At 41.9% G+C, this 142,962-nt stretch overlaps 9 protein-coding genes across 11 annotated transcripts; 4 read left to right on the forward strand and 5 right to left on the reverse strand.

Annotated features, from left to right (window-relative positions):
* Window positions 1-7,558: 7,558 nt before the first annotated feature.
* Window positions 7,559-20,112, forward strand: csrnp1b (cysteine-serine-rich nuclear protein 1b). The gene is made up of 5 exons (XM_068582416.1): window positions 7,559-7,796; window positions 14,102-14,294; window positions 16,113-16,372; window positions 16,479-16,775; window positions 16,899-20,112. Exons 2-5 carry the CDS (start codon window positions 14,120-14,122, stop codon window positions 17,871-17,873), a joined length of 1,707 nt encoding a protein of 568 aa, XP_068438517.1. The 5' UTR covers window positions 7,559-7,796; window positions 14,102-14,119; the 3' UTR covers window positions 17,874-20,112.
* Window positions 20,113-20,961: 849 nt separating this feature from the next.
* Window positions 20,962-23,071, reverse strand: LOC137789081 (elastase-1-like). The gene is made up of 8 exons (XM_068582333.1): window positions 23,038-23,071; window positions 22,840-22,934; window positions 22,477-22,583; window positions 22,206-22,334; window positions 21,838-21,974; window positions 21,480-21,625; window positions 21,075-21,224; window positions 20,962-20,973 (listed from the first exon to the last, which is right to left on the reverse strand). The coding sequence occupies exons 1-8, from the start codon at window positions 23,069-23,071 to the stop codon at window positions 20,962-20,964; spliced, it is 810 nt and encodes a 269-aa protein (XP_068438434.1).
* Window positions 23,072-24,161: 1,090 nt separating this feature from the next.
* LOC137788810 (Golgi reassembly-stacking protein 1-like) lies at window positions 24,162-29,392 on the forward strand. The gene is made up of 9 exons (XM_068581918.1): window positions 24,162-24,365; window positions 24,880-24,960; window positions 25,570-25,773; window positions 26,035-26,121; window positions 26,230-26,360; window positions 26,446-26,560; window positions 26,654-26,759; window positions 26,846-26,965; window positions 27,282-29,392. The coding sequence occupies exons 1-9, from the start codon at window positions 24,300-24,302 to the stop codon at window positions 27,542-27,544; spliced, it is 1,173 nt and encodes a 390-aa protein (XP_068438019.1). The 5' UTR covers window positions 24,162-24,299; the 3' UTR covers window positions 27,545-29,392.
* Window positions 29,393-49,975: 20,583 nt separating this feature from the next.
* slc35g2b (solute carrier family 35 member G2b) lies at window positions 49,976-53,181 on the forward strand. The gene is made up of 2 exons (XM_068581265.1): window positions 49,976-50,356; window positions 51,730-53,181. The coding sequence occupies exon 2, from the start codon at window positions 51,759-51,761 to the stop codon at window positions 53,007-53,009; it is 1,251 nt and encodes a 416-aa protein (XP_068437366.1). The 5' UTR covers window positions 49,976-50,356; window positions 51,730-51,758; the 3' UTR covers window positions 53,010-53,181.
* Window positions 53,182-55,722: 2,541 nt separating this feature from the next.
* On the forward strand, window positions 55,723-78,992 carry nck1b (NCK adaptor protein 1b). 2 transcript variants are annotated; one of them, XM_068582349.1, is made up of 5 exons: window positions 55,723-55,939; window positions 65,680-65,732; window positions 66,151-66,391; window positions 76,702-77,456; window positions 77,746-78,992. In XM_068582349.1, the coding sequence occupies exons 3-5, from the start codon at window positions 66,166-66,168 to the stop codon at window positions 77,944-77,946; spliced, it is 1,182 nt and encodes a 393-aa protein (XP_068438450.1). In that variant the 5' UTR covers window positions 55,723-55,939; window positions 65,680-65,732; window positions 66,151-66,165; the 3' UTR covers window positions 77,947-78,992. The 2 variants fall into 2 exon arrangements, with proteins under 2 accessions (XP_068438450.1, XP_068438451.1); XM_068582350.1 differs by lacking the exons at window positions 55,723-55,939; window positions 65,680-65,732; window positions 66,151-66,391 and adding an exon at window positions 69,078-69,191.
* A 3,263-nt stretch (window positions 78,993-82,255) lies between these two features.
* Window positions 82,256-85,705, reverse strand: bdh1 (3-hydroxybutyrate dehydrogenase, type 1). Its single transcript, XM_068582154.1, has 5 exons — window positions 85,427-85,705; window positions 84,720-84,830; window positions 84,396-84,537; window positions 84,155-84,307; window positions 82,256-83,480 (listed from the first exon to the last, which is right to left on the reverse strand). Exons 1-5 carry the CDS (start codon window positions 85,637-85,639, stop codon window positions 83,014-83,016), a joined length of 1,086 nt encoding a protein of 361 aa, XP_068438255.1. The 5' UTR covers window positions 85,640-85,705; the 3' UTR covers window positions 82,256-83,013.
* A 461-nt stretch (window positions 85,706-86,166) lies between these two features.
* On the reverse strand, window positions 86,167-96,089 carry gyg1b (glycogenin 1b). 2 transcript variants are annotated; one of them, XM_068582304.1, is made up of 8 exons: window positions 95,948-96,089; window positions 94,253-94,388; window positions 93,949-94,123; window positions 93,703-93,865; window positions 89,420-89,546; window positions 87,927-88,143; window positions 87,336-87,380; window positions 86,167-87,097 (listed from the first exon to the last, which is right to left on the reverse strand). In XM_068582304.1, the coding sequence occupies exons 1-8, from the start codon at window positions 95,952-95,954 to the stop codon at window positions 86,948-86,950; spliced, it is 1,020 nt and encodes a 339-aa protein (XP_068438405.1). In that variant the 5' UTR covers window positions 95,955-96,089; the 3' UTR covers window positions 86,167-86,947. The 2 variants fall into 2 exon arrangements, with proteins under 2 accessions (XP_068438405.1, XP_068438406.1); XM_068582305.1 differs by lacking the exon at window positions 87,336-87,380 and having other exon boundaries at window positions 95,948-96,087.
* Window positions 96,090-98,035: 1,946 nt separating this feature from the next.
* On the reverse strand, window positions 98,036-102,897 carry cpb1 (carboxypeptidase B1 (tissue)). Its single transcript, XM_068581715.1, has 11 exons — window positions 102,833-102,897; window positions 102,174-102,249; window positions 101,746-101,870; window positions 101,543-101,642; window positions 101,354-101,455; window positions 101,159-101,263; window positions 100,963-101,073; window positions 100,745-100,835; window positions 100,064-100,266; window positions 98,569-98,653; window positions 98,036-98,275 (listed from the first exon to the last, which is right to left on the reverse strand). The coding sequence occupies exons 1-11, from the start codon at window positions 102,895-102,897 to the stop codon at window positions 98,088-98,090; spliced, it is 1,251 nt and encodes a 416-aa protein (XP_068437816.1). The 3' UTR covers window positions 98,036-98,087.
* Window positions 102,898-103,754: 857 nt separating this feature from the next.
* agtr1b (angiotensin II receptor, type 1b) lies at window positions 103,755-109,746 on the reverse strand. The gene is made up of 2 exons (XM_068582013.1): window positions 109,678-109,746; window positions 103,755-105,437 (listed from the first exon to the last, which is right to left on the reverse strand). The coding sequence occupies exon 2, from the start codon at window positions 105,327-105,329 to the stop codon at window positions 104,241-104,243; it is 1,089 nt and encodes a 362-aa protein (XP_068438114.1). The 5' UTR covers window positions 105,330-105,437; window positions 109,678-109,746; the 3' UTR covers window positions 103,755-104,240.
* Between the last annotated feature and the right edge of the window lie 33,216 nt (window positions 109,747-142,962).

Consider the following 142,962-nt stretch of genomic DNA (forward strand, 5'->3'; position numbering starts at 1 on the left):
GTAATACAAAAAGAAAGCCACACATGGACAGGATCATTGAAGAACTGCTTTGCTTGTTATGGTCTTAGTTAGTTTGTTAGTCAGTGACATGACTTACATATTTCTTTGGAACCGTACACGATCAGTTGCTATTGATGGAAATTCCGGAGAGTCGGCTCATTTTTTTCGCCCCTCAGCAACGCCTATTTTGACGTTGTGACACACTGTATGCTTTGAAATTGTTACGCACACAAAGAGAACAACAGAAAAAGAGGAAGTGCTCAGTTTGTGAACGGGAAACATGGCGGCGTGTGGTTTCCTTCTCCTTGTGTCAGTGAGAGTGTGACGCGCCGAGGGACCTCCATCATCACATTCAGGCCAAAACCCACTTTGTGTGGCAGAGAAACACCGTTGCATTGTTTGGTCAAAGCTAACCTGTTTCCTTTATAGCATGTCAGTAATAACACTGAGAGTATGAAAGTTATTACTGGTCAGATCTACTGATAACTCCTTCCCAGTGCTGCGGCTATAAATCTAGCAAACAACTTCCGTTGAGGGCCAGAGTTTACAATTCCATATGAGTTTGCCTCATCTCGGCTGCTATATGGTGTGCATGTGAAATCCGACCATGTGCATGACCCGACTGCTATCGGCTCGGTATCAGTATCAGAAGAGTGACTCTCGGCAGAGCGCTTCCTGTGCTTCAGAAGCCTCCGTCTCTTCTCTGAAAGCACGTGTTCTGCATGTAAACATTTCAGTGAGGAAGTGCTGCAGTAAAAGGAAAATAAGCAGATGACGGGTTTCGCTTTTGTTGTCTGGCTCTCGCCCGAGCTAATATGTCAGCGTGCGCTGCGACTACATCTTTTAGAGTTGTTCTGCGCTCATAAAGCACGGGTTGCCACGTATTGATTTCTGGTATACTGGCTGCCGTCAGAAGTTGTAAATTTTGCAGAACATGTGACCAAACAACATCGCTCCCTGAGCGCTGACGGCAGTTTCTCCGAGGAGAGTGTGATGGCAGCTTTGACGTCCACAATCATCGCAGCGTCTTCGTGATGAAGTGGGCGAGATGCAGGCCAATTGCAGGGTCCGGCCTGGAAGAGAGGTTCTGCTCACTCGTGTGAATGACAGGGTAGTTGTGAGTGATTTGTATTTTTCAAAGCAGGGAACCCCTCTTTGTGTCGCCAGATTTACACGCCTCTTTTTTTGGGGGGGGGGAGTTTCTGTTCGCGTGACGGCTTCCTGTGGACATCGGCTCTGTGCACAGAGAGATGCTGGTTGCTGTGTCTCTTACTCGTTTGCGTCGCAGTGCAATAAGAGATTCAGCCTATTAATATTCTAGGTGCCAGTGCCATCTGTCTCATGTCAGGATTTGGGAACTGGATTACCTGGATTCACAAAATATATTTCATGCCCAAAAAGAAATGAAAAAGAAAGCTCTCTGTTAATGTTACTTAAATATTGCATCGTAGGGTTAGTGTATATATATATTTGGCTAAAACAATTGGTTGATGAATCAATCCGTTAGTCAGTGGAATATCAATTACTGCTGTGTGTTCATCATTAAGGTTTTTTTAAGCACAACCAAACATTATCTAATTCCCGCTTCTTAGTTTTTCAGGATTTATTTTAAAGGTTAATTAAACAAATGTTTTAATTGACAATCAATTTAAAATATCACACTCAATTTCAAGTCGAGAAGTCTGTTTTGTCAACCAATTCCCCAAAGATATCACATTTTATAGCATAGAAAATTCTCAAAAAAGAGCAAATATTCCCTTTTTGCTTCAAATAATGAGGTGATTAAGCAATTATTGAGATAGTTACAAATTCATTTTCTGCCCATCAACCGATCAACTAATCTAGTTATCAATTCAGCGTAATTATTTTTTGTCTCATGTGGTCACGTATTGACTCGTTCTGGCTCGTGGCCTGCTGGTTAGGCTTTAGAGGCATTTTTAACAATTTTCTAACATTTCACAGGACAAATCATTTATTAGTTAATTGAGAAAGAAACTCAGAAGATGAATCGATAGTGAAACTGTTACTTGGAGCCCTAGTCTTTGAAAATCTAATTATCCATAAAAAAAAAAAATAAAGGTACTCTAAAGTCTTGAAGCCTTGAGTGAGGCTATTCTTTTGATAGTCTATTAGGCAATCAATAATATTATGTCAGGGGGAAGTCTATAGCACATCGCAGCGATGAATAAAACATAGAACAAACGTCCTGGGAGAGACCATCCAGAATGCATCAGTCAGACCGCCCTGACGGTGCCAAGTAAACAAAACACAAACTGGCTGCTTTTTCCCCCCCTAAAGCTGAAGACACACAGCACAGAGGACCAATAAGATCGCGCACACATACTGTAAGCAGTGAGGGCGTCCCAAACATAAAGCTTGTTTGTCAGTGAATGAATGGCAGCATTGAAAACTGAACATTTCTTGTCTCAGTGTTGCGGCGACAAACGAAAACAGCACGAGGCAAGAATTTATGAATTGTGGCTGTCTCAACACTGCACAACTCATGAATATTATCTAAGCAGCAGTTCAGACAAACCGGATAGGTACAATGACGATAGACTGCCAGGACAATCATGCTATGTGTTATCTATATAAGGACACAAAAGAGGAGAGGTAGATACTCAAAAGGGTCTTTGTTGCTCAGACGGTGGTGGAAAACGTCACACTTCCTCCCTCATCCTTAAAGGTGGAGGCAAATGGAAGAAAAGAAAAAAAACTGACCTCTCCTTTAATGGGCAGCTGATGATGTCATATCACTACACACAGATTCTTTGGTCTCCAAGTAAACCAGCTCATCTGCGTGCTGATTGGCTGGCCGGCTGCGAGAGGGGGAGGGTGTCTTTTTTTTTTTTTCTTTCTTCCTTTCCCCTCTTGCTTCTGGATTAATCCCTGTGCCTGTGTGAGCTCATCTCTTCTTCTTCTTTCCCTCTCATGTAAGTTGTGTCGAAACAACAGCTATTCTCCATGAAACCATGCATATAAAACTGTCTGATTCAGAGGACCGCGTTGTCATTAGAAGACGATGAGCTGTTTTGAGTCTTATCATCAGTTGAATTGCTGCTCAAAAATCCAATAAGTTTGCTCCATGCATGCTTTCCCTCGACTGAATCTGTTTCCTCGAGTGCTCTTTTATTCTTTGACTCTCGGCCCCTGTCGCTCCGCCGTTTGTTTCCTTGGCTGTGACGAACAGTGGCCTGAACTCTGCATTGCACTGGTTGCCCTCTGCAGTGAAACACAATGCCATGTGCCTCTATCACAGTCGTGTCTGGGGCTACAGGTGACCAGCTGTCTGCCTTGGTTCCTCTCCTCTGGGACAGCTGGAGCTATCAATCAGCTACCCCCCCCCCACCCCCCCCCATCCTCAACACCCCCCAAGCCCAGTTGTGCCTGTCTGACCACCACAGCAACAGCATCAGACTTTCACTCCTCCGGGGGACACTTCTCCACTCCTAACAACCCCAGGAATTGTTGTGAATTCACATTATGTTTATTTCCAGGCTTCCTGGACAAGCTTTCTAACTCCCAGCTGACATTTTCCTGCATTTTTTTTTTTTTGAAGCGCGTCTGTGTATTGATGGCTTTGGCATTTCGCTGCTCGGCCCCAGTCTTCACCTTAGGAGCACTTTATGGTTGCTGTGATGGCCATAAATTGATATATTGTTGAGCCCACTCCACGCAGCACGTGCAGTCACAGGCCTTTCTCCCTCCGCAGATGGAAAGCATTGAAGCCCATTATTGTGCTCTTGGAGGGGCGTCTTCCACCATGAACTCTCTGGCACACTTTTAAAGAGAGTGGCCTTAATGTATTCAGGCCTGATTCAGTGGCTTTGGCACTCTGGCTACCATCCCCCTATCCAACACACACACGCACATGCACGCACACACACACACACACACACACACACACACACATACAGCTCTTTTTCTGAGAAGAGAGGGCAAACATATGTGAGTCGCACTATTCCCTGGAACTTTGCCTTGTTTATCAAAAAGAGAAGTGATGGCCCTGACAGAGGACTTCAAAGGGCAACACAGAAAATCTTGAGTTCAACCGCCAAGACATTTCCTGTTTATCTCACGAGAACTTCTCGAAGGACACTTCATCAAAGACCAGAAACCCGTGCAAGAACTCATAACACCTCTTTGTGATACCCAGATTCTTATATAATGTGCATCCATTAAACATGGTGGAACCTGTCAGTGATCTGGTGTTTGCTAACGCTGCTGCTATAATTAGGCTTTACACTGACTGAATCCAAACCACTGAAGTGGCAGAGTGAGGGAGAATGTCTCCAGGCTCTCAAGGACTTGTCAAACAGAGGGTTAATTGTTAAAGTTGGTGATTATTAGTTTTTTTTTTTCTTCTTTTTTTTCTGTGAAGAGAGCAGAATTCCTCAGTAATGGCTGGGACTGCCGCTCATGTGACTGTCGGTTTCTTCCTCTGGGCTGTGGATGGTTCATTGTTGCGTCCTAAAGAGTCGCGGAGGGCGACAGGGAAGCTAATTGGGTGGAGTCTGTCTGGACATTCAGACTCCCCGGCTCTCGCTGGAGCATTACCACGTCACACACCCTCACCTACTTTATTACACACCTTAGACTCACTAAAACGGAGACGTGTCATTAGTGTTACTGCTGGCTGATAGCGATGCAGATAGCAGAGCTGGAGGTTTATTTACTTGATCACTAGTTTGTTTGCGTAGCACTTATTTTGTTGACTTGTCCAAGCAAAGAGAAGAGAGACGTTTCATTTTTTGAAGGATTTTTAAAGTAGTAAGAGTGTTCAGTATGTCACAATCAATGGGCAGGATTGAGAGAAAATAATAACATAACAATTACTCTTTTCTTCCCGTTTTGAAACGAGCACCCTCGCTGCAACTTCTTCCATTTCTCCAAGTTGCAATAACAACAATCCAAAGGCTGCAATAACATTTTAAATGGCCCCTTCCCTCCTCACAGTGTAATTGGGCTCTAGCAGCATGTGATGACATGGATATAGTATTTACCTTGATCTTGACTACACTATTTACTGAGGAAATGTGTGTTGGATCCTTAACAACCCGAAAGAAAAACTTTGAGGGGTTTCCTTTCACCAAGAGCTTGTTCACTCATAAGTCAGAATCGGCCTTCTACGTGAACACAACATTTTTAATGCCAAACCTACTTGTTTCATGTGTAACATGTATTTATATCCATGGCCGCGTCAACACAGATTCCATTCTCGGTTGTTAATCAGCAGCTTTTCTCACATTTGCACTCATAAATAAGTTATAATCTCTGTTATCCCAACACGTTCATTATCACAAAGCAATTACTCTTTTCACATGCTAATTCATGACTCATGCGAAACTACTACCTCCAAAGTACTCAAAACCAGTACATCCACACACTCGCGTGCTGTATTGTGTGTCGTTTTCACAATGTATTAACTTGGAAAACAGAACTTCATTTAAAAACAGACACACCGTGAGCTCAATAAAAGTACTAATGTGACTTTGTCTGCAGTCATTCAGCTTGATGTGCTTGTTTTGCTCTGAGGGCGAGGCCCTAAATGGGCCCCCCAGGCTCAACGGGGTAGTGAGAATAGGGCCCTCTATTAGCAGGAGACAATTAGCATCGCTCTATGTACACAGCTTCAGGAGACCTCTCCCCAAATATCTGAGTCTAGCACCTGTATTGACATTGGTGGAACACAATGTTCAGGTCTGGCTGAAGATGAAGGCATTCGCTCGCCGTGAGCGGAGGAGGGAACGGGGTGTGTGACACTTCTGGAGAATCCAATCAGTGTTTACAGAGCTGTGCATTTCGATTATTGTGCTGATGGGAAACGTTTGAATTCAGTGTGAAAAAGTCGTTCTTGACATTGAAAGCGGTAGCTTTAGGGCTGTATATGTTTTTAATCATCGGGAGTTTTTATTTTCTTTATTGAATTAGTTTGAAGTTTGAATTCAATGGAAAGCTCGTCTCTTTCCTCCGTAGATCAAACATTATGAGCCCTGGTGTCAGGAATATTTCATGTATTTGTTTTTCATGGCCTGAATTTAGTCAAATTTATAGCAATAGTTTGACCTTTAGGAGCAGTGGCTTCCTGGTTTCTCATTCTGTTGCCTGGAAACAGTCCTCAACATGACCTCCCGTAAAACATCAAATTGTCATTTTAACACTTTGTTGTTGTACAGATTAAACAAACAAAACGGTAATCAATAGTATCAATCAGTGAGCTTCAGAGTGCCGGGATTGTGTTTCTGAGCTATATGCTAGCTGCTCTAGCGACCCTTGTTCCCATTATTTGTGCTAAAATAATCTAACTGGCTACTGGATGTAGCTTTATGTCCCACAAATAAATGATCCGCCTCAAAATGATTAATTTGTGAATTCAAGTACGCACTTTTGTCAAACCGCTCATAAAATGAACTGTCATGATACAAGGGCATGTAGGTGAAAAATCATATTCAATTCATATCAGCCGAGTCTGAATCTAAGCAAGAACATCAATATTATGCCAAAAGCAGTGATTTCTTTTGAAACTGTATTTCACTTTTGTGTTCCGCATAAAAGAAAGTGAGTCATTTCATGTCGTCGTTTCATATCAGCTTAGTCAGTGTTTTCCTTTAACTGGAAATACGCCACAGCATTACAGCATTACAGCACCTCCCACATCACTAGAGATGTTGTCAGTCTTCTGAAGATCCCACCTCTTACTCCACAGCAGTTAACTCAAATGGAGAAGTATCGGGGATCCTCGAAAAGTGGTTTGTAGAGGTTTCCAACAATGTTTTGTATGTGGAGATGAAAGATCCTGATAAGAGACTCACATATCACTTGCTGTCTGTTAAGAACAAGATTACAAGACAATATAGATTATATTGTTCCTGACTGTTAAAACCACCGTCTTAAAACGTCAGCCCTGTGTTCAGCTTCCTTGTGTTTCATTTTTGTCTAATCTTTTTCTTTTACTGTCTAGACCCCATAAAAAACATGACTCTTAAAAAGCTGTACATTTTGGAGTATTGTATTTAATGGACCAATTTTATAATTGTCTGTCTGTCTGTCTGTCTGTCTGTCTGTCTGTCTGTCTATCTATTTTTATTTTTTCTTGACTGTTTAAATGTTTTCTGACCTGTTTTTAAATCTGCTTTTAATGGTTTTATGTGAAGCACTTTGAATTGCCTTGTTGCTGAAATGTGCTATACAAATAAACTCTCTCTCTCTCTCTCTCTCTCTCTCTCTCTCTCTCTCTCTCTCTCTCTCTCTCTCTCTCTCTCTCTCTCTCTCTCTATCTATCTATCTATCTATCTATCTATCTATGTTCACAAACTCACCACCAGAGGCTCCTTTAATGGCTCAAGGGTAACTATTTTTTTTTTTTTAATTATAAGACGTCTTTATTATATACATATATATTATTGATCACATTAGAACACAATAGACGGACCATATGCAATGTCCTCGTGCAGGTACCTTATCACTCACATTGGAGGAGGACGGGCAGGAAGCGGCGTGGGCAGCCTCCCTGTGTCACCGCCTGCGTCAGACCAGACGCCAGGAGGGAGTTTTCCACTGACGAGAAAGGCTGCGCTTCTCGGCAGTCTGCTACAGACAAGGGAAGCGCTTCAGCTGGTACGGAGCCCCGCGCGGCGGAGAGACGCAGACAATAGCACCGAGAGCTGCTGTCTATACGCGGGGATAAGCGCTGCATTCATTTGTGCCATTTTGGATTACTTCCACCGGTCTCCCCATCGGCTGTCTACCCACGACGCGGTTTTGTCCCTCATGGTGATCGCATACTCGAATTGGTGGTGAGTAGAGAGACCCGGAGCAGCGCTGCATGCTGGCTGATTGCACACCGTCTTGTATGTGTTCAACCTCCGCGAGAGGAGGGGAGCCAAGGAGTTTGAATTGTGTCGGGGAGTCCTTTTTAAAAATGCGCCGGGTGACAAGATGTTGGAAACCGATCAATCTGGATGCTGTGTCGGCTGGACACACTTCTTGTTGTTGTTTATTTTATTTTATTTTTTTTATAACTTGACGCTTCATTGTAAATATTGACATGGTCTGCTGCTCGCCCGAAGTGAGTGAACTAATCGGGCTCCACTGCTGGTTTACACACAGGTGATCATAATCGGATTTGCAAAGGGAATAAAAAAAAAACAACCCCGATGTATTGATTTAGGCGAGATTCCAACAATCCGCTTCATTCACTTATTGATTAATAGAGCAACCCCCGCTGATAAATCGGGTGATTAGGAACTTCGCGGCTCGCAGCAGGAGCGCCGGGCTTTACATCGCTGTGTGGTTTCGGCTGTGGATTCATTTCTGTGTGAACTGTTGATGAGGTCGGCTTTGTGTATTCAGCCCGTGCGGAGTTGTTCTTGTTCACCTCCGCGGTGCTGGTGCGCCTCTTGTAACTCGAGCGACTCCTGAAGGCACTACATCTGAGCACACAAACACTCACACACAGACGCACACACACACACGCACACACTCAGCTGATAGGGCTGCTGTCATTAGAATTAGCATTAATCATGAGGAATGATCGGGTCACATGCCACGGCCTCGCGACGTGCACATTCGGCTACATTTAATGATTGATTATATATATTTTTTAAATATATATATATATATATATATATTTTGAATGATTTTTTTTTTCACCTCGTGCACGCGTATGGCGGTGGGCCAGGTGTGCAGACGGAATGTTGAGCATCTTCATTGTTTGAATGATTTTTCCCAGCAGCCCATGGATCTTCCTTCATAACCAGTATTTGTGACCGCCACATTTTTGTGTATGTGTGTGTGTGTGTAAATTCAATACCTAGAAAAGCAGTCAGAGCGGTTTGCTGTTTGTTTATTTGCCAGATGATTCTTCTCATCAGAAGCTGTAATTAACGCGTCATTTAGAAATGCCACTATAATCGGAGACTCTTATTTTTATAGAGCCAGACTCTGCTTGTATTTTAATAGAGCGATTGAATCAGTGTCCTCGTCTCTCGCGCGACCTCACCCGGATCTTTTTTGGAATCATGTTTTCTGGAATTGGGCTACAGAGAGCTGAATGATCCTTTGTTTACAGAGGGGACATATATAGCACTTGATGCTGTGCATTTCATGTGTATTCATTTCCCAGGAATGTGCAGTGATGTTAAATAACTCCTCATCGCCACTTGTGTACATTTTAAAATGTATCTCACATTTTACACTATGATCCCTCTTTTTAAAAAAAAAAATACTATATGTCCAAACCATAAGCAACAAAAGGTTTTTACAGTATTTGGAGGAATTTCAACTATGATAATTCCCATCCATACCTCCTGACTCCCCTCCTCTCCATCATATGATTCTGTGCTCGCCAACCTTGTGGGGCCGGCAGCTGTCAGCATAGATGATCTGGATGGCCACTTCCTGTGCACTGCAGTGTGCGTTTCACAACCTCAGGAAGCTCACACACACTTTTAGTGTCTGTCTCCCCAGCTGGGAGAGGCTGCAGCATGCAGTGCTGGGTTCAGACAAGGATGCCTGCCTCATTTTGGTCACGCAGGATGGCCCCAACGCTTTGTGCCGAGAGGGGACGAGGGGGTGCAGGGAGTCTGTAGACGGTCTCCCTCACAGCGCTGGATAGCTCCCATCGGCTTTGTCCTCTCCCAGCATTCCATACTGCAAGTGTCCCAGACTGGAGCACGACCCCTGAACCCAAAACCACCTCCTCTCTTCCCCCACACAAACACTTTGCACAGACACAAAGCTGCATGTTTGCTGTAATAAAAAAAAAAATGTTTTGCTACTTTTTGGTTTCTGATTCATATCAATATGAAAGAGAGAGAAAAAAATCTAAGCGACATATTTTTTTTTACTCTTATTCATATTCTTTCTGTATATAGGTTCCCCAGGAGTCAGTGTAGTTACAATCAGCCCTCTTTTTGTTTTACAATTTGAGTAAACTCACCTAAATCCACACAGTCTGACTCCTGCATGCCTGCATAACAGATTAATGACAGCTGAGGGCATGTGAGGTCCATGTGCAAGCTAATACCCTGGCAGGTGTGGCCAGGAGAGGTAGCTCTCACTGTTGCCTTATGGGAGTAGGACTTTCCAGTGGTTAGCAGTGGAAAACACATCTGGGTTAGATAGAGCCTGTGTTCTTCTCCCACTATTACAGCAAGAGTGGTGCTGCCAGAATGGCATTCCTGTGGCTTGGAGACATGACATTATTTATTTGTTCTGTACAATCCTCTCTCCTCCTTCCCACTACCTCTCCGTTTTGGAACCGGAGTGTGCGCGGCGGGTCGGGGGCAGCGGAACAGAATGTTTCTGTGGCCCGGTCGCAGCGAGCTTTTGGGCTTCGGCGAGAACAACAGGCTCATAGAGGAGAAAACGGCTCTCCCTGCTTTGTTCCAGCAGGTGGAGCGCTTCAGAGCAACAGCTGAGTTGAAGAAACGAGCCAGTGTTTCCCCCGGCTGTGCATGCGCTGGAATCCAGCCCGCCGTCACCTGGATGACTCTGATCAATTACCCCCGTCTTCTCAGTGACAGAGCTGGAAGTGAGAGGTGCATTACAACGACGCTTAAAGGGGGCGGCCTGCCCAGGCACGCTCCTGCACACACACACAGGAAGACTCCCAGGTTCATCATTATCACATTTTATGAGCACTCAACTCAGCCAGTCAGTAATTCAGACACTGCACAGGGTTGCCAGTGCGCCATGTAAATGCTCCGGGCCGGCTAAGTTTACGGCCACTTGTCACTCCCACCCACTCAGCTGTAAAGGGGGCTGGACAGGCAGTGCAACGGGGCAAAGTCAACTGTGAGTTGTCCTGCTGGGCTTTGGGGCAGAGAGGTCAGTTTAACCATGTTGTTGGACGCCTTGAGGATTTTAAAGGTGTTCCTGGACACGTACATTTCCCTCTGTCTTCAATAGTTTGCTATAGTCTTTTAATCTCTTGATTATTGCCATTTGTCAACTTGTGTTTGTTAAATTGGGAAAAGGTAGCGATCATTCCACTTCAGTATCCTCTTTTTTTTTTAAACTAAAGTGGGAGCAATGTGTGCTGTTGAATGTTCTTAATGAGTGATGGATTAAACCTCAATGTATTCTCCCCGGTTGGAATAATTTAAGGTTCCTCAAAAAGAAGTTGAGGAGCTGTCTGCAGATAAAATGGGGAAAGAATTGTGATTCTGACTTCATATTAACAGCCTGTAGCTGCATGTATCAAGATAATCTTATTCGACTGACATAGTTATGCCTCTGACTTGAGCTGTGTAGTGCTTCTGGTGACAAATCTCTTCGCCAGAGATTTATCTCCCCAACTCTGTGACAACTGGCGAGGGAGCACCTCAGCGTATGCGTCCTTTATCTGCCTGCCTGTGTGTGGTTGATGGAATGACAGTGATGCATAATTTAGTGCGCGTTGAAAACATGCTGTGCTCCCTCTCTGGCTCGGCTGTCCGATCACATCCATTCTGTGCTTAGAGCAGACATTCACAGGCATTGCTTTCTTGAGGAGCCGGCTCTAAATTCTTCTCTTTCATCTTTCCCCCCCCCTTTCCCTCCACGCTCTTGCAAATGAGTAATTGCACGATTGTTGTCTTTTCACCCCCCCCAGTCCCTTGTTCCATCCATAGCTCTTTTTGGCCTTGTTCTGTGGGTGCAGCGGCTGAGCGGAGCTGAGAAGCTCCAGATTGACTACAAGCCGTCCCCTTGCCAGGATTAACCTCTTGCCATTGTTTCTGCCCGTTGAACAGGATTAACAAATCAATGTGTCAGGTAGACTGCAGTCAAGAGACAATGACCCAGTTCTGACACCATTGCCCCCCCCCCTCTCCTCCTCTCCCTTTCCTCCCCTTCTGCCTCACTGCAGCTTTTAATTAAAAAGACTTTGCTTAGCTGGCGCTATGCACTCCCTTGAGGATGCCTCACGGCTTTGTTTTCTTTTTTTTTTTTTTACAGGGAATTGGGGGTGGGAGCGATGGCAAAAAAAAAAAATGCAAGGTGAACCCATGTGCGCCCCTCTTTTCACCCACTGAGATGTGTATGCTGCGGTGTGGCACTTGGAACACTTGTTGTCTGATCAGTGATAAGCAACAGATGCTGCACCCAGGTGTTTCTAAATTGTTTCAAGGCAGATCCCATGATGCGATAATATTAGTAGCTGTGAAAGGCATTTGGAGATTATATCCAGCTCGAGTAAATTGATGGATTGGAATTGAGCGATTTGGCTTCCTCATTGGTTCATGAATGTAAGAAACGCTGAGGCGGTCACAGCGTAAAGGACGCCTTTTTGTGTACGTACAGAGACGGTATGAGCCGGCTTGACCTATTGCAAGGTGATTCATTCATCATATGTGCTCTGGGGACAACAATATCTGACTGCAGCAATAACAACAGCCCCCCCTATACAGCTGCAAAGCTGCCCCCACTGCCTATTCAAAGGTGTCAGCCTCTTGCCCTTGACTCTGACTTCTCTTTTATCCTTGTCAAAAGGCCAGACCGGTTTTGCATAATTGCTCCCTGTTGCATGCTGAAAATGACTCTCTCCTTGCATACCTGCTTAGGCCTTCAGTTCTTGATGCTTACATAACATCCTGATGAGACAAACCAGGCATACAGGTCACACATGAGTTAAAGTTACGTATCCTGTCTTTGACACATTTAATATTATTAGTTGTCCTCTCAGGAGTAGCGGTGACAAATGATCCTGTTGGCAGGACAGCGTGGTGTCTGCGTATCTGAGCTAATATTTGTCATGCTTGAGACTTACATTGTACCGATTTAAAGATCCCTAATCTGCAATTATATCAAGCCAAAAAAAGTAACAAAGTGCAAAAATGACATTTCCTGACAAACGTGTCTACAAAAGTAACCAAAAAATCAATTACATGCTCAAGCTGCAGCAGCTGTAAGTAATTTGGCCAATATTACAATGACAGTTCAGTGTTTTATGGTGAAATTATCTCTTTATTGGTAAAGTAACAGCCCCCTTTCCTTTCTATTCCACATTATCGTAGGGAGTGTCTGTGCTGGAGTTGAGCCCAGTCATGTCTTCTGTCTCCTCTCACTTCCTTCCACTCCTCCTCATTTAAGTTAGCGGGGGCCCGGCCCCTGTACTGCGAGGATGACCTGTCTTGTCTGGCAGTCGTCGTCGTCTTTGCGCTTCCTAGAAATTGTGAACAAGATTGCCTGCCTGTTGTTTGTCAAAGCCACGTGACGTGTTTATGTCCCATAACCGTAAAACATACCAGCAGTAAACCTTCCGTCTCATTTAACATGTTAATTTTTCACGTCAGTGGTTTCTTTTTTTTTTCTTTCTAAGGTTGATTTGGTTGAGCCTACGACAGTATTATTTGTTGACCGAAACATTTAACATTTAAAGATATCAACAGAGCTTGTGCCGAGAAGAGGTTTAACAGGTATTAGGCAATGTTTTTGAAGATTACAGGGTGAATGATCATCTTTTCCTCCCTATCTCAGTATGCCTGCCTGCCTGTCTTTCCTTCTCAAAGGATTGATTGTTTTTATCGCTGAACCAGCAGCCCCTCTCACGGGAGCGCCGAAAGAATGCACACAGCAGTTGCATAACAAAACATCTTGAATATGCATAGCTGTACATATTTACTATGACTGCCATGCGAACACATCAAACCGGACAAGTGGCCAATTGCCCTGGCGTTGGCCCTCGCATTTGATAGAGCTGCCTAAAGGGAATGATTGAAATTAAATGTCTATGGCTGAATGATTTGGTCACCTCTGTGCTTGGTCCTTCTCTCTAATCAATGCATTTGCTGAGCTGATGGGATTTGGAAGAGGGTGAAGGGTCCAGTAATTGTTGCCTTATGCGAATAGGCCTGATTGATTGCTTCCTGTGCCATGGCTAACTTCCACTCTCAGCTGAGTGCCGCGAGAGATTGGGATGCATACGGTCTCACACGGCCGAGCACAGGACCCGCTTGTACCAAATGCAAATACCCCGTGCGACATAAATATATTGTTTATTCATTGGTTGTGGTTGTCCCAAATACTGTACATTCATAAGCCACAACTTCAAAGCTGTTAAAAAAAAAAAAGTGTGAACAGTTTGCTGATGACCCCCTCCCTCTGCTCTTTCCTGCAGATTGTTCGCACTATCGCCATGAGTGGGCTGCTCAAGAGGAAGTTTGAGGAGGTGGATGAGGACCCTTGCTACTCCTCACCCTCCTCCTTCTCCTCCGCCTGCTCGGGCTGGGACTCGGAGGGGGAGAGCTGCTACTCGGACACCCTGGATTCCACTCCCAGCAACCCCAGCTCCCCAGCAACACATTTCAACAGTGAGTGCTCTCGTCCAGCAACAATAAATCATAGAAAGAGCTGATGGTACATGCTTTTTAATGCGTTCTTCTGCCCTGTCTTTACTGCTCCGCGGAGGCTCTGATAACAAACCCATAAAAACGCGGTAGAGTTAAGGAATTTAGGCAGCTGGCAGCCCATGAAACATTTCACTGAAATGACAGACTTCTGCAATGAATACCCCTTTTGATTTTATGCCCTAAAGCTGCGAAATGGCTAATCGCATTATGCAGGGGCTGCTCACCTTGGCTCTGTCTCCACCTTCTTCCCAGAGCCTTGTAGACAGACAGAGCCTCACCTTTCCTGGAAAGATGTGGGTCGAGCAGCTTCAGGGCGTTTCTGTCTGGACCTGGGTGCGTCTGCCGGCCTTTAGGGGACCGGCCGGGTTGGAGAGAGGGATCGTAGGGGAGAAGGGCAAACAGTTGTGAGGTTTCCAGGACGGCGGGGCAGGGAGCCAGGAGGAGAAGAATGGCAGGTTGCCAAGGCCGGGAACACACAGAGCCTTGTCTGAAGCCCGGGCATGCACCCAGCACAGGTGCTGAAAGAGGCTGGGTGAAGGGATACGGAAAAAGAGGGGGTAGGACAATCAAGAAAGGAAGGCCTGCAGACGCATCTAGAGAAGCAGATTGTGCGAACCATTATAATCCGGTGTTTGTGTTGGACAGAAAGTTGCCTGCCATTGTGAGGTGAAGGGGGGAAACAGCCAGCAAAGCTATCCCATTAAGAGGCTGTGGAGAAGGTATCATTTGTCTCCTGCTGGTGTTATAAGCCTGACTGGATTTGATGGATGGGAAGCTGGAACTGGCAGTTTGTTTCATCTGTATTACCCCTCGCGGCAGATTTAGATGACATAGTAAGGCTATTGTCTGTGCCTGCATTGGGGTAAAAGGTTGGTTTTCTTCCTCTGAGCTTAAATTATTGTACCAATTTTTCCATTTGAGAGCAGTTGTTCAGGGTGTGTCTCCAGGACAGAGACCAGCGATAGGTGAGAGAGAGCTGGTTGACAAAATGGGAATCTACAAGGAATTCCCCACCACAAGGTGTAACGCTCCCAAAAAAAATCTGGAGAGGGAAAAAGTTGCTTTTCTTAAAGGCTCAAAAGTCATGTTTAATATTCCTCAGCAGAGGAAGTATAATTTACAATAAAGCTTGAATAATTGTTCTCACATATGGTTCCACTTGCATTCCCATATGGTTTTATTGCATTTGTCTGAGGATAGAAAGATGGCTGGTTGCTTTGAGTCCTGAATGTTTTTAACAGAGGAAAGACCTTTGACTCCTCAGTTTCTGGGCCATTTGTGGGGATTGTCAGCTTGCAGGGAGACCAAAGCGGGTAGTTTTTATTCCTGTCCTGAGAACTTCCATCCTCCACCTCTTCCGGAAACCCCGAGCATTTACTGACCCATTTGTGATCCTGGCAGCGCTGCTTCCTCCTCTATGTTGGCCACCACAGGGAAATTCCAGAGCTGGGTGGTTTCTGTCGCACAGTAGGACGAGTAGAAACGAGGCCGAGTGGTTTCTTGTTAGTTTAGGTTTCACTTTACAGGATGTAAGAGTGTTGAACTCCTGTTAGCAGTGTCTTTTAATTGGGTACACGATAAGGCTTGGTTGTGGATAGGGCAATGAATCAGAGGGGTGTCCTTTTACAGTCTGTTCAGTAGGGTTTGCACACACTTCGCACAGCGTGGCATTCCACCATCTAGTGGCACATAAAAGCAATTGAGGCTCTTCAAAAGACTGCACGAATAGCCTTCTTATCTATTTTTTGTATTCTAAATATATTCTTTTTCCATCCACAGCCACATCCATCCTTAAGAAATCCAAGAGAGCACGACGGGGCAACGTGACCTTTGACCAGGTGACGGTGTTCTTCTTCCCCCGGTGCCAAGGCTTCACCAGTGTTCCCAGTCGTGGAGGATGCACTCTGGGCATGATGCAGCGACACAGCGTCCTCCGCACATACACGCTCGCCGAGTTTGCTGTGGAGCAGCGGCTCCTACGCAGGGAAAAAATCCTCAACAGACTCAGGGAGGAAAAGCTGGAGGCTCTCAAATTAAAGGTGAGCAAAGTGTATCAAGTGTATCGGATCATTTGTAAAAAAAAAAAATCCCGAAATGATGTGCAACTAGTTCAATGCAACAATCGCTCATTTGATGCCTCTCCAGCTGACTAAGAATGGAACCCAGGAGAACGAGGAGGCGGAGCGCCTGACGGTGGACGACATCCCCGAGCAGGACCTCGACATCAGTGGGGCCAATTTGGACGAGGGCTATTTCCTCCAGCCTTATCCACCCAAACGCCGCTACGCACTGCTCAAAGAAGCCGGTGTGAAGAAGATCGACAAGGAGGAGAAGAGGCAGCTGCATGAGCTGAGAATCTCCAGGGAGAACTGCGGTTGTGACTGCCAGGGCTTTTGCGAGCCCGAGACGTGTAGCTGCAGCCTGGCCGGCATCAAATGTCAGGTAAGCCAAAAAAAAACAACTTAAACTGTGGTTCAACAATAAGGGCTCCAAATCCCAATACAATTGGGACTTCTTATCCATATTATACAAGTAATTTAAACTCATTATTTCTGCTCCCCGCAGATGGATCATTCCTCGTTTCCATGTGGCTGTACCAAGGACGGCTGCGGGAACACAGAAGGTCGCATTGAGTTCAACTCCACGAGGGTACAGACGCATTACATCCATACTATCATGAAGCTGGAGCTGGAGAAGAGACTGGAGGAGCAGTCGTGCACAGAGGAGGAGGATGGGAACACAACCACCTTGCCAGCAGTGCCCTCCTTCCCCTTTAGTTCAGAACTGGGGGCCACCGGAGAGAACAGTTGCAGCAGCGATATGACGGACTTATCAGACTCTTCTGGTCAGAGCGAGGACTCTGAGGCGTGCGAGAGCCAGTGTGAGCATCGCGCCCAGCGGGATGTGGACGAGAAAGGCCTGAGCCGCATTTTGTGCTTCAGCGACACAGTGAACGGCTCCAGAAGTAGCAGGGAGGGCGGGGACTGTAAAGGTATTTGCTGCCCGGAACAACGGCAAGAAGAGCAGCAGCCATGCACGGAGGCCTTTAGTAGCTTCAGCATGGTGGACTTTGCTGACGAGAATGACAATATAGATGCCACGCTGTTGGACGATCACACAGACAATCGAGCTACAGCCATCTCAGAACTTTTGGACGAGAACGCCAACCAGGGAAACGGCCTGTTCCATAGCAGTAGTGTGCCGCACACGCCCTCCCCAACCGTCGACCGCTCTGCGAGCTACAACATGGACCTGAGTCTCTCTTCGGAGTCGGACCTGGAGTTCTTTGACGGTTTCCCCTGCTTGGGGCCCAGCTCGCTCTACAACTCCCTCAAGGAGTACGAACACATGGACAACTTTTTTCAGTTTCAGTTTCCAAGTTACCCCAGCCTCCCCGCGGCGAGCGACCCCGGGACTTGCCTCCTGGAGTCGCTGATTGGCCTTTCAGAATCCGTTCCAGAACCCCCTGCCACATTTACAGACAATCAGCTGTTGGAGGAAGCCATGAAATTGTCTGTGATGGAGTCTGTGAAAGTTTGACAAAACGTGAAAATGTGTGGACAGTGCAAGAACAAAGACAGGAGACCGAAAAATGCACATAAGAAGTCAATGTCAACGTGATATTTGGAGGAAGCTGTGATTTCCCTCTTGCCTAATAAATGTTCAAATTCCAGACTTGCCTTCAAAACGTTAGCAAAGCAGTTTTGGGATTATTGCTGTGTGAGATGGCAGCTAGTGTTAAAAGTGAAAAGATGCAAAACAGAGATCAATTTGACCAAGCCTATAGAAACCAATGACGGCTCTCAGTTCCTAAGAAAGCTCTTTTAACCAAACCAAGATCAGCAACCATATGCTAAACAGGAATCAACCTTAACCGGGGCCAGGTTGGGAATCTCAACACAGCTGAATGTGCACCTCAGGGAATTTTTTCTAGCTTTCTAGCTTTTGGAGGCAATGTATGGTGACCATTGCTGTGATGGCCTTCATATGAAACCTGAGTCAAATCACAACAAAGTCCTGTTCATGTTTTCCCTTTTGGGCTTACACCCAGATGACTTGAGTATAGGGTCCTCCCTGTGTTGAATCTTGGAGCTAGTGGACTCTTTCTCCTCAAGATCTCCTCCAAGGGTCTTATATGGTACAAAAAAAATCCCTCTAAAAGCTCCTTGATCAGCACTTTATCTGTGAACATAGTTATGTATGAATAGGCATTGTTGTGGTTGTATGGGATCGATTCAACAGTTAAACGCTAAATTATGGAGTTTCTTATTTATGAGCTGGGTAACTAGAAATAATGCTCATACCATTTAAAGCTGTAGCTTGTATTGTCTTCATTGCTTTTGTTTTAAATTATTTCCTTCATGATTTTATTCTATTTATTTCAGATAAACGCCTACTTTCACTCAAGAAGCACTGTGGTTTGATATGTTCACCTAAAAGTGCAATCTTCCTTCCTTTTTTTTCCATTTCATATTAAGTCATTGCTATGGGAAATGGGACCACAAGTCCATCAGAAAGTATTTAATATCTATTCTCTTTTACATTTTACCTTTTTTTGTTGTAACTTATTACATCATCATTTCATTACCTATTTAATTTAAGACATTTTGGCAATAAAATGGGGTGTTGTGAAGTTTACTGGATGTGCCTGCTTATCAGCGGAGCCATGCCTGCCAATGGTGTGTGCACAGTGCTTCCATTTAAGCTTTGGGACTGAAAACTGTGGAATCTCCCGAATCACTGAAACTAAATTTTTGGGTCTATTGTATCGCTGCCTATAATGTAACCGAAGAAAATTACACTAATATTTTGTAACTAATTTATGTAGGTTGAAAAAAAAAAAAGAATTCTAATCACTTAAAAATTGAATATTTTATTAAAAAAAAGGAAAAGGAGTAATTTTCAATCTGGGACAACCTTTGTAATATATGAATTATAGAGAAATATATACTTATGAAGGTTATCGCTCTCTAGCGTTCTAAAGTATTTTTAATAGGCAAACTTACGGTTAGATATCTTAGAAATGCCACTAAAACTAAGTAAATTGCAAAGATCAATTTGATTGTATTCTGAATTGCTTGGAAGTCTGTGACTTGGGTTACATTAATAAATATCACATGTAAAGGGTTTTTGTGCATAATAACTGCATATATTATACAGTTGTTATTGCACATACAAACCTTAACAAAATGAAGCGTTGCCTCATTCATAATAGAACAAGACCTTTCAAAGGTGATTCTGTCACCAGTGTGAACAGTTGAGGACACGAGAGAGTTGATGTACATATCTCACCCTTTCTACAGCTGTTTCAACAGCCTTTCTGGACCCTTTAGAAATTATGCATGCAGGTCCTGTTTGTTAAAACTTGTTCTGATTAATTGTATACTTTGAAAAAGTGCTGAGTGCACGTTGGAAATGTATTATTCGCTTTTTGCCTTTTTAATTACTTTGAAATCCATCCGATATATGTTCTTATGCCAAGAAGAGGGCACTGATTTTTGCAAGCAAACGTTTGTTTCTCTTGTACAAAACATCAATTCTCATGAAGAAATGGCAACAGTGAGTGTTTATCAATGTAATGTATTACAGTACAGCTTTTTTTAAATTTTATTTTCAAAAGAACGTGTCTTACTTTTTGCCTTTTGTGTTGTACATATTTCTGCTTGAATGGTCCTGCAGAGCAAACAAAGCTGCTTTATTTTTTACATATTCACACTTTAACCTGCTGTTAAAAAAAAGAACAGTTTCTTTCATCTAAGCCATTTTGACAGCCTGTCCCTCCAAATAATAATTAAAAAAACATTTTCTAAATGCTGTTGTTTGTCATATGCTGATTTGTTACAGTTGAACCTTCGTGCAGTTTGAAGGATAAGAACATGTTGCTGTCTTTGAATTTTTTTCTCATACGTTATATTGACTTCCTAAATGAAAACATGTTCCATGATTTCATGTTCTTACCTACTAAAATCTGTATATTTTCTATATCATTATAGGCAGTAGATTTTCAATGCATTGAGCATGAACAATTCAATCTTTTGCGTAAACCTCTGGAATTCATCTGTGGCTTTTGGTCAACTTGGTTAACTTGGTTAAGAGAAAAACATTGCGTGTGATGTCATGCTGTAGTCTCCAGCATGACTACCACCACAAACATATGGCCAGAAATCCCAGACAAGACGGAAATGTCGGACCAGTGACTGCATATAGCTCACATTTGGCCGCCATTAAGAAAATGTGGTTCTTGTTAAGTCTTTAGGTAAATCTTACAGGAATTCTTTTTGGTTCTCTTTGATCAGACTACATGAAAAAGGCTTTGTCTCCATGCCGCTTTTCCACTGAAACCTAGACCTAATGCAAGTCCAGTCCCTTTGGTTGTTATTCTTAATCATCCATTAATACATCGTTAATAATGTTTCATCTACTGGGGTTGCAGATTGGGAGGTTAGAACATCTGAAACGTTCCCATTCCATATGGTATAGTGAGCATGGGATTTAGTCTAAACATGAACCAGTGTTGCCACCCTTTGGCTAAATTAAGAACTACAAAAAACATGTGCTGCATGTAAACATATGAAATGCAAATTGATTTTATTTCCCTTGTTCCATTTGACAGCAAACACTGTGACATTTATCTTGTAACCTGGAAAAAAGAAACATACAAAGAAAATCAAAGTCAGGCAATTTAAATCTGCAGATAAAGACATTTTTAGGATCATGTCATAGAAGTGTTAGGAGGCTCACTGAATAGATCCAGTCTAGAAAGGAAGAGACCCTGGTGAAGACTGTGGGTTTTGACACTTGGTTGCACTGTCCAGATGGACCGTAACTGACAACACCGTAGACTCTCCAGGCTCCGCCTGTATAACAGCTCAGGGGACCTCCGGAGTCGCCCTGGGACAGGTAGCAACAAGAACAGACACGAGAAGAGAGTCCAACTTGAAGACCGTGGGATGTTATCTCTTACTCAACCTGTTTCATACAGATTTTACTTAGACATCTACTGGTTGGCATTGTCAATGTTGCCACTAATGCAGGAGCACGGACCATTTGAGTCACTTAAAGTGTGCCTTTAAGTTAGAAAAAATAGAAAGATAATCCATAAAAAAAATATATTGCATTTCAAACGCACACATATGTTTGCTTTACCTGGCAGCCTGATATGACTCCGTCTCCTCCGGCACAGATCATGGTTTTCAGAGCAATGCTGCTCCACCAGTCAGGCTGGGAGCAGACTGCGTGCTCCACCAAGGGGATGGCAGCCTCCTGCAGGATGGCAGGCACGCTCCCTCCGTCTGTAAAGAGAGGAGAAGAGGGAAAATATGAGTCATACATAGTGTTTTTACACACACCCTTTGTCAACTGCCCTGACAAAGAGTGTGTGTGCATTGAATTGGGACATGTACTTCATCATCTCCTCGAACTTTGACCCTCTTGCTCATATATCTGCTGGATAGATGATTTTGGTTCAGAATAACAAGAAAAGCATGCAGGATTGTGTTCTCACAGTCTATAAGTCCCCAGCCGGTGATGTGACAGGAGAACCCATGAGGTAGCGTCTCGTCACGTCTTGGAAGGTTGGCGATGGCCACGTAGCCGTTGTCGTACACAGGATTAGCCAGTCTCAAGAGAGCAATGTCATTTCTGATCGACAAGAAAATAAAAGGGGAGGTGATCATTTTGTTTCCATCTACGTGTGCAAAGCAATGAAGCTCTGTAGCCATAGGGAAAGGGATAATACAGGATAATTCCAGTTGTACATGTGAATACTAGTAATGCCCCCCTGAAACTATCCCCTTGGGTCACTGCTGTCAATAAAAGTCTGCTTTCGAATGGCTAAATTAAGAGATGTGGTCTGCTTTGTTTTAATTTTACCCTTTGCCGAGGTCTCCGTTCCAGTCAGGATGGACAACAATCATGTCCACACGGATGAACTGCTCACTGCCGTCATACTCATACAGGTTATATTCACCCACCACCACACGGTACGCATTAGCATCCATGCTGACAGGAAAATAAGAAACACCATGTCATGTATTCAGCAGACAAGGAATAGGCATAGGACGATTGGCAGGATTTGTTCCTGGCTATTTAGGTATCCAGTTTCATGTTTATTGATGTCAATAAGGGCAGTGAGAGACCCAACCTGAGGATACAGTGAGCTGCCGTCACAATGTAGAAGCTATCAATGATACTGCCTCCACAGATGTGGTAGAATGAATCGTCATTGTATGAATCATACTGGAGAGAAGCCTGAGAGAAAACAGAGAACAAATACACGCACGATGAGGTCTTGCAGCTCAACACTGAGCCTACTTCCTCAATAAGAAAAAAATAAATTCCCTGTATTATATTGTCACAAAAGGCAGCATAAGCATTTCTTATTGAGCCTACTTGCTCAATAAGAAAAAAATAAATTCCCTGTATTATATTGTCACAAAAGGCAGCATAATTGTACAGAACCACAGTAAAGGAAATTGTTTTTGTTTTTAAAGTAGTGCATTTTCACCTGCCATCTCCAGGTGTTGGGTTTAGCATCATAGCCTCCTATGACCCTCTCATTGTGCACATTGTGGTTGAAGGGTGTTTCAGCACAAATCAGCCCTGTGGCGCACACATGAGCATGAACAGAGAGGCCATTGGTGACATTAATAGCACTGAAAAGGTCTATTGAAAAGTGTGTCTGGGTATTTCTTGAAAAACTTACCAATGCAGGACAGAAAAGCCACAAGCCAAATCATGTTGGAGCACTGAGGACTAGACAGTTTGCTTTTCACTATTTATATCAGTTTGAGACTGGAAGACCTTCAGAAAGTGTTAGGCAATCATAAAGACATGCCAACATCAGCAATCGCTGTAGATAAATCCAGATCAAATAAGCAATATGTTATCATGGTGTGAAAAGAGCAGGTGCATTCACAGACACCCAACCTAATCCAAACCACCAATGAAGAGCAAACACACATGTTTCTATGTATAAATAACTGTTCTAAGTGATCCACAACAACTTCTTCTTCTTGTTTCACTGACGTGTGGTGTTTTTTCGACAGTTTCCCATTTCTTTACAATGTCTTTTCAACTACTGAAAAGCAAAATATGCACCACAGCCTGCTAACAGTATAACGTTAATCAACCCTCATATTGAGAAGAACAGACAGATGTCAGTGGAAGACACCAGTGCGTAATTATGAAGGCCTCGTACAAACATAGATAAGTAAATTAAATGTTCAGATACATATTTACATTTCTGGAGGTATAGCATTTTACAAAGGCCAATGTAATTTGTTAAAAATACAAACATCATTATCATAATTGTTATTATTATGACATTTAGTTTTGCATGTTTTCTGCAGGAACGTATTAGATACACAACATTATTCTGGGCTGCAGAACACATGTTCTGTCTAGATGAGGGGGCAGTCGGTATTCCTTTGTCTGGTACATTTTCATTATGTATTTTAATTTAAAATGCTCACTGTCACTTGTGCAAGAATGAGATCACAATGAGCATTTTTAACTAAAAACACACAGTTACAGGGTTGACCTTTTATATGTGTTTATGTTACGTGTAAGACTAAACTGCCAAACACATTTGTAAATCAATTTTGTATTAAATATCCAAATCTATTGCGGACAATGTACACTTTTCCCGAATAAAACATTTGCAACAGCGTTCTCTGTTGCGAGGCAACCGTGTGGAAAAAGACAGGCAAGGACAGCTAGTCAAATGCCGAGTGCATGACGTCATCATGGCAATCAATCACAGTACGCGCTCGATGTTTCTGACATCTTTATTTATTAGCTTTGCCTGGCTCTGAACTGAAGCGGCTGCTTGTCTGGTCAACCTGCCTCGGCTATTCGGCGCTAGCGAGCTTGAATCGGCTGCATAGCCTCCAGTAATGCCTTCTAACGTTGCTCTACCTCAGTGACATAAAAACTGTATTACTTTGCAATAAACTGTTGCGAGCAATGGGGCTGCCGCAGAGCTCGTTCCTGTCGGACGGTGGAACTCACAGCGGATATCATGTCCACGGGGTACGTATGCAGTGCAAGGTTAGCCAGCGGCAGTAGCCCTCGGATTGCCCCTAACGTTACAGCTCATTTTCTGAATCTGGGTTACTGGCACTGACTTGCCAAGGATAGAGCTGGGCAAAGGTCGCTGCGTTTATCTGTGAAGAATCACAGTCACTAGTTTTTAATTGTTGGGTTATTACGTGTAGTAACTCGCGACACCTTTTTAATGGTGTCCGCCCATGATGATGAGGTGGCACTTGGCAAACACCCAGACAGATTGAGCTTTGCCGGACACCGTAATTGTTCAGAAGCCGCCCCTGGAGCCTGAAGCGAGTAGCCTCAGGATACACGATACATTTCGCTACATGTTACATATCAACCTTATAACTTGCAACCAGGCTCCCCAAACTCCGGCCAATGCAATATCTTTAGTTAGACACATGGGGGCGACTATTACACGGTGCCCTTTATGTAAAATCAGCTATATATTCATGGCCAAATGTCATTATGTTGGTTTTTTTGTATCATTTTTCAGGTTCAAGAGGACTCGCCAGCTCTGAGGTCTGGTCTGGAGCCCTTCTTTGACTTCATTCTCTCCATAGGAAACACACGCCTTGTGAGTAGAGTATATTGAGGGCCCTAGTGTACACTAGTCACAGTACTAGTTATGAAGCACAGACAGATGCACACCCATAGGTGTATTACCAACAATGTGTTAGATGTTACAGTCAATGAGTTACTGAGGCTGTTGTGTTTGGAATTGCTCTCTCGGCAGGACCCTTACGACCTTCTCTCGTGACATACCTTCACTTATCATGAAAATCCACTGATCTATCCCTGCAGTGGAACTTTGAGCCGTTATCTGTAGACCGGCTTCAGTAGAGCTAGATGTTTGTCAACTGTCTTAAGTCTTATGTGAAGTTGCAGTTTTATATACTATTGTATGAGACACCAAAGCTTAACTTCTTTGTTTTTGTTCTGGTCCCTTTAACCCATTTTGGACTGTTTTAATACATATTAATGTGTATTAAACAGCTGTGCACTGTTTTTACTTCAAACCAAGATTGACAGCCTTTCCCTGTTCCCAACAATAACATTTAAACATCAGTCCTGATTTATAACCTGGGCCGTATAGTCTGCTTTAATCTCACTTCATGTTCTTTTACATGGAAACAGGTTTTCCGTCCTAGCGCTGACACAACTGGAATTTCTCTTGTTTCTCCAGAATAAAGAAAGTGACTTGCTGAAAGATCTTTTAAAAGCAAATGTGGAGAAAGCAGTCAAACTTGAAGTGTACAACTCCAAAAGTCAGCGGGTGAGGGAACTAGAGGTGATACCCAGTAACATGTGGGGTGGTCAGGGTCTACTGGGTGCCAGTGTCCGCTTCTGCAGCTTCGAAGGAGCCAATGAGAACGTTTGGCATGTCCTTGTAAGTAAATTATTGCCTTAATACTGGCTATTCTTTAACTTTCTCTGTTTAATTCTAGCTGACCTGATATGTTCTAGCCAGCACATTTTTCTTTTAGTATTTGTATTTATGACAGTGCCAGGAGATCCTAACCATTAACAGAGTGATATACTTGTATGATTGGTACCTCCTCATTTGGTGACAACAATGGAAAAATGTCCCACATAAATTCACATAGAGCGATTTTTAAATATAAATGCCTTCATAAACGTCCCTTTTCAGGATGTGGAGGCCAATTCTCCTGCAGCATTGGCTGGCCTTATTGCCCACGATGACTTCATAGTTGGAGCTGACCAGGTGTTGCAAGATGTAAGTGTGTGTGTTTTTTTTCAATTCATATACATGGTTATAATAGGATACTAGCATTCATGAACAAATGCAGTGCAAAATCTTAAATTCCTGTCTTTTGTGTTGCAGTCAGAGGATTTCTTTTCTATGATTGAAGCCAATGAGGGGAAACCTCTGAAGCTGCTGCTGTACAACACACAGACTGACCAATGCAGAGAGGTGGTGGTGACTCCAAATGGAGCATGGGGAGGAGAGGGAAGGTAGGTATCATGTCACCTGTAGTATATGCACAGACACAATATACATTTATAATAACATTCTTGTTTTGTTTGTCTTGAACTTTAGCTTAGGCTGTGGCATTGGCTATGGCTACTTGCACAGAATCCCAAATCGTCCAGGTCAGCCTCAATCCTCTGTGATTGACGACGGTGAAGAGCTGGCTGCAAGCGACCACACTGAGGTACATGTTATCACATCTTTATGTTTCTAAATGTCCCTTTTTATAGTTCTGTAGTTTCTTTCCTTATCTAAAACACCAGATCTCTCTTCACAGGTGCCTCCAGTGGATGCATGTAGCCCCTCTAGCGTCAGTGAAATAGATTTGAATCAAATCAAAGAAACTGTGCAGGACATGTGTGCACCCTCAGCCGTTGACTTGGGTAACCATATTTTAAGAAGCATTCTTTTTTTAATTGTCTGATTCAGTTGACCTGTTTTCACACATAATAAAATGTATGAATTGCAGATATTTCCAACTCACCTAGAGCAATGACTCCAGACTTGTCCGACACAGTCTCCACCAATGACGTGGGCCAGAGCTCCATGTTGGTTAATTATGGGGACGACTCTGATCAGTGTAGCTTTGGTAAGTACCTCTACACCAACTACAGCTGATTGAATTGTGCTGCTGAAAGAAACAATGATGTTTTCAATGCCACACAGCTTGAAAAAAAGAATGTTTGAAACCAGCTATTGTTTGCATGTCTGGGTTCAATGACTGAGTTGTTAAACTAATTTCTAATTTTGTCACATAAAAATACTCCTCCCAAATGTTAGATTTATGAATGCTTGTGCAACACAGCTAAAAAAAAACACAATAGTGGCATATTTATAAATGAATGTCAAGGTATCCTATGGTGCAACTGCTTGTTTATGTATGCTTTTTTTTTTTTTAAATACAGATACCTCATCTGTTGACCAAAGACCTTCATCCCTAGAGAGGGATGAGGAATCAGACATCGAGGAGGCTGAGCGGGAGGATGTCATTGACCCGATCACTCGCACTACTCTGAGCAGAGAGGATGACCTTGTCGGCCTTGAAGTCACCACAGAGCACCTGAGTGACGCGAGTATCCAAGAGGTGCAAAATACTAGTTCTGAGCCCTCAAGCTCAGTGAGTGTTCTAGAAGAAGAGACGTCTGAGACTGCTGCGTCAGACAGTTAGGAAGACCAGAGTATGAGCTACCTGTTCAACTCATAACTGTTTCAGAGCACATTAGGATTCAGAGTGCTTCCATTATGATTGTAAGTTACATCACAGTAACAATTTTCTTATTTTTAAGAGTGTATTCATATTCAGGTGCCATTGCTGCATGCTGAATTGCACATTTCAGAGAGATAGTAAGTTGACAGGAAAGGTAGTTAATACATGATAAGTGTGATCTTTAATTTCTTCATACTTCTGCCTTTGTTGAGTCTAGTTGCTGTTTAACGTCATCCTAGTTTGCACTAAAAAGGCAAAGGTGAATCATATTTGATTATATAATAATTTTTGTCTGGTTGTTTCCGCTATTATCGCCTGCTGAATAGTAAGAAATGCTGTTAGAAAAAAAAGAGCTGGATTTCATCATGTGGTTTTGTTTGGGGTGGATGTTTTTATTTTTTAGTTTGAGATGAGTACATGTGAGAAGATTTTTTTAATCTCAGGCATTTACCAATTACGCCACTTTGCCTTGCGTCTCATTTTAAACCCGCCTTTCTTATGTCTAGGTTTGACTTTTGATTGGTGTAAATGAGGGAGCCATGATTGATGCAGCTCTCTCATTGTTTTCTGTTTCTTCTCTTTCTATCGATTTTAATTAAATTATGTTTCCGTTTTATGGATGGACAAAACTATTCAATAATTTATAAAAAGAGGATGCTCAAGATAAACCCGCAGTAGTCTATTTTTTGTACTCTATTCCGTGTATGAATAATTATAATGATGTCTCAGCATTTAGTGTAGTATAGCCACTGAAGAGAAGACACACATAAGCTCGCACACACATGTATATTCACTCTCTTTTAAAAAAAAAGAGGACAATGTTGACGTCACTTCATGCTTTGAGACAGCAGGTGTCACCAGACGCCTCATTATAGATCCCAACCAGGAGTCAGTTTTCTGCCATTGCAGCTTCCAAATTGCTGTCAAATCTACGGTGGTCTGTATCATATTAGCAATAATGAATGGCGACATGAAGCAGTGTTATATGTTGGCAAGAACCTCATCTCCTCTGTGAACTCTTCAGGGATTTGTTTGTTTTGATCAAGAAGAACAGAAGCAGCTTGCATTAAGGAGGGAAACATGACAGCGCTGATGCCTCACAGACCATTGACATGATGCATCATTTGTACCATTCACATCTTTTAATGATGCGTAGATTCAGCTTTCTAACCTGCTGGGTTTGCTGGGAAATCCCTCTTCAAAATGTAATCAGATGCAAATATGAACAAAAACAAAACAAAATATAGATGTTCAGACTTGGAAATGATGGTTTTCTGGCCCATGATATAAAGAGCTATGTTTGCATTCAATTTTTCTATTTGAACTCACCCCCTGACGATCTTTGTGTTCTTACACATGGGCTGTATGCAGCATCCCCCATTACTTATAGCATACACACACACACACACACACATTACATTGCATTCTCTCTATTTGTATCCTTTGTAATTCTATATCAGAATGACCAAATATTGGTTATACAAAAAAAATCAAACAAATTTAAGCAGGGAAGCTACAGTAATAGAAGGAATACGCCTCAATTATTTACCGGGGCCCTCTCCAGTTGAAGGAGGGGGGATGGGCATTAAGGGAGAGAAAAGACTGTGTGGGGGAAGATCTGCGAGAGGGAAATGCATTAGTCTTCATCCAGCAGAGAGTGAGCGCTGTTCCTCTGGCACACCTGTATCTGTGTGGCAGGATTATATTTCTAAGATGAATGTGAAGCAGCTCAGTAGTTTTAACTCTGCCTGCACTCTAAAATGTAATATCGCCAATGTATTTGCATAAAAATAAATGCCTCAAGCTTCTCAAATCAACTGTACACAGCTGGGTGGTGTTCATGTTTTCTTTTACTTCTTATCTTTCGGTGAATACACTGTTTCATGGCATTGCCTCCATGTTAGATTCTCAAAATGAAGATAGCTATATTTGAGGCAGCAGCCTGAGGCAAAAGCCAGCAGATGCGTGGCGGGGTAAGCCAAGAGGTGGAGTATAAAGGGGGCCACCTCTGGAGGAACATGCTTTGCCTTCATTTTCTCCCTTTTCTGAGACGTATTCAAAGGACACTGTGACGCAGATGAATCCACTTGTCAGCTTAGCTTTATCTCAACCCGTGAGAGGCTCGGCTCACAGGCACCAGCATAGTGCCCGTTGCCTCAGCCTGTCGTTGCAGCATGACAAATTGTGGAGAAAAAAATTACGACGAGAAAAAGGGAGTGGGTTGGGGGGGGGGGGGGGGGGGGTGAGTCGATGGAGAGAAAGGATGAGGTTCCCAGGGAGAGAAAAACGAGCGGGTAATTGTTTCAACCACAATGGACACACGTCTCCACTTAAAAGTGCATCTTGCCCCTTTATCCTCTGACTGATGTGAATATGCAGTGTTGACACTATGTGTCTCGAGGAAACTGTTAAATTGGCATACTCAAGTGAAATTATATTAAATACAGCAATTAACAGCTATTTGTTCGTTCATATATGTGGGCACAAAGCCCCACTACACTTACATACTATTTTTTTTTGTTTTTGCTACCTAATCACAGATATTTTATGCCATGTGACATATATTTGGAAGTGCTGGGAGTTGTATTTTGATACAAGTGTCATGCAGTGTTCCTCAGTAGAGCGAGGGCATAATCTCAGTAAGTGCCGTCTGTGTTGCACCACCAATGTAAAGGTCTTTAATACATTCATTCATGCAAGAGGACCATAATTATATGGAGCCTGAGTCATTTTCAGCCTGTTATATGTTGGCTTCTATTTGTACATTTTTTTCACCAGCTTTCTCTTAAATTATTGTTAAGCACATGGACTAGCCTTAGGGGAGTGTTAGTGAAAAATGAACCCCTCATGTTGGTTACAATTCAAAAACAACCCTACATGACCATTTATATTTTTGGGGGGTGAGTTATGCCATTACTGGATAGCTGTCTGTAGACAGATGACAGAAAATATGTGGGTCCCTGGTCAGACTTAATAAACGACTAAAGGCTCTGGTCAGAGCATGTTCTGATCTGCCATTTCTATATTTACGGTTTGGTTATGTTCAGGCAACCAAAACGTCTTGGTCAAGGTTAGGAAAAGATTGTTGTTGTGGTTATAAGTAGTTGACTGTTGTAGGAGATGAGATGCAGAACTTAGGGAGCCAACATTGAAGCTTACCAATTACCAAGATGGTTTTGTGGTGTACACCATCAAGGCTATAACAATAGATTTGAACATCTGGCCAATTCTGTCAGTCTCTCGGGGGGAAAAAAAAGAGATGAAATACAGCTGCGGCTGATGAGAATTCAACTGATTTTGCAAATATAAGGTTGTATAAAAAAAAATGATGGCATTTGATGAAAAGTTAAGGGATAGTTATTACTCTTAATCCATCGGGGGACATAAATAAAATTTCATGGCAATCCATCCAAGACATTTCCACTAAAAACCACAAACTTCAACAAGACTAGAAGACAAGAAGCTAATACAACGCATCGTCTGGGAACCATGGACTTTATAAACAATATTGTATCAATCCATTATGTAGATGTAAAGATTTTCCACTGGATAAAAACGACTTTTGACCTGCAGCTGGAGCCAGATGACAGTCAGAGAATCTCCAATAGGATTAATCCTTTGGGCACCATGTCCGTCCTGTTTATTGCCAAGTACGTTACACATTTAAGGGATTTGGCGAGGTGGTGATCCATTCAATAGTTGTTGAGATATTTCAGTCTGGAACATGATGGACCAACTAACCAACCTTTCCATCCTTTGAGCTTAGTTGCCAGTGTAGCTAAACAGACTTCCAAAAACATCCATGAAGATTATTTTATCTCAAAAGCAGCTGTCCCAGAATTCTTAAGTCCCCGTCTGGGATTGTTGCCACCTTTCACTCTCTAACACATTTTCACTGCCCTAAGCAGCAACATTGCTCAAAGTAAATCTTTAATCTTGTCCAATGTGTGGTGGTTTCCTGGTGACAACAGAACAAGCGATAAAGCAAATAGGAGGCAGCAGCCAATAAGGAGTCTCGGAGGGTGTCCTGCTCTATTTACAATACTAATTGTCATTCAGCAGGAGCGAGGATCTGACCACGCTGACAGCACGCGTTGGTCTACTGTCAGGATGACCCTGCTGACATCAAGTCTGCACCCATCTGCTCCAGTCTCTATGACCCAAATATAATGACGTCGCTTTTATGTTGATATATTTTCGTTACTGCTTTAAAGACAGCCGAGGCGTGCAATTTCTCAAAATCCAGTTGCTGCTTCAATTATCATCCAATGTCTACCAGATGCTTCTCATAAAGCTGGGGTAGGCCGTTTATTTTTTCGCATCGTTGGACAATAATTCCATAATAACCTTTCAGCATATTGTAACTCAAGTGGTACCCAGTTTTTAGAAATCGCGATCGTGATCCAGTGATCTCCATATAAATGCCCTTTATATGGTGGCAATAGAGAGCTACCATCCTGTTTTTGTTTGCAGCCGTGTGGGCCTGTAAAGCCATTTGAAATGTCTGACTAGGATTTGAGATTCCAGCTGCGATATCGCCTGTTGGGGCCGCACAGCTCAGCTACAGTTATCTAAAGGCTAAACTATTGGAGGGAAAAGGTTGATAATAGTTTACCCTTCTGCTAAACGTAGCCGTTAGCTGCCATAAGCTAGCTGCACCTGTGAATAGCAATTGGCGACATACAGCAACGTCTCTGAAATGCTGAGCCAAAGATGACAGACTTTCTTTCTGATAAGTCTGTCTTTCTTTTTTGGTTTGCTGTTGTTGCTAATGCTGCAATAGCAACTTTTCCTGCGGGATATTCTGCGGTTTGAATACAACTTTTACCATCTGCATCGCAAGACTGCTTCATCTTGGCAGAGCAAAAACCCACCAAAAAGGTTTTGTTTAGGCAACTTGTTCTCAGTGTTTTAAAAAAAAATCCAGGGTGCTGCAAGATGTCCCAATTTACTCACTTTTTTTGTCTCACTGATCAGGAAGCCTTTTTGTTCTGTTGAGAGGCAGCAGATGACACAGCGGGGTAAAGGTTTGGCTCAACCTCTCACAGTGAATATGAGTGGATGGGGAAACACAGCTCAGTACGCTCCCTTCTGTTCTCCTGTGTTCGTGACACATTTAATGTGACCGCGTCACCACGACCCAGGCTTGGTTTTGTCCCGATAGGGAGCTGTCTCTTAACGTTAACCATCAACCCACAGGGCAATGCATGCACGGCTTTGGCCCTCCGCAGTCAATTACATAGGAACATGCACACATTATTGCATGCAATTCATGAAAAAGAAATGTAGTTTGGGATTAGCCTGACTGTCAAATACTGTAGTGATGTTTTTCTCATCTAGAAATGATCAGGGTCATTGCTAGGCGATGCCGTGCACCGTAACACGGCACAGTGTGTAGGTGGTTTGCAATTTACAAACATTGGTGCCGCACTGCTACAGACATATTAATATGCTCTCTTATTTTCATAAATCCTAGTTGTGATGTCAGTGTTCCACAGCACATCTAACCAAATGAATACTTGATCATGGCATTATCATGTTCACAATGCATTTTGGGACAGATTACAGCAGTTTTCCTTTGTTGATGAATCAAATCCTCAGTCACATGATGTAGCATCCACTTACAAAAACAGACCCTGCACTTGTTTCCAGTCGTAGCTCCGTCAATCAGTTTTGGCTCTGCGCTGCATGTGCATGTGTTCTTAAACAGATCATGACGTCCGAATTTGATGACGCAGTGTGTGCAGCTTGCGTCACTGTCGGGCCAGAAAAGGCACAGGTCTACCTGATGGCTCCTAAAGAGGTGTGTTTCTGCAGCGTGGCACTGTCCGTACTGGTGGAGGGGAGTGAACTGCGTCAGCTTTTCAGAGCAGAATAGAAGCACCTTCTTATGGAGCCTCGGGGAGCGAAGGATTAGAGAGAGACGGTAATAAAAAAACACACATAAAATGCAAAAACATGATTCACTTCAGCTGTTGGAGGTGTGCAATTACGTCTGTACTCTTTCTGCTCTGTTCAGTCAGATACGCAGGATCAAAAAGTAGAACATATCAAAAAACACATTTCAGAGCGATAAATGACTAATATGAATATCTGTAGGCAAGAGATGCTTATGTAAACATCTGAAGCTTGATAGAGATAGCTTTTGCTGTTGAGCTTCAGTGCTGTGGCTCTGTGCACACATTATTTTGACAAAACCTGAGCCCCCAGACATGGAGAGTAGTAACAATCAGGCAGAGTTGGTCAGGGATGAAAATTGTAGGGACACGTACACAAGAGAGCCGATGAAAACAATGGCAAAATGACAGTAACTCGGTGGAAAATGCAATGCATGTTTATTAAAGTGAAAATGTGCTGTTATCCGGTTCGGCCAGAGCCACATTCACTCACAACAGCTGAGCCGCACAAAACACTCAGCCTCCCCTTGAGGATGCCTTTTTTTGTGTAATTACTTTGCAAAGCAGGACGGGGAGGAAGATGGCCACAGTGCTTTTCTCCCGCTGTGTGAAAGCCCAACGTTCCTCTTCCTCCTGCTTTTAAATGGTCTAGCCTCTGTTGAGAGCTCTCCAGTTCCGCCTTCATCCACATTACTAATGCACCCTTACAAGCTGCATGAAATCAGGGTCCATTTGTTAAACAATCCATTAAATTACTATTAGAGTTTACGTGAAGAGCTATCAGTTGATGGCATTAGCAATGTATCTTAATTATAGTAATTGTATGAATGGGCAGGCGTTGCATTGGCAGACGGTGTAATTTGGCTTTGGGTGTCCATGGGAACAAAAGGAGGTGAGAGGAGGAGACGTCTGTTTTTTTGTGCAAAGCCGAGGCATGAAATGAAGACTTTATTTACACAGTGAGAGGCAAACAGAGAATGGCAGGTGGGTCCAGGCCGCAGCCTCCACCTGTGCCTGCAATTACTGTGATAAATGAAGATCAGAACACTCAGGTGACTCAGGCTGTGTCGGCCGGTCACTTATCTGGTGGTGAGTCATCAGCGGCTCCTACTGTCAACACCGACCCATCACACGCAAGAGTTGGAGGGCGCATTGAGTGTGTGCGTGCATCTGTGTGTGTGTGTGTGTGTGTGTGTGGGTAGCTTTCAAAGTGCTGATGGCAACTTTCCACTGTGGTCCTCTCTCGTCCTCTGACAATGTCTCTTCAGCTCTGCAGCGCTGCCGACAGACACACGTGTCACACAAACATGTAGATGAAGACACAAGGCACGAGAAGGAGGGCCTCACTGATGTCGACGGTAATTTCTCCTCAGTACATTGTGTTCCCTGCATGCACTTCACCTCTGGGAACGAGGCTTTAATAACGGCAAAGAGGTTAATTAATGTCTGTGCATTGAGCACATCATTCTTTGTCATCTCAATTAGTTTTTCTGTCTGCTGCCCGTGCAGACGGGAAAGCTGCATAAGCACATCTTGATTATGTAAAACTAAAAAAGAAAAAAATATTATGTAAGAATTATGTATGATTTCAGTATCACAGCTTTCCAGTGTGAAACACTATAATAATCATATTTCTGTCATGGAAGCAATGTGTTCTGACTTATCTGTTAAATCATTATTATTTATACATTTCTATCTCCAACAAACCAACATGTGCGGTTTAATTGAATGCATTGTCTTTGTCCCTATGGCAACTGGAAATTACATGAAGGACATAATTACAGGGTGCTGCAAGATGTCTGAACGTTCATGAGATTGTCTCTTTCTTTCTACTTCCCATCTTTGTGTCTCCTCCACGTATTATCTATTTGTGTTGTGTGCATATTGATTTTGCAAACGATTTTTGAGAGTCCAGCTGAGATATAGCTGAAAAGTGCACGCTTGTTCTTAAATGCCAACACTGGGTGAACCTAAAGGTGTTCTGATGTGCAGAAATAACACCATAATGTAGCTCATCATGTAGGCGTGACTTCACCAATGTGCCCTGAAGTTAGCCAGCTGCTGATTCTTCTGGTCCTTTCTGCTGCCATTTCAACAGCCCATCATGATTCCCATCATGACATTTCAGGCAGCATGCAACTCCAGCGAGAGATGTGGAAAGAAAATCTCCACTCGTGTTAACAGCTTTTCATTTATAGCCTTCTGCAGCAGTTACAACCACGTGATGTGTTCATACCTCTGTCAGACACCATCTGTTTAATTTCAGAATCAATTCAGACTGTGTGGTAAACTCACACAATGCTGTGGAGCTAATATCAATTTTTTAAAAATTAACAAATTAACAAAAATCAGCGTTCCTCTGTCTTAAAGCTGGCAGAATAAAAGACGACCCGTTTCCTCTTCTCTCAAAAACATCTGTTCCATTATCCTCTTATGTAAATTCCGAGATCACAGTGAAAGCAACATATCATCAAAATAAGGCTTTCAAGCTTGACCCAATGAAAACATGAATAATGGATACACGTGGTGTACAACCCGAAGAACAGTATCAAACTTTATGTGCTGCTTTATTAAAAATGCATAGTGTTACATTACTAATCCCGTCCCTTGTCCCCACATTTGCCATCACACTGTGGTGACCTCTCCTTCCCCTCTCTGCTGATCCCTTTATAACTTCTAAGAACTGCATGCACTCGAGTCAGGAAGAATCAATTGATCGAAAAGGCTAAGTAGGATCTATTTGCAGTAAGTAATGGCCTCTGGCAGACTGCAGTGGTCTTACATCTGCATGTTCTTCAGCAGTGGAATGATTTTAGTTCAGAAGCGAACAGGATGAGGACGCATCAAACCGTATGTGATTAAAAATGGAGCGTGAGCAGCTGAATGTGGGCTCAGGGGCTCGAAAGCTTCCAAAAGAGTGTACGAGAAACTCTGCATGACGTGTGGCTGCGGCATGGAAAATACAAAACCCTAGCATTTGTCTGAATGTCTTATCATACTTCCTTCTTGTGGGAAGAGTTTATTTTGCAAAATGTATTTATTTGCTTCTATGTGAAGAGTTAGATGAGAATATTGACACCACGTTCCCTTTTAAATGCTAAATGACTGGCTGAGCAGGTTAGCTTGATTTAGCACAAAGACTGGAAACAGCCACAGTAGCTGAAACATGCTCACTTAGTGAGCGAGTATTCGAGCGAGTATCTGACAGATGTCATTCTTAAAGACATTGTTTAATGCTTCTCATTTTTTGCCAAGAGTTTGACGAGAAAATCAACATTAGTCTTATCTGTGGCCGGCAGCTCATTAGCTTGATTCAGGATAATGACTGGAAACTTGCGAAACAGCGATAGTAACCTGGTCTTGACAAAATTTACAGACCAGCTATCGCATCTTTAGCGCAATTACTTCGTGGCCACGTGGTTGTCGTTTATGGTTGTCGTCTATGGCCTATATCCATAACTGTTACTTAATGAGCTTTTAATGTTCTGTTATGGCAGATATTTTCACCTTTTGACCCTGTTTCCAGTTGTTATGCTAAGCTAACCTAAGTGAACTGAGGGTAATCTTCTCATGTCGCTCTTGGCCAAAATGTTGAGCTATTCCTTTAAGTTAGATGCTTTCAAACTAGCGTTGCGCTAAACATAGTTGTTATTTAAATGATACACAAAGAGACATATAATCATTTTGCTTTATAAGTAGCATAAATACTTTTCTCAGACACAATCAAAACAATTACCTTTCATTCCCCTGATAATACAAATATAATACTGTGCTAATTTGATATACTCAAAAGTAGATTGTTAAAAAAAAACCATGAAAGACATTTATAATACTGAACTATTTAGTCTGTTTTCAATATTTCATCTTTACACTCAAGTAACCAAAGAGAGATATTACATTCTATTGTCTGAGGTATGACCTATAAACGAGGAACCTCATGTTAATTGGCCCTGTGATTGGGTTTGTCCTCTCAGATAATTGTGCTCTCAGACTGCTGTCAGGGACTTTTATCTCCATCTGCTATTCAGTGTTGCTACAGGAGCCTTTTATCTTGCCGGTTGATTTAATAATAAAATGACAGTAATGTCCGCTCGCAACCACACACATGCAAACACAGACGTGGATGGTAGATAATCCATCTACGGCCCAAACAATGAAGATATGTACGAAACACAACAAAATGGGATAGCTAAACCAAATTAAAGAGATATAACTTGAATATTTTATTGTCATTTTTTATTATTTATTCTCATTTAATTACATTTCATCTCATGAGTTTCAGTCCCCAGCCCTCATCCTCTTCGATAGGACTGTATTTTTCTATGTGATGCATCCACAGATAAATTTTATGAGTACGCTCATTTTAGAAGTCATGCTTTCTCCACACACCCCGGACATTGTAGCCGGATAAATACAATTCAAAAAATACTACTTTAGAAATTAGCCTTTTTCTGTCTTTAATTTGTTTTATAGATATCCATACCTGGGTCACATCCAAACAAAAGTGTTAATGTAGAGATATATGGATCTAAAGAGTCTGAGCTGTTTGATCTATAGGATAAGATCCCGCTGAGACGTTGAACACAACAATATGAGCTCTGCAGTTCTAAGCTGCTTAGCCTGTGATTCAGTACATTAAAAAAAGTGCACGAGTCAGCTGCATTTCACATCTCATTCCTTTTTACATTTTTACCCATTTCTTCTCCTTAATCCCTGAAGATCTGAGGCAAGAATAAATGAACATGTATTAAAAATGTTAAATGAGCGAGTGGAAGCGATACACTGGGCTTTACAGAACAATATATATATATATTTTCTTTTTTAAAAAAAAGGGTTTTGAAAATATTGCAAATTATATATTATACATAGACTTTATGACCAAAACTCTGTGGACACCTCATCAAACTTTGTGGACCCCTAAAATAACACTTATATGTGTTTTTCTGCTTGTCCTTTTTATTTTGAAACCACAGGGTTTGCTGCTGCATCAGCCTCCAGTCTTCTGGGAAGGCTTTCCACAAGACTTTGGAACCATTAGGTCACACCAGCTTTAGTGAGGTCGGCCACCGCTTTTGGGCGACAAGGCCTGGAGTCTGTGTTCCAGTTCATCCCGCTGTTGGATCAGGTTGAAGTTTCCTGCTTCTGTCCAGGCCAGTGGGATGCTTCAACGCCAAACTGGGTTGATATGGTCAACATGTTAGCCAACCATTGCCATCCATCAACCATCACCAACCATTGTTACATGGAGCCACGTAAGGTTTCCTGTGCAGTTGTGTTTCTTTCCACAAATATTTACTCTCATTTGAGCTCTGTTTTCTACGTTTACCAAAGTCCGGAGGGAAATATCTGGCTCTTTAGCTGCATGCTTTACTAATTGCTACCTTTGTCTGTAGTGCAGGTAGCGTGCAGTGTTTTTTCTCTGGACACAGCTGCCTGCTGCTGAAACCGAGGTTATGAAAGCGGTGAGCGTGAACCGAAACATAAAGTCGCGGTATGTAAAACCAAAACAATGAGCTAAAAAAAGGCTCTGGGGGTAAAGTTTGACTATGTAACTGACACGTTTTACACAATAAATAATCTATTTTTTCTTGAAAAAATAGTGTTTTAAGGTCTGTAAGATTTCTAGAAATTGGAATTCAATTTTTTGTTGCCCGGACCTAATGTTAAATTGTTTCTATGACGCTGACACATTATTTTAACAGATGACATGCAACCACCATAGAATCATAATCATGGTCATTTCACGTATTTCTGTGAGATCACGTTGTGCAGGGGTGTCCGGATATTTTTACTTGCATTGTGAATGATATATCCAGAGTAAAATGTTGCAATGCCAAGATGCCTTGAACACTTTCACTTTTGAGTATGAACATTTTACCATTATTTGCCCATATTCATGAACACAAAATGTTGTCATTTCTTCTTGGGCAACAATAATGCAATTTCCTTTAAAAGTGCAACACTCAAACATTTTCTCTTGCAGAAAGTAATGAGTAAATAGTTTAAGAAACTTCAATAATCTTAAATTATGCTTTGGGGACATGATGCCATATCAAACAACCAATACAATGTAATGAAAATTGCATAAAACTGACAGTTATGACATGAATCCAGGATTCTTAGATTCTTGTATTGCCTGCATCCTCTGGATCAGTGTTTGCATGACATGGGTGCTGCTTACCTGACCTCTCACATACGTCACCATTCAACATGACTCATGCCCCATTTTGTCGTGACTATTTATCAGTTCTCCCTCCTTTACGCTCCTCCCTTTGCTCCCTCTCTCCTTCCCCTTCTTTCCTCGCTGTGTCCCTGTCTCTCTCGCGAACAAATTACCACCTATACACTCTCTACCCCCGTTTTTTTTGGAGTATTTTTTATTACATATTTGTAATGTAAGCTAAACAGAAAACTAGAACAAAAAAAGATGTACAGAGATTAAAATGTGACAATTTTCCGAGAGATACGGTGGCTTGTTGTTGAAAGCACAATAAGGCAGCGTGACCTGATTACACATCCACTGTGTGTCTTCCCTGTTCAGTACAGTGACATGCCTTATCCTCTGCTGAGCTTCATTTTTGTATTCTATAGAGTCCCAGAAATAGCGTCTCACATTTGCAATCTCTTCTGCAGTCTGCCAGGCTGCAAAGTTGACAGCTGCCTTGTCGCTCAAATAGGATTCCCCAGGCCAGACCCGCCGAGGGGGAAACCAGTGAGAGAGAAAAAGGCAGAGAAACAGGATGATAACAGTTGGTAGTTGGTCTCAACATCATGTGATCAGGTCAATCCATGATACCAAGGTGATTAGTGCCAGAAATGAGAGCATGCGCTACTTCAAAAAACACTTCTTCGTGTTGTTATAGTCGGTATATGGAGGAATGTCTCTGGCGAGGAAGAATCCTCTTTTAATGAGGCCATTTTGGGATGTGGGGGGATGAATATACAAATCCTCTCCAAATAGCTGGCTCAGACAAGAACTTGAGTAACAGTGTCTCTCCTAGGCTTTCCCACTCTCAGTGACTATGTTTACAAGCACTAAATATTACTGTTTTTGCCCTTATTTAAAAAGTATATATATATATATATATATATATATATATATATATATATATATATATATATATATATATATATATATATTTTTTTTTTTTCTAATAAGCTTTTTAAATGGCTAATGAAAATAAACGTGCATATTCCAATTACCGTAAAACATTCTGCATCCTCCTCCCCGAGGCCATGTTGACATCCAAGTCCTTCATAATGCTTAAAAGTAGGAGTGTTTTTCCTTCTAACCAGAAATATGGGGGTTTTGTATATGCATAATCAAGCTTTGTAAACTATATTGGCTATATGGTTAGTGTACAGCGCACAGATATATTATATTCTAAATGTGCTGTATACATGTCCAAAGAATCCTCCTTCCACATGTCTTTATCGAAAAATGCTCCATTTGTAAAAAAAAAAAAGGCCTAATTCAGAATATCCAAACAGAATATTATGTGTCAAATTTGAAATGTAGTCATATTCAGAGCAATAGTGTATGAGTGTGTTTGTAAATGTAGTCAGTGTGAAGGATCAGGAAGTTGTTCTGTCAGAGCAACAACACATTTAAAACATTGCTTTCCCAGCGATCAGGCAGATCATAATCCAGCCATGAGTACCTGTGAGTAGTGTTGGCCAACTCGAGGGGGCCGTTATCCTAAATATTTGTGTGATTGCCCTTGAGCCTCTGGCTATTGTGATACGAAACAACTTTATTATTAAAGCTATGTTAATGGTTTAACAGGAGCATTAAACCTTTTGTCATTGTGCCTATTGCACACGCTCAGAAAGCCTCCCTCTGTAATGTGTGCTACCTCCACCCCTGTGATAGCACTCATCTCCTCGTGGCCCATCTGTTCTCACAAAGGAGGTGTGTGAGGTTGCTTTGTGTGCCAGAGCTGACCAGCTCCAGCTGGTAACAAGGCAGTAAAGATAATGGCCACCGGGAGAGGTAGGCCGTCAATATGGGCCATGGCTTGCACTGCTGGTTGATGCGGTTTTCTGCTGGCTCTGAGGCGGAGGCGTGGGAACAAGAACAAGCACAGTGTGTTGTGGTGGCCCTTCAGGGACTTGTCGTAAGCTTGAGGGGGCCGAATGCATTACTGCAGGGCTCCTGTGTCAATGTCTGCAGACTCTTAGGATAATCTTTCCTGTGGCACCGTTATTTCAAGCTTTACATGCTGAAACCTTCTCTATCTAATGACTTGTGCACCATGTGCATGAAAACCCTACTATTATCCAGTTCTTTACTCAGTGTGATTCATGTCCTTCTTCTCATGACATTATTCGCAAATTAAAATGCACCAGAGCACGAGGCTATTATAATCGGTTTCGGCTTGGAGTAGTGATGACATTTCTTGTTGTATTTTATTTGCACAAAATTTGTTAAGCTATCAGCCTCCCTCACAAAACTGATGTTACACGTTCTCGCCATGCTGCTTACACACTGCCTCTGTTATCTCACATCCTTTCCCCTTGTCTTCTCACTCTCATTATCTGATTCTTGTCAACCTTTTCAGCACAAATGCAAAATTAACTTTGCGGCAGGTCTCATGTCATGGCAACCGTGTTTGCGCAGATAAATGTAATGGGTTGGCCTGACTGCTCAAATCAATATTCTGTTGTATCTGGCGACAAGGGGCGTTCGAGGAAAATGTTCCCTTCCACTAAAATCAACACAAAGTGCTCATGGTCTAATATGCTGAGAGTACACATGATGATGGGTATTTCAAGGAGCAACTCCAAAGGCGTAATGGAAAATGAAGGCAGTCTTGCTAAATTTAGAAGCTGGATCAAAAATACATGCAGTCAGGATTAATGAAAAAAGGCATACAGCCCCCTCTATTTAATGTGTTTTTTAGTCAGCAAATCCCATGAAAAGACCAAAAACAAGAATGTATTTGTTTCTCTGTACTTTCTCACTTCCCTGTCTGTGGCACTCAGCCCAGAGCCCATTTATTCATTCATTCATACAGTGACAAATGTAAAACCTTTCTCTTCAATAGTATTATAGTCTAGTAAAAAAAAGAAAAACTCAAATAGTGGTAAATAGTACTTTTATTGGGAACTATACTCAACTGTGCATTACTGCTCATTTTGTCCACTAATTGTTAACTGCACCATGATGCCGTGTCTGGCAAATAAACTGCATCGCATGTTCGAGGCAACGAAGGAAAAAGTCTGCAGCTGTGTGGCTCGGTGTTGTACTTAGCCATGCTAATGGCATGGCTCTAGGGATAGCAGTGGCAGTATGTCCCATGAGCTCTGTGGTTAGTGCTAATTGTCAAATGTCAAGATACTGACATGCTACACCAAGATGGTGAACAGCACGTTAGCATTGTGAGCACGCAGATGTTAGCATTTAGCTCAAAGCTGTGCTGTCTCGTAGAGCTCAAAGGATTGTTGCAGAATTTTAGTCTCGTTAATAGCTTATAAATAACAATGGGCGCTACATGAGCCCAGTGGGGAGTGTTCCTTATCCCACACTGCATACGATTAGTTATCTCTGTTATGTTTGTGTATTTATGCAAATAAACTTCTAAACTATTTTACAAAGAGTAATGAGCTGCGTCAGGCAGAGCTTATGAATAGAATCAATCCATTGTTGGTTTGGTCTTTTGATGGGAATGTTGACAATGTGAAAAATGTAGAATAGCACAAGACAATAAATCCAGATCATGTACTAACAACTAGCTTCATTGGCAATCCCATAAAACAGCTTGTCTTTTCTGCATTCTCGTTTTATGGAGCGGCAATTTCAGTGACAGCACACCGATGTTGAATAGGAGGATTTTGATTTAGGTCTGTTTCACACAGGGAATAAATCCACAACATCTCCAATAAATCAGCTTGCTCTCTGACCTTTCTCACCTCCAGTACGCCTTAAAACACCACTGTTATAATGCAGACGATGATTCATCCTCTGTCAAATAATGGGTTCTGCTCCTTTGATAATCCAGCCCCACATTTCACTGTCATTGTCTGTATGTAGAAAAAGAGTCATCACGTCATACATCCTGCATTTCGTTTCCTTCTCCCTTTCATGTCCAACTAGAAACCCTCTCCAGGAGTGAATATGATAAATGCATGATACTGGACGGCTTGTTTTGTAGCTGACAAGTGACTCCACAAAGGCGATTGAAGGACACATTTATTCTCAGTCAATCTGATTCCCATTCGCTGTTGTCTTGAGATTGATTTTATTCAGGGGCTCAGTGGTGCTGCCGTATGCCTCGGTAGACTTCCCATGAGACAACTAAGGTGTAAAACAGAATATCATATTGATCCATTTCCTCTTTTCCTGGCTTTGTACAAAGACTATAGTATCGTGATAGCACTCTTTATTTATGACTCAATACAGCAGGATTATCTGTGTCGATCTAAGTTTACCCTGAACTGAAGGCAGAGTCACAAATTAAAAAGCATTAAAACATGCAAAGTCAGTGGTACACAGCAGACTTTATCCGGGAAAGCACAAATTGAGTCATAAACTGAGTCATTTGTGCGATGAAGAATTCACCTCTTCACCCAGAAAATTGACACATAATAAGCATCCAGTGTAACTGTGTAATGTTCCTGCATTTCTCTCCCCACTACAGCTGGAATTAATATCCCTCGGGTGTCTGCGACCTTTGTAACTGACTCATGAAAGCTGAACAAAAAGTATATCACAGCATCTTCCAGTGATGTACTAAATGTCAGGCCTGGGTCTGAAATGATTTAACATGGTCAAGAAATTGAAAAGTTTTATTGTGAAAGGATAGTCTCAGGCGGTCAGCGTCGTCTAATTGTCGCTCACCTTTAGAGAGCATACAGACAGATTTGTCGCAGATAGAATATCTTCTCATAATGTCTGTGACTAAAGAACTGGCGGTTGTCAAGTGTGTGAAATGTTCTCGTCAGATGCACTTGCATATCATTCACATCAATTTCACAGTTTTTTTTGTCAAGAAATCAAATGGATGTGAGACCCACACGAGGAAGGAAAAACTTAACTGAGCCTCAGGCTGCAATTCATGAACACCAACAATGGAAGGAGATCATTTCCAGTTAATGTTTGGCACCATTTGCATGCAGAGACGGAGCAAAAGATGGGAGACCAACATTCACCAATGAGGTCCCAGAGACTGAATTGTTTTGGGATTAGATCTAAAAAAAAAATGTTTACTTTGAGATGTGTGTGTGTGTGTTTGCTGGACATATAAATCCCTTCTTGAGCCAACTGCTGGCCTCATAACCAAAACTACTGTTGAGTTAGATGCATCGAGGTTGAACTGCAGGTGGGAGTTGCTGACACCATCACACTGCAGCCTTTTCAGCTCCTACAACACTTTGATGAGTGTTGCTATTGTTCTGTGTCCCTCCAGCAACTGAAGCCTGCAGTGCTCTCTCACACAGCCAGTGTGATTTATGCAGGCACAGTTTGGTTCATTTTGCACCTCATAATATGACTGACATCCTCTGTGCGCTCCGTAACAGCATGATGGATGCATCCCGACTTTTATGCATGCTTTTGTCGCTGCTGCTGCTGCTCCACAATAAACACAACGCAGCTTCCTCTTAGGCTCTCTGTCTTTATCTCTCTCTTTGTACTCTCCCAGAAAACAGACTTTCAATAAAACAGCATCCGTGGCGGCACGATGATCCATGAAGACATTCACATGATTCTAAATCTAATAAATTGTGCAGAGCATTTATTTATGAATCAGATCAAAGGAGACGTATAACGGTGTAATGGGCGGACAGAAAAAGGGCATTCTCACGAGAGGAGGCGTCTAGTCAGAAGCGCCGCATGCATTATAGAACAGCCCATACACACAAAGGATGTCCCCATCAGGCCTCGCAGGCTGCTCTGTGGCAGAAGTGTAATGGGGATGAGGCACAGGCTAATTAAACCCAGAAACCTCGGGCAAAACTGCATGTTTCTGTTCCAGATGGTCTTCGCGATGTCATTCTAAGATAAAGAAGAAGATGTTGTTGTTTTGTCCAGCACAGTAGTACTTTTTTTCTTTTTCTTTTTTTATATATGGTAGTCTTCCTGGATGGACATGTTTTTGTTTTTGTCTCCAAAAGCAGAAATATTCACTCTGTTGAACAGCCACAGAGGTTCAGCACACATGGTTACTCACGCATATGCTTGACTTAATGTCTATCCATGGTGAAAACTGAAGACGACTTCTCCATGTGTGCACTCTCATTTGAAGCTGTAGATTTGATTACACCACACAGTCAGTGATTCCCTGGCTCACCTCATAATGTCACCGATTCTGAGACATGTCAGGATTAAATGTCAGATGCCACTAGAAGGTGTTGAAGGCTATGTGACGCACCTGCTCGTGTACGTGCCACCTGTCCACCTGACCACCCACATATAGTCGTGATGGGAAAGGTATACATTTAACTGTTCGCAAGTACATCCTCTTCTCCCTTGGGTGACATTTTCAGCTCGTATATCAGTGGTTTAAGTTTAACTGCATCTTTTGGATTCTTAAACATCGTTTCTATACGTTTCTAAACTTCTTTTGGCAACTTGAATATATAATAATTTCCATAATCTCCGGCCGTGAAAACACAATTATCCCATAGTATCCAAATTAGGATGATGTCAAACACACAATACAAACAAATGAGACACATTTTAAACTGATCACACTCATCAAAGTCTGAAGGTACATGCTTCCTGGAAGACATCTCAAAGTAATGGCAGACCACTGTGCAATTTTCCCAAATGGTGCTTTGATTTGAAATTCCCTCAGAAAGAACTGAGCTTTACTGACTATTGAGTCATAAAGAACTCTCACAGGCACAACTAAAATAAGGAGAATGAAAATGAACGACTGCCGGAGCTTCAGGATCCAATTATGCTTCACATCGTCTGCTCTAAGGAGCTGATAATAGCACAGAAAATGCAAAAGGATATGTGTTAAAACTCATCATCTGCTATAAAGTATGATCAGGGGTATGGAATGGTTCTTAAAAAAATAATGTTTAAACAGCTTTCTCTTTAATAATAATAAGCTTCCACCAGTCAATTTGGAATTATATTTGTGGGTAAGTGCAGGATGAATAATGTGTATGAGTAAAAGTATGTCTTTTGACCTTTTAAAGTACACACTTCATATTAAGTTGTGATACAGTAACTATGAGGACTGATGACTGTTAATTTAGATTAATATTTACTTTAATATGCTAAAGTCGAGGCATCACACTGTGATGAAATCTGTGTATTAAAGCTTATAACATGCATCACATTGTATGCTTTATGAGTATACATGTTCATGATTAATGTGTGTGACCAGATTTTTACACCTTGAGAACATTGACAGGGAAACAAAGAGTAAATTAAACCCCAAAAAGAAGCCCCTCTTCACAAAAGTAGGAATCTTTCTCATCTCATACATATTTAAAAAGGCTCGATTTAGAACAAACTGCTGAGTTGGCCCATTTATGATTTATTGAGGTATGTATGAGGCGCTATTTGGTTTTGGGCTCTGCTGAAAGTAAACAAAAGTGCGGGTAGCTTGCCAATGGGGATGAGCTATTCTCAGAGAAATTCCTGCAGGTAACATCATGTTGAAAAAAGTTTAACGTGGTCCTTGACAGCTGGGCAAACAGGAACAGTGTGTTCTTGCAGACGCAGTGAAAGTCTGACACCCAGCTTACCTGCAGCATCTTGAATTAATTCACTAGTAATCCATAAGATTTACATTTGATTGCAACTTATGTTTGTAGGTATTTAGCCCTGGTCCTGTTTGTTAATAAGGAAATTGCCAGGCATGCTTGAACTCAGTCTCTATCCATGGTATCTGTCATCCTCAGCCATAACGGTAAGCACAAAACGAACCACATCTATTCTTCCACCACCCACACACAAATTGCCTATTTAAGCCACCATCTTCCATTCATCAGCCTTTGTTTGCTCCATGTCAGTGATAGCCCTGCTCTCCCCTTCCATACACTGCAAATCCTTACGTTTCCATATAAGCCCTGTCAGTCAGTGGACCAGTGGATGGAACGGTGGTTTGTCCTTTTCTGCTTTCCGGCTAATAAAACTGAGATATAACTGCTTCATCAGTGTCAGATGGCCAAGGCCCCAGACGGAAGATAAATAAGCCACACGTTCGTCGTGAAAGCCTTTTTGACTTTCGAGGACATGTTGGGAAAGAAAAATACAGGCGATCAATAGAAAACACACCAAGGCTCTAATATTTTCTCTAATATGCTCAGCAAAATGAGTGAGCGGGTAATACAATTTCCTTTTCAGTAAAAAAAACAACCTTATAAGAAATTGAAGAAAAGAGTACAATAAATATCAGCTGACAGTTGCATAGATTGGGAAGGAATTGTAGCTCATTTGATAGCTTCCATAGAAATGGAAATGCTCATTTAAACCTTTCAAAGGTTCACAGTATAGAAGTTTAAAAAATGTCTTGTTTTTTACTCACGTGTGCGCAGCCTCTTTGCAGTAGTGAAATAACTTTTGCACATGACTTGATGATTTGTTTCACTCATTAATCACATGTAAGTGGGGTGTTGTTCATATGCAGTCTGCATCAGTATTAGTTATGTGTGCTGGCTTTTTTTAGTCTTGAAATGTGCTTTTTTGCAACGAAGCTGCACTAAAACCTGCTGCACTACAGCATACTACATCATGGTAACAAACACGACCTGCCAGCCAGTAATTCACCTTCATCGTGTGCTCGCATCTGTTTTAAATTGTTCACATAGCTAGTTGATGATCTCAGCCAATACCCGCTATACAAGCGATTTATAAGATATACAATTCAATCAATATAAGGATATTTTTAAGGAGAGCCTCTGCCAGCGGAGCCCCCGCTAAAGCTGCCTGACATCAAAGGAGTGGTCGGGATTAAAGAAGCTTAAGGTGTTGCTATCTCTTTAGAGATATTTAATAGAGCAGATGCATTCCCCTGTGAAGTAAGATAATATAAAAACTATCCAGCTTATCACTTCATTGAACTCTTCCGAACAGTCTGAATTAAGTTAATTACTTCATCATAAGAACTATCCATTTATTATGATTATGTGGTGATTGCGCACCGTGGTGGTCAAATGGAAGGACACATTGCTCCTGCTTCCCAGTTTTATTGATGAGCTGTGATGCTGTTTTATGGCTTATCAATCTTCCCTCAATTTAATCCTGTGACACAGACCCTGAACATTTCAGCAGGTGCAGGTTCAGACACACCTTAGAAGTCCTTTTGAACATCGTGTGTTGTGGAAAACTTGAGATAACTTATTCAAAATCAACAAATATTACAGAAAGGACGTTTGACATTTTTGGAAATATGTGTCCTTTCAATAAGTAAAATGTGAAACGAATAACACTCTCATTGCATGCTTTAAATTATTTATTGATGTTTTAATTATTCAGAATGGCACATAAATATGATGAGCTCAGATAGTTATATGCTAATATATATATTTTCTATCCATGCTCCATCTAAACCAAATGTATATAGGTTATTAAACATCCACTTTAACTCAAAAATAAAGCATTATTTTGTTGATGCCAAAGCACCATTATCTTTTTATCTTCTGCAACGTTGACTATAGTTTATTAGGTGATGAACAGTCATGAAAATGATTGCACCCCAAGTAGGTCAATGATGTTGCCCTGCCATCTGACTCGCTATAAATAGCTCAATGTAAATGTTGACACAGAGTTAATTACCACATCATCACAAATCACCTTCCTCGGTGCTCTGTGCCAAATAAAGTCACAGCAGTTCTCCAGCTCGTGGCAGCATGGTCTGAATCACCAGCCGAGGTTCCTGTTGCATTGCCTGGGGGGTAAACTCAACAATCTAATTGTAGTGCTTTCAACTTCCCCCCATCTTTAAGTGACTATGTAATGTTTGGCTGCCTTTCATCTACCCACAGTCTGCATGCGCAACTTTGCCTTTACTTTGAGGTTGTTTTACGTCCATTAACTCGATCACTGTATTTAGAAAGTGACGGTTAAAAGCAATGGTCCTTAAAACAGACGCTGTTCTTGGCTGTTTGCAATAAGTATAGAGAAATGAGCGCCGCACACAACAAGCAACCAGCGGTCTCGTAAGACTCTTCTTGGAGCAAATGAGAGGGTCCCGGAGAGGGTTATGGGAATCCCAATGACTTCAAGATGCAAATAAAAGACATATTCAACTTCAACCAGTATCTTCTCCATTTGCAGTTGTAGGGGAAACTAAAATGTTGCAAATAAGACTGGAAAATCAGCAACCTCGCAAAGGAGAAACCCTATACGTCATGTCAAGCTGATGTGGGAGGAAGATGGACACAAAGCTTTAATTCCTTTCATTTCATATTGATCAAATTGATCTTCCTCCTAAATTGGATATGATTGAATCCCATATCCATGATGATGATGATGATGATGATGATGACTGGCCAACGCACGTCCCTTTTCACTCCTGAGAGATGACGAATGAGCGGGTCTATGGGAAGCAGTCTTGGGGAGGAGGAGGAGGATGATGAGAAGGAGGAGAACCCACAGTCTGTGACAGTGACAGTTGCTTCTGTCCCCGGCTTTCCTAGCCCGCTTCAGCTTCATCATCACCACCGTCATCATCCTCATCATCGCACTCAGCAACAGCCGCTTCAGTAGCAGCAGCAGCAGCAGCAGAGAGGCGGCGTCCATCAGCAGCGTGGAGAACAAATAAGCAGCTCGCATCTTCAAGAGGCGCTCCACTCGAAGGGGAAGATGGGGAAATGGCAGTTGGCCAAATGTAAGGATCAAGAGATTACACAAGGTCTTGATTTATGATACAACCCCGGGTTTATGCATCAATAGGAACTGTTCGAACAACAAGAGGTAAGACGATATTGTGTTTTTCTTACTGCACGCGGACTATGCAAACGCCTCATATACCGTTCTTAATAAATGTCCATTGATAAGGATTTGTAAGGGGCTGGACGCTCTCTGTCAGTTTGAACCGACGTTGAACTACATTTGAATAATTAGCGTGCCTTGCAAGATCCTGCGTTTAACAAATTCTAATCGAAGGAAAAATCTGGATTTTCGTTCGTGATTTTCTGTCTCGAATTTGTGAAAATTGTATTTTATCAAGCCATCGTTAAATTGGCTATAAGTGATGCTCACAGCACTTGAGGTTTCTTTTCACACTCTCAAAGATGAAATGCTAATTTGTGTGTCATTATCCCTCGACCTGACACGATATCACAATCGTTTATTATTAGATTAAGTTTTATTCATGTACGTTTCCAAAAGGAGGAGCAATTGCATTTAAGAGGAGAGAAGGCAGAAAGAGTATCTATCTGCCCCCTTGTGGTTTTATTTAAGCTGTGTCTTCGGGGACTGACAACATGAATGTAGTTGTAATAATATTGCAAATATTTGAAAATTATATTTGTTCCTGATATCTACAGGATTTTGTGTATATATATATATATATATATATATATATATATATATATATATATATATATATATATATATATATGTGTGTGTGTGTGTGTGTGTGTGTGTGTGTGTGTGTGTGTGTGTGTGTGTGTGTGTGTGTGTTAATTGTATTACAACATTTGTTTATGTCAGCCTTAAACAAAATTTCTGTTTTAAGGAAACATTCAAAATCTCTCATGACTGAAACAGAAACAGAAACTAAGCAGCAGCATTTAACCCTTTCACAGTCCTTGTTCCAGGGGTTTGATAATTTATGGTGTGCAACTCCATTCAGCTCATAAGTGTCCCACATTCATGCATCGTCCCCTCTGTGGTTTCCTGTTATGTAATTCCATCCCCATCAGACTGCATCAGCCTCAGAGTGTTTGCTGCTTGGCTTATTTGAGCTCACATGGGATATTTATAGAAGTACCACAACACAAGTGTAAGGCGGCAGAGTAAAAGGTAAGTGAGACAGGGGTGATACAGTGAGTGAGAGCTTTATCTGTGTGCATGCATGCGTGCACGCATGTGTGTGTGTGTGTGTGTGTGTGTGTGTGTGTGTGTGTGTGTGGGTGTGTGTATTTGTGTGGGTGTGAGGGGTGGATACTGAGAAAACAAGTTGTGAGTTACATTTCTCTCTGTTTCAGAAAAGCTGTTTTGACTGATTAGGGAAATTTAATCAGACCCGGGGGGGCAAACTGTAACTGATTATTAATTCCAACACATTTTCATCCCAATGAGTTTCATGCTAACATTGCAATGTTTTGTGTGTCATTTTTCAGATTATAACCCATCTGAAGCATAAGGAAACATGGATGGATCTTCATCCTCGCTGCAGTATGGATCCAAAAAGCGGGTAAAGATTCACCCGAACACAGTGACAGTCAAATATGCCACTCACTTCCCTCAGCCTGGCGATGAAGGGTATGATGATGCACCCTCTTTTGAGGAGTTTGGCGCCTTCGCGGAGGCTAATGTGGGAAAGAAACTGGTGCCGGACAGCAAAGGCAACCGGACTTTATTTGGAACCTTGGAGACCCAGCCTAAGCAGCCAAGTGTGCAAAAAGACAAGGGGGTCGGAGGCCAGCTGGCCAGCTTCGGAGAGGCGAATGTGCTGGCCTCCAGGGTGACCTGGATGGCCTTGTTTGGGGCAGCGGTGGCTCATGGTTGCGTTGCACTCATTACTCGTTTAGCAGCCGACCGCTCTAAAGTGCCCTCCCTCGAGCTTCTCTTCATCCGCTCCGTCATCCAGGTGCTGTCTATCCTGGTGGTCTTCTACTACAAGGAGGCCCCTTTTGGCCCTAAGGGCTACCGACTGCGTCTCTTCTTCTACGGTGTGTGCAATGTGATCTCTATCACCTGCGCTTACACCTCTTTTGCCATAGTACCACCCAGTAATGGCACCCTCATGTGGCGTGCCTCTACCACAGTCTTCAGTGCAATACTGGCCTTCCTGTTGCTGGATGAGAGACTGGGCTACACGGATGTGGTCACGGTGGTTGGAAGTGTGTTCGGTCTATGCCTGGTCATGGTGCCGAATGTGGCAGACGAGGAGAAGTCCAGGCTGGGGTTTTGGAAGGAGGCCTTTGGCTACACAATGACAGTGATGGCTGGTTTGACCGCTGCCCTCTCCATGATCGTCTATAGAGCCATAAAGGAGCGGGTCAGCATGTGGACGGCACTCTTTACCTTCGGCTGGACGGGCACGGTGTGGGGGGCCTCCACCATGTTTGTCATGCAGGAGCCCATCATTCCTCTGGATGGAGAGACCTGGGGCTATTTAATTGGGATCTGCATCTGCTCCACTGTGGCGTTCCTCGGAGTCTACTACGCTCTCAACAAGTTTCATCCAGCCTTAGTTAGTACAGTGCAGCATCTAGAGATCGTGGTGGCCATGTTCCTCCAGCTCATTGTTCTGAGGATGATCCCATCTGTCTACGACATCATCGGAGGCCTGGTCATCATGGTCAGCGTGTTCACCCTGACGGGAGTCAAGCTGTACAGGGTGAGCAGGGCCATTCGGCAGGATTATCAAGAGATCCTAGACTCACCCATCAAATGAGTTTTGATATGTACAGTCTATTTGTTTACAATGTTGCTTGGTTGTGCAATTTAAAGAATGTCTGGATCTCCATCTAATGATTTTGTATTGCTGTGTTGTTGAAAGGGTGCCAGTTGTGTAACTAATGTCTTAATATTTGTGTGTGAAATAAAAGACAAATGTAAGATGGTGACTATGTCCCCCTGATAGTACTGCTTTAACGTCAAACTGTGTCCAAGACCAAAATGTCAGAAAAAAAGAAGAAAAAACATGAGTCGGTTTCATTTTTGTGATTTATTTTGCTCCAACATTTTGAACCATATTAAATCTGGTCTTGTGAGTGGCGGTGTGAGATGATAATTTGAATGGTATGCACCTTTAGTAGTAATAACATCAACAAGGTATGGCGTATCCCTCTGTTGTCACACTGCCACAGTTGTCACACTGTGTAAATGTCAGCCCAGAAGTCATTCATACATACAAGGAATGAAAGAATAAAAATAAATACCATCCATGTTTCATAAAATAACTGGTATTGCTTTTATTAGCCTTAATCTGTTGCTTGCCAAGATGTATAATTTCCTCAAATAAAATGCTATTATAGAGGAAACAGCATATGAACAGGGGTGAGTGTATGGTTTATGGAAAATCATTCTTATTTGGGCACACACTTTAACTTTCAGTGCTTTCTTTCTGCCTGTCACGTAGGTTCTGGCACCAGCAGCCGCTTGATATTTAACACCAGTGATTACATTCCTGGGCGCTGCTTCTGTTTACTTTCAGACATAAATCAAAATAATGCCCAGAGGCAGGTGCACTGAATTGAATTACTCCCCTTTAACAACATGAGACCATCAGAGTTGTTTTTTTCTCGTGGACAATTCAGTGGTTCACCAGCGCTGTTTCCTTTCTCTGTATAGAGCATGAAGCTGAGGCAGTCAGTCTCTGTGATTTCCCAAAGGCAAAGCAACAGTGATGGAGTGAGATAAAAACATAATGACGATGCAGGGCAGATGAAAGAGGACACGTTGCGGTTCAAAACTGACACACTATGGATGTTTCACTAAGAGCCCAGCAGGTGGCATTCACAACCCACTCCATCACTTAATCAGAATTAGCTGAAGTAAAAACGTTACAGTAAATTACAACAGTGGTGTGTATCCACTGGTTATTAATTATTAACTACGGACAGTTATTGCATCAAAACAACTTAAACACATGACATGACACATTTCAATCACACCTTGTGTATTTAGTGACTTCATGACCTGATGAAGGGGTTATAACTGTACGACACTTTGTTGAATGTTTATCATATTTCTATGGAAATAATCAGCATTGTGGTTGTAACCACAAAGCAGAAGTGTTGCTCACAATAAATCATTCTGTGTGATGATACTCTACCATTACTAAAATGATAAGTAAACAAGCTCAATTAGTTTACAACCAAAAGTTGAAGAACAATCATAAACACAATGTGAAATTGTCTTTGCCTGCCATGTCAATTTTCTTTTAAAACACTCTGGTCCACAACAAAAGTTTATTTATCAACCTAAAACATGTGAATAAACTGAGATAAAGAAGGTATTGTCTCCATTATGTCTGTTGTATCATCGTCTTGTTTTGAGATGGGATGAGATTGGTTGAAAGCAGAGTACATGTAGAGGAGGCCCATCTGTTTGAGCAGGAAACAGATTGCATCCTGCAGCGCGCTGCACAACCTTCCAAATTACTCTGCAACCTGCTTCAGCATAGACATGTTTATTAGAAGTTTCATTTCCCACGAGAGATCTAAATGGAATTATATGAGTTATTGTGTGTACATGTCTGAGTGCCTTTATTAAGGCTGTCCAATAGATGACTAATCTTTTTTTTTTTTTTTTTAAATTAAAAAGGCTCAACAACAACTATTATATGTATGTATATACAATATACATCATATAAAGGTTATTCAAGTACAGGTAATATATTACCAGCTGCAGCAAGCATTTAGGAAACATTTTTTAATTCTGAAAATAAGATGAAAACACTTTTTATGAGAACTGAATGTCTCTATACCTTTTTATTTATAATTAAATCATTCAGGATGAGATTAAGCCTAAAGTAGGCTAAATATCGTCTTTTGGACAGCTGATTCAGGGCCAAATTGATTAATAAGTAACAGTTATATAAAAGTGTAAAGATTCTGATTTCAATTAATGTCTAGTACGTATTGCTGAAGGAGGTAAAACAACGATTGAGCCTATGGACCAGTGATGGGGGCAATAGGCAAGAATTGCTATAGTTATATATTTGCAGTATTTCTAACTGGGTGTCTGTGGCAACATTCCCGGGGGGAAATGCTGCTTTGCATGGATAACATACACGTGAGATTACAAACTAAATCTCATTCATCAGACTGCTAAACTCTGAGCACATTTACAAAGTTTTAACTCAAATAGAAATTCCAAATCCACTAGAACTGAAACATTAAAGATTTACACGTCAAGCATGAAGATAGATCTGTATATCTCTCTTTTCATACGCGTTTCATTTACAATAGGGATTAGGTTGATTTTTTTAGCCTCTCAGGGCGAAAATCATGACGGATGCTAATGGTAATGCAAAACATCAGGAGCTGCAGTGCGTATAGACTGACAGCGCCGCGGTCCAATCACCGCAGAGTCGACTTCTCTGCAGCCAATCGGACGTAAGTAGGCGGAACCTGGAATCCGAACAGCTTGTGAGGCTGCTGCTAGCTAGCCTAGCTTTGCTACCCAGCAATGACATGCTTTGATATAGAAATGCTATTCCAACGGGGCACATCGTCTCATCGGCTAGGCTAGCTGGTCGGAGTGGGAAGAAAAAAAATCATTGGCCGCTAGCGGGGATTCCCGTTATCATTTGCGTGGCGCTCCCAGATATTGAATATTTCTTGAAGGAGAGAAGAAGAGGTGGTCATCATCAAGCAGGTAAGACACAGTGTGATTGTGAGCTGACGGTGACGGTGAAGCGACCACACTGCCGTTTCTCAAGAGAGCTAGGTTAACCGTTACAGGCTAGCTCCTGCTATCCTCTGGTTCACCGAGTAACGTTTTTAAGTCACGTCGGCTAGCAGCTAACCGTTAACCGTAAACCAGACACAAAAAAAAAACAGCCTGTCGCTGCCAACATGGCCAACATACGGTCACCCAGCCGGCTGGCGGGTGGTTCAGCTGTAAACCGAGATATTTGTCACCGTTATAAGCATTTTGGTGAGATGTCTTTGCCAGGATAACGCTTGCCAAGTTAGATAGCGCGATACACTTTTGTCAAGCTTAAGTTACGATATGAAAAAAAACCCATATAAAACTGCGGCACAACCCTCTTGAGTGAAGCTACTCTTCGTTTCGTGCTGGCACCACGTTAACGTTTTTATTTCTGAGACTGTAAACTGGGAGGACGCCTCAACGGTGGCCACAGCAAACGGTTCACGTTGCATCTCACAATTTACTGCAGTCCCTAAGTCCCATTGTTTGTATTTTATTTAACGTGAAGTAATGCTTGAGTTTAAGTTGCTGTCCAGTGATTGAACCCAGCTTGGTCATTGTCACGATGGAGGCATTCCTTATAATTCACTTACGATTCCCTGTAACGTTGCTCTTGTTGACTGTGCTTGTGGCGTTACTCAGCCTCTTCCTCGCCTACTGGTGTGGCCTTTGGATGATTCTTTGAATTAGGAATTGTTCTAATTGCTCATTCATCTATACATTTATTTTGAAAATTCATTGAGTAATAATTTAGCCTATGACATGAAAGATGTCCCTCGCAGTTAAACACTGTGATGGCTTCAGGTATTGTTTTGGCTTAACTGTCCCACACTTAAATTTGTTATGTTTACAACGGTATAAAGCAAAGAAAACCTAGCACATCTTAACATTAGAAAAGCTGGCACCAGGGAATATGTTTTTAAGTCCTAAATGAGTTAATATTACATAAATTCAGCTCCCAATTCAAAGCCAGAAGCTGACAACTGCATACTAGAATTTCAAATGGCTCTTAACTTTCATCTACCTAGGGAGGCAATTAATATGTAAGCAAATGCACTGTGCAAGTGAAAGCATTTCTGTTTTGGGGCAAAATGTTAGATAATTGCTCCCTTTGCATATCTCCTAACATTGTCGCTACCTCACACAAGCAAAGCCAGACTAAATGTCACGCTTCAGCAGCACAATGGGCGATAAGGCTTTTATAGTTGTTGGCAAGCACTAGTGTTTGTGTGGCCTGTTACAATACTTGTTCAACAGTGCTGTGAAACCAATCTGGAGATTAATATGGTTTGAGTGTTTCATCTCGCAGATATTAATTTGGAGATATGTGGTGAGTTAGACGTGCATGATTTAAGGGTGTAGCATGTGTCTCTTTCCAAACGCCAAAGGGTTTCTTTGCAGCTGCTGAATAGTATAGTTTCTGTAATTATTGTCACACTGACAGGCCTCTTCACAGTCTCTCATTAAGGTTTCAGGGAGGTGAGAGGGGGGGAAAAACATTTGGCCTGCCGTTGTTCCGTTCTCAGAGGGAGAATAGGTGCCATTTGTAGGGAGAAAGATGGTGGAGACCTGCTGACCACCACAATTTGCTTGAAGCCTGATATATTCTCTTGAGAATTGAGGCTAATTTCTAAGTATTATGAAAACGTCTATTAGAAGACCCAAAGAGAACATTTGCGACCATCCATGCCAGGTCATGTACTCCAGGATCAAGGACTCCCCCTGAAGTAAAGCTTTCAGTATTCAGCTATGCATATTGATACTACAGTGATGTGGCCCTCTTTACTTAGTCTGTCATATTTATAGCTTCTGTTGACTCGGATACCCTCCAACAATGCTCTTTCTTCATGTTATGACAGTATACTCTTATGGATATGCATTTGTGAGGTCCCTTTACTGCCCTGCCTCTTTCTCAGTGCCTGCTATGTGCTAGCAGTAGCCTCAAGCAGCCAAATCTGTGTCCTCACAGCCTCGGGGGGAAAATACCAACTGTGCAATTTTGTGATAGCCAAAAATGTAATGTGGCTGAAAATTCCCCTGGTCAGATGACAAGCCCAGGAATCTAATGTATTAAGTGGCTTTTGGTTTCTATAAGAGTTAAGAAGTGAAGATTTTTTTTTCTTTTCGTAATTCTCTTTTGTTTTTTCACTAATTGCATAAGCGCTCTTCCATTTCCTCTTTTTTTCTTCCCAATAGCACCTTTTTCTGTCTGACATGTCTCACTCTGACTGCTCATGCATGTAGGTATGTTTGAGCAGCAAATAAGAAAGGTACTTTCTCTGTATTAACCAACGTCACATGCTGAAGAAGAAATAAGGTAAAGAATGACAAGTGCACTTTTTTTTTTTAGACCCGAGAACATAAAAAAAGCTTTGCTCAGATTTAAAGCACACTAAAGCAAAGTTATCAAACCTTGCGCAGTTGTTGGTATTTGTTATGATGACATGCCTCCTCACTTCTGCAAAAGTTTATGGTCTAGATTATGTGCGGTTAGAATATCTATCATTTCTCATATGAAGGGTTTACTTCCTCATTTCTGGAGAAAAGAAGTGTGCAGTTTCAGTGGTGTTTTTCTCCATTAGTTCATATTGGTTTCATCTTTTCTTTCTGTGGGTTTGGCAGTGTGAAAAATAGTTTTTGTACTTGCAACTGCAGCTCTCATTGTGACGACAGAATTGGTTGTGAATCCATGACGAAAAATACAATGTCAAAATGTTTCGTTTAAAGTGTACATTTCTTTATTGATGAGAGAACATTTTAAAGGGACGCTACAACAACAACAAAGAGATTTGTATCTGCCAATAATGCAACAACTATAAGTTGTGAAAAAGGCATTTGCATACTAGTTTTTTTTTTACTGCATTTTGTCAGTTTTATGAAATGAAAGATGAAGAAATCGCTGTAGTCAGACTCGCCATATATTTGCTCTGGTTAAGCTCAAAATTTCAAAATATTTGAAACTATTGTTCATGGGAGCCAGAAAGCTTCTGCTTAATTCAGTCTTTTGTTTTTATGTGTTGCCACTTGCCATGGCAGTTGTTTAGTTTGTGTTGAAGTTCTAAGTGAGATAAAATACGTTAAGGTTATTGAAATCCATTTCTTAATAAAATTCACATAACAATTACCGTCTTATTACCGTGATATAAAATTGCGCACTGTGAAAGATTACTTTGTTCATATTGCTGTATGTATGCTGTTTCTCAGTCAGGGAACACAGTGGTGATAATGTGTTGAAAATGTTGTTAGTCTCATCTTGTCTATCAAACATCTTGTTGATTTTTCCAGACCCCAGATTTTTTTGTGGCATCACCATGCAATCTGGAATGTCTCCCGCTCTCAAGACGCTCTCACAAGTTCCAACACGTGGCCCTCCCAGACTTCTGTCCCAAGTGGCTTGTTTAGTCCTATTGTGACAGCACCCTAGGGCTCATATTTGCCAGGATGTTCGAAGACTAAGAGGAAGCCAGTGTATCCATTTCATCACTCCGACACAGGCTGCTGGGTATTATTATCTTGCAGTTTACAAATGATCTGCTTTTTTGACTGCAACAATACCTTTTTTCTAGAAGGCTGCAGTTGCAGCAGGTGTATGTCGGCTACAGTACATTTCATGGCCAAATCGTCTCTTTTGCTGACTCCTTAGTGCTCCGAGTAGTTTAAGTTTCCTGACACTGCACACAACCTAACCACAACAGATTTATTGTGCTGTAGTACTTGATGTTAGGAATCCTCCTGCTTTGTAAACTTGGATTAGTCATTGGGGAAACCCCTTTGAGGTCTCAGAGTTGGTGATGTAACCTGAAGGTTTATTTTCCTGTTGCCTTGATCCCAGGTTGCTTGGATGTGGCCATCATTGGACCTAGTATCTATAAGCAAACAGGCCACCCAGAACAACAACTGGCAACTCTAGCAACTAGCAGGGCGTGGATGCGGATGTATAGGCTCTGCTGATGTAGGTGGGGTCTGAGGAAATGGATCCTGTCTTACATAGAGGAATTATGTTTGAGTGTGTATTCACTAACGGAGAGGACTTTAGTGTGTTCTTGTTGGCAGGCTGCTTCTAAGGCTAGTTGTCGACTACATCAAACTAATTTTGTGTAAATGTTGGAAGGTTATAATTAGATTGTGTGAGCCAGCTTTAATTTGACTTATTTAGCAAAATCTAATGCCGTGACCTTATTTCTAGCCTGTTCTAAACATGTTTCCTGCAAGCACTTTGGTTATGTAATTTGTTGTAGTGTGTGCGGTACTTTGATGAGGCTTTTAAGGGTCGATACAGATCACTGATTTACTTACTTGTGAAGATCTGTCTTATTTTTTTTTTATTCAGCAAGCATTATATAAGAGACTCTGTGAAGCCACCACTTTTGTCTCATGTTTGTGTCATCCCTTTTAATCTTGAGTTCGTCTCACCATTCCAAAATACAGTACACAAAAAAGGACATCTCGTCCTGTTTTAAAGCCACAAAATCAGCAAGTCAGTTTACCAATGCCATCTCTCTGTGGTTAGAGAGTAGCACCCCGCCTCATGCCTTGTGAAATGTAGAATATGTAGTCATAATTAACTGAAGTGAAAATAGGGAACTAAAAACACATTTCAGCAATACTTGTGTAGTTGCCTTATCTATTACGAGGATTGTCAAATTTAGCAAGGGATATCTGTCATGATTGGTTGCCCAATCTATCAGAATATGGGTGGTTGACAAAATGTTGATACCATGTATTTGAATTCTCTGTATTTAAAGTTCAGTACTTTTAGCTCTAGACAAATAAATAAGGTAATATGGTATATCATTTGGATGAGATAACTCTAACGTGCATAAATACTGTGAAAGTGGCAGGGCTAGATTTCTTGTGATAAATTCTGTGGCTGACTTGCAATACAACATAGTTCAAATGGAGACATCTGTGTACCCTTCTTGCAGATTTGTTTTGATCATAGAGCAAGCCTTTTGTTGTGAAATTGACCGAAAAGAAAGCTTTAAACTTTCGGTGTTCGTTGTTTATATGAGAGAAAATCTCTGGCAATTCTCAAAAGACATGAACCAGTCTATTTTAGGCCATTCCCAACTGCTGAGGGTGCTCCTGAGGGGTGGATAACCAAATGCTTTCACACAGTCTTGAGCCTATAGGCTTAGCCCAAAACACTAGAGACCCGGCTGTCCTTAATTCAGTTTTAATATGATACTGGACTGGAATAAAACAGTTTTATTGGGGAACATCCTATTTTCTTCCAGCAACTCGAGTGTTCAAGTTTAAATTGGTTCTTAACTCTCTTAATTGAGATGCATTACATGCATCAATGCAAGGGAAAGATAAGTTATCTGAACTCAGAGGTCAAACCTGCTCTCTGTCAGATTGCATCACTTTCCCATCATCCGGTCACCCTTGTGTCCACACTTCCTGTCTCACAGCTGGCCTGCCAAGTCTCCCATGACCCTTTGCTGCTATGCTTCTGTTTTGTTTTGAGAGAATCTAGGACAGCTGGGATGAGTTGCAGTCTCATGGGCTTTAGTCGTTGCGGCTCGATGTGAAAAAGAGCACGGTGCATATCCGTCAGTCCGTCGCCGTCCGATTGTGAAGCCGGACCTGCCGTGTGGCCAAAATGTGAGTTTTGGTGTAAGTTGGCGGAAGTGCAGCCGTGCCAGAGGGGCTGAGTGAGCAGTGAGCATACAGGGCACATTCCAGAAGGCAGCAGAGGCTGTGATTTTAGCAGGCTGTCACAGGGATTAGGTTACTCTGTCTGCCTCTGTGAGCTCATGCTGTTGCTGTCTCAGAGCCTCAGCAATCCTGTCGAGTAGTGGTACTATTTGCTCCCACGGGGAAGAGAGACACAGATCCATAATTCCTCTCTCAGGCTTGTTTAGATTATGAGCTATCCAGTTGTTGTGACTTCATTTTTACAAAAAAACGCTGGTTTAAGTCAGACCCATTCACTGAAAATCCTTGAGAAACACTAATACCATTCTGGTTCTCTCTTTCTTTTGCATTCCTCTGGGGTTGTATCCTCAAATTGTGAATTATAACACAGGCCACTAGGTGTGCTCTTTGACAAGATCTACACTTTTCCTACAGAGACACAATGGGTTATGGCAGCAGCTGTAGACTGCAGGATGTGGTCGACACATCTCAGTGTTCCATAGTAACTTCGCAAAGTTGCAAACTGCATCTTGATTACACCAGTAATGTGCAGTTTTTGTGGTTTGTGGCTTGCAGTGTTACTTCAGCTTATTTACATTTTATTGACTAGCAAAAAATGCATTTTCTACTCTAGGCTTGTTTGTTTCACTAAAGATAACGCCATATTTGTGTAAGGGGTCTGTTGTTGATGGGAAACAGTTGTGACTAGTGTTGGCACTCTTGAGAACATGAGTGGATGACTGATAGTAACCCTGGTGGTGCTGTCACTGGCTCACAACTGGCACTATGGCAGTAGATAAGCTGGGCCTACTCTATCAGCTTGGTATTAGTTGTTAACAGTTAGCTATTAGGGCAAATAGTTTTAAACCTCAGCTTCATTCTCAACGTTGACATTAAAATTCTAAATTAACATTCAAGTTCTATGCAGCACTTGTATTCATTAAATATAATTGATTGAAGAAAAAACAAAATAATACAATGAATGACTTTATTCAAATTGAGGATTTTATTTAATCTTTTCATAGAATTTCAACAGATATTCAAAGCCTTAATCATAATCTTAATAGGAGCTAGTACAGCCATATTAACAGCACTATTTGCAAGACACAAGCGGGCCCATTTGTTAACGTCTTCTGTCATGTAGTATTATCTCTGTACATTTAGTTCAAACTGTGATTGTTGCAAGTGTTTTTTAGGTAAATGATCAAAAAGGACGCAAATTATGTTTATTCCAATAATGAAAACTTAAATGCCACCAATTATCAATTGTCATTTTTTTTAAGCAAAAAAGCCAAACATATTTTTTTTTCTCCAAATTTCCAAACATGAGGCTTTGCTGATTTGATTGATCTTATTCATATAATTGTATTCAGTTTGTGGCCTCATTTCCTGTGTTATAGGCTGATATGATGGTATTTCTGCTGCTGAATGTGCCATTCACCTTAAGTTGCCATCATTTATTGTCCAGTTAAAATCTAAATATCAAGATCGGGACATTATTTTGGTCCTTTTTCTGTTTTCATATTGGTATGGAGGCATAGTTTCAGCCACAGTTAGCTGGGAAACTCCTATAGTTACCACCGGCCACCAAATCTGACACCTGTCTACCATTCCATGTGGTCTAGTCGCCCTTGTTGACGACCACAGGGCTCGTGCATACAGATCCTGTTTTTGCTTTAAGTCTGGTACCCAAGTTATTTTCAGAGTTGTTTTGCTTGCATCTATCTCCACTGTTATTCACTACATACTCTATTGAGTTTCTGTATTGTATGGGCTCCAAGGGTTTAAATAGTTTTCATTTGAAGCTGCTCTCTTGACCAGGACTCCCTCAAATAAGAGCTCTTATATCTCAATGGGATCTCAAAAATTTTACTGTATCCTAAATCAGCAAACTGACCTATGGCAGGAAGATAGCGTTATACTTGTCTTGGTCCCAAAGTGGTCTGTTTTCTGGTTCACAAAATGCTGCTAAAAATCAAATTCTTGATGTTTTAAGAAAAGTTAAAAAAACAAAAAAAAACAATTGGAAACAGACACGTTATTAGATTTTGGTCAGACTAGCTGAACTTTTTTTTTTATTGAATGTGCGCGGGATGGTGATGGATGGGCTACCTGTTAATTCTGCCAGGCGGCAGGGTAAACTGAGCTCCACTGTGTATATGACACCATTTGAGAAGTTTGACCTATCTGACCTTGTGTTTAGTGCTTTGGAATCACGAGTGGCCTTGGCTCAGTCTGCAGCTGCGCGATTAGCTCAGAGCATCTGTCGCCCAACTTTGTGATCCTCCCTCACATCTGCAGTATCGTAAGTCACTGCGGTGTGGATGTGCTCTTAGTGCGCACCCACCCTAGATGTAAGGGGGGTAGCTCTAAATAGTCAGACTGGGATGCAGTAAAAAAAAAAAAAAAGGGAGATAGGTGGGGAAGGGTTAGTCCTACATTTATGCACTGGCAGTGAGAGTTGAATTTGAAAGATAGCAAGGGAGGGATGTTGTAAATGGAGAAAGAGCACATGCATACAAACTTGTCAGCCTCTTTGGCAGACAGTTTTCCAGCCCAGCCCAGGGAGTGGAGGGATTGTTGCCTTTTGTCTTGGTGAAAGAGGCAGCACTTGAAGAAAGTACATTAGCTCTTTTTGTTGTGTGTCAACATGTCTCCCAGTGTTCATTCATTTCATTAGTAGCGGAAAAGAAGCAGGCAATAACATGCCATGAGATAAAACCAAACTATACACCCTAATAGTTTTTAGTAAAGAAAGTAAAAAACACCGAACATGGGTTTAGGGGTGAAAATAGGCCAGGAGATACCCCTTCAAACCTTTCAGGTCTTTCAATTGCATTTTAGCTTTTGACTCTTGTCTTGGTCTTATTGTCATTCTGAAATGATGAACCATCTCAACATCTTGACTAAGTATAAGTACAGCTCTTTGCCTGTATTTATTTGCTGTTGATTTTACTCCCCTTGGCTAATCACGCTGAAAGTTTAGCTTGGCTCCTTATGTTTGCCTAAGATCAGGTTCTGGGGCTATCTCAAGGCCAGCTGGAGCTGAAACCTATACACTGCTGCTTCAAATAAAAAATAAAAAAACCAAGAGCTCTCAATCAATGAGGTCAGTGTCTGGTCCCTGAAGTCAGTCAGGCTGGGGTTTGGTGGGTGGGAGAAGGTGAAACTCCTTCCACTCCCATGACATCAGGGCAGCTAAGCACTAACCAGCCGCTCCAGAAGTCCCCCCCTCCTCAAGTGCTGCAGTATTAACCTAAGCGTAGATGTGCTGCTGGCTACATGGGTCATAAGACCGGTGGTTGTGAATGTGGTTATTGTTGAGCACAAACAAGTTTTGATTGTGGATCTGCACTCCCAAATCTGAATTTTTAAATGCCCAAGGAACTTGAATGCTCTTGTGATAAGCAACGTTGCAAACAATAGAGCCCTGCTTGTAATGCGGTTCACATAATCAAAGCATTTGCATAGGCTGCACACACAGGAATATTTAGTGGCCTTATCCTACATCATTAGTGCTCGGTGAGAGCTTCACTCCCTGACGTAGCCACAGTGCTGACGCACAGTGCCCCTCTTCTTTACTTCCCTATTACAATAATCTTTGCCATCCTTCTGGCTCACAGATTCGTGCTTGATTCCTCACACAGTAGACAATCGTTGGACCGCTTCTGGGAGGAAATAATCGTCCCCTCTGTAAATTTATGAAGAATGTGGATACAGAGAAATTGGCTCGATCCTCTCTGGCAGCTGTCACTGTTGAAGACTGAGAAGAATAGTCATTTACATCTGTTATTTTAACAGTACAATTGGTAAGGAGGAAATTACGTCTGCAGAGACTAAACTGTGGAAATGGTAGCTGGCTTTTCTTTAGGGCTAGCTGTAGTATATTTGCATAACACTGCCCGTAGCTTGACATCCAAATATCATCACCACTTCCAGAGTGGCCCTCAAGTCACCTAAAGAATAATACAGATACAACTGAGAGACACCTGTGAAAAGAGTTGGTTTGTAATCCTCCTGCATTGTCTCTGTTCTGTTCCCAGGTCGACAGAGAAGTATCAGAGCCCTTGAAGTTGTCAGCTTTGATGCAGTACAGGTACAACTATCTATATTCAAACACAGTTTCTAAATTTACTTTTGTGTCTCCTTACCAAAGCATTGTCTGGAGCAAACAGCACACAGATAGGTGAGATGTGTCAGTTCAAATGGAGGTTTTGAAGTTCAATTCTTAGTTATTTTTATGTAATTAAATGCATGTTGACTTGTCATTATTTAAACAGAACTAGCAAAAAACAGAAACTGTGCCATCACGTTGCCCTGCTCATTCTGGTGGTAGAAATTGAGGCTAACTCTATCGCTGCTACTGCTGCTGCGCATAAGTCAACACTGACCTAGATTCTAATGTATAATATCATGTTTTTTTTTGCTGATCAATCCGCTAAAAGTTTCTGTGATGTAGAATATTATTTTTAGCAACCCTGACATCCTTTTATTCTCTCCTCCCCCCCCTCCAGTGTACTGAGTGCAAGATGACGGAAGAGGTGATTGTCATCGCCAAGTTCGACTACATGGCCCAGCAGGACCAGGAGCTGGACATAAAGAAAAACGAGCGCCTCTGGCTCCTCGACGACTCCAAATCCTGGTGGAGGGTTCGAAATGCCACCAACAAAACAGGCTTTGTGCCGTCCAACTATGTGGAGAGGAAAAACAGTGCCAGGAAAGCTTCTATTGTCAAGAATCTCAAAGACACACTTGGTAAAACAAAACACACTTCTGCTCTATTCACTTTGAAAGTGTTCAATTCAACTAGCAATAGTGTGTTTATTTTTTTATTTTAGATACTTACATGATTCCAGTTAACCTGTATTTGCACTCTAAACATTTATATACATTGTCACTCACTCACAAGATGTTTGTGATAGAGATGACTGTATGTTTCCTACACAGCTGCATATTGATTGAGCATCCTTTTATCTAGGCCAGCACTACCTCTGTTTGTCTGTGACCACATTGCTGTGGTATCTAATGTGCTCTCACGGCCTCCAAGAAGGATGGTCGTAGGTCGATGTCTGATTGGTTGAAATGCTGAGAGCTACTTTCTTCTCACAGCCCACTTAGACTGAAGCTTTAGTTTCTGCTTGGGGTGTCTAGAGTGTAGTGTCTAATGTAATGTGGCGTTTTCCCTTATTGATGAAGCGTTTGTGTAGGTAAGCCTGTTTTACATTACTTTGATTTCATGTGTTCTGTTTTAGGTTGAATAAGAAATAGCAGAAAGAAAGATTGACTTTTCCAAATATCTCCTTCCCTTTTACCAGAATTGATACGACACAGGTGTTTTCTGCTCTGTCAACATAGCAGTGATATTTCTGGGCACTGCCAAGTGCCTTGTACTGCCAGGAGCACGGCAAATGTGACTGTATGTAAGCCAAGGTTACCATTTGTCTTCACTTAATTCTTCTTGATGACAGGCGTTTATGATAATTTGGGATACACACACTGACCACTGGCATCCAAATGACCTGATATTCATTTTGCCTACGATTTTGTGTCTCGCTCTTTTCTCTCATGTGTTTCATAAAGTCTGATTGTCTTTAGTTTCTGATTATTTTCACACTCTAATCTCCACTAGTTCTACTCTGCAAGACGTCATTGTCTCAATTAAGAGCATGATGGGATAACCGTGTGTGTTGGTGTAGTTAGGCTGTGTTTGTTTGGGGCAGATCTAATTAGATTTAAGGTTGTATAACAGCATTTGCTACAGGAACTTAAAGGCACACCCAAATAGATGTGCAGGATTTACATTAAATTGAGTATTTAGATAAATGACATGTGTTGTGGGATGTAATGCAGCTCTGTTTACTTGATGCGTTGTGGTTTGTAAAAAAATGCTTGTCATCAAACCGCACATGTGAAACAGAGAAGGAGGTAGCCTTATCTCTTTTGCTTTTGTGATTATGACTTTTTCCTGCGCGGGCGACCTCCTGCGAGGGAGCCCTGTCCTCAAAGTGTCTTTTACGTGCACAAAGGGACTGAAAGAATGTGGGTGTTCTAAGTACTTCTAACCAGAAGTGTCATCAATTTGTAACTATCACACTCTGCAGTGTTTGCAAAACACTTATCTTTTGGACATGTGAGCTTTGTCTTCCTGCTAGCTGCACAGTGTGTGTGTGTGTGTGTGTCTATGTGGGTATTTTTAGTTATTTAAAGTCTGTGTAACGTTCCTGGTGAGAGGAGAATGGTGATAGCATGGTAAAAAAAGAAAGGTAAATACAGCTAATAATATATATATATATATATATATATATATATATATATATATATATATATATATATATATTTTCTATCCTGATTACACTGTCTTTTTAATTTACAAGACATTCCCATAACTTATTGCTGGACTCAATCATGTAAATTGTTGTAACTGCTGCACATTTAGTTTGTACATTCTGTTTGCCCCCTAAGGGTGTAGGTTTACGTGACTGTTAGTGTACTGTGTTGTTGGGTCGCACCACGGCCACAGGCTTCCTAACAACTTCCCACCTGTCACTACATCCACTGATCAAATAACCTCAGGTGAACAGCTGCACGGCACACACACACACACACAGGCACAGGCACACAGGCTCAGGTCTCACTCCCACAAACACAATAAAAAAGGACTAATGTAAAACATGAGTTCAGGCATATGTGAGCCTTGTTAAACACTAATACAATCTGAGAAAGCTTGTAAATCCGTCACCTTCATTTGTCTCTTTTTTTTTTGTAATAAGCTAAAATTAGATTTACAATGTTTAAACTAGAAGATTGTTGGTAGTGGTTGTATTTTTATGTGTGGGAGAACAACAAGAGAAACAAAACAGATGACTACACTTCCATATGTTATGTGGGAGGGGAAAAAAATCTTTTTTTTCTTTTTTTAAACAAGTTGCTGGGTGTGGAGTGGTGTCATCATTTGGAAGAATGTGTAAGGGTATCATCTGTCTGCAGATGGCTGTTTTTTGGTGTGTGTGTGTGTGGACTCATGTTTCCTGGGTTTGTTATAAAGTTATGAGTGTGTCTCTACAAACAACTGCAGTCATGTGACAGAACTCAATGACTTGACTCACTCAGCCGCTGTGCAGCGTCCCTACAGATCCTTACTTACCAAATGTATTTTTATATCATTCCACTCCTAGAAATACTAATCTGCTGCTTAATGTTGATAGACTAGATCCTTTACTTTTTCTATATCCCTCTTCTTTTATCTCTCTTCCTTTCTCTGAGTCTGAGCAATAGCCCCCTCCCTCTTTACTTCTTACCCTTTCCATGAGGCCTCTGTACTCTGCCTTCCAGAGCTAGACTGGAGGCCTCCCTATCCCGCGCACTCATTGGCTAACACTGACCACGTGGTCATGGTGTGGGCCGCCCAGCTCTGCTGTCCGCCCAGCTCTCTGGGTGTTCACATGGAATTACTCTACAGCTGCAGTGGGAAGAGCGCAGGGGCCGGGAAAGAGACAGAGAGGGAGACACAGCGAGCCCAAAATGGACATGGCTAACCTATTCAAACATTTCTTTCGTGAGTTTTTCCACTTTCTTCGTCATTCTGTCGCTCCTTGTTTTCTGTTTCGACAAGCAGTTTTGAGAGCTTTTGTCTAAAGTTTGAGGCGTTCTTTTCTCTGACTGTGCAAGAGTGGTTGTCACGGTTTTCTTTCATCATACCCTTTCAGAGTTATTATTCTTTTCATTTTGGTTGTAAGCTTCAGGTCAGCCGAATGAATGTCATATTTAGAGTGAGCAGGAAGGTATTTCTGTGCTAACATGTTGTGCTGGTAGGGAGAGAGTGCCTCAACAGCTTTTTACGGCTGTCTGCGTGAGCCGCTGCAAAGACTGGGTGGATATGCTTTTGAGAAGCCTTCTGCTGAGCCGAAGCCTGTAATTGCCTCAGCAATCATTCTCTGTCTCTTTCTTTTAAACACACACACACATGCATACACACACACACGCACACACACATGCACACACAGTAATCCTACTCCCATTTCTTTCTAGCATTTGTCCTAGTGAGTGGGCTGCAACTTGGTAGATTACATTATCATGCTTGAAGACCTCCTTCTCCACCCCGTTTAGGAATATCTCAAGACATAGCTGAAGTCTGTTTTCTTTTATGCTAGCCTCGGGGCAAGCTCGCTCATTCTGGGAGGGTCCCTCCTCCACCCCGTCAACCCCACCGCTAGTCATGAGCTACAGTTGAAGGGACGCGGGGTGCTCATGTAGAACACTGTAGTCATTGTACTGAGAGGAGCAAGGGGTCTCCGCTGATTGATGGGACTCGGGCTCCCATCTCCCACACCTCGCCTGGTTATCAGAGGAATGTCATTACCCCGGCAGCTCCGTGGGCCGCAGATACTTTACAGCCACACTAACACACTTTTTCAAAAGGCCCGGGCGCACACCCATGCTGTAATCTCACCTTGTAACCGTTGAGTGGTATCTCCTGTCTCTGTCTATCTCTCTACGTGTGTGTGTGTGTGTGTGTGTGTGTGTGTGTGTGTGTGTCCGCTGCTTGTAAAGAATTCAGAGAGTGCAAAGGGCTGAGAAGAACATAGAGATGAGCTAACAAACCCTTTTCTTGTGTAAACTGAGAGCTGTTAGTCTCCTCTCTCTCTCTCTCTCTCTCTCTCTCTCTCTCTCTCTCTCTCTCTCTCTCTCTCTCTCTCTCTCTCTCTCTCTCTCTCTCTCTCTCTCTCTCTCTCTCTCTCTCTCTCTCTCTCTCTCTCTCTCCCCCCTTCCTCTGTTTTCCTGTTTCTTAGCCTCCCCAGCGAGCGGAAACTCTAATTTGAGCCACATTTCTCTCTGAGCGTTGGAGTGCAGGCCAGAGAGGAAGTTAGAAGGAAGTTGAATCATTGTGCGGGGTCTGTCTGTTTGACTTTCTGGCAGTCTCTATCCCGTGCTGCCTGCTTTCCCACTCCTTTTCTTTTCTCCAAACCGCTGTTCCAGACCAGAAAAGTAAAAGACCTAATTATAATTAAAAGTTTGGCGGGAGAGTTGTTAACGCCGTTTAAGCCTTAAGATGTTTCTCTCCCGTGAAGCTGTCCACTCATCTTTGTTTTCCTGTTTCTTCTGCCATTAAGAATTGCTTAACAGGAAGTGAGCAGTGAGTTTGGACTTGTTGAACACTTGCAAAGCACTGTAAACATGTTGGTAGAAAACAGTGGAACTGCTACACCACAGCTCCCCTGGTACATTAACCTGATGGTTGACGAATAGACTAGTGGATTGACAGAAAATACATCGATAATTAAGTTATAAGTTTAGCATTTTCTTTCTAGCAACAACATTTGCTTGTTTCCAGCTTTATACATGTTAGGATTAGGTTGTGTTGAGTTTACCAATACCTACCCTGAGTCATAGTTTTAAATCCATGTCATGAGTATAGCTGGCTAGTAAACACCAATACTTCTTTGTTATTGAATGAAATGTAGAGATTTGATGTCTCAAAATGTCGTGGATGGAAAGCTGGCATTGAGGCCGGTATGTGGGTCAGTTTTGTAGTCTTGTTTTCTTATTTGTTCATTTCAAATTTTAGTCAACATTTTGCCTTTTCTGTTTTGTCTTTCAACAATATTTACAAAATGTAGCTTCATGAGAAGAAAAAAAAACATGAATATGTCCTAAGTCAAGCGTGTCAATGTATCGGCACATTCTCAGCAACACTCCGCTCTCTGTCATTAGACTGATCCTAGATCAGCCAGCAGGGCGAATACTTATCTCTCAGTTTAGCTTCCTGCAGTTGCTCCTACTCTTCCACAAATACATGTTGTTGTTTTAAAGTTGCCAAGTCATCTGTTGTATCAAAATGATACAACAGATCATTTTGATACAACAAATGCCATATGTACTTAAGTACATATGGCATTTGACGAGTGGGAACCCAAGATATAATGTTCTATAAATTTGGGTCACCAGAGTTGAGGTTAAGAAAAAATAGGTAAGATGAAAGAAATTATGAAAATGCGTGACTGTGAAAGGTTAGAAATGGTTGGTGTTTGAGAGTGATCCTTCATTCAGTGGTGGAAAAATATACAAATATCAATAGCCAGGCTTGATTCACAACCAGTGTGATTTCAGAATTAAAGTTATTAATGGCAGGAATCAATACAACCACCTTTTTGGCTATCAGGAAGGGTTCTACTTGACAGAGTGTGTGACGACATGCTGTACTGTCCAAAGCTGTAAAAACCAAATGGAGCACTGCGCCGCCCTCCCCTCCCTCTGCTCCATCACAGCGGCTGACGGCTGCCTGCTTTTGATGTCTCAGACGGCTGAAGTTGAAAGAGCTTTGAATGTTTCCTGTGCAGCTATCTGTCAGCCATGTTCGCAGCTTGATTGAAGCTGTAGTCCTTAAAGGCACCCCAAACCAATCCCATTGAGGAACACGCCAACTTGCTCTTGTGTACGTACGTTCCCTTTAGTCAGCTTGACTCACTCTTTCTGTCTGCACACAGTGTCATTACATTTAATGTGCAGGTCTCATACTGAACCATATGGCTGAGGGCGGCTGTGTTGCCTCACATGTCCGCTGAAAGCGAGTGACACATTGTTGTCAAGAGTTTAAATTGCCATGGACACACAGAGGAAGGACTTCAGGATGTGGAAGGGACTCGCCAGTGTTGTACTGACCAGATTACCAGAACGTTTAAAACACTTTTGGCTCGAAAAGAATGAACATTTCTTCGTCAGCGTCGGCGACAAAGCATTTCGCTGCTGTTGAACTTGTCCCAGTGTTTGTGTTCAAGTACAGGGATGTTCAGATGCTGTCAGACAGCCTGACGCGGGGTGTTGTCGTCCACAGAGGAAGAGCCCTGGAATGGAGGGAAGCCGAGGGGTCGAGAGGGCCCTGGCAGACAATGGCTAGCCAGCCAGCTTTGGGAGGCCAGAGTTAAAAAACAAAATGAGTTCCTCTCTGTCACTGGTAGCCGAACAATCTCTCCAGCACTTTCTTCTCCTCTTTCACCTCATCTGTAAGCAAAAAGTGAAGTTGTTTTTTTGGGGTGGATTTGACACGCGCGTGTTGTGAGGCCTTTTGTCATTGTTTGCGGTGAGTTACTGGCTTCTGACACGACATGATTTCCTTCCTCTGCGTCCTTTTCTCAGGAAATACACAGGAAAAAGCATCTGACGTCAAAAAGAGAAAATTTTCCAGTGCATTTTACTTCCACATCTGTGTTGAGGATCTTTCTTAAGTAACAGTATAGCGGCGGCATGGCGTATGGATTTCGAGGGAAGCGCCCGGCGAGCACATCTGCATAGACACATTTTTTAGGTTTGCTTTCAGGTGGGAGCTCTGAGAGGAGGACTGTTAGTATTTACTTTCATTTCAACACAATTCTACTCGTCTGACTCAAGTGTTTGTGTTTTGGTGGAGCTGTTTTGCTGGGAGGCCTGGACAGTACTGTGACCTGCTGGTAAGATGGGCGGTCCCATGCTTAAAGATTCACGGCTTCAGTCCTGATAACAACCAGTGATGTGTCCATCACAACAACTGAAGCTGTGTCTGTTGACCTCACGGCTGCCCCGTCACTGTAACTTTGATATCATATGCAGAGTTGTAATGAAACAATGTACAGTGAATACAATTAAATATTACATTATAAATATTGCACTCATTTTAGCTAGTTCTTTATACATTTTAAGATGGTACTTAGTAATAAACTATTTTACCTTTTCTGTGCAAGTTTTAGAACAATGTCAAATTGTGCTGACTCAGTCGTACTGTTTTTCTCCATACATTTTTATATGTACAGTTTGCCATTTTACGCTCATTTCAATCAGACTGAAATTCTACTTACTCTTCAAGTGAATCAACTAACTAAATAAGTAATTCTAAGTAATTACAGACTTAAAGCGAACCGCAGTAGGCTGCCAAAGCTGTTTCATTGGGATGTCCCTGCAATTATATTTCAAGGGAAAATGGTTAAGCTATTTGTTAGATCAAATAAATATGAAATATGTCAATTCTCTTATGGTCAGTCAAAGCTCATCGGGTACTGCTGCTGGGTCAGGGTTTTTTGATGGCTGCACTGACCTAACCCCTAATGAGAGCCAATCCACATCGCTCAATCCGCTAAAAATATGCCTTTATTATCAACCACCAGAACCCGACCCTCCTTATTTTATGCATTATAATTGAGCACTTGTCAGGACGGAGACATGGCCACCGCAGGGTTCCTTTTTGAGGCGCAGCTAAAGCTTGAGAAATCCAGAGATCTTTCTTTCTCCCCCACCAACAGTCATAGGAAGATCTCGGATAAATAAAAGGATGCGTTGTTCCAAAATAAATCCGCTAAACAAGTAACCCTTTATTAAAGATATGAACGCTTACCCTGGCATACACACATATACGTCCCTCCAAATAGTTTAATATTAACAGGAAGTGTTAGAATTGTAATGAGTAATTTGTTATCAGAAATTATTTGAATGATTTAAGGTTTTTCTCCTTAAAGTAACACCAATGACCAATTTGATTGAACAAAAGCACGTTGACCAACCAAACCGACCAGAAGGCGTCTGCCCTGCACACCTGGCAGAATATGCAGGAAGTGCGCGCCAAATTTGGTTATCACCAGTCAAAAATGCTGCGGTGTCCACCAATGAAGACAGGGGCCTTGCTCTAAGCATTACCACGCTGAGTGTGTGTGAAAGCCCGGCAAGATAGGAGCCTCTGCTGCATTGTAAAAGAACTCATAAACTCTGTTGTTTGTTTGCTGCCACCAGAGGGAATTCTCCGCAATTGACCTCGCATAAGGACCCATGGGCACTTCATCTTCTCTTCTCCTCTCTCCGTATCATCTGCCTCCCATGCACATGACAACTTCCCTTCAATAACTCAGCTTAGATTGAGCGTCTCGTCAATTGCAGTGACTTCTGGATTCTGATCTTTTTTTTTTAATTAAGCAAAGTGTTTATGTAGGAAGCAGGATGCGGCAAATGCCATCCCTGACAGGGACACTGATGAGGGCTGTTATACCTGGCTCGAGAGATAAAATATAAGCTCTCAGTTGTCCCCATTCTCAGCTGGAGCTCAACGTTCATTTATTTATGCAGGGTTGACCCCTGACCTTTTGTTTGGAGCTAACTAGGCCATTTCCAACTGTGCACAGCTCACTTCCTGGAGCTTGCACCTGTGCGAACATCTTCTGCCTCAACATGTGACTGTGGAAACGTTGAAGAGTACATTCATAATCCAGAGTTTCTGGAATTCCCGAATTTCTCCATTTCATCTATTTTAAAAACAATGTAGACGTTTTTTTTTTTTTTTAAGTTCTTCCTTTTGAGTTTTTAAAACTCCACAGAGGCATACGTAGACCTCCACATACAGACATCAGCTTTTAGCACCCTGTGTGCAGCCTGTAGTTATCTACAGTGGTGTGACTAATTACAGGGTCTACCTGGAAGCAATTTGACGTTGGACTCTCAGCGCTACCATGAAATTTGTCTGTGCTCCTTGAGTCACGGACACCTTTCAGTGCCAATTTATCTGTGGTAAAGCAGATTCAGTGTGGCATGGCGACAAATTAGTCACGTTCCTCGCTCTGAAAACAAACACTCACCATCCTCCCAGCACAATCCTGGAGACTACGCCCTACCTTCCTATATAATTTCACCCAGCTGACTTTTGATTATGCAAGCAAATAGCCTCGCGAACGTAATCATAAATAGTCACTACTTTGGTCTGCGCACTGTGTCTGGTATCAAGGTCTGTCTCAGCCCGGGTCAGGTTTGCCTGCATCATCATTTCAGCCGTAGGTCTGTGACGATAGCAGTTATGTTGTATTAGCTTTGCAAGAACGCACAACAGGGTGGACTGTTCTGTTCCTCTCTACAAGTAATATACAGGTAGATCAAGCTGTGGTTCCCCTTGTTGCTTTCTGGTGTCTTGAAAAGTTTAAAGAAGTTTAGATCCCGCCACTGTGTCCACTGCTAGCTACACGTGTGTCATACAATTGTTGGCATGCCAAACTGCCAAGTGGAAATTCCTGTCCAGTAAGACGACGGCCACAGGCCTGCCAAAGCTCGGCCTCTGGGCTTCATAACCGAGGGAAAGGCTAAAGGGCTTGGTAATCCCCCCTTCTGTAAGCCTCTGGGCTGTTTCGAGTTGCCAAAAGGTCGACTGCATGTATGAAATAATTCCCCCCGTGCTCATGCCCTGTGTGACTGCCTGGCATTAAGACAGCAAACCGAAAGGAAAAGCGCACTCTTTGCTAGACCACCGTGGATAGTGTCTTGATAAATATGCCTTTTTTATGAATTCCCTCTCTTTGCCTGAATCACATGGTCCGCTCAGTGGGATGCTTCGGGGGTAACGTGGGAGCGGAGAATTGTGGACCGAGGGGAGGAGGCGATGCTAAGAGCGAGAGTGGTTGCAGACTTGGGACTGAGTTTGGTATCCAGATGCTGTGCCAGCAAGGCCGCAGGTGTCGGGGCAGCCGGGGTGGTCAGCAACAATGAAGTATGATTGTGTTCAAGTCCTGTTGTCCGTTGTTCATTCCAGTGTTAGGTAGCAGTACTTTGATAAACTAGTGTACTTTTTTTTTTTTTTTTCTCGCAGGATTTATAGGCCCATGCCGAAACAAGATTTTACCCCAACAAGTTTTTTTCTTTTCACCCACACCGTCATTGCTTTTTTTGTTTCCTCAGCCTAATCCCCAAGAATGCATCTGGGTTTGAAGTGTGGGGGGCTAGGCCACTGTACATGTGGAAAAGCAATGATTTTAGCCCTACTTACCCTCCTCGCTAATGCTTATTATCGCTGCCTGGTATTTGTCTGAGATTTTTACTCCTCCCTTTTGCGTGCGTGCGTGCGTGCTGGTTTTCTGTTGAGACTTGTTCCACATCAGTGAAAAGGGTGTGAAACTGTGAATTCCAGGGACTTGCTTTTTAGTAAAATTGTGACCTTTCGGGAAATTGATACAAAAGATCTGTGTACCTTCTAATTACCTTCCTCGCCTAATTCACTGGTTTCACTTAAGTTTGGTGTAGATGACGCCTCTTTGTCTTTTAACTCTTACACCTTTTTTTTTGTCTAGGAATTGGGAAGGTGAAGAGCAGAAAGGGGGGTATGCGAGACACGGCCTCCAACGCAGACACGGACATGGGTGCAGATAACGGCGAGCGACTTTACGACCTCAACCTGCCCGCCTTGGTCAAGTTCAGCTACACGGCCGAGCGCGAGGACGAGCTGTCTCTGGTGAAAGGCACGCGGGTTGTGGTGATGGAGAAGTGCAGCGACGGATGGTGGCGTGGCAGCTACACCGGACGGTCCGGCTGGTTTCCGTCCAACTACGTGACAGAGGACATGGACGGGACGGCGGGGGTAGGGGGCATGGGCGGGATCGGCGACCCGGCCGGATTGCTAACGGAGAAGCTGGCCGCCGTGGTGAACAGCACCACGAACGGCAACAGAGTGCTGCACACGGTTCAGGCCCTCTACCCGTTTAGCTCGGGCAATGACGAGGAGCTTAACTTTGAAAAAGGCGAGGTGATGGAGGTCGTGGAGAAGCCCGAGAACGACCCGGAGTGGTGGAAGTGTCGCAAAGCGGACGGACAACTGGGCTTGGTGCCTAAAAACTACGTCACTGTGCTGGACTCCGCCTCCCATAAATCCGCGGCAGGGCCTGCCGGGCCGCCCACGCCCGACTGTGACTACATCTCGCCCTCGAGCGTCGGGCGCTTCGCGGGGAAGGAGTGGTACTACGGAAAGGTGACGCGCCACCAGGCGGAGGTGGCCCTCAACCAGAGAGGCGTCGAGGGGGACTTTCTCATCCGAGACAGCGAGTCATCGGTCAGTAGCCTCGGTTCTCTTGATGTGTTGTACAAGGTTCACCCCTGTGAGTCACCTTTACACTGTGTGGTTTGGGCTGTCAGGTGGTTATTCGGAGCTTTGGAGACAGCGTCTGAAATTTAGGATCCAATTCTCCCAATGCGACTGCTGCTACGAATGCTAGAATAAACATTCAAGGTTGTTGTTGCCGCACAGTCTAAAGGCGCCTTGACTCAACAGAAATAACCTTTTAAAAGCTTTGTCTGAACACTGAGAATATAAACGTGTGTTTCCTTTTTTCTTTTCACAGCCAAATGACTTCTCCATCTCCCTGAAGGCGCAGAGTAAGAACAAGCATTTCAAAGTGCAGCTGAAAGAAACCCTTTACTGCATTGGACAGCGCAAGTTCAACTCTATGGAGGAGCTTGTTGAACACTACAAAAAGGCCCCCATCTTTACCAGTGAGCAAGGAGACAAACTGTACCTGATCAAGGCTCTGGCTGCCTCCTGATCCCTCTCTGTTAAACACACTTCCACGCAGAATCACACACACACACACAAACCTATACGTTAACTGCATCCCTATATAAATACATTCAGATACTTACGCCAGAACACACACTAACATTTAAACTCCAAGCCTGAGGACTTAAACACATCATCAGGACTTTAATGCCCGATTGGTGAGCATTCCAAGAGGAGGTATGGAAAAAGTATGGGAGACACACGGAGGAATGGAAGCGAGAGACAAAAAGACTATGGACTCCTGAGAGTTGACTACAGACTTCTTGATCGCCTATTTTAAATTATCCAGATGTGTTAGGTCATAGGCAATGCCATTTATTTCCACCTTGATATCTATTAGAGTTGCCTTTTTAGTTTCCTTTTTTTTTGTTTTTGTTGATAATATATAATCTTTTTAACGGTTTCTTTAAAACAAAAAAAATGTGACTTTTAACTGTATCCAACAACAACCACCACCCGTATGAGGCATTTTTCAGATGTTCGCAAACTCGCCTACAGATGTCGACATTTCAACTCGTTTTTATGTTGTCTGTCTTAATTCTTTCTCTGATTGTGGACACGCTAATCCACAACTTGCTAACTGCTAATCATGAATAAAAACTAAGTGACCAAAATATATTTATTGACACAATTCTGTTAGGATCATAGTGGTAGAGATTGCAATATCGCACGCCGCCTGTGGTTGGAGGATTCCCTCGTTGTTCAACTTTATTTTTGTACAACCGAACTGCTTGTCTCACATATTGCTGTATCCATATCATGTGAATGTTACAAAGCCGAGACATTGCAGAGAGTTGGGCGGGCGGGCTGACTTTGCATGCGTGCATGCAGGCAGTAAAGTGTCCTTGCACTTCCATCGCCCAAAAGAGAGACGTCTTCATGAGCGATGGGAAGTTTGTCCCCTTGTCTAGAGGTCATGTGACGAATCGGGAAAGGAGTTCCCGCCCTCAGCTCCTTGCTGAAGTGTGACTGACAGCTGATGCGTCCTCCCAGTGTCACTAAAGGGGGAGAGACTCTCGAAGAGGAGGAGGAGGAGGAGGAGGAAGAAGGATGGCATAGGGATGGGTGTACGCTGACAGCAGTGCAGCTTCCAAACACAGCTGGGAGGGGAAACGGAGGACCAGTATAGGCGGTCGGGATGATGAGGTCACTGCTCCTCAATTAGCGATCACTGGAGGGAATGGATGAGTTAAGGGGTCACCCGGGGGTCGTGTTTGTGCGGTTGCAGCACACATACATCACGCCAGGAGACGCCCTTTCTGCTCGAGGACACACAGAGGGCTTCCAGAAACTTAATTCCTTATGTCACGACGAAGTACTGGGAAAAGAAATGCTCTGTATTTCCTTTGATATCTGGGCTATCATTTCCACGGTCAATATGTCTTAAAAAGAAGGTCGTAGTTTGGGGGAGTCCGAAAATGTACGGTCAGAATAAAGTGCACCTAAATGTGTTCAGCAAAACACACGGTTTGTATTTCCAGTGAATGGGTATTTGTTGAGTGAAAATGGACCAAGTAGTGTTTTGAATGTTGAACGGGGGAGGGGTGGTGGGGGGGCAGCGAGCACCAGCGCCTGCAATCAAAGCTGCAGCGGCGCTGGCAGGGCGCCGCGGCCGCGGCAGCGGGCTCAGGGAGATGAGGATCACGATGATGAGTTCTCCAGCCGCGGCCAGTTGGACCCGAGGGGAGAAGGGGAAGGGGGGAAGGGGGTGGGGGGAGGGAGGGATTTCATAGCGGAGGAATGGAAAAATGGACCTTGAAAAACAAAAGCAGTGAAGTAGGATCTAGGGAGGAGACTTGGAGAATGTGTTCCACTGAATAGAGAATCTGGAGTACCGCTCCCAGTCCAATACGGGTGGGGAAGTGAACCAAGGCCAACGGCGATGTATCATAGTAGAAAAGAAAGGGTTTCGGATGGGAGGCCTTTCAAGGTCTAATTAAACCAAGTATGATAAAGGAAGTCATGCCACACGCCACTCAAAACATGGGTGTGAACCTTTTTTTTCTTCTTTTCTCTCCATTCCCCAGATGATTGACAGAGCTCTTTCTACAAGAGCTGTGTTTTCTCTGTTTTGGAGCTGTGAAAGATGAATTATAAACAGAGCAACAATTAACTTTTTTTTTTTGTTGTCGTTGCATTCGTGACTGATTTTAGATTTTGAAATGGCAAGTTCTAATTATGCGCCTTCAGTACCAGTCGTCAATTAATTAAAGTGAGATTACGTTTGAGTAAATAGTACAAAAACATTCCAGGATTAAAAGGCTTGTGCCAGGACTCAAAGGTCTTGTTTACTACCTAAACATGGTTGAAAATGTAAATCAGAGGCCTGGTTATCAGTGTGACTCGAGTGTGTTGTGTTCGTTCTGGGTCCTAAATCTATTAACGGAAAAAACATGTCGGGCGCCTGTGCCTGTATTCCCGTCATTTTCAGTCTTCTTCTTTATTTGATTTGTGTTATTGGTCAGCAGATAAGTATTTCGTGACAGGAATCCTGTCGCATTTCATTCATGACACTCGACCCCGGGCTGTTGCATTGGTGCCATTTCTTCTGACACTTTACACGAGTGTTTGCCTACCGTGATAACCAAATGCTAACAACCACCCAATTTTCTTTTCTTTTCTTTTTATTTTGTTGTGAAATTTCCTCCCCGACTTCCAGTCCCACAGCATCGGTAATATTACACATCATTAAAGTGACAAACGCCAACGCAATGTGCTCCAGTTTGAAGGATTTAGGAGATTTTAATGTGCCTTCACAGCTTTCTGTCAACCAAAGGTTTAGCCCCTTTTTTTTTTTTTTCTTCATCATCTTCTTCTTCCCACCTCTCGTCACCACTGTGTGCTATCTGGTTGAAGCTTTGCATGTGCGTCTGATTGGTGAGCGTTTGGTTGGGTTCTCATCCTCGTACAGAAACGGTGTTTCCTCATTTAGCTGTCGGCTGAAAATGTCATTGTCATTTTTCTTTTTCTGTCTCGCATAAAATGCCCATTAGGTGATATTGTGTGTAGTTTCAAGTGACCTTACCTTTGCTGAGTTCATCGAGTGTAACTTCTTAAGTGACAGTGAATGCCTACATGTACGGTATACAATATGTGCTGATGTTCATTCAGAAACATAACCACCAGGTGTGATGTAATCATGACCTGCATCTCATGTGTGAGCACCTCAAGTAAACGGCATCACACATCGTCGGTTGTGAAGAAAACTGTCATGGCTTCCAAGGAAATAGTATTTCTTATTTTTTATGTCTGTATGTATTTCATATAAGACTAGTGTAAGACATTCACTTTTGCAGTTTAGCCACTTAAATATGTAAAAAAGAAAAATCTTCAATACTTAAATGTTTTACTTGATATTCAAATACAGAACTACGGTATCGCCCTGCATATTGTTATGAAATGGGATCTCTTTTTTTTTTTTCTTCCATTTTACACCAATGGAGGCTGCATGAGCAGAGCCTTGTAGCTGTACAGGAATGGTTTTAAAATCTGCTTAAAAGGACACGAGCGTCAGTTGTGACGGATATCATCAAGAGATCGTTTATCAAACTATATTTCGTCTTCAAGGACTACCGTGCAGCCGGACCGCTTCATGTTTCTCGACTGCTAAACAAGCCTCAGATGATCTTGAATCCTCCCCCAGGATTGATTTCTTGATAATATTCAGAACAAATGACCCCCCCCCCCCCTCCTCTCGTGTTCAACTTTGGTGCTTTTTGTGCTGCTTCTTGGTGTTCTTTGTCTCACAGAGCTTTTTTTTTTTTTTTCTTTCTGTATGAGACTGAAGAAAACAGATCCATGCTGTGGAATGATAAAGGCAGTGCTGTGAAATTTTATGTCATGCTCTTAATACTGTTTTTATGGAGGGGAGATTGTCTTCAGGTGTAATAATTTAGAAGAGTTTATTAGAGTGTTCAAAAGACGTAATAAACAGCATAAAAATGATATGATGATGAGGTCTTGTTTCAAACTGTCACAATGTTTTAATACTAAAGTTTTGTCTCAACGTGTTTTTTTTTTCTGCTTTCTGGACTCGCCTATTGTTCGTCAAGTCCTAACGATAAGAAAAGTAGGGAGATTATTTTTCTTCTAAGTGCTTTAGCTTTACTATGTGATTTCTAGTGCCGTTTAAATTAGGATATTAACTTCATGTGAAGGAAGGCGAGTGATGCCTGCACGCGCACAGCACCGGTGGTTTTGCATGGTGCATGTGCGCCACTTGGTGGCCGTCTGTGTTATTGCTACTGTCACCACCGGGGGCCCAATCGCAGATGAGACCTTCAACAAGGCTTCCACACATTTTGGTCACTTTATTTCAATTCGGTCACAGGGAAGAAGAAAAAAAATGATACTGCGATTGTAATATGTAAACAATAAATAAATGCTCTTTTCTTTAACATCATTCTATATTCAAATACATTTCCTCCAAGGGAGTGGCTGGGTTCGTTTAAGCACGCCCACTATTCACATCAATCGGCCTCGCAGTCGGTGAATGCGAGACAAAGTGGGCTTGTGTGGTTGTTACGTAACTTTGGGGCGAGTCGAGCCAAATCTCACCCCGGCCTTACAGTGGCTGACCTTGGTTTGTTCCGGCGCCGACCACAACTGAACAGCGGGAGCCTCAAAGATCCGTCGGCTTTGCTCCTCGTGCCAGTGTGGCCTCAGGATATCCACATACGCAAAACATTACAAATATAAGGTTAAAAACAAAAACATGGAAGATGACAATCTTTTCGGTCTTTTTTTTTTCACAATATGATGTCACAGCACGCAACAACGATGCAGTATTGATAGGTGCGAGTATGTCATCGCCTCACTGATATTCGACACAAAGTAGTTCCTACTTTAATGGAATGTATATCAGTAGAGATGAAGTTATAATTATTGTAAGACATACAATGAGCAAAGTGCAATAATTCACTTACATAGTTTTAAGGCTTGATCGGTGCATGATTGAAAGTGCGGAGGAATGCGTAGCGGAGACCTTTGTTCAGAGTAGGTCTGAAGAGGGCGTGATATGCTGCTATATGACCCGGGGCGGGCTCTTCCTCTTTCAGAAGTAGAGGAAGTCAGAGATGGCGCCAGGAAGATGGGTCATCATCTGCACTCTCATCCAGCTGTGAGGCTCCATGGGGTGGTACCGCGTGTAAGGACGCTTGGACATGACGGCATCGGTGATGTCGTCCAGCACAGGCGCCGCGTCCTTCTGTCCGCTGTTGCAGGAAGCGCGCATCAGAGCCATGTGCTGCTCGAAGCGGGCGTTCCCATAATCCTCCCTGACGTGCGAGGGAGCCTCACTCCACAGCTTATTGGCTGTGCTGGCCACGAGGTCTCGGGTCATGATGCTGGTGGCCGCGATGAAGTTCCCCGGTTCGATGATGGACACTTTAACTCCCCAGGTCTTCATCTCGTAGCGGAGGCAGTCGGAAAAAGCTTCCACGCCGTATTTAGACACACAGTAGGGTGACTGCAGGGCGGTTCCCATCCTCCCGGAGATGCTCGCCAGGTTCACGACACGACCTGCAGAGATGGAGGTTACGGAAATGTAGAATAGGTTTTATACGCTATCTGAGGATATGTTGGCTGCTGATTAACTTTCTGAAAAACAACTTGTTTAATATTTGCACATTATGAGCAGCAAGTAATTCAATTCCTCTATTTTCTTTAAAATATTATCTAACAAGTTGATATTGCACCTGAGCTGTGGAAATAAGCACCATTCCCTGTACACAACCCTACTTTAGTACTTTCTTTTAAATGGCTGTCAGATGATAATTTATAACTATTATATTATTGTATTTCTTTGCATTTACAAGTTTATCCTGTCATTGAACATTTGTATTACTGTCTATTTGTTGTGTTTCTCATCCAAACACATTCTAACTGCGTTGAGAAAGTTGCTTTACAAATTTAGTTTCTTTTCAGGAGTGTTAGCATTCCTCACAGAAATCATGGGATACAGTGTATTGTCCGGCTGCACCCTTTTGTTTAGCAAGAGGAATTCTAAGAATGCTTCTAATCCTTCTCAAAGAAACTTGGGGAGGAACGGGAAACAAGCCTAGTAATAAAATGAACTAAGTAAAATCCAAGCAATGGTTTTGCGAGTCCATTTTGGACACTTTTCAACATCCTGTTTGTCACAAAGGGATAATAATGTACAGTGTTTGTGCTCACCTTCCCTCCTAGACACTAACCTTTGGACCTGCGGATTAATGGCAGAAGAGCTTTGGTGACCCTGATGGTGCCCCACAGGTTGACCTCTGACGCCTGCTTGTAGGTGTCCATGGATGTGAACTCTACTTCTCCAAACATGAACACACCAGCATTGTTCACCACAGCCCAAAGAACTAGATCAGGACAAGATTCTGTGAATGAACACATCTTCATTGCTCCTATTTAATTTGAATGACTGAATACATGCAGTCGTTACAGTACCTGTGTCAGTGTCCCCCAGGTTGTCTTCGACATATTTCGCAGCCTTGGCCACCTGCTCGTCACTGCAGACGTCCAGCTGGACGACCTTCATTCGATCCGAATGAAATTCTTCCAGCTGCTTTGCACCTTCTCCACCTTCATCCTGCAAGGAGGTCATGTCTTCTCAGTTAAACAAACTCGTATGCTATTAAGATGATATGCACCAATTGAATCCCATCGCACTGAAAAACAAATGAGTCACTTCATATATTTTTAATCCTTTAATTATCTTGTGTGCAAATAGAGGCTGTGGAGTTTTAATGGGTGAGTTTGTTTTATCTGTACCTTGGAAAGACATCCTGCAAAGACCGTGAAGCCCAGCTTGTGTAAATGTTGGGCAAGTGCATGACCAAATCCGCTGTCACATCCTGTAACAAACACAGCTTTTCCCTTCACCTGCAGAAAGGAGCAGGAAATAGTAAGGCTTTTGTTGTATTCCCCAAAGCTATACCAATATGTAAAGCTTACATACATTTTACTTTTTAGAGCAATTTCAATAGCTCTGATATAACTTTTGAATTGCATTTTTATGGCATATAAAAAATAGACTTATGACAAACTATGTTGAAACATTATACTTGACATACTATACTGTCACATTTTACCAATTATTTGTTTAATTAATTTTTTTACATGCATCTTTATGGCTTTTTTGACATAACGTTTTTCAACACACTACTTTGACTATAACTTTTTCAAATGTACTACTACTCCATGTTTTTTTAAAACTACATTCATTTACTTAATGTTATTTAACTTTTTATGACATCCTCATGGCATACACTTATGTCACATACTAGAATATACGATTGTATATATATTCGTGCACACTATAGGATGATATTTGATGACATACGATGCTGTAACAGAAACGAAACCTTAATTCCTCACCTGTGGAAACTAATTTACATTAAACTTAAATAAAACTCCAAACTACGGACGGGACATTCGCATAATTTTTCGTGTTGGGAATTAAAGTTCATCCACATTACCTCCACAAATCCTCTGGGAATCCGAGGCGTCGCCACGTACAACACAAAAAGTAAATACATCACAACGATGCACTCGGAGACACTAGTTTCCGGGAAGCCCAGCAGCCTCACCGCCCCGTTCAGCAGAGAAGGCAGCCCGAAGCCCAACAAGAGCGTCAGGAGCACGGAGAATGACACCAGGACTGACCCTCGGAAGACTGAGACCGGTGCCATCTTGACCGACTGGTGTGTTAGCAGCGAAGCGAAGCCGTCTCGGTCGACTACACAGCGGCGCGAGGCCACGACACGCCCCTTGTGACGTTACGCAATCACCAAAAAAAAAAGAAAAAAAGAAAACTCGGGGCTGCCTTCAGGTTCACGGGTAATTCCGTTTTTTCATAAGCAGGTAGAAACTTGTGCACGTTCCATTTTATTTTTATTCTGAACGAGTTAAAACTTGTCAGCCAACACATGAAATGTTCGTTCAGCTAAAGATTGTAGAAGTAAAACCATGTTTTCTAACGCCAGTCAGTATTTGTGATCCACAATAGTGAATCTGTTAACCGTGTAACTATCACATTTCAGGAGTTAGCGTTCATTACCAATAAAGTTTTCAGAAATGGTCTTCACAAAGTGAAACAGGTAGTAGGCATGGCTGAAACATCTTGGCTTTGAGTTTTAAACATGTTGACTATATATTTAACATGTTGATTTCAACATGGCCTAAATGTGAAAGAAGAGAAACACCGTAGCAAATCCCAAATGTTTAAATCTATTTTAATAGTTCTAAATGAAAGACTTTGTGGTACAGAAAACATTCTGGTCAAGTACAACACAAGAAAGTTTAAACATAATGTCCTACACAGAAGCTGGCAGCGAGTCAACAGATCGGGTGATGGCACTAGAGAGAGCAAGAAGGCACTTAAGGATTTTAGCATATGGCAAAAATAACCATAATGTGGCATTTAGATGAGCTGTAAACATGTTTTAGATCTATGTTAAAACAGAGACTGTTTTCCAATTCAAAAGCACAAGAACAGAGAGAAAAAAGGCAATAATTAATGCTCAGAAGAGTGTATGGTAAAAAACATGAAAAAAAGATAAACTAGATTAATGTTAGTGACTGCTAATCTTGGCCACAACAATACACAAAAAAACCCTCAACTTTAACAAAACGAGCATTGGCATGAATAAAAAGGAAAAAAGATGCAAAATCTATATTGCAAATACCTTTGAAAAGAGTGAATTTTTGTTATCAGAAATCTTTCCTGATTTTCTTCACAGTGTAGTTAAACAGATACTTGGTGCTGGGTACTGAATTATGACTTGCATAATAGACAATTATTGCCAGTCAGAAAGTTTGACTCAACTAATTTATAGTTGTGTAACAGCTTAGATGGAGGAACAGAAGCCATTTTTAACAGTATTTTCTTAAAAAGGCCTGTGGCGAGTTTGTTGCCGTTTTGATATCCCGCTTCATTGCTTCTTTAATAATCAAGAAAAACTGCAAGTTCTCTTATGATATCCCACTTCATTGACTCTTTATTTGAGAAAAGAATCAAGCTTTCTCTTGATATTGTCAAATGAGTCCATTCCCATGTAGTCTGCCTGGCCTTGCTCCCATGCTTTCTTCCGTTCATCTGAGGACATCTCGGGTTCGGTTGCTTCTGCAAGTGAAGTACTGCCCTCACCCTTAAAAAGAAAAAACATTTTTTTTAGTACAACAGAGCAATACAATGAATAAATGACAAGACAGCACAGTATAAATTCTTTGCGTTTATTGCCTTATCAAAGCACTGAACTCGTTCTACGTAGCCTTTCCAAATTGATCTCCACAGGCAAACACACGCGAAAGCTGGGAGTAAGAGCGGCAATAGCGTTAAACCTGGTGCCAGCAAACGCTTATTGACTCTAGCTATAAAATACATACCCATATCTGTTCACTCTCAAAAGTGACCATGTCACTGCACTGGAACTTTTTAAAGATGAATTGGAAGACAGAAAAGGAAGTATATCATCCAGACTCGGGGCAAAATAAAAAAGGCAAACTGTAAAATTATACAGACAGTATGTGACGGTGCTTAAATAACATATGATACAACCCATTTTCACACATACAGTACTTCTGTGTTAATGAAATCTTCACAATCAATAATAATAATAATAATAATATTTGTGATCGAGCTGGCCAATCTGGAAACTGAATGTCAATGGTCCAAAACGGTGCAAGCTGTAAAACAGTTGGCCGTGTCAAAAACCCTGAGAAGCAGTTTGATTGGCTGAGAGTTCTCATTAGTTCGTATAACTGACCATGAATTTGACTACATGACAAGAAACTATGAACTTATGGTATTATTTTTTTGCAAGCTAACTATATAAAGTGAATGTCATAACATTTGACAGTTAGATAAAAGGTTTTTAAATCTCCAACTCTGCCCATTATCTGATGGAATATACAGATACAAATGTAAATGGATAAATGGAACCCTGCCGGTCGATTGAAACCAATATGTCCGTTTACCTCCACACATCCGGAGTGGAAGGGCTGGTCTCCATATTGCTCCTGTAGCATGGGCACCACGGCGCTGGAGTACAGGCTCCACCAGTCCAGGAGGAACGTGGGATGTGCAGTGGCCTCATTCATATTTCCTTTGATTTGTTTGGATTTGGCGTCATAGGTGTAACTCCATGGCTTGGTCTTCCCCAGGAAATGGACAACCTTGGCATTGCCACCGAATCTGAAATGAGCAAAATGGTAAATTAGAATTTATTTTAATTATAGATTCATTATGGTTAGATTTGATAGCTCACGTCTTTTGTGAATTACTTGTTTCCTTCAAAAATCATAGAGAGAGTTGTTTCAGGAGAAAATACTTTGTCTTTTTTTCCGATCATGACATGAAACACTATGCAACTTCTGCTGGTCAGTGTCCACTGTGGCTAATGGTAAACTAATGTTTACAGAAAAACAGACAAAGGTGGGAGCAGCAAAATCTCTGCGTATATTTAAACTGCCCATTAATTAAGTCAACATTTTAAATTAACAGTAATAAAAGGACAATTTCTTTTTCCTATATTTATCTGTGAAAACAGAACGTGAAGGGTCAGACTGAAACATTTGCAGTATGCTGAAAGTGTCGTCAGCGAGCAGCAATACGTCGGCCAGGGTTTTCAAAACAATAAAAAAAAGGTCATGTAGAGTTTTAGAACGGAACTGCCATCCCCAATAATCTGTGCAAATGTTTAAAATGGGGATTTGTGTCACTAACCTGCTTGTATTGGACTACATTATGTTATATAGCGCCTCTGATGCCAACCCTACAAATATGGATTTCTTCTAGCATTGGCAAACTGCACATGTTCATAAATAAACCTGAATCTGGCCCTGGGGACTTGCTTTGCTGCGTTTGCCAGACCGCTAAAGCACCACCATTCCTGACAACTAACAAGAACATGTTTATCACCCTCGACATCCTGATACGGAGGCCAGGAAATGTCAAACCTAAGAACTTGTTGATGAGGTTTGTTTCCATGGAGGACAAAGGTTTTGACGGAGAGGGGCTGTGAGGATGGACGGGGCGCTTAAGACGGAGCGTACAATGACCAGCGCTCGAGGCAAACATAAAAAGGTCTTTAAATAAAGTGCTCTATTTTAGGCTTGGGTTTCAGCTGTTGGGAGCTCAGGGTGGATATCCAACCCAGCACCGAGGCCTGCTGGGGGATTCTCCAGCAGAGCCGCTAGAATCCTAACTGCTCCTCTTGCTCGTGAAGCAGATGTCGTCACGATGGGACTACATGCTCATGTGATCGAGTGTCTGCTTACAGATTGGCGTCCCGGCCGATACGGAAGACTTTAGTCATATCGACTGACACTCTGCTGTAGGATAGTAAAAAAAAATTTAAAAAAACTCTTGCGGAAGTACAGACACTGCAACAGTAGAAAGACCGAACCACCTCCCAACTGCTGTGTGAATGTTTGTAATAGAAACATGACCCAAGTAGACTGACACTTACTGCTTGAATGCTGGAAGGTAGGTGTAGATGGCTATGCTGCTGAGGTTGTAGATGAATGGGAGGTGTTTTGATATATCAGCTGTTGCCCAGTTGCTGAAGAAGCCATTCAAAACACCTTGGTCTCCTCCTGCAACAGATGGGGGACAATAAATACAACACACTGTACTTAGCAGGAGTAATCTGTATAACTGACACCAATTATTGGGGATAATAACTGACTAACTCACCTCTGCAAAAGTTCTTATACATTAAATATGACCATCATTCATTAACTTCTAAACAATACTGGACATACATATAGTGGCATTTCCATATCCCCTCCCATCCCCCAAGGGGATATGGGATGAGAAAACTTCAGGTCAAACGAGAAACTGGGAGTTATTTTGGTGAATGAATGCGTGTGAACATGCTGCGAGGAACTGGTATGCTGTCATAACAGTCAACTCGTTATGAAATGCAGCTGACAACGCTTCGACAGTCTTAACGCATGACTAAGTTACTTTAGAAAAAAAAACAAAAAAAACGAAAGCCAAGTGAGGGTTTAGACAAAGGATCTGCACACCTGCGAAAGCCAGTTGAATTAGCCTTTTCCGCTTGCGCTGGTCAACATGAGTCAGCCGACACGAGTCCAGACAGCCGGTTTAAGAAATATCACACATTCAGATCACAAAGACTTCTTTCCTTGTGCTCTAGATTTACCAAGTTTAAAAATTAAAAAAAAAAAAAAGAAGCCAAATAGGTTTATTAAAATTGTACCTTGAGTGAGCACAGAAGCTGTACAGAGTGTTAAAGACACAATGTACAGAACACTACTGTTGACACACTACTCCACTGATGGCAAAATATCAAAGATCAGTGTGTTGACAGCGTCAGGGACTGGGTATAGATATAAATATGTAAGGCTGGGTTCTTTGGCTAATCTAGCCACAGCAGCGAGGATTTATTCATCTCATAGTTTGACAAAGATTGATTGCCTGCTATTTGCTCGCTGACCTCCCAGACTTGGCTCAGTTCAAAGTAAACATCTGCTTGTAACACTCGAAACTTTTCAATAGGCTGCGGCATCATATTGCCTGCCAGCAGACAGCAATGCTAGTTTGATCATCTTATTGTGTGTCAGAAATGAAAAGCCTTCATTATCACTTTCAAATCAGTAGAGTCGAATTAAATTCCTCACTTGAACATATCGTAAGATATACAATGCATTTGCAACATGACGTCTTATAACGTCATCAATGCAATATTATCCACTCTGGGGAGCTGGGCAGGTAGCGTACCTGCCCAATTAAAGAGAACAAACAAAAATTATCTTTTTGTATTGAAAAGCAGGAATTGGATCTGTACTCAGGATTCCCAGCCCCATGCATGACTGCGCTAATTTAAATAGAATGAGACTAGTGTTAAAAAGATTTTGCTTTTGTGCTGTTCAAGTCAATCAACATTGCCCTCAGAGTAAACAATCATTTTAAAGTTGCACTCTAGTTGCCTCAGGTCCTCGGGGCCCGACTGGAGGGCTGGACAGCCACTTGCCGGCGCTCAATTTGGCTAATTTAGGATTTGGGAGGCCTTAGTCATGGTGGTGACTTACATAACAGCAACTTGCATAACACAAACACTCAGTTTGTGGTGCAGGGATACAATTGACAAAGTATGTTACACCTCAAGAATGCAATTTGATCTGAAGGGACACCAATTTTTCAGTAAACTTTTACATTGTGACAAATGATCAGCCAGAACACAGATTTTTGAAGCAAAGTTAAAACATGACAAGCTCATTAAATGCATGAAGTGCTTCCACGAGTCAGGATACAGCAAGTCATCGGACTGAAGCTGGCACAAGATGAGACGTTGGCCTTTAAAAGTTTGACAGGTAGCGCCTAAGAAGCACAGGACCGTACAGTCTTTCAAACCGCAGACTGCTGCAGTTTAAAATAACACATAGATGCCGTTTGTCTGAACCCACAACCTCCACTGGGCATTTCAAACTTAATATGCGGCAGTGTGTCTTCATTTTGAGGGGATGAGCAGAGCTCAGCAAGAATGTGCATTTATATCTGCCAGTTTATTTTGGCAGCAGACTTCATTAAAGCCACAGATGGAGATATAGCCTCTGGGTTCAACAACGGAAATGATGTTCCTTTTGCCTTACCTCAGCTTTTTTTTTTAACATCATCCCTAAGCTGCAAAGAAACAAAGCTGCATGTGTACATGTACTCCTTATAGAACTGAAATGCTAAAGGGCAAAGCAACTTCAACTCATGCCCCAGCGCACATGAAAAGACCATCCACGGCTATAAATAAGACAGCTTTACTCATTACCATGCCACCAGGCATGCAGACACTGAAATCCCATTGATGCTGGATACAAACATATTTCAGTCAATAAAAAACCCACTGAAAATTATATAAAATTTCACCAACAAATAGATATCTTTTCTGGACAAAATTAATGCAACAATGGCTCATCTGTGATAGTCCTGGAAATATTCTAGTCAACAAACGCAGCCAGAATGAGTCGGCGCTTGAAAGCACCGGCACACTGTTAAGCAAACTAATTGGTTTCTCACAGATGGATTCTCTTTCACAGCATCACAAAGGAAAACAGCGTGTCCTTTAATGTTAATAAAGGTTCCCCGCTACTAACAAGGACAAGCTCCGGCTCTTTTCAGCCCAATTGTAAATTCAATCCCTTTCTGTTGTTTATTTCCTTTGTTTAGTGGCATTTTGAACACCGAGAGGAAACAATTAATTTGATAAGAGCCCAACGAGTACATATGCAGGTCACTTACGAGCTCTTTACAAGTCTTCGACACCTCAGTCTCATGACCAGGAGGCAATAAATACGTAATTAAGACTACGGTTGAAAGCCTACCTAAACTATGGTCAAAACCCAGTGACAGTATTGCCTTACGCCTTGGCTGATCAATAAGAAATTACAGAAGAGAAAAGCCAAAAAAAGTGTTGCAATTACATAGTTTTTTCCAGTAGAGAGCATTCACAACTTCATGTTCCAGGAATCCACCCTGACCAACAATTTTCGGCTTTTCATTAGAAATATTTTCTTCACATTAAGCTTAGAGATCTGTCCCAAGACGTGACAATTTTCTAAAGAGAAAAAGATTCTTTTTGCATCTTTCTGCAAACACTCACAAAAGCACGACATTGTCAAAGAAGACGCAAAGTAGGAACCTCTTAATACCTGTAAGACATTTCAACATATGCAATTACTATTTCTTGGTTCTGGAGTTACATTTACTAATACAATACATATTCTGGACACTATACAAAAGTTCTTGGCTTGGGTATTTGAGGAAGTATGTGATGCCTGTATGAGGTGACGTAATTGTATACTTTGGAATGCCCAAATGTTTTAGAGGGAAAGGCAATGAAAGGTTCTGCCATGGAAAATGTTTGCTGGTTACCTTTACATAAAAGTCCTAACCGTTCTGAAAAAAAAAGGTAACTGCAGCAACCCTTTCTGGTAAATAACCTGTAGTATGAGAGACCTACAGCCTCTCACAAGAGTTAACTAATGATCCTTTCAGCTGCCAATTTGAGATTCTCAGTAAACGTGATATGGAGCCAAAACGACGACCACAATTCATTTGCAGTACGCCTCACAGACGAGTTGCTGAATGTCAACCAATGCTCTGTGCAAAACACGACCTCTCAAATTTAGCTTCCACCCCTCCCCAGTGAGTCCCTGAGAATAACTCTGCAGTCAGTCTGTTACAAGGGGGCCTTGTGCACGAGCACCGGACTCCATAAAAAGGCCTTACTTGGAGCAAAAGATAAACAAGCGCGGTTTAACATGTTACCAATAACTCAATGTTGCGCAAAGCTGGTTAACGCAATAATGTTGATGGGTGACCGAGTTTTGATGTTTGGCAAACTTGCACACGGAAATGTGTGCAATTCTATACGTACTAAATCCTTTCTTGGAAGGCATTTGGGAGTGACATGTCTATTTTGAGGAGAAACTTGTACATGCCACAAATACATTTTATCTAATGCCAACATTCTCTGTATTGTAAATAAAGTCAAGTTACAGCTACAAGATTTTTTTTTTAAAGATTCCATTCAGCACCCAAAAGCTGAAAAACACATTTACATTTTATGTTTAGTCATATTTTCCTGAAGCCAAATGAATTCCAAAATGTTTCACTCTGTAAAAATGTTCAATACAAGTTCATAGAGCCAAAAAGGTCACGTCGTCAAATTCCTTGTTTTGTCCAACATCATGAAATAAAACAAAAAAAAAAACAATGTTCTTCTCGACTTACCATCAAAGCTGCCGTGTTCTGTACAATACTGCATCAGTTTGCCATAAGTCTCCACTGAAGGCCGAAACACAAACACGCCGGAGTTGAAACAATCAGGCCAACCGGGGTCGGGAGCGGCGGACAATTCTTCTCTGTCGAACAACTCATCTATATTTGATAGAACCTAAGACAAACAAAACAGACAGTAGATAGTTACAGTAAAACGTCTGGACATTTTTTGCTCATGAAAAAAAAAAAAAGTCTCACCAGAGTGTCTGCGTCCATGAAAACACATTTGGAGTAATGCGTCAGAGTCCAGCAGTGTAGTTTGGTGAAGGTGACGCCCAAGTCTGGCCTCTTCATCATGGCCAGGTGCGCCGTGTCGCCGCTGTCCAGCACATCCACCACCTTCACTTCGTCGAAGATTCTCTTCAGCACGGCCCTAACGAGTCACAAGACGAGAGAATAAGTCATCTTTAAAAAAATCCAGATTGAAAACATTCCTTCACAAGAAGGCCACCAGGTGAGATTTAAAAGCGTTGTACCAGTAGTTGGCGGTAAGGTTTCTTACCGGCAAGGCTCTGACATTTGTGGACCAATCAGGGCCACCAGCTTCTTAGTTGTCTTATGGTTGCGGAGGGACTTTCCCAAAACCATGGCGCCCCGAGCATAGCCGTCATTGGTAGCCAACGTCACAAAAGCTTGGTCTGCAGAAGAAAGAACAGTCAAAGAGCATTACTCTCATTGATTAGGAATGGATCCGTGATGGTAAAAATGGTCGGAAATAATATTACATTACTTTCTACAGTGCGACAAGTTGGATTCATGCACACTATAACCATTTAATGTGAGATATTTGTTGGTAGACTTCTCTCAACTAAAAAAACCTGTCCTGTCAGGTCGTTTTGACTTCATTCAAACACAGGTATATCCCCGAGTCATATATATTGGTATTGGTAAAATCCCAAAACCAACAATCCAGCAAAAAAGGCTGCAGATCCAAAGTACAATATGCAAATCTAAACAATTTAGCTCCAGTTGAGAGGAAGCAGAATGGGAATAGCGAGTGAAACAAGGAGCCATTATTATTATTGGATGAACACTGAATAATCAAGTTTGCCATTTAAAAAAATAAATAAAGCATATTGGGAATAGGTGAAACAGTAAAATCGTCTGGCAACTCAATGGCCACATCATTTCATCACTATAAAGACAATGGTTATTTCAAATACAAACAGAGTTTCCACAAACTCTATGGCCTTTGCCTCAATGGAAAAAGAACAGTAAAATCTCTCATTAAGTTGAATTTTATTTGCAAGCAGTGCCCACTCTGTACCACCACCTCTGACGGTAGGGAGCAAAATCTGTCAGCTACCTGCCAAAGCAAGGCTCAGAACAATGACTCTCCTGTGAGAAGGACACATAAACTGCAATGATGAAATGCACATGGCAGCTGTGGCGGTGGCGTGACTGTAGCATGTAGGCCAACATGGATCCCACTTGGATTGTATATCGGCCCTTTTCGTACTGTACAGGAGGTTCAGTATATGTAATGCAGCATCAGAGTTGCCAGGAAAAGTTGCTCTCACACCCCTTTTTTTTAAATGGACACAAGCTCTGTATTGTTTATGCATGAGACCTAACATCAAACACATGTTATATAAACAAGTTCCACCACAGCCCGGGTTGAGTGACTTTACAGTACATGATGCACACCTTCCACTTCCCCCAGGAAGAGAACATAAGTGGGAAATGGGAAGAAGAAGAAAACAATGACACACACACACACACACACACACACACACACACACACACACACACACACACACACACAAAGAGGAAACTTATCAGAGTTATCGGGTAATGGAGCACCTGATCAGAAAGTCTAGGAATGAATTACACACACACTCAATGTGACAGATGACTGCTGCCGCTGTGATTAATAGCAAATATGGCGACAATGTTTCAGCAAAACGCAGGTGGAAACGCGGAGTAAGACAACGTTATTTGTATTAACTGGCTTAGTTAGGACTCGACAACCCTGCTGCCCGCTTCACAAACACTCAAACTAAACTGCAGAGAGACTTCACCGACTGGCTGCCATTTTCACCACAGCGACACGGTGATGTTGAACGCCGACAAAAGTTCACAAGTCTTTTTAAAACTTCACACAAGCTTATTTTGTTAGCTTGAAGTTGAAGTAAAACCAAACGTGAAAACGACACACGCAATGTCGCGGGTTAGAAATGTCGAGACATTTACGTACCAGCCATAACTGAAGAGGTTACTTCAGGGACCCGGAGAAGCTGCAGCTCAGCGTGGAGGCGAGGGGAAAAAAAGGACCGACCAAATCTACAGAGGTTGATTTATACCAGTATGACATTAGCCAATCGCTGCGTCATGTGACGGCCTCCACACACCCACCTGTTCCCAACATGAGCCTCCACACACACACACACACACACACACACACACACACACACACACACACACACACACACACACACACACACACACACACGAACACAGACCCCTCCCCCTGAAACCCGGCAGTCAGGGAGTTCAATTCTTCACAGATTTACACAATATTCAGGGTAAATTTAGAGACATATTGGTCATTTAGTCATTCAGAACATACTTTATATTATATATGTACTCATTATATTCATTTTTAAACGTTTTATAGCTTGTTTAAAGCGAAACAAAAGCCCAAAAGTCATCTTGACCTTTACACAATTTCCCATTACCATCAGTCTGCAGCCCTGACCTTTCAAACAACGACCACGTGGCTTCCGTGGCTGCTGCCATCTGTACTCTTGATGTCAAAGTAGAGATGGTGGTGATGCTGTAATGAGGCGCTGCGATCAGGAACAACATGTTCCATAGTGTTTGGCTGCAGTTGGTTTGTCTGTCGCCATCTTGTGGAGGAGAGACAAGATAATAGCGAGACAGAAACGAGACAAACAGAAGCAGTTGTGGAGCTCCCTGGCCTCATGAGCCGTGTTACACAACAGTGAATTCTCTTTAGTCGTCTCAGTAGATCTCTTTAGTTCATTCTCAGCTCAAATGGTGTTTTGGGCATGGCTCTTCTACGAGGAGCGGGGGCATAATGAACTGTACTTTTAATTTTTTTCATGTTCCAATAAAAGGAACAAATTTGTGAGTGCATGTAATGTAATGAGTGGACTTTATATGTGCATATAATGGAATATTCCCTTAACAGCATGAGTGATTTGGGGGAAATTATGGACACAGCTAGTCCAGGAAAAAATACATCCCTCCGAATAATACAATATGGAGGCGACAGTAGCTTAGTCCGTGGGGACTTGGCTTGGGAGCCGGAGGGTCGTCGGTTTAAGTCTCCTTGCAGGCCAGATATGACCAGATGGTAGCTTGAGAGATACCAGATTGCCTCCTGAGTACTGCCAAAGTGCCCTTGCCCTTGAGCAAAGCACAGAACCCCCCAAACTGCTCAACGGGAGCTGTGCAGTGCCCATTGAGCAGTTTGGAGGGGGGGGGGGATGGATTAAAAACAATTGTTAAAGCTTGGATGGTATACACGCAGAGACTAAATGCCACTACGGTTGTGTGTGACAATAACCCTTTGATTAGATTACAAACCTTTTTTGACACATTTTCATTTGCCGTAATGTTACAAAAGCAATCACTGAGTTTGTACCGTCCGCCTCAGCAATGTGTGCCTGCAGTTAAACTCCCTGCTGATCTTTGGCTCCTTTATTTTCTCCACATGCTTGGCAGGGTGGAGACGCTGCCAAGGAGTTAGTCTGTGGGTCTCACGTGCTGTGCCGCTGGACTAAAATCCTTGACTGATACCCCCTCCACCCTCCCATCATCCACCAGTGGAACAGTGCCAGAAGAGCAAGGAGGATCACCAGGGTTCAAAGGGTCTGATACTGTCCATGAGTGGATTGCTGTGATGCTTGTGTGTGTTTTTCTTAATTGAGAAGCAGATGAAGCATGTGCACGCTGGACGGTTTGTCAAAGTTAAGAGTCTCACTGTGTTTTCTTGGACCATGAAGGAAGTTCTTTCAAGCATATTATTCCACAATTTCTGTTTTCTGACTCATTAGTGATGGTTTGTAAAGTGTAAGCATTATTTCATTCACCATTTGTTTGTTGTATATTTTCATACAAATGACAAAAGGTTCAGTCCATCAGCCACTTTATTATCATATACACATAAAAAAAAAAATGATTCAGCATGTGGGGATGGATCATTGATTTTATTGTTTGCACTCATCTTGACATTCTGTCAAGCACAGCAAGGAAACATGGCGGGTGGTGCCCGTATCCATGGATACAGGCTGGAGATGGTTGAGAGGTTGGAGGGGTTGGGGGCTGGTACAGAGGCGATGCGTTGGCAGGGGTCCTGGCAGTCTCATTCTTTAATAGAGGTTCTTCTGCACGTAGGCGGCGATGTACTTGACGGCCAGCATGGTCTCCTCGCATGTGGGCTTGATCTGAGACTCGGGCAGCAGGAAGCCGTAACGACCAGTGTCACGCAACTCGAAGGTGTAGGAATACTTCACTCCCAGGTCGTAGGCCCAGTCATCAGAGCCTCCAGCTGCGGGGTCTGAAGGCAGATAAGGAGATGGGGGGATATATATTCAGAGTGGGATATGCTGATGACCTGGAACAGCCTGGATGTGTTTTTATACAAATACTGCTTTCAGGGGCCCAAAGAAATCCTTTGTGTGTAATAGAAATAACTTTTTTCTCGTAATAGGTGATACGCTTTTATTGCCTCCGAGGCCACATCTCTCAGAAGAGGTTTGTGCATCGTGAACACATCATAATGCATTTCATTATAGGTGTGAAATAGAATATCAAGGTCCCTCTAATACATTATTTCCCCATGGTACTTACAGATGGTTGCAGCACCAGGTCCACTGGTGTAGCGGGTACCATACAGACTACGCAGAGCAGCAGAGGCTCCCTGAGCAACCTTCAGCTGTGATACAGAAACCAAACAGAAGTCAGAAGTGTTAAAGGACCACTCAGAATGTTTTTGACCTGACTAAGTACAATATATTCTCATATGCTTTTGAATAGTTTGACCAATCTGGGCATGTTTCATGGAACATATCTCTTTCTAAAGTTAGCTGACATTAACTGCAGTCGGGTCCTGGTCAGACCAGACCAAGTAAGGTTGTATCAGCAAAACAGCTGACTTTAATAACAATAGGCGACATTGTGTTTATATTATTTAACTCTTGATTTAGAAGGGATTGTGCTGTTAATTCTTTTAAAAGTTAAATACTCTGGTTCTAAAGTTCAAACAAACTATACAGAACCAAACAACTGTAAAAATCCAGCTTGTTTTATATGTATTTATATATTTGATATGCTATTGTAAATGTAATATGTTTCTATCTCTTGCACAGTGTTGATTGTTGTTGTTTGTCTAATGTATGCACCACCCGCCAAGACACATTCCTCGTATGTGAAACATACCTGGCAAATAAATGGTTCTGATTGTGATTGTTGTAAGAAAAGCAAATATTTGTTGTTTTCCGTGCAGCACCCACCTTCCGTTACACTTGTTTAAACAACATATTTTTGAGTGATATAACAGAACATAGTAAAACGCTTCAGTAAGTTCTAACAGGAAATTAAATCCCCGGAGAAATGCACAAGCAGGAAATTATAATTCTAGCAGAACAGATGAGTTATGACAGATCCCCGGAGTTCTTTTGTTCTATAAAGTGTCAGCAGAAAGCTTAAATTGCGAGCCTCGGTTAGTGTGAGAGTTGGAGCAGGCGTGTGAGTGTTAACTGTACACCGCAGTGAGAGGTAAAAGAGCCATGCGAAAGAGACATACGAGCAGGGATGATTTGAAGCAGGCAAGAGCGGCCTTTATATAAGACTCCTAATAGAACTGGGCTGACGTCTCACTCAAGCTTTCAGAAACACCTTTAGAAATATTCAAATCAGCTTCTATTACATTCATATTATATAACAACCTTGGTGTTGATGTTCTGCTTTGCTTTGAATTAGGATGCACTCATGCAGATATTTTCTTGGCTATAGTCTGCAGCGATGGAGTGTAATAGATAGATGTATAGCTGTAATATTCCAAATCCTCTGGCTTTTCCCTTTCATACTTGTATGAGGATCATTATGAAGAGACAGATTGATCCTAAATTCAACATATATGTCTGATGCAGTTAATCTATTGTTATTGCGTTCCCAAAGCAGATGTTTCCAGCAAGGCTGTATATGCAAGGCTGCCACATCATAGCGTGGCATGTGGCACTCTCATGATGAATAATTATATAGTCACTGTGACTGACCAGGCATGTTAGTAGATCAAATCTGTTCTTTTTCAGAGGTATGTCCAATACATGTATTGATGACTTACCAGCTCACTGTGGTCTGCAGCAAGCGAGAAGGTGTAGGAATAGGGGAAGAGCACCAGCTGGGAGTAGGAGTGAACTGTGATGTAGGCCTTGATGACAGACTTGTTCCTGCGGATGAAGTCGGCAACGTTCTTGACCTCGATCTCAGACTCAGGTGTGTACCCGCAGAAGGTGTCGCTGCAAGGGTTGCTGGAGGCTCCAGCGGCTGTAATGAAAATTATATTTGTTTTTTTACTTCTTCAAATGCATTGTGGCCAGGCTTAAATGCATTACAATTACTTGAGGAGTACTATGCAGCCTGTGAAAACTATTCCTATATGGCTCAGAAGGGGGCTCAGAAGAGGGTCATAGCGATGTCAAAAGGTGACCTCTCTTTCAGAGAACACTCAGCACATCTTTGAATTGTAGCCTTACGTAACAAAATTGGAATTTAAAATATGTGGATATTTCAAATAAGTGATGATACTTACATTGTTACATACATTGTTGGAAATGTAGCATTCAAGGTTATCAGGGTGTGTCTTAAATAGAAACTAAAAGTAAAAATACCTCGGCTTCTGCTGCACAGATTCGGGCCATTATACAAAATCTGTTTCACAAATATTCTCTTTACTAAAGTGCAATATAAAAAAGCTGGAGTAGCCCTTTAAAATATTTAGTAACCAAGTACATGTTGCACTTACTGCACCAGCCAGCGTCGAAGTTCCTGTTGGGATCGGCACCAATGCAGCTGGATCCAGATTTCCTGGAGCGAGTCTTCCTCCACATCCTGTTCTAAAGTCCCCAAGTGATCAAAATAAACATGTGACACATGCATTTACCAAATCGACAAACTCTTTAAGATGAACAAGACAGCATGGTCTCTCTCAGATTAGACTGTAAGCTTGAAAATGGCACTCACGCTCTTGTGGGTGTAGTCGTAGCCATCAATGTTAAAGACGGGCAGAACAAAGACATCCATCTGGTCCAGCAGGCTGGTCATCTGAGAGTCACTGCCGTAGGTGGACAGAGCCTGAGGAAGATTGGAAAACAAATACCGTGAACAGTGGAAGTCTTTGTATAAATGCTTGTCATGCCTCTCCAGGTGTCTTCCTTACCTCTTTGACAAACCACTGGCAGAAAGCAGGAGAGATCCACTCCCTCGCGTGGATACCACAATCCATGAAGATAGCGGGTTTGGTGGAGCTGGACTTCTTACCAAGCTGTGGTGGTAAAAAGTAATCATAACACAATTAGACGCAATCTGTGTTTGCAACTCGAGGGATTGATATAGGAGATAGGTCTCGTGATACCTTGAGGACCGTCATGGGGCGTCCCTGGTAGGTGTTTCCAATCACTTGCTTGCTGATCAGGTTAGAATTGGAGGAGGAAATAGAGGCGATCCAGGACTGGACCTGAAGTTAAAGAGGTGGAACATCAGAACAGGAAATAACTGTTTGGTCAGGGTAGAGGTTGCGACTAATGATCTTTTCTTCTCTTACTTTGTCCCAGTTGTTGTACTTGGTGTAGCTGTGGGCTCTAGGAGAAGGCTTGTTGTCGGCCTGGGCTTCAACAGCAGACTGCAGATCCTCAATCAGGACCCTGAAGAGGAATTCATTAAAAAGTGTTAACACGTCTGATACACAAAATAATAATTTGAAATCATATTATGTTCATTTGTCTGCATCGTTGTCTCGTGACGTACTCATGCTCGATGTCATTCTGCTGCAGGATGGTGTGCACCATGTCCAGATACATGGCCGGCACACGGATGTCCACGTCAATGTCGATGGTGACCAGCTCAGAGCTCTCTGGCCTCCAGAAGTCGACCTGCAGATGGCGCCAAAGTCAAACACTTGAGCGTGTAAATCCCAAATTCCAGCTTCTCATTTGACAAACCTGTGATGAGCTAAAAGAAATCCTTATTGTGAAGTGAATATGACACGCCAAAGATTAAAAAAAAGGTGCAATTAAATATGATATGCATTGGTTTTAAAAGGCATTCAGTGAATTGAGAGAACATGCAGGTCCTATTTTGCCTCTTCCACCATTAGCGAACACATCAAATCCCTGTAGTGAGTACAGATAGCAGTGTAAGGTGTGTGGGCCTGTGAGGAAAAAGCAGTACGTTACCTCGATGCTCTTAGCCAGTTCCTTGATGACAGTCACATGCTCATTAAGTGCAGGCTTCAGACGGAAGATTTTCTCTCTAGAAAAACAAAAAAAACAAAAAGAGAGGTCACGAATATATTAAAATAGACACAGTTTTATGGATCAACTTGGACAGTCTCTTTACCACAGTAACAGAATACTCCACTTTAGCCTACAAGCACTGGCATTCACAATAATTCAAGATTTTGTGATTGAATTTTATTCATAAAGGTTTATAATTATTATTTGTTACATGTTTGATTTTACTTTTCAACTAATGTGACAAAACAATGTGTATACATTGAATTGCATCAAGCTACAGTGGGCCAATGGTGTTGGGTGCCTTTTGCAGCATTAGGGCTAAATAAAGTAACTTTGTGGAAAAGGATTAACGTAATTTTGTCTGTTGGCAGACTAAAAACATTAAAACATACACTGACCTAAAGTCTACAGTACTCTCTTAGTCCACTAGTTAACATTAGCTAATGTCACACTATAATACATAGCAAATAAGTCATTATTCTTGCTTAATGAAAAGTAATTTGCACTGCAATTCATACTTTTATTGTAGAAATAGTGTCTCGGATAATTTACACAAAACATAATTTGTTTTTTTTCTTCAACAGAAACTGAAGGTTTACCCCTCGAAGCGAGTGATGTCAGCCACGGCAAAAGCCACCAATCCAAGAAACAGGAGGACCCTCATTTTGTCGGTGAGGCCAAACTCAATGCTCGACAGCATTTATAACCCCGACCTGCCGCCCGTCCGCCAATCTCTATCAGTGATGCAGCAGCACGTTACATATCCTTCCAAAAAAGCCCTCACCTATCTTCAGGTGCAACGTGGAGGAACAGGGGCCTCCATGATGTGTGGTCAATGATTAATAGATGATAGTTGTGCTTGAGCAATTTTTGAACTTGATCACTTGATTTTCATTCGTAATAACTGGCTGTTATTTATGGACGTTTTGGTACAGAAGAGACAAAATGCACATTGAACAGTTAATAAAAAAAAAGATCTGGAGACATCAGAATAGCTTCAAGATTTTGAACTATTTTGGCCGTGATACTCGTGTAGTGAAAATAAGATATTGTGACTGCTCTATTGTGTGGTGCTAAAAAAAAAAATCATTCAATTTAGTTTTGTGTTTTCAAATTTTATTCATATTTTCACATATTCACAAACTGTACACTTACAAAGTAGAAGAAAAAAAACCTCTATCAACATGTTTAAATACCACAAAAACAACCACCGGAGATATTGACAATGATCACCCTGGAGTGTTTGAGTAGTATCTTACTCATACAGCATGTTACTCCCAGACGAGGGAACGTTTCAGCATTTTAATGTTATTATGCAAATACTTAAACACATGCAGCATGCAGGCACTAGTCAACATTGTCAAATATGTTACTGACAGACACATACATCACATTTTTGCTACAGCTGCTGGCAGAGCATGCATGAGTAGCTTATGATTTTTAATATATATATATATATATATATATATATATATATATATATATATATATATATATATATATATATTTAGCTTTGGCAACTTTGCTGAGCTCTTGATCACTGTTCCAACTGGTAGTAGACCGACTGAGTACACACAGTGGTTATCACATGACTACACATTACTGTGTCCTGAAGGGACCAAAGCGACACACTCCTGCAGCACATGCATATCTTGTATAAATAGTTCTAGCATTGATATAGGTAATCCCTGGATTTTTTTTTTTAACACACTGATGTGACACTGACTTTCCTTTCATGTTTGGAGAGAAGAAACATTTAGGCATAAATGTTCCAAGTCTAAGTGTTGTGTGACATATGATGGGGTTTTTTTTAACACTTATTCTGCAGATAAGCATGGTACAAGGGAGTGAATTAATATTGGACTTACTCACAGAGGGGCATATATGAAAACAACCTTTCAGTGCTTTGTAATACAGTCGGGGCTTTAAACACATGGAATGTCTCCATCCCCTTAACCACAAACCAAAAGAGCGGGGAAAGTAAACCTGGACCCTTTTTCTTCTTCTTCACTTCACTTCAGAAGCGGCCTTGCTTTTGGCTGTGAGGCTCAACCCCTCGGAGGTACGAAAAGAGAGGGCGCTCATCTTGGAGCTGATGCTCGGGTGAGACACTCGAACTCCATCGGGCGAGCAGCGCAGCAGCCGCAGCAAGTTTTTGCGAAAGTTATTCCCGACGAAGCCATACACAATAGGGTTAACGCAACTGTTGAAGTAGGCGATGCAGATAGTGAAGGGCATGGCGGTGTCAATGATCTCTATGATGGCGCAGTTCTTCTCGGCTGACAGCTGGGTGAGCATCTGCATCAAGTGGAACACCTGGTGGGGCACCCAGCACAGGAAGAAGGCCAGGACGGCCGCCGCAAGCATGCGCAGCACCTCGTCGTCCCGTGAGCGGGAGCTTTTCTGGATCTTCCTCGCCCCCACCAGTGCACGTCCAATGAGGCAGTAACAGGTGATGATGATGACAAAGGGCACCAGGAAGCCGAGCAGGCTTTTCATCAGGCTGATGGCCAGCAGGAGCTCCTTCAACGTCATGGCATTTCCAATGGTCGGGTGAAGAATGCCACACACCGTCGTGTAGTTTGTGATGTGGTGGACATTCCTGATCAGGGCTGTGGGCACACTCAGCACAAAGGCAAAAAGCCAGATCACCACACAGATGATACGTGCGTACACCACGGTGCGAAACCTGCGTGACCGCATTGGGTGAACGATGGCGAGGTACCGGTCAATGCTGAGCGCCGTGAGGAAGAAGATGCTGGTGTAGAGGTTAAAGATCACCAGCCCCGCACTGGCCTTGCACAGGAATTCCCCAAAGGGCCAGTGATAGCCTGTGGCGGTGAAGGTGGCCCACATGGGCAGAGTGATGAGGAAGGTGAGGTCAGAAACGGCGAGATTGAGCACAAATGTGTTGGCCACCGTCTTGAGCTTCATGTAGCAGTAGATCACGGCCACCACCATACTGTTTCCAACAATGCCGATGACAAAGTTACAGCCGTAGACGATGGGTACCAGGGTGAAGATGAACTCATGGCTTCCAGACATGCCACACGCCAGAGCTATCTCGTCTGTCGCGCCTGTCGTTATATTCCGCATTTTCCCTTTTTTTAGTGCCAGATCCTGGGACTTTTAAACAGGGGGCCCTGTCGGCAGGGTGCGTCTGCGGTGACTGATACAGGCCTCGGGCGAGGGCCTCAGCGAGTCCTATAAAAGAAACACAACACAAATGTCACAGGCAGTCTAGGGGAAGAGCCATCATTACCGCTGGCATGGCCCATAAACGCTAATCCACACGAGCACCAATGAAAGCGCTCACCCTACACCAGCTCATTAAAGACCTGCACATTAAAGCCATCCTGACGCTTTATGTTATTTCTGTAAAATAAGAAGCCATGAAAAACAGATGTTGTATGTTATTCAATATTCCAAAAATGCCCTTTGAAACATCATTATTCAGACAGTCTGCGCTCTCCTTTCTCCTTTAAATCGTCTCCCGGCTAATGAATGGAAACAGTAAAACAGTGCAGTGTTTATCAAATGGTTGGTCCATCTGGGTGGACTGTCAGCACCCGGAAGGAGAACATTTATGCCTCGTGTTACGACCTTTGTTAATGAAGACTGCATGGCAAAGTGCGAGCTGGGATAACAACACCATTAAACACTGAGGTACTGAGGGAACAGAAAGGAGAGAGAAAGAGAGGGTTGAGTTTCCAGTCACTGTAAAAGACATGTCACGTTTCAAACCCTCGGTGTGCTGAGATACATTGTACCCAGCATGAGAACTTCTAATCAGCACACACCTAAACAAACAGGACAGCAGGGATTCGGCTCTGTGGAAACTTTGCTCTGTGAGAAAATCAAACCTGCGTGCAGCGGAAAATTGGCCTCGGGGCTCGTTTTTACTTCATTTGTAACAGCCGAATGTGAAATGGGAATAAAAAAACAAATTCTCCTCTTTGTTGAGAGTCTTTATGTTTTATAGAATGGGTTAGTGAGTGTCATTAGTGGGGCTAATGTAATCATATTAGCATAGGCCTCATATATTCTATTACTATAGCTGCAAAGATAATTTCTGTTCCTATTTGCATGAAAATGACAACGTGTTTGTGGTTGCATTAAATCTAAACAGATGGCGGGGGAAAACACGCTCAAAAGAGAGCAGGTAGCACCGAGAACAAAACCACTATTTTACGTATTTTGGAATATGAAGTTGACTATTTTGTCAGATAAAAATGACTGTTTTCGCTGCCACAATAAAAATGTAAATCCTCAATGTAAATGACCAGTTTCCCTAAACTACGCAGGCGTTTTACCACAAGATGGCATTCTAGCCTCGAGATTTTACTTTTTCCACCTCACAGCTGACACAGTACAGTGAAATCATGACTTATTGTACGTCAAAAAAAAAAAGGAAAGTTGCCTTTTGCAGCCGTTGCTCTTACAGCTACGGCGGACGACACAATTGAATGCACTTTTAAAAAAAAAAAAACCCTCTCTGCATTCCTATTGCCCTCTGGTTGGCATTAAGACAGACCTTACAGTAGAACTATTTTGTCTCCCAGACAAATATCTCCTCATTTTCCACCAAGATTGAGTGGATAAAGTCTTTGAAAAAATGTGTGCACGAAAGGAAACCCCTTATTAGTTGCAGATGTGGGGATTATTGAGTGTGGATGATGCGTGGATGCCAAGGGCAACATAATAATGAAATATATCTGCGGAGTAGTCGGTAGGGTAAAGCCCCATCACAGATGTCATTTGCTTGGATTAACAGTACATGTGTTTTCTTACTATGAATAAAATAGAGGGTCATTTTAAATTATACAGAAGTGAGTGACAAAACACATATCAGTTTCACATTTTCGGGATTTAAAACTGTTAAAGAAAATCTCTCGTTGGTCTCTGATGTCCACAAATGGAAGTATAGGGGAAAACAGACACCGCACGCCTTTTTTTTTTTTTTTTTTTTTTACAATTGTTGGCTGGCATTTCAACCGGCAGTATTTTTCCATGAGGGAGATGCTCGAGGCGAGGGGACGTGTGTGAGTAGTGAACATAAACAAGGCTGAACCTTATTGCTGCCTATATATGTGAGTGAGCCCTATAATAAAGCTGAGGTGGCACAGACAGAAGGTGACTCGGAAGCAGGTGATTTAGTGGGGCTGTGTCCAGTGAGCTATGGCTCGAGGAGTAAGATGGCACATTACTGAATGACAGCCATAAACCCCCGGGTGACCACAGCCTGGAAGGTAAACACCTACTTCACAAGGTCCACGAGCAAGCTGCATCCTCTCGGACGACACAATGGTCCGCGAGGCCCTGCGCCGTTCGCAAACACACCGCTGTTTATAATGGATGATACAATCAGGATGAGGAGGAAGTTTGGGGGGCCTTCTTGCTCCACAGTGTAAAGGCCGACTTCTGAATGTCACAATAGTGTCAACATTCCATTTGTGATCCTATTTTTAGGTACTGTATGTCAACGGAGCCACTTACTGGGATCATGGGAATTTCTTTAAAAGCTTAACCTAGGAAAATTAAGATGGTAGACCGCGTATAGATGGAACCGTGGTTCCGATCAACAGAGCTATCCGAGGCGGCCGTCGGCCTGAGCACCCGGCTGCTCCGACATGAGCACCACCATCTGGCTGGCCATAGAGAGAGCCACTCAAATGTGTGGTTGATGGAGTTAATGATTTATATCAGCCCATTATGAAGTGAGGTTCTTACTGGGAGCACGTCACCGCAGCCACCCACCTCATGATCATCCTCTCGTTTAGGCCTCGTTTCAGGCCTGTTTGGCAAACAGAACGTTTTGCGACAGAGGGCACTTTCTGGCTTTGCATCCTGTGTCATCAAACATGTTACGGAAATACAAATGTACTACAGAGCTTCCCATCACTAATAAACTTTAGTCTTAAATTGGTACTGCAGCTTAATTTGTCATTATTACACCATGTAGTGAGTAATAATACGGGTGCTTAAATCCTGGCGCTAGCCTCCTGCAACTCACTTCCTCTGCTGTCTCAACTTACAGGCTCTCACTTCAGCTGAAGAGTTGTTGAAGGAGGAAACTTGACCGAGAGCAAACTCATTGACTACTAAAGTAACTCTTAAATGTTAAAGTTGGTGGTTGATTGCGATATAAATAAATAAACGGTCCCAAACCGGCACACTTCTCCATTTAAAATGGGTTCATCTTCTAAATCTGAGTTCAAAAAGAGAAAGAACAGAAGATGTTGATGAAGTGTGTGTGTGTGTGTGTGTGCGTGAGCGAGTGAGAGTGATAGTGTCCATGAACTAAATGAAGACTTGACTTCTGCTTGCCAGAGAGAGGGGCTAATGGAAATATTGGCTTCAAAGGACATGTCTGCATTTTTCTGTTTACAAAACTGCACTTTCATGTGACAATTAAACAGCACAGACGTCGGCCTTTAAAGCTTCCCAAATATGCCTCCGACTACATACGACACTTTTAATTACAATAACATCACACGTTATAAATCCTTTTCTCTCCTACTTATTTTAAATCATTGAGATCGTTTGTTAGAGGATTATTGCACAGTGCAAGCTGAAATAATATTAAATAACACATTGACTGGCTCTCAAGAGAAGAGTTTGACTCCAACATCAGTGATGAAACTAAGCACTTATAAAGAGAAACCCATACAAAGCTCTTGGTGATGTGATGTTGAGCAGCCTTCACTCTGAAGCCACAACTTATTTTCCTCCAGCATCACGTCTGAAAAGGAAATGTTATCTGTTATTCTCTTCTTTCCCTCAGTTACTTTGCCCCACTATTCCACACACTGCCACCCCGATTCTTCACTATTTCCTGTGCTTCCTTCCTGCCTTGCTTTTGACTTCTTCTTAAAATTAGAACATAAAGGGAGCGCAGAACTACTGTTTCACAGGAAATGGATCTAGACCCCCTATGGGGAATTGAGACAATGTAAACTTGACCATAGTTTTTTGCTGAGGCTATTTAAGTGTGACCTTCTGTGCGTAAAGTTTGCACGTTGCAGTTCTGGATTCTTCCACTCTCAACCGCACAGCTACAGTAGTTGTTTTAAAGGCTGTGCCCACACATGACTTTCACGTGAACAACTTAAACAAACATTAACAACAGGTGCAACATCAAGTCAATGAATACATCCAATATGACATTTTGGTCCATGCATTCGCTACATGGGCTAGTTTTCAAGGTAGTGTCAGCAGCTTTTGAGATACATATTTACAGATAGCGAAAAACTTTTTGTTTGTCTTTTTGTGTTGAAACATTATAATCACCTTAAAGCAGCCAGAGTTCAAATCTGCTTATCCAATGAGAGAGGCTGTTACAGAAAGTTACACTTAAAGAGTTCATCGACTTTCATTGCCAAACACATCTTTTTTTGAAGTTGGTGAAACATCTTCCTGAAAGTGAGGTAATGTGAGCTCTTACCTGTGGTGCTGAATCAGGAGGCTGTTGATGCTTTCAGAGCAGGACAGAGAGATAGAGACCACCTCAGTGTGCCAGTGGCTGCCTCTGATTTAACTTAACTGGTGGAGCGAGACGAGCAGGAATACCGTCCGCCACACAAACACTCCCCCCCACTACTCTCTCTCACTCTCTCTCTCTCTAACACACACACACACATATACACACACTACAGTGATGAATGAATTACACTGGAGCCAGTCAGCTACGTATTGTCCTACCATTTCTCTCTATGGTCAACAGCCTGCGCACACAAACAAACACACGCAAGACACACAATAGCACCTCTCCTCCGCCTCCTCGTCCCCTCTCTCCTCCTCCTCCTCTTCCTCCTCCTCTTCTCCCCTTTCCCCCCTACTCCCCAAGCACCATCTCCCTCTCCTCTCTCCTAATGTCTGCTTTTAATCACTCACTTTCTCTTTCATTTGTAATTTATTGCTGCCTCTGACAGGTAGAGCTGATTAAAGCGTCAAATCCAGGCCTGTTGCACATCTTTTGAGGGCGTTCAATTCGGCGTTACGGTTTAATTAACCAGACACATGCATAGACAGCACTTTGTTTAATCTCACTTTAATATCTCAACCAAATGTCCTCCTCTACTAGTGCTCATCTTTTATCTGTCTATTGTCCTTTGCACAGCATGAAAGGAACGGTCAGGCTTTGCTTGTGATTGGACCTGTCGACACACTGTATTAATAGCTGCCTCAAGCTCGCCCTTGCCTATTATCAGGGGGCTAGGAGAGGGGGGCACTGACGGGGAGGAGCCGGAGAGACGGGTAACCTCTTTGTCTTTCACTCCTCGCCGGCCTTCCTCACAACATCTCCCTTTTTTCCCAACAGGATGCAGTTGTTATTCATTTGTTCAACTTTGTTTTTCAAGAGGTGCATGAATTGTTGGAGTGTGTGGACGCATGTGCACGCCAGGGGGATCGAGCTGAGGCTATTTATGTGTGACAGAGGCACTCGCTCATGAATGTGACTGGTAACACTGTACGACAAAGAATTATTTCACGCGGTATAATGGAAAGGGTGCGCAAGGAAGGAATTTGAAGCACGCACACTTTAGGTTTGTGTAATCGAGCTGTAAATAAGAAGGAATTTATATTTTTAGCACCTGCAAACATCTATCAGACACTCCTTGGCTCTAAAGATATTTCTCTCTCACTATTCTTCTGTTTCTCAAGGTCTTGACAGGCGTTGAGAAGTGGGTCACATCCGCACCTCTCCGCCTCAGTCCAAAGCCACTATCGCAACTGTCATGGAGATGGATAGTGATGGATGAGGCAGCGTGGCTGTCATCCTCTAAACCCCTCAGTTTCAGTGTCTGCAGTGTTGACGGTAAAGAGAGCCATCACCTGGGTTGAAGACAAACAAGGAAAGAAAGGAAAAACAAACACTTTGGGCTAAGTGGAGGTCCTGTTTGGTGGCTTTTACTCAGTCAGGTGTGACCTAGTCATTTGAGAATGATCACATTTACCGAGCTGTCTACGGCTCAACGCACCTCAGAGGTCACACGGGGTCAAAAGGCAACATGTACAAAGACCTGGAAAACTTTTTGAAAATACATGACATGCACCACAGAGCTCTTCTGTCTTCAGGGGCTGCAGGTTGCAGAAAGGAAGATAGTCTCTCACTTTATCTGATACGCGACAACAGAGACAGTTACGCCTCTGGGGGTATTATGCTTCATTATGTCTTCAATTACTGTGGCGATAAGAATCATCCATTAGGCAAATGTTATCTTATTGCGTATCCTGTCGCAGCAACGAGCACCCGTACGGTATTGAATCGCCTGCGTCGTCTTGGTCTCGCCGCTTCAAGAATGATCAACAATCTATAGCTGACCCACGAGACCTCTCAGGAAGTGAGGAGAGAGTTATGTATCAAGCTGCAAATCTCCACTGCCTTTTCCACAAAACAAATAATTCTCAGTCGGGACAGGATGTTGTTGCAACACCCCGCACCATAACACTGATTTACAAGCAGAAACAGATGTTGATTTACAAATGGAGGAGGGAGAAGCTATGAGACTTTACCTTTTTAGAATTGATGGGCGGTGTTTCTTTCAGGTCACAGTGGTTGCAACACTCCCTGTCCTAGAAATAAACCCCATGATACACTGAGAAAAACATAAATACTACATTCAAGATCCTCTCTGAATTTATGTGATGCAACACGTAGGAACCTGATGCAACCTCAATGCAGGGATCATGGTCATTCATCATCTACTGGGTAATACATCATATCTGCTGCGTGAGTAAGTACAAAGATGACATGGCTTCATCTCAAATGCTCATGTACCCTGGTGTGATAGTGGGCGATGCTCCTCCTAATCAAATTACTCTAACAAGATAAGCTGCGTTAGCACTTAAGCGGTTGTAGAATGAATTGATGACCAAGGTAATTACTGGTAGCACAGAGCACTGCGGGTAACGACAGACCTTTTACACCAGAGCAACACAGGCACTAAAATGTCAAACCATCACACAGCCACCTGCTGAAGAAACACAATAATCTGTGAGATCTGGAGACCTCAGTTTACAGTAAACTGCTGACCTGTATGGATTGACAGAAAGCTGAGTCATCTCTCTCATACCTGAAAAAAAATATTGACATGTTGCTATGTGGTTTACAGCGAAACTCCTTGTGTGAATTGATTGCATTTTAACTAGTGCCAGGGGCCAATAAAAATATCAAGAACCTGAGCTGCATGTTTCTTTCCCCACATGTTAGTCATTAGTTTCTGTTGAAAAATGCAAGTTAAACTTAGCCAAACTGCCAAAGCTCTTACACAAGAAACATATCTCTTCCGTTTAAAGACAACGACGTGCAAACCAAGATATGCTGACGTCTTGTCTTAATGAGCATCACCTTTTCTTCTTTTCAAAAGTCTGTCCATCTTGAACCTGTTCTTTTAAAATGGGTTGCCTCATCGTTCCCATATGAGTTGTATTCATGAACCGGTTTCACAACAGCAGAAATTTTGACTTGTTGCAGGAAAGCACAGGTGGAACCAATAACATGGAGGACGTCTATGTTCCAGCAATCACTGCAATGAAATGCAACAATTTATAATGTTATTAGATCCATCTGTGTTACTGAGGCATAACGTTTGTTGTGAAAAGGGTCAGTTACCTTTTAAGGTATTGCCAAGGTTTTGACTCTTTGACATGAACGGTGTTACACAAAAAACACAAGCTGGGGCTCAGTGAGCAATAATGCCAAATCGATAGAAAGTCGGAAAATAATGAAGCTAGGTTACACTTAATACCAGCATTTTCTGCATCAGTCACAGGTGACACACAATTTTCTGCAACATTACCTTCCGCCCCCCTAGTCTTGTATTGGCACTATTGAAAATAAGTATCTGTGGTGCTCCCTCTTGCTGCTTCAGGCACGTTAAGTGCTAGTTTAAGTGCTCTCTTGCAGATCTGTTTGTGGCTTAATGTCTTGGTTGTTGCAGGTCTTTTTTGCAATGTTTGCATAGATTTTAATTGTGAAAGAGTCTGCTGTTTTTTCTGAGCTTGGGTAATACTTTTGTATGTGATTTATGATAGCACTTTTGTCCCTACTCAAATACGGCCGGTTGGTCAGTGTCCCTTGGCGTCCGTTACCAACGTAGCGCGCAACTGGCTTAGTATAAAGAACAACATAGTTCACACAGTGCGGCTGTGCTGGGAGGTATAAGGCGTCAAACAAACACGCACCTTCGTCCAGGAACCCCCGCTCCAGTGCTAGACTAAAAGTAAATGTTGCCACTTGGTCATGTGATGTGAATCGTCAATCACTCACTAGTCTGTCAGGTCAAGGCTCTTTTCCTAAACCTAACTTGTATCAGGTCACTAGCTGCTAGCTGCTAGCTGACTCCCGGTTTCATTGACGACTAAACATGGCCTTTGCCGTGTTTATCTCCTAGTTAGAGCCCTACCTATCATGCCCTTCATAACGTTTCATAAATAGAGCCTGTGTGCTCTTGCCACTGGTTTGCGCTGCAGCTTTTTAGCTGCTATTGCAGTTTAAAAAGTATGCCGCATTTCAGTTCTCACGCTCCACCTCCAGCCCAGCAGCCACATGTGGACTAAGTCTAGTTATCCTGTGAGGAGGGAAGTTTATTGTCATTTGCTCGCCTTTCCCTGCCATGCTGAACTTGGTGAATGCTCGCCAAGAAATGACGAGGTCAGAGTGTAAATGCCAAATATCAACTCTGTATATGTCACGTTATAAATCCCTCTCATGTCAGTCGACTAACTGAACCACCCTTTTTATGTCATTTCCATGCCCTGACACCATGATATACTGATTCTTGCAAACCATAAAGAAAATGACGTCGTTGAGGAAAACATATTTTGTGTACTAGCTGCAACAGGAATGCTGGTATTGTTTTCACCTTGTGAGTCTGTGTGTGTGTTGACATGGCGCCATGTGGCCCTGGAGACACTTACTGGAGTGGGAACACCCACAGAAGCTGTTTTTAGCCCTTTGCCACTTTTCTGCCTGCCTGTGAACACAACTAGTCAACAAGATACCATTGCAACCGTGCAGTCGCGGAACCATTCAGGTGCGTCGTTGAGATCAAAATGATGGCCAAGCGTAAAGATGGGTGTGGTCTAAGCCAGGAGGCCAAAGGGGGTCATTGTTCTCCCACTTTCAGACCCTGGCCTGGTTTGGTGTCACCAAACTTTACAGTGATGTAGTTATGTTTAAATTAAAAGCCGAGTTTGAAGATGGGCGCGGTTGAATCAAAGGCGGCCGAAGTTCAGGGGGATAGGAAGTGGGGAAGGGGCCATTTGCACCCTCACTTTACGCCACTGGTGTGGCATCACGGCTGGTGTGATCACATTGCAAGATGGTCTATTGCTAAACACTAATACTTTACTTAAGCATACTATAGTGTATATATCAATAAACCCTTGTTATGTGCAAACATGCTGACATAGAAATATGTAAATTAATACATTACTCAACTTAATAAGCCACCAAATTAACATAAACAGTTATGGTTAAAATATTGAAGCGATTATAGTGTTACAATAAATAGAACATAGCGACTCGTGTTTAAGACTGATGTGTTTATCAGGGGAAGCCGAGAGATTCAATTGATAAATGCTATAACTGACTTACATCTGGTGAGGGATGATAATGGATAAAAATATGTTTTGTCTAAAGGACTCTCACGTTTCATACAGACTTAATGAACATCCATCAGTACAGAACTAATTTCTGGGCTCATGCCAGTCCCAAACATCCAGGGACCTGTCCAATGTGACTTTAACAAGCTTTTTATTTCGTCAGTGTGCTGCGTAGGTGCCAAGGACACACAGTGCAGTCAAGGCTCAGAAAATATTTACTGCATCTCTTACACTGAATTGACCTGCCTCAGTGGAGTTGTTGTCTGCTTTAGCCTGATTTAAAAAAAAAAAAGAAGAAAAGAATGACGTTATAGGTTATTTTTATTAGTAGCCGTTGGTAGACTTGGTTTGCAATAGAAAGCGAACGTGGATGAAGTGTAACAGAACAATTTGTGTGTTTTTGTTCAGTTTCTATTTTTTAGAAGGAGTCAGAAATACGTGTAGTAAAACCTGTAAGCTCACTGGTTTTGGATTGACCTTTGCCTCGAAGCTTCAATTCCTGCTCAACGTCACGGAAATCACTGACCTAGAGGTTGGCCGTGGAGTTGTAAAATCATGTAGCCACCACACTCCTCTTGATCTGAGCTGAAGGGACAGATATGTCAAGACAACAAATCTTTTGCACAAACAGGAAGCGCCCGGGAGATCGGGGAGGGAAGTGGTGGGAAGGCATGGAACGGGCCTCTAAGAGTCATATTGTTTAGGTCTGGGCTCCCCAAGGTTGCCTTTTTACGTCTACACACAGGGAGGGATGGGAAAATACTGGAGGGGATGCTGAGGGAGGCTTGCTACTTCTCCTTCTGCTTAACCTCTCCCATGAATATTTCAAGCTTTTTATTAGATCTATAGAGGATTAAAAAAGAGATTTGAACTTCCTTCCAGTCCTGCGAGGTTTATCAGTAGGATGACGTTTGAATTAAATTAAACAGTGAGCTATCATATAGACGTATTTAGCTTTTTTCAGTACAATCTGTTCAGTCAGAGGAACTTCATAGACTAAGATATGCGAGGAAGAGTTAATGTTGCCTTCAAGCAATGAAGTGAGAATGTTGCTGTGAAGGTTTAGTTCTTTTTTTATTAAAGTGATTTCTCATTATATTCAGACATCTCAGACACAGATTACGAGCATAAACAAATAAATTTGTCTGATGTTCTTTCACTCTAATAGTTATTATTTGGCAGCAATGGGCTGTCAGTATGGGTCCGTAAACTCAAATGCATATTGCTCTAAACACTGTTATTGTCACTTAACTTTAAAATAAGAATAGATTATAAGTGCGTGTGTGTGCGTGCGTGCGTGCGTGCATGTGTGTGTGTATGTGTGTGTGTTCGTGTCTACATGGGGATATGGCTGTATGGTCTCTGGCTGTTACTGTATTATTCTGGTAAAACTCAGCGTGTGTATGCGGGGGTTTCACACACAAACTGACGTCCTCAGGCCTGGAACCTGTTCTTATCCACGGCCAGGCTTTCCTTGCGTAAACAGCATGTGAACTGCATTGCATTTTCTTTCTCACCCATGACTCTTGAAAAGAAAGTCCTAACGAGGCAGAGAAATATTACCAAGCCCAATGTAATGTAAAAATAAAACAGATATTGAAAATAAACAGCCAGTAGATCACATCAGGACACTAAATTGCTTTTTTATGATACTTCTGTGTGTGAATTTATCCAAAAGTACAGTGTCTCAGCTTGTATCCTCTTGCCTTTCCAACCCCCTCTGGCCATGTTGTTACTATCTGGGGTCGCTACAGAGTTTGGGCTCAGCTGAGTCAATAACCCAGGGGCCTTTCAGAAATTATAAACACCCCCGTCCTCCGGGAAGAGGGTGACTCGCGCCATCCTGGCGATGTTTTGTCATGTCCTCAACTCTGCTGTAACAAACAGTCCAATCAATCTTGGACGGAGGCATTTGAAGAACGTGGTTCAGTCTTTAAAGACATTTTTTTTGATAGCGTGGGTTTAATTTGGAGTGTTTACAACACATTTTAAACAAATAATTAAAAACTTTATTGGTTTAAATAGAGCAGATTATGATGCTGACACAATATGAAAAGATGGATTATCCACACAAAAAAAGTGTTTAGTATCAAACACTTGAGGCTCAAAGTTTGTAGTTTTCTTAAATAACTCTACTGTGTTTGGGTCAGTGGAGATTTACAAAGTCACAATGTTGTGCTGAGGTAATAACTCTGGATTGCTTGAACTGGATTTTTTTACATTTCTGTTTAAATTGTGAGTTATATTGTAGTTGTAGCTCTTACTGACTAACTACTCGTAACTGCAAAGTTGGGTTATTGAGTTTTAGAGACAACTATAATTATTGCTGTGCGCTGCATATGAATTCTTGAGTAATTGCCCAAAACTGGTTTTGTGACCTTTTATATTACGTTCACAAGGACGCACAGACGGACAACGTCAAAAAAAAAGAACGTCTCCGGCATAACGAGAGAGAAGAAGCAGCGTCATCCGGTGATGGATTTTGTTTAGCATTTTAATATTGCCTTAGAAGGAAACATAAAGTGATGACTCAACTGTGTTTTTAGTTTATTGCTCTATGTACTTTAATGAACTTCATAGAACTGATTCTGATGTATTTTCCTGTAATTCCTCTTTAGTCATCTGTATGTTATACAGGCCATGCCTCCATAACCTTTTATAAGAACACATTATTGCAGATCTACTGCTGATATTGAGTGCAAACAACTATTCCAATCTCAAAACCTGACTCTAAATGGCCTCAGCTCACATATCTCAGTCGTTTCCCTCTTCTTTCTGCATATTCTGGGCCGCTGAGTTCACTTGACCTAAAGCGAGCAACAGGTCAGGAACTCTGTTCCAGTCAACTTGACTCGTCTTCTGTCTATCCCTCCAGTCCTGTTTTGTGCGCTGATCTGCACATTAGAAAATGTAGTACTTGCACTTTGTCATGCATTGATTTCAAATTCCTTTACTGAAAGGAGACATGTCAGTGGGATTTCCTGTTGTGTCTGGTTACATTTTCTACTGAATACCAGGAGTTTGAAACGTTCTATAAAACCTTTCCTTCCAGTTCCCAGTATTTCTGCTGAGGTGGCCTTGATGAGGGAGTTTTTCTTGGTCTTGTTTTTAATGGAGTGCCAGTTTGTGGATCGCACCAACGTCTTCTGCTCAGCATCCCTGGGAAGGAGGAACTCGTACTGATTTCTAATTTTGTTTTCTGTTCTGTTGTTTGTATTTGGATGCTTGGAGACATGGGTAAATCACATGTCTAGGTTCTGTACTGTGTCATATTTCCAAGTAAAAGTCAGCATGGGGGAATTTCAGAAGGAATGTATGAATGCTCGAACATTGGTGAGACTCAGAGAACATGAGTCTCTGGAGAACCGTAGCGATGGATTCATAACTGTCTTTTTGCCCCACCCACACCTCTCTCACGAAGGAGAGACAGTCTGTAGAGTTGCGCTGTTATTGTATTTGTACGATTCGTTCCATCTTATCGCACTTGAGCGTTTTCACCCCTCATCCTATAGTGTGACAGTTCAAAGCAGCTATAAACATTTTTACCCCATGACATGCTTGGAAATACTTAAAATCATCTTATACATAAATCTTTAATCCATGATATTGAATAGATCATACGACTGACAGAATATTAAAAGTCAAATGTGTTGCATTTTATTAGATACAATCTAAATCTAAGTCCCTGAATGGAGGAGGAATCAAATATTACTTTATCATTTTCATGGGAAAAGACACCGACTTTGGTATATTAAAAATGCTCAAAAAAATCCCCTTAACTAAAGAACTTGGTCAACATTTTAGAAACAAAGCCAAGAAATTCCACAACTGGAGCCAAAGTGGTCTGGCATGGTTGGATTGGCAACGAGCCCTTTTTCCCCCATAATGACAAACATGTCATGGAAAGACTTCATTTTGTGTATTTCACAGATATGCAGTAGCAAAGCGAAGAGTCCTTGCATCTCCTTGTAGTTCACTGTTTCACTTTCAATCTGTCGTTAACCTTGAGCTGTTGGTCGGCTCGCTTTAGTGAGCATCATCTCATTAAGCTGTTGTGTCATCTGTGAAAATCATTTGGCTGTGAGGTATAGCTAATATCCACACGCGCTAGTTTAAGAAGATGAAAATTGCTTTCATATTTTGATACCGTTATTACGAATAGAAGTCCTAAATTGGTCATGAGAAGCATGCACTTTGTCATTTTCCCCTGATAATCACAGAGGCATTCAACTGCCCCATGGGTGCTCGTATACTGTGTGCTTCTGAGGTCAGTTAACCCCTACTGGGACAGCTGGAGTGGATGGGAGGAGGAGTAAAGCTAGAGGAAATAACACAGCAGCGGGGTACCTCATGCCAATCAACATAGAGCAAAGAGAGAAACATTAGCAAAAAGACTGATGCTTACCGATTACCCAAGACCGTGTGGGTTGATGCTTTTACCCTTGAGAGGATAGAGTGGTTAATGCGCCTACTATAGCTTGAATCATGTTGCCTCAGTGGGGTTGTGCTTTGCGTCCTTTGGATAATTTGTGCCATAGGTTTAGCCTTCTGAGGCAGTTCAATTCCCATTACTGTGTGTATTTTGTTTGACTCCACTGGTATTATTCAGGGAATGAGAATCTTCTTGATATTACCGATGTTTGCATTGTTGCCGTCATTATGGTATTTCACCCTGTTGCCACATGATTTGATAGGAAGGGTCAAGTTTCAGAGTATACTCCCTCTCCGTGTCGGCATGAAGAGAGAGGAAGGAGGCGACTCACCACAAAACAACTCCTAATGAAATCCCTGCCTGAGAGCTTTGTAAATATTTTCATCCTCTCCCTCAGCCTGCTGATAGACTAAAAGTCCACTCGCTCTCTTAATTAATCACTGAGGAGTAGAGCTGTAGCCCACATAAACACCCAGCATGCAACCTCTCTCTCACACACACACACACACACACACACACACACACACACACACACACACACACACACATGCACAGGCAGGTACAAATAGCTCTTCATATACTTAAACTTTGTGATATTACATACATTTCTACATATATACATGAAATTTGCTCTTAACCGGCTACCTTGTGGTTGCAAGACAACCATTCATCCTCATGAGCTACAGCACTGGTGGAGAGGTTTTTATTTCGAAATGTGATGCATAAACGTCATCCAGAATTTAGGTAATTAGTCAATTATGGTATTTATCAAGTGAAAATTGTTTGTGGAGATTGTGGTAATGTGTAATGTTCTATGTGATAGTAAACTATAATGGGTTTTGCATAGTTTCTTGGACAAGACATCATTTTGGGGTTCAAATGTAAGTGTGTTGCATGAATGTTGTGCTATTTCCGAGGAAAAAATATTTATGTAGGAAAATGAAGAATAGATTCAGCGATAAATCAAAATAAAGTGTTAGTTGCAGCTTTAATTTCACCTTTCGAAAAGCATGCAATCTACACCAGTTGCCTCGGATGATTGAAGTAATCTGTTTCTTTAATGTCATTGGATTAAATCTCCATTGAGTTAAGTGATGTTCTAACTAAAAACACCTGGAATCGATATGGCTTAAGACTTGTAGTGAATTTTGAGTGAAATTAGCCGGTAATTGTTTGAATCTGAAACCGTCGTCTCGACACTTTTGCATGATAAAAGCATCATGTGAGATTAAAGTAAAACTTTACACCTGTGACACTTATTTTATTTAAAATATCTTATCACAGTATAAAAAACGTTAGATCTTCAGAAGAATATATACGTATATATATATTGATGTAGGGTTAGGGGTACATTGTCTATGCATTTTCTGGAAATTTTATTGGGGAACTGTTGCTTTTATGGTTAGTACAGTGAATTTAATACCAGAAAAAGACAATATAATCATCACATTGATACGAAAAAATGTAAATCCTGTATATCTATGAAGCAGTTCTGCTCATTGCTGCTATATAAATGCGTGACTCTCTTCCAGTGTCTATTTCACACCTCATCACATGATTGTATGTCTTGCAGTGACTATTTATTAAGGACATGCTGCTTTGAGATTCACATTCTTGATTTAGTTTCTTTCCCAAACAGGCATTTACAATACGCAATTGTCTCGAAAGCAACAATTATTACAGCAATACTCTGCTGATCGCCACACATAGGGGAAACACTACTCTCTATTATAAGATGCTGCTGTTTTCTTTAATAAAGATTAATCTGCGGAAAGGGATATGGCAAAGCTTAGAAAATATTACAAAATTGCACCCTGAAACACAGTAAATCCAGATTTTTATTGTAAAAGAGGAATTTTTTTACACTTCTAATTGAAATAAAACACTGACTTTGTCACGGTTATATACTTGGACTGGTCTCGCAGCGTATAAATACACACACCAGCACATGTAATCCATCTCTGACAGGTGAGATGCCCCAGTAACGCTGAGTAAACTGTTGACTTTGCATTTCTTCCAAACTTTTGCAGAGTCTAAGCTCCTTCTGTCATCCTGGTTATTTGAAAAGCAAGACGGACTGGTGGCAGTAATACTGATTGATTAAGTTGAGTTTCCACATGAGCCACTTGTCTTTTAAGCCAAGCCGTGGAATGGGTGCCACCGCTCATCATATAGCCATCATTTCCAGCCTCCTCTGTAGTCATATAGTGTACAAAGTGGAGACTATTTCTCTTCATCCAAAACGATTTAGCTCTTTGAACAGAATATGTATTTATTGCCTTAAGACTATAGCACAAGAAAAGGTAAGTGTCACACCTTTGAAGTGTAAAATATCCAATTTGATGGCAATATGACAAACTTTGCATGAGCACGTTCTAAGTAGAGGTTAATAGCTTCTCAGAAAACTCTCCATCATGTTTATTTAATCACTCCTGATGGGCTTTGGGTGATGCAGGCAGATATTGGTCTCCGTGCTAGCGCAGTGAAAATCAGGTTAGGTCTTACACTGAATGTGGAGGAGGCCTGCAAATCTGGCCCCTGTTCCATTTCCCCTGGCTGCATTACCCACTTCTAACAAAGTTACAGGACACTTCTCATTTTTCATTGGATTAAAAGGGCCATATAGATTCGGACATGAGACACCGTGGTACATCAATCCCCAAGTGCATCTGCCCTACTGTTCAGATGGTCGCACGCACACACCTTCCTCCGTCACGCGCTCGCTCTGACTCATATCAGGGTCGAGTTTGTCGCCTCCCTGCTCACAGACTCTCATTAGCCTTTTGTCTCAGCCGCCTGCTTAATAAAATCACCAAAAGGACAACAGCGCTAATAATGATCATATAAAATGAGCCAGACCCATTAAAAGCTATAACGAGGGCAGAGAATGGAACGTAAGGCCTCTTTTAGCCAAATAAATTAATTAATTGAGTTTGCCCGGGTGTTGTGGTTTGTCTTTCTAAAAAAAAAAAGCAGGCAGGCTAAACACAATAGAATGGACATGGTTTGAGTTATGGTTTCGGATATGTTATTCATTTCTGTAGTCCCAGCTGGTAGAGAGCCAATGTATTTTTCTTTGGCATGGATTCGCACATGTTTGTCTATGACAACCGGTTCCAACCAGTAATTTATTACTTTCCAAAAGGATGCTTTCATAACATCTTCATCCAATAAGTCTAGGTCACGCTTTCTAGAAATATATCCAGCCATTTCACACCATTATTTAATTATTTGTTGGACGACAACTCGCTGTGATTATTCATGTTCCGCTTTGTTCAGAGTTCATCAGTTCAATACATATGTGTAAAACATACACAACAATAACCAAACTACACTCCATTAATGTCACATTCACATTTGCCAGAACAGCACAAGTCAATGCATTCTCTACATTCAAACACATTCTGCTATTCTTGCTGTGATGGGTCATTTCCTTTACTGTACATCTGTTTCATATTATATATAGCATAAGACTCCCTTGGGCAAAGTACTAAATAACTGTGTTCGAGTGACATTTGAGGGACATCTTCCCATTTTCCTCTCCGCAACTGATGTTTAGGTTTTGTTATCATAACCTTTGCATTTCGTCAAGGACATATGTTAACTATTCAGGATAAACTGTTTCCCTTTATGTGGGGCTCCCTGGCCACTGGTTTGCAAGGTTCAGCCTGCTTGAAAAAGACAGTTTCCCATGCCTGTTTCTCATGTAGGTTGTGCAACACGAGTTGTGCAAAGGGAACGTGTTGGAGGGGGATCTGGAGATGTTCTTCTCATGCTTTCGACAGGCTTCAGAACAAACTGTAGATTGAAGATTTAATCAATTTTGGCAATTAGAGTTAATGAATATATGATGGGGGTTCATTTACAAGACCATAGACAGTTTTTACTGCTCTGTAAAACAATCTGAGTGCATAATCGTCACTGCAAATTGCAAAAGTTAGTTGGTTTCTTTGAATATGTGTAATCCTGAGGCTTTTGAGACATTGGAGGTTGAGCCCTGCTACATGTTCAGGGCTTGAATTAAGGGAGGAAGCATTGCAGGGATTCGAGGAAAGAAGAAAGACATTAAGAAATGATGGAACAAAAAGGAATCAAGGAATAAAAGAAAGGAGGGAATAATTCATTATTAAAAGGTGCATGATCCGAGATCAAAGCTAACGGTGCTCAGAGCGCTAACACTGTTTACCTGAAGGGGAATGGGAGGGCGGCTGCTACGCTTTTGGGACAACACGGTCGACCTAACCGTCGTATGAGAGCAGTTCAGAGGGGCGGCCATGAGCTAACCACTGGGGCACGCTCACATGCACTAACATCTACTAATATGCACTAAAAGCATGTGCGGCCGGCCAGGCTATGTCGACAAAGCAAGAAAAAGCTTGGAGGAGTACACGTGCAGAGGGAGAGCAGCTTCACTCTACTATATCTTTAAAGAGAGACATTATGTAGAGAATGTTCAAAACAGCTCATTTAAGTAAGGAATTGAGGAGTGAAAGAGATAAGGGAGGAATGAAGGTGTCAAGGAAGGAACTGAGAAATAAATAAAGGAAAGATTTTAGAAAAAAAAGGAAGCGTGGAAATAATAAAAGGATAAAGGAAGGGAGGAGTTAAGATCAGGAAACGAAGAAATCAAGGAAAAGAGAAATTTAATGCGGAGGAAATTAAAGATGGAATATGACGAAAGGGAAACAATGCAATCCAGTCTTCCGCCGTTATACTCCAGTCCTTCTTTACTTGGTAGTTTCAGTACACTGAATTGCTCTCAATAGACTTACATTATTGAGCTATTCAGAAGTTACGTTTCCAAAGCTCGGCTAAAATGTTTAAAAGACAACGTCAAAAACTTTCAAACACTCCCGTACCTCAGCCATGATGTATGATACCACTATACAGCACCGAGCCGCACATCTGCTCAGACCATCCACACAATAATAAAGAGGACCCCTCTTACGTCATAGAGTGGCCTTCAAAGTCGGGCACATTAAAGGGGCCGAACTGTACCATCCCTCACAAGCTTTACATCCATTACACCAACAGAGCAAGACGGGCGTCACCGGGCAGCTTGTTAACTCTGTGTAACCAGGCTGTGTTGATGTCACTGCAGACGATGTACACTCATCCACACCAAATCCTTTTTCCAAAAGGTTCTGTACTGTTTGAGAGGTTGTTAGTCGGCCACCAGATCACTTCCATTCACAGCTGGCACTCTGTTGTACTAGTTTCCACTGATAAGATTTGTAATTTGCCACTCTCGGCACAGCATGTCCTGTTTTATCTGCGTGTCTTGTATGTTTTTTTTTTTTTTATGAGAAAATATATTACTTTTATGGTCATGTATGTTTCCTTTTCATGTGTGGAGTATTTGAAACATACAGCTTGGGTAGCGTTAGAGAATGCATTTCCATTTTACATACATGATGTTGATGTATTGAGCGATTTGTTTTGGCTTGTTCAACACAGTGATGTAAAAATGAAACAGTTTCCTTTCCACTTGAAGTCTTTTCCACGTCTCAACTCTGCCCCATGGTGGACGCATGAATACACCGCCTCTCTTTGCTTTGTCTGAACACTTAAAGTCCTGCGTGTCTGATAATCTCTCTATTTGTCCCCTTGAAAATGAGTGAGAACTCTGGCATGTTTAAAAAGAGTTGTTGGAAACAAGAGGTACTTTTTGAGGGTATAATTTAGGCATTATTCCTCAATAAACTATAATACAGTGCTACAATAACTTTAGGTTACTTCAATATCACATAGGGGTTAAGCAGCCATGAACATTTTGTGCACGTAAGCTTTAAATTCTAAATATATTTGTCTCAATGATGAACTGCCAGTCTGAAAATGTGCTGTATTGAAGATGTGAATTGGATGACTGCCATCTTGTGGTTGCTAATAAGAATTACACAACAAATGAGACATTCAGTGGATGGTCATTTAATGACAAGAAGCATCATAATCTATACATCTCCATCTGCAGTGGATTTAGATGTTTTTAATCTAAGTCCTTAAAGCAAGTATAGCCCCTGCTTAATGTTAATGTTACTTAAACCATGCTTTTATTTGATGGTTATACAACAGGAAAGATGAGACATGCATTCCAGAGGGCTGTGTCTTAGAGAGGTTATTGCCATTAGCAGCTCAGACTCTCTCTGACCTTATGTTGTCATCATTATTTAAGGAACTGCAGCTGCTATAACTGGGAACTATCATACAGTTTTAGACTTGCAAAGTGTTACTTTTTTTTGTCACAAACTTAGAGATGTCTTTTCTTGCTCTTCACATTGTGCTGAGTTTACACCTACACATTAAAACTCCTTTCTACTTTTCTGCTTCACGGAATTTCTCCGCAACTGGCATCGTTGAAATGACATTGACACTCAAATGACCCCGTCCTTTATGCCTTGGCTTTAAGGTGCTCAGCAATAAAATAGCAGCTAAATCACTAGAAGTGTACATAGTGATAACTATTAAGTTTGACCACACCACTGGAGTTCAATTGATGTGTTGTAGCATGCAGTTAGCGGCAGAATGTCTGCAGGTCCCATGGTGAGAAGTTCGGGATGCTAACTCTGTGCCTGCACACCAAGCACATCAACGAGCTAGCCTTGGGCAAAGGAAGTAAACATGCTGGAGTATTTGAGTCAGTTTGCATCCCTAATGTCGGAACAAAACGGTAGCCCCGGCGGTAACACTCAACGCTTTACTTGTTTATTTATTTCAGTATTTTTGCCCCCTTCTAATCTCCTGTTCCCGAATTAATTGCTCAATTAGCATAGTAAATTAGCGAAACAATTATGATGCATGGAAAACTTCCAGCACACACCATCACAGCCAGTCTGGATGCATTTAGTGGAGTGAAGAGAAAAAATATAAAAGAGGAACGAAAGCAGGCAGGGTGGCTTGGAGAGCAAGAGAATTACATAGTTTGTAGTGAAATAAAACATTTTAACAAACAGTCCTGGCAAATGAAATGTGATACCCTCTCCTCAGTGTGAGATGTAATAAACATGGCAGTGCAAATTTATTAGCACTGTATAAAAGTAGCAATGAATTAATTCTGCATGCTTCTCAGATGGTTGCATGGAGTGCACAAAGAATTAAATGCTTTCCTACTTCTACCCCAACACACACACACATACACACACACACACACAAACACACACATATACAGAATGGTGGAGGTGTAATAGGATGTAGCATAAACATTTTGAGAAAATATTTCATTTTATTGTAAGTTTTATTTTATGGTTTTCAAGTTACAACTGAAAGTTACATACTTTTTTTAAAGGAACTTTTTATTTTTATATTTCCAACCCAACAGAACAGTCCCTGGCATAAGACCACCAAAGACAAGGCTCTTGAATAAACAAAAAAAAAGAAGTTATAATAGCACAAATAGTATAGCGAGTCCATATGTGACCCCACATATACACTACATCGTGATTTACATTACAAGAAATGCATAGTGTGTGAATTACACCACGCTGCATGCAGTCCGTATGTGTAAGATTCAGGGTCAAGGGTCATTCGGCCACTGAATAATCCCCACCTATATAGGTTTTGGAAGAACTGCAGTGGTCCATCTTGAACCTCTCAGGTATGGAAGATTGCTTTCTGACCAGCACCAGCTCAACTTGCTTACTAAGAGCAAGCGTTTGGTGAAGACCAGCACCAGCTTCACCTGCAGTGAAGGTGAAAGGGACTGACCCTCTGTGTGTGTTATCTTTTGTAAATTTAAACCCCACACGTGTACGGCATGCTGGCGGCGGTGATGGGCAAAGACGCATGATGCTCTTTCATCTACAGCAATTATCAGCAGTTTTATCCAGAATATGAAGCACACGGCACAACTTGCACCAGTTATTGTATATAAGTTTTGCTGGAGTTAAGAGTCTTACTCCATTCTATGTAATTTGAAGAAGTCTGTTCGGGAGAGTAGCTTTGTCATTACTGTGGAGTTTATTTAGAGGGTTTCTACTTTTGCTTCTTCCGAGATTTATGCCCCCTGAGCACTGAATTGCTTATGTGCCACCCCATTTGCTGTCTTTGAAGAAGATGCAGCCTTTCTGGGTTTTTTTTGTCCAGGTTACTGCTTTATAACACCGTCAAATCTTCTTTTCACTTCTTTTTGATGGTTCATCTTTGATGTGTTGTTTGTTTTTGGTCTAGACTCTGCCTGCATGTCCGTTTTTTTCCATAGAATTTAAACTCTGAATGGCGGATGAGATTGTTCTTTAGTTGTTCTGAGAAAAGGTTTCATTGCCTGTCATATTGTTTGGAAAAGATTCAGTGACGATGTGTTTTCTATGGGAACATCAATGTCGAAGAATCCATGGCAGTGGTTCTTAAATGAGGGTACGTGTACACGTGAGATGTAAAAACCACACACACACACACACACACACACACACACACACACACACACACACACACACACACACACACACATATATATATATATATATATATATATATATATATATATATATATATATATAATAAAAATGAGCATCTATTCAAAACATCCTTTACAAATAATTATATGATACATTTTGAATAAAATGTACATTTAAATTTATGAAGATAATTGTATATATTCTATATTAAATCAGACACTCATGGCACAGCGCTGTGTATTACATCTTTTTTTCAACCCAAAATTATTTTGCACTTGTTAGGGAGTACTTTCAAAGGGCGTAAATCCCATAATAAATGTACTTATCAAATTTACATGCAATCAGTCTGCATGCCGTGTTTTCAATTCAGTTAAAAAAAAAACATGTACTGTATATTCAGCTGATTGAGTGTAAATGTTTTATGAAAGAGATCCATAGTTTGTGTATCTTATATTTATATTTTTGTGTATGTCATAGGAAGGCTGCCACCTATTTGAGACATCTATCAAGTTGCAAGACAAGACTAAAACAGCTCAACTGGAGCCGACTTGGACTGTTCTCTTGCCACATGAAGGGCCGGCCGGTACACAAGTATTCAACTTGAATTAAATCAGAAATAGAGCTAAATTTAAGTTGAATTAAGTGCTTATGATAATCTCACGAGACACTTTTGAATAAAATACTCACACAGACCATATCACACGCCACAATACAATATTAACAAAAGTAACTAAAGGTGAAAAAGACTTTTAGACAGAGCCAGCTGAAACTAATGAGAAAAGTGCTCACGTTCTTCTTCGCAAACTCTCACGGACCTAAAATATTTCCTGGAAGAGTTTCACTGCTTCTATAACCATGAATTCTTCCAAAACGTACATGCAGATTCAGCCTCACTCTTCCTCCAGCAGTCCAGAAAGTCCAAAATGACCAATTACTCAAATAGTTCGGCAAAAAGCACATTACGTGTTAACTGTATGTGTGGTTTCAGGCAGGTGTGGAATGGTGGCATCACAAAGTCCCATTGGCGCGGTCCCAACGGCACAAGTTCCTTGTGAATATCACATAGCTCATTACGCTCCACTCAGTTTAGGTTCAATGTGTAATTAGTTTAATGAGTGTTGTCCACTGAGAGTACTGTGGAGGGACCCATCTCCTAAGCTAATGTATTTGCATGACAGTATGAGAGGCGAGCAGATTGCACATCACAGTCTAGCAGTAGGCTACTCTCCTACGTGTAATAAAAGATCAAAAAGTCACTGACGGTTGAAGTTAGTGGACTCACATTACATACTCAACAGCTCTCTCCATTTTAATTGCATTACACTGTTTGGCAAATATCTGCTTTAATATGTCCAAGTTTTTTTCATTTTTTTTTTATACTGTTGTCTTCTTTCATTTATCCTTTCCAAGGACGACACAATCTGTTCAGTCTTGTCATGTAAATAAAAGCTGCATCTTGAATGGAGGGACATTAAATTCAAAGCGTCCCACTGGCTGCCTGGCAGCTACATCAAATGGCTGGAACAAGAGTCTCTGTTACACTTCCATTGTTGTTGTGTTTCGCTGAAGAGCTTAAAGCCACTCCGGGGAGAGAAAAGGCAGTTCATTCAAAGTCAGTGGCCAAAACGAAGGAAGATGAGGCAAACGATGTCGATGAAACAAACTGATTGAGTGTGGCACATTCTGCACATGTTGGCACGATGTCCAGCATCATCAAATGGTTTCAAAGGCTTTAATGCAGTGATTTGGGAATTGACTGACAGCAGGCCATAGTGGGATGTATTACATAGGACTGGTCTCTTTGTACGTACAGTATAATCAGCTCCACACTCCCTACGCTAATACAAATGTGTTACCTTTGTGTTTAATAGCATGAAAACACAATCATGAAACGCATACTGGTCAAGCTTATGAATCAAGAATAAAACATGTACAACTGTGTTTATGCATTGCATACTAATGAGTCACTAACGAGTGTTCATGTTGGAACAATGCTTTATAAATGATGAATTATGTGTTTATTCACGCTGTACTAAAGCTAAATAGTGTGTAGTTATTACACAGTGCTACTGAAAGGCTGGGCGGATGGCTTGGTGGGGTGAAACTAAAAGTCATCTCTGACTGATTTTAAGTTATAACGTTACTACGTTGCTGCTTTGCGTTGCTTACCTGCGTAAATATTTAATACACTTATTTGAACCCAAACTAAGATTTCCTAACCCTAACCAAGTATTGTTGTTGGCTGACACTAGGATGATTGTTTCTGATAACGTTTATTTTGACAGTGTATGCATACATTTAGTGGAAATAGACACGCGCCAAACTGACACCAGAGGGTTACCTCGAGCTTCGTAGTGGGCCGCCGACCATCCCGCTGTGTTAGACCAGTTGGGAGTAACACGTTGCCCTGATCCACTCTTTACATTCTTCACATCCAAACCTTTACATTCCTGCGTAGACAATAAAAGACCAAAACATCGTGACACGTTGTGTATATTTAAGAACTAAAAAAAAAAAAAAAAACTCAATTAAAAATGACTACAAACAGTCTTCTAGCCGGAAAGAGACAGGCTGTTACACTTTAATTCGGAACCCATCTATCTCGCTAAACTGTTTTCTGTTCGCGATTGCAAATTCAGTGGTCCTCTCTCTCTTCTTTTCGGGGGGAGAGGGGGGGGAAGAAAAGTCGGCAGTCGGAACGTCACCAGTCTTCGCCTGTCAAGGATGTCACAGCTGGACTCCGCTTGTGAGTTGATTAAAATAGGAGAGTCCGTAGCTAATTAAAAAGCTCTTCCCTTTTAATGCGAGAGCGTTAAATAAAGGAGCGGGAGAGAGGATATAAACAGCATCCTGACAGATCGTTCATTTGCAGAAACTCCAGGCTCCCTGTTGGCTTAAGCGGAGTGTGTGAGGAGAGTGTTGATTTGGAGTGGAGATGCAGTGTCAAAGGTCACCTTTATGGAGACACAGCACCATCCTTTGCTGTCGCCCTGCATAGCTATCTCCAGTGCGTTAAAGCTTTATTTTGTGATTTTGAAAAAATAAAACTTTTTTACAATATAATGTTCTTTTTATGTTATTGGTTCCACCAACCCATGGTGAAGATGGGGGGAAAAAGCGGTAAAATAAGCAGTGTTTCCTGTCTGCATTTCCTCTCCCGGCTCAAAGGGCAGGTAAAGTCTTCAGCCTGAATTTTGTGTTTATTTTACAAGCGGCCCCCGCTGCTGGTGCTGCTGCTGCTGCTGCTGCTGCTGCTGGTTGGAGCCACCCCTGGAGGTGGAGAAGATGGGATGGGTGGGCAGGGAGTGTTTTTCAGTTTAGAGTTACAGTATTCTTGAACTTGTAGTTTTCCACTGTAATTGCTCCCTCCTTCGCCGTGATGTTATCTGGAAACAACATCCTCATGACAACCAGGTTTGAAAAAATGAATAATTAATATAAGGTGCTTGACCTTATATAAGAGCTATGTTCTCCAAATGAATGACATCACACACTGGATTACATGCTCATACAAAACAAATAGAAATGTACCGTATATATCGTAGCTTGTTTGAATTTCCTTTTACTGCATAAAGAGGATATGATCTATGGTTGAGCTAGTTGTGAACTTTGCCCTTTACAACACCTCAGTGGCCTTTGGAGGCTGAGGGGTAACTGGTGCGATCTGAGCATTGAGATCATTATTCAGCGCAGTGGTCTTTTTATTCCATAGCTGCCATAAAGAAGAGTTTGACCTTCAGATTCTACAGTGACCAAGATTCTTTTTTTTTTTTGCTGTTAAACGAGTGCAGACGAGTCTTACAGGAGTTTAACGGGAACACTTTCCTCTACGTTTTTCAGCTCGTTGCGTCCTCCAGGCGCGATGGCCTGCAGACGTCATGCCCCGTTGCACACGCTGGTCGTGTGGTTGGATTCCTACCAGTGGTCCAGAATACACAACAGTAAACTATAGGTGAAGTGAAGTGTAAAATAAAACACAAGCAATACTCGGTGATGATGGTAACAGTGAAGGAATATTTTGAAGTCGTAAATCGTAGCCAGTCATTACGGTCGGCGACAGAGGATGGCAAGAAAGGAAATATTGTTTTGAACGTAAGAAAAAGCGGACAACGTGACTTCAGCCTGCAGTTGCATAAATACAGCCGGTCTTACAAAACAGCGGCCCTTAAAAGCTTTTGTGTGGCCGCAGAATTTTATGAACCCAATTCTTTCGTATATATTGCCAACATAAATATGGCGCTTCACCGTGGGACGCTCCACCGAGGGTCGTTAAGGCCATAGGCTCAGCCAGCAACAGGTTCGGATACACAACTTTTACTGCGAGCCCTATGAATTTTTCCCGTCAATGCCTTCTCGGCATGCTTGGGTGTGAGCAGAGGCCGCATACTGGGTATCGTTTAAAACAGATCTGGGTTTCCAGCGCTGATGTGAGGTGATTTAGGGCTTCAACACGGGGTGAATACATACTCTTCTTGTGTATCTTGATTTCCGTATGAAACATTTTAACAATGTAATTCACACCATTAGAACAGATGTGCTCGCCACACTGGAGTGAGAGGTATTTCTCCATTTAACCTGGAGAACCTGAACTTCATTTTTCCTCTCAACTTTAAACAATACCCTGTGCAGACGCCACATGATCTGTACGTTTCCCATGAATTAGCGATAAAAAGCTAATGCTTTTTGATGATAAATGAGGATTTTTTTAAACACCCCCGTGACCAAGAAATGTATATATTTGACAGCAAATGCGTATGTACAGAAATCTAGTACACAGACTCCTGCTCAGTGCATGTAATATAAAAGAAAAATTAGGTGATGAAAGTAACAACACTTCTGCAAAATCAGATTGATATTTCCCTCCATTCAAAATATGTAAAATCTCAGACATTTCGAGAAAGCAGAATACGAGGATCTCAAAGTCTATGATGCACAACAGGCAATAGGCAGTCGACTATATCATCATAACCCTTTGGCAACAACACTGTGGTGGGTGATTCAGAAACATGTGCTGCCATTTTATCATGCCGAGGGCCAAGTTTTGGAGCCTTAAACACCCCGCCAAGGCTTGATAAATCTGGCTTGAAAAATCTCATTTGGAGAGAGTTAGGCATCTGCAACAATATTTATCTTCTTCCCTGTCCAAGGGTAATGGGTTAGGCAGGATGGATGAGGGCACAGTCCTCTTGCCTTCAGGTGCAGTGATCTCACAGAGGACCCGTAGACAGGCTGCTTATGACGAAGCAAAAGGAAACACATCAACTCCCTCAGTAAACATATCACCACGGTTGAACAATTGGCTATTAGCATAATTAGCCAGCCTGATCTTAGACTTTTTATGTATGCGAGTCAGTATGTGTGTGTGTGTGTGTGTGCGGGTGTTTGGAGGAGGGTGGGGGGTTTTGCTGTTGTTCCACAGCAATTAAACCCATCTAATTTCAAGAAGAACAAACATTCTTTGGTGGCTGGGGGAAAGCTTCGGGGCGCAGAAACTTCAGGAAAAATAAAGTCCTTGGTGGCACCAAGTCTTGTCTGATGATGTTTGCTAATTATGCAGCCAGGCACTTCCTGGGAAAACACAAGAAAAGTAATAGGCAAGGGTCTGCGCCTGAAGCTTATCAAGAAACAAGCAGGCAACGCTGTCTGGATACGGCCTTTTTGTGGCTGATATAGAAAAGAGTAAGGAAAAAGAAAACAGAAAATCTAAAGGTCAATTTCCAGTGAAGGACTCTGTCTCAGATGTAATTAACCTTTTGATTTAGGACACTTTGTCTCGTAAATAAGCTGGCAATTAGTTTATTTGGCCATCATGTGATAGTAATGACTCTCATTAGCATGATGTGACCTCCTCTAATCTGTTGCCTTCCAGACTCTTTACTGGAGTTCTTGTCTTGCCTGGTGAACCCGCCTCTGATGACTGCTGATGTGTTCCCATTGATACAACACACAAATCTAATGTGAAAGGAAGAGTTGTTGTGAAGTCAGAGCTTCTGTCGTCTCTTTATTTTGTGCCACATTCAATCACATTTTCTTTCCATCACATTATGGGAGTCGCTCTTATCTGCAGAGAGATGGAGGTCAGAATTTGCCATTTGGCATGTTCTTTTATAGTAAATACTTGACAGCCGACACATGCATGAGTGATCAAATGCTTCACAATTGCTTCCCAAATCAACTTGAAGATACCAGTGAGCTCTTTTGATCCCATTGTACATTCAGATATCAGCTGCTTCTGCAACTTTGCTTCTGCAACTTTCTTGAGAAAGTCAATTGGGAAAGAGAGTTGGACAGAGAAACATCAAGGACAGCAGAGAAAAATGTCTTCTCAGACTAACAGGTCTGAGTAAGAGTTAACGAGGCAGAGCTTACAGGAAAATGTGAGAAGAACATGGACTCGGAGACCGTAAGCCAGGAAACCACGGGGTGGTAAGATGTGTGAAATGGTCTTCCCTGTGCAGCCTCGCTCAGCAAGGGCCGCAGATGTAAAAATATGGCCTGTTTTTACAGCGCACCGACTTTATTGGTGATTTTTTTTTTGTTGTTGTAAATGACGACAGCGATTGCCTTACTTTGTCACTTTTCTCGAGGAAAAAAAAAGTCTTTTACGCTGTCGCTTGGATTTTGTGCAAAACTACAACCCTGTGCATGATTTGGTGTCTGTGATGCTACATGACGTAAGCCGCCTATACCTATAAAAGTTCCGATGATTAATACGTATTTAAATTAACAAATAGACACTGTGTATACATTTGAAAGTACAGAGCAAAGCATAAACGTGGTATAAAAGTCATACACTGAAAACAAAAACTCTTGGCTGTTTGTGTGCAATGTATCACAGAATGCTTTAGGGTGACAAGCGGCAATTAACCGTGGAGTGAGAAGACATTTACAAGCATTTCATATCTCATTAAATACATTGATTTATCTTACAAGAAATGTTTTTCTTGTGTTCGAACCTTAGTATTAAGTGTGTCTGTGGGGACTCTAAAATTCACCGATTTCCTCTGAAGTCCCGTTCACGCACACAGCAACCCTGAAATGATCTCGACATTACCCTGAGTGAGAATGTGAGAATCACTCAATCACTTGAACCGAACGTTTAAAATGACTTCCCCCTGTGTGTAATGTTTAATTGAGCCCACGTCTGAATAGAGTCATTGTCCGGAGAACTCACAGGGAGTGGGAGAGATGATGTTTCTATCATGTGTCTGGCCGAGACAGGAGGGATACAAACGGGGGAAAGGTGAAGAAAAAAAGGGTAATTTACACGAAGACGGCAGTGAAAATGTGCAACTGTAAAGACGGTGAGCTTTGGGAACGACTGATGGGAAAGGCCGACGCTGATATCATCAGAAAAATTGAAGAGTGGCGTGAGACTCGGTTGTTTATGATGAAATTACAAACCGGCTACGAGACCACCGTGTAATCCTTGTCATGTCCAGCCTCCTGCACGTTTTACCTGTCCACCCCTCACATGGACCAAACACAGACTGTCTCCTGTGTGACCGGGCAACTCTTTACCATGACCGGACACTCGGCCTCATGCAGGAAATGACACAATAACTCATTTCCTTATTTGTGTTTGTATCCACAATGTGTTCTTATTTTGTTTGTTCCCATTGATTTCGGAGTGTTGTGATTTTTGCTCTTCTCTTAGGTAAGAGAGTGGTGAAGAACACTCTCTTACTTATTTACTCTCTTCCTTCTTTGTTCAACACATAAAAACATACAGTTTAAATTTAAGGGAACATTTAGATTATTATGTTTCAGAGTATTTATAATATATATGATTATTAAATGTGTGGGGGAAAAAAATGAATAATGGTCCATTTATCCCAATTAAGATGATACAAACCCTTATGCAAATATTACATGCTCTTTTATACTTCGACCATTCAGACCTTTGACGTTCCTGTGACACTCGTACTGACGCTCTGGAACATCTTTACTTTGTTTAAGTTTATAGTACTTCAATTTCACTACTGCTGAAGTTACAGTATTTTTTGGTGGCATTTCTCTGCGCTGTAACACCTGCCTTAATAAAGAGTTTAGTGGGCTGTACCTATGCTAATAATAAACAATTGGCTACACACCTCCCATTCATCATCAAGTGGGATTCATCAATCAGCACACCTGGTAACAACAGATGTGTATGGTTAAGAATGCTAAGTGCATCTGGAGCTTTTTTTTTCTTTGAACAGAAAATTAAGGGAAAATGTCAGGGACATTTAAGACAATGTTGCTGTATGAGGCCCATTATCTGGCGTTCATATGAGGAAATAGCTTGAAACAATTAATTACAGCCCTTTCTTTTCTATTTTGCCTCTCAATATCACTGTGAGATCCGATGTTATCTCTGAAATGGTTGATTATACAGATTTGAACAAAAGCAGCCGTTATAGGACGAGGAGCAGAAGGTGGAATAAAACCGTTGCTCCAGTAAATGTCTGCGCTATTAAATGGTTCTCTGGTGACGCTGAAATAACAATGAACATAAAACCTGAAGAGGTTATAAACATCTGCATAAATGATCTAACCTCACTCGGAAGTCGCACAAAGAGAATCGAAAACATGTTGTGAAACTCCTGTATTGTCTCTTTAAAAGGCGGAGATTTTTTTTTACTTTTGGTACAAATATTAAAAACTAATAAATACCTGCATTTATTATACTAATTGCACAAATAAAGTCTGTCTCCAAGAAACCATAAAACGCCGAGCGAGAAAGATCGGAATGCTCCACCTTATACCACTTAGCAAAAACAGTGTTGAGGCTCTGTAATAAAGAGCTGATTGGAAACAGTTGATGCAATGAAAAAGAGGTGGCTTATATCCTGCCTGGCCATGTCTGCGTTGGCTCCAGCTTGGTGTCCACATCATCATCCTCCAACATCAAAGACGTCGAACTCCAGCTGAGATGTTTATCTGCGTCTTGAAGTCTCGAAGCCATCCAGCCAAAAAGAACAATCGTGTCTTCTCGCCATCTCGGTGTCCCATGCTCGCTCGCCGCGCTGCTCAAACGGCCCAGTAAATATCCCAGAGTTCATAGCCAGCGCGGCAATTAAACATACCTGGTCTGACAACGCTGTGTTTACGGTGTTGCTGAAAAGCCTAAAAGCTTCTCTTTTCTTCGCTTTTGAGAGAAGAGAAAAGAAAACTTCCTTGTGATTGAGTCCAACTATGTTTCCAGATGTGCCAAGGGTCAGGGGGTTAAAGATAAAAGTACCAGGATGTGGCCTACCCCAACTGGAAGCCGGGTTTGCAGTGTGTGCATTCCTCACTGGAGGGGGGCGAAGAGCAGAGTGCCCGGTGTTTCTTCTTTCCACCGCTCCCAGTGAGTGGCCTCATTTTGCGGTGGTGAATTATGACACCACAACTTTCCCTCTTGCTACTTTGACCATGTTTACCGATGGCACCGAGGCAAAATGTCAGCCATGTTAAACATAGTGGGTGAAAAACAAGTGGGGAAGTTGTTTTCGGTCTTCGCCCGGAGTAGAGGTCTCAGACTCGCCTCTGACCTTCTCCACAGGGAGCCGCTGGAAGTGTTAAAATATTCCACATCGCTCAGGGAAGAGCAAATGAAATAATTTCGCACCACATCCTTGATTAGAAATTATAACAAAAGAAGTTAAAGTGCAGTTTATGGCAGGCCAGGCAGAGATCAGGGTTTGACTGATAGCTCTGACTAAGGACCAGTCGTTTCACCCCCTGCCTGGTGCTGAGCGGCAATAGAGACATCACAAGTTATGCATACGAGTCTACGACGTCGATCCAAGACTGTCTCCCAGAAATTGGGCTAATTTCACACACACACACAAAAAAGAACGCTAATACGATTATTTCAAGTGTGTCAGAGGCTTAATAAGTGTGGAAATTGGCCTGTCATATAAGACCTGAGAGTGGTGGTAAATTGCGTGATTACAGTCGCAAAGCCTTGGCCTCCCTTATTGTTTCTTTATATTTCGTAATCTGCTAAATGAAAATGGACTGGACAACTCCATTAGAATTCTAAAAAAAAAGTGGGTAACATTAATATGACAGAGACAACTTTATTGTGGTATTATGGAAATAATGAGCTTTAGAGGATGTGCAAAGATTACATGTCCCTTGAGATGGCTTCTTTTATTATTAGGCTCCGAGTGTTGGCTCCGAAAAAATTGTTTTATTACCCCCAGCCTCTGGCAGAGTGGTCCTACCGAAGCATGACCACAGTGGCCCCGGCTCTTGAAAGAGAATTTTATTTGATGAAGATGAGATGTACATACAAAGAATAATTGGTTCGCACACGTGTAGAAATATCCTGTACAGTTGAATATATATATTTTTTTGCCATTGTTTAGAGGCGATGCAGTGTGTACACATCTATAGGTTGACTCTGTTTTGCTGAAGGGAGCCTGCAGGGCCACTAGATGGAGTTAGATCCTACAGAAGAGCTGTGGGACCTCAGTAGAAGCAAGACAATAACAGCAGAAGTGAAGAAGAGGACACGTAGCCCCTTCATGCGCTCAGACCTTGGGAGGCGAGAATGCATAGTTTCCTGCACAGAGACCACAGCGCACTCTTCCAGTGGCCTGGTCTTATTTAGTATCCAAGGAGCACACATGATTCATAAATAGACTATACGCATACATGCCATGGGAGCAGCTACCTTTTATTAAAATGAAAATGATAATCACCTCGAGTGCATCCCCCAGCTTTCAACCTCTCTCATACAGTGAGCTAATTAGCTATGTTAGTGTTTGGATTATCCATACAGCTACATGTACTGTAAGGGCTCTGTCTGACTAGCATATCGTTCTGTGTTTTCTTACTGCAATTTTTTAACATGAACAACGAGCACCTGCGTTTTTACACCTGCACAGTCCCTTTTTTTTACCTGTCAAATTGCTTTAAAAAGCACAAATCTCTTAATTCCTTCCAGATTCAAAGGCTATACGCAAGTTTGTGAATTTAACAAAGGAGGTCAAATCCTTAAGACTTTTTACTTTGTAAGATTTTTCAAAGTGCACCAGGTTTTCTGTGAGATGGATTTCAGAGTCCATCATTATCACAATTAATGTAATTTTTTTTTGCGGAGGGACAGAGTGCAAAAGAGAAGAAAAAAATCAAATGCATCATGAAATGGGCTGACAGCATGCCTTACTGTGTGATATGATAATGCTGAAGCATGTCCCAGTCACTAATGGAGAGAAAATTATATAGTTAGATACATCGATAAGGGTAAAGTGACATGTCATTCTGTTTTTTCTTTTCTTTTTTGTGATCTCTGCTTCGGATCCAAGCGCAGTGTTTAGTGGATAAAAGCAGATTTTTTTTGGCAATTGGAAAGCATTTCCAGTCCAGTTTTTAACCAGATCTGTGCGGTATAGTCTGTTCCAAAAGATTAATACAATACAATTTTAAACAGCGTGACTTGTATTGGTTAAAGCACAGAGAAAACATCTCTACATTTATTTGAATATGATGTACATTATGTCTAGGGCTCCATATGCCACTGTTGCTACAGACACCGACGCAGTGTCTGTGACACAATCTAATGTAGGATTAAAGGAAAACAAATTTAAGTGCTAGTCCCACAGGAGTAAATGTGAACTCTGTCAACAGATGTTTAATGCTGTGAAAAAGGAAGAAAAAAATTCCCATTTCTCTTGATCCCTCATGTGAATTGCACCATTTAGCATGTAGCAGTTGTGACAGGTAATTGGCTTCAGGATCCAATGAGAAGTATGTGTGTCATGGTAAATAATGCATTGTTTCAGCGCCTTAATGAATATTCATAGTTTATGTTGATTGAGAGACATTAAACAAATGCTTTTATATATGTTAAAGTACTTTTCCTGTAAGAAGATGCATCCTATTTTAAATAAGGAGGTTAACAGTGTTTTCTTTCCATTTTCTGTTCAGCTGGTGTTTTTATTCAATATAAACTGGACCTCAGCAGCTGATATGTTTAAAATACTGCAATGAATCACCATTGTTGTTGATGATCTCATTTACGTCCTGCTTTGGGCTCAAACTTCTAATTCTATTTATATACTGAAATATTAAAAGCCTAATATGTCATCTGTCATGGCCGTCATTTATCATCTTAGCTGCAGCATGTCCTGTGGGCTTGTAAAGATTTCCTTCAAATTACTTTTTATTAAATTGCCAGCATTTGTTCCTGTGTATATGCATTTCATTTTGAACTTGGCTCCATTAGCAGCTGCCTATCTGCATCTTGAGGTTTGCCCTTCCACGCCTTCATTTACCAAATGACCCAACATCCCCGTTTCTGTCTGGCTTAGACAGCTGAGCTGATTAAGAAGTTGCCTTTTGAACACTAATTTATTCCACTCCACCATTTTGTTATATGCCCATTGTTTCATTTAAAGTTTACCCTTCGTCTCCTTTGATGGAAGTCACGCTAATTCTGATTTCCTTTTTGGAAAAGCTATTTAGTTTTACAACGTATGATGGATCTGATTAGTCATTCAGGCCGGCCTCTGCTTTTATGCTTACATTAACTAACACAAAGAGCCCCCCTACAGGTTAAAGTTTAAATGTGGATTAGCAGATAAAGCAACTCCTGATTAGGTTACTGTGGGGCTCAGAGGGGGAAAAATGGATTTTCTCTGCACATTATTTCACAAACATCTTCACTCTGCCTTCTTTCTCTTCCTTTCTTCTCTTCTCCGGCTCCATCCTCTCACACTCGCTCCCAGCATGGATATCTATTTTGGCGCAAAATCTTTGAACAATTATGCAAATGCATGTAAGGCAATGCACAATACAGTATGGAAATGGCTTGGAGAGAAAATGGACTCATTAAGGACAGATGGCATGAGTACTAAGAGCCATTTGTTATGGATGCAGGAAGACATTTCAGACAGTGTCAGAACCTGAGAGACATCAGATATGTTTTTCACACCAAGCACTATTTGTGCTGGTGGTGTAGTTGTTGATTATTTCTGCATGTTGATGATTATAAATGAGCTCCTTCTAAAATTAGACTTCTCTTTACGTCCGTGGCATATAGATATGCATTTGTTGGAATAGGGATTTTCTTTTTTTCTTGAAGCGATGACTTACTTTCACTGTTACATCAAATGACATCATTGATCACGACAAGACCTTTAAGTAAATATAATTCTGCATGTTTGATCAAAGCAGCCGTACATTATTACATATGGAATCATGTTTTGTGATAAAAAACCACTGACACCAAAACGGAGAGGAGTGTAGAAGCAGTTGCGACGTAAGCCTGTGAGATTACATGCACCGTATGCAGGAATTCTGCACCGATATCCCATAATGTCATTGTCACTTCACACAACATACATGGAACTGCATATAAAGGAGCACCTAAATGCGTGCGAGAGATTACAGTTTTCATTTGCTGAATCGTTCTTTGAAACGGTAACACATGCAAGACACACATAGTGAACAGTGGGGTTTTTCACAATTAAGAAAATTAAGTCTTTGTGTTGTCTGTAAGGATAAGATGGTGCATTATCACCGAGGCCAGTTTTATCCACGGGTGGGGGGGAAATTATTTGCCGCAAAGATTAAGCTTTACAATCTACTGCAGATGTCAGGAGAAACACAACAGCGTGGACGCAGAATTCACTCTGAAGACCTGCAACTGTACAAAGGGGGAGTTGGGTGGAGATATGTGGGCTTTGACACAGCCACTGTTTATTTTGTCTTCGGCCCTCTGTGGGCTTCCCCCGTACCACTGTCTGGGCCTTTGATGTCACTGAGGTTATTGTTGACTATTCTCTGCTGTCTGCCTCAATATTCATCTGAGCTTCACATGGGACACAGAAGAGAGAGGCAAAGACTGCCATTTATTTCTACACTAATTTTCTTTTGTGATGGATGGCTTTCTTATTGTGTCATTTGTGTCTTTTGAAAAATGCTCCATGGAGCAGAAGAAATTACCAGCTTCCAAATCATACAATCAAGCACAGTTCTCCAGAAATAAAAGCGGGTGTGTAGGACACAGAAGACTATCCAAAAATGGTTAAATTACAGAACAAAATGTCTCTGTTGGATTCCAATAATACTTGTAATGCTTTAAATAAAAGAAATCTGTAAAAAAATATAACCATGACTTCTGAGACGCTGTCGGTAAATATGTTCTGAAAAATGTACTTAAATAGCAATTTTGTTGCACAAATGTTGGATTCATTTTCTGTTGAGAATGTCTCCAATGAAACACAAACAACTAAAGAAGATCAAACATGATTTCATATAATCAAACTGATAAATCGCAAAGTAATCCAAGAGAACATCTTTTCAGAAATCTGCATCTTCACACATATGAATAGAACATAATAGCATAAATGATCAAATAATACATATAATGACATAAATAGTACGGGGTTTACACAAAAAGCAAAACAAATAACTTTGAAACTGAAGTTGTTTTCCACTCTAACACAAATATAAAATGGGGAACCCATATCTTCCCTTAATATGTCGGGACACTCTCATAACCAAGCCGCAAATCCAATTCTCGCATCAAAGTCTGCCATGAAAAACAAATCTTAACAAAAAACGTCCCAGAACAAATAACTGAAGGGTATCAAAGGCTTTCATACCCACGACTTTCTCTTTGTTGCATTGAGGTTGTCTTTTGTCCGTCCTGCGACTATTGTGACACGACACAGATACTTCTAAAGGCCAAAGTTTTTTATTAAATTATTTCTGGGTGAGATGAACAGAGGCTGAATAGAATCATTAAACTTCACCAGTTATAGGAATGCATGCGCCGCGCTGCCGTCTGCTGCGAGATGAAAAGCTGTGCATTTTCATGCTCCTTCAAAACCTTTAACTTGCCATGAAAAGATATGACATCAATCCTGGCAAAAACACAAGGAAGAAATGAATGATGTCATTGTCGTCTCTAAACATCAATCATGCTCAATACTTTGAAAAAACAATGCGTTTGTGTTTGCATTTCAGAGGTGACAAACAACACTTGTGACTGGCTTAACATTGTCAATTCCCATTACTCAAAACCTGAAGCAAATCAGAATTAAACTGTGGCCCTGTTGCTAGGCAGCTGAGTTCTCTTGACATGGTGGTTAGTTTTTCTTTCATTGCTTGACAAGAGCGAAGTGAAAGGAGTTTAGAAAAACTTGCTTAAGGCGCTCAGAGGAAGGGGATAATTGGAGTCTGTGGATTGTGTAGTGGCCCTTGTGTGGAAACTTCCAGAGCCGGAGACAGAGAGAGTCGGATGCAACAAAATTTAAACTCTTGTATACAAACTTGACCCCGGGACTACCGCGGGGTTTTCCACACTTCGTTTGCAGAG

Source organism: Clinocottus analis, unplaced genomic scaffold, assembly GCF_023055335.1.
Source record: "Clinocottus analis isolate CAN_PGR_092001 unplaced genomic scaffold, fCliAna1.0.p SCAF_18, whole genome shotgun sequence".
NCBI classification, from domain to species: Eukaryota; Metazoa; Chordata; class Actinopteri; order Perciformes; family Cottidae; genus Clinocottus; species Clinocottus analis.

Coding starts and splice junctions, on each gene's coding strand:
- csrnp1b (XM_068582416.1), top strand. CDS start 14,120: ATGAGTGGGCTGCTCAAGAGGAAGTTTGAGGAGGTGGATGAGGACCCT. Junction 14,295..16,112: donor CCCAGCAACACATTTCAACA/GTGAGTGCTCTC, acceptor TTCCATCCACAG/CCACATCCATCCTTAAGAAA. Junction 16,373..16,478: donor TGGAGGCTCTCAAATTAAAG/GTGAGCAAAGTG, acceptor ATGCCTCTCCAG/CTGACTAAGAATGGAACCCA.
- LOC137789081 (XM_068582333.1), bottom strand. CDS start 23,071: ATGATTTGGCTTGTGGCTTTTCTGTCCTGCATTG. Junction 21,975..22,205: donor AACGGAGACCTCGGCAAAGG/GTAAAATTAAAA, acceptor CTTGTCGATCAG/AAATGACATTGCTCTCTTGA. Junction 21,225..21,479: donor GAGTCATATCAGGCTGCCAG/GTAAAGCAAACA, acceptor TACCTGTCCCAG/GGCGACTCCGGAGGTCCCCT.
- LOC137788810 (XM_068581918.1), top strand. CDS start 24,300: ATGGGGCTGCCGCAGAGCTCGTTCCTGTCGGACGGTGGAACTCACAGC. Junction 24,961..25,569: donor CCATAGGAAACACACGCCTT/GTGAGTAGAGTA, acceptor TTGTTTCTCCAG/AATAAAGAAAGTGACTTGCT. Junction 26,561..26,653: donor CTGCAAGCGACCACACTGAG/GTACATGTTATC, acceptor CTCTCTTCACAG/GTGCCTCCAGTGGATGCATG.
- slc35g2b (XM_068581265.1), top strand. CDS start 51,759: ATGGATGGATCTTCATCCTCGCTGCAGTATGGATCCAAAAAGCGGGTA.
- nck1b (XM_068582349.1), top strand. CDS start 66,166: ATGACGGAAGAGGTGATTGTCATCGCCAAGTTCGACTACATGGCCCAG. Junction 66,392..76,701: donor GAATCTCAAAGACACACTTG/GTAAAACAAAAC, acceptor TTTTTTGTCTAG/GAATTGGGAAGGTGAAGAGC. Junction 77,457..77,745: donor TCCGAGACAGCGAGTCATCG/GTCAGTAGCCTC, acceptor TTCTTTTCACAG/CCAAATGACTTCTCCATCTC.
- bdh1 (XM_068582154.1), bottom strand. CDS start 85,639: ATGGCACCGGTCTCAGTCTTCCGAGGGTCAGTCCTGGTGTCATTCTCC. Junction 84,831..85,426: donor TTCCCAGAGGATTTGTGGAG/GTAATGTGGATG, acceptor TCCTTTCTGCAG/GTGAAGGGAAAAGCTGTGTT. Junction 83,481..84,154: donor ATTAATCCGCAGGTCCAAAG/GTTAGTGTCTAG, acceptor CCATCTCTGCAG/GTCGTGTCGTGAACCTGGCG.
- gyg1b (XM_068582304.1), bottom strand. Junction 88,144..89,419: donor TACCTTCCAGCATTCAAGCA/GTAAGTGTCAGT, acceptor TGCTCATTTCAG/ATTCGGTGGCAATGCCAAGG. Junction 87,098..87,335: donor TTGAGAGTGAACAGATATGG/GTATGTATTTTA, acceptor TTTCTTTTTAAG/GGTGAGGGCAGTACTTCACT.
- cpb1 (XM_068581715.1), bottom strand. CDS start 102,897: ATGAGGGTCCTCCTGTTTCTTGGATTGGTGGCTTTTGCCGTGGCTGAC. Junction 101,456..101,542: donor AGTACAACAACTGGGACAAA/GTAAGAGAAGAA, acceptor CTTTAACTTCAG/GTCCAGTCCTGGATCGCCTC. Junction 98,654..100,063: donor CTGCAGACCACAGTGAGCTG/GTAAGTCATCAA, acceptor TCTGTATCACAG/CTGAAGGTTGCTCAGGGAGC.
- agtr1b (XM_068582013.1), bottom strand. CDS start 105,329: ATGCGGAATATAACGACAGGCGCGACAGACGAGATAGCTCTGGCGTGT.